We start from the raw sequence: 144,179 nt of genomic DNA, 5'->3' as shown, positions 1-144,179 counted from the left end.
ATCTTGATGATTCAGCTCTTGCATCCTTGAGGGTTTTGATATATTGAAGATGGCACAGTCAAAGGAAACCCTGTGGGTAGTGCCCAAAGTTGCCCCATATCATCCCCACGACCATTAATTTACAAAACATGCATCAAACAACACGACTTCCGTTGTTCTAAGCGGACAAGACTTTATTCTAAAGTCGTTTCGCCGTCTAGCAAAGACTTTTTTATTTCCATGAAATACAATTGGCATTGACAGCGGAGACATTTTTCTACAATGTGTATATCTTTAAAAAATGGTGCACAGTCAAAGCGGCTCGCATACAGGGAGGTACCCGAATTTATCCCTATACCCTCACGGCCCGGTACAAAACATATACACACGTGGATACAGCTGTTTGAAGCGAAAAAAAAATCTGTGAATAACGTCCTTTTCATTTCATTTCCATTAAAATTCAGAGGAAGTTCTAGAAGAATTGTTGTTCTACAATATCTATAAGGTGAAAATGGTTCACATACGAAGACAACCACGTGGAGGGTGCCCAAAATTACCCCACCCAAAGACAGTCTAAGACATGCAATAATCATGTACCAGCGCATATACATGAATATGTTCTATGGGTACATGCCTTTAAACAGTCCTTCTGGTCCTCTAGCAAAGAAACTTTTATCTAATTAAATTCAATGGAGTCACAGACGATATATTGCTCTGCAATTTTTACTTACACGGACATAGTTAAAGTGGTTATCATTCGAAGGGAGCCTACTATATGGGAAGTGCCCACATTAATTGCCTCTATACATGACCTTTGTAACGCAAATATCAACGCAATTATAGTACATACAGTTGCTCCAAATGTGCATGTCTAAAAAAAAAAAAAAAAAAAAAAAAAAAAAAAAAAAAAAAAAAAAAAGTCGTTCCTTGAGTTTTAGGACTATCACTTGAGTTTTGGGATTATGTATAATTATCGCATGGTGCTATAATCATTAATTTTACGTACCTCATTTTCTGTTACAAAGAAAGTGATATCTATCTGTTCTTGTCGAAAAATGAAATCAAAATTGAATTGAATTCTATTGAATTGGATTCCTGCCATATCAAGACACTTTTTTTTTTCTATAAAAATTGTTTGGGTAGAGATAAGATAACAACATTGATCCACGATATCTATGCAGTCCAAAGGGTTCACTTGCAGAGACCACCAGTCCTTGTGGGAGGTGCTCAAAGTAACCCCATGCATCCTAAAGGCGATGAAAGACAACCGCGAAAAATGTTCCATGGTTACATGCCTCTGAAAAGCTCTTCCGCCTGTGTAGCACATACGCTTTTATTTTCGTAAAATGCAATCAAGGTGATATAGGAGACGTTGCTTTACAATATAGATTTTGTCAAGCCCTTGGGAAGTGCCCAGATCACCCCTGCCCTGAACGTCGTGGTCCCAAAACAGATTAACAAAACATACATTATATGCCAAAGCAAACTCACTTGCACATGCACGTAAAGTCGTTTTGCCGAGTGGTAAATAAAGACACTTTACTTTTCGTGATTTTTAAATGGTATAGAGACACTACTTTACAATCACCAGACAGTCAAAGGGGTGCACATTCAAAGGCAACCGAGTGGGATTTGTTCAAAACCATCCAAACCCCAGGGCAATATAGGAAACATGCACTAGCATAGAGCACAAATATGTTTCAATTTACCATGCCTTCACATTGTCGTTATGGTTGTACAGCAATTGCCCTTTTGTTTGTAAGAAATGCAATATAATTATAAAAAGAAAAAATGCTCTACATCAACTATATTGTCAAAAGGTTCAACATTCAAAAGCAATCCCCTGGGAAGTGTCCAAAATTACACCGCCGCTCAAGCCCCGTAATTACATCACGCGGATATTATAAACGCAAATATCGATGTTCTTTCGTGCATGGTTTTAGAAGTAGTTCCAGCAATACAGCTACACATTTTTATATCAACGAATGTCGTGGAAATGATAGGAGAAGCATTGCTTCAAAATATCTATTTAGTGAGAGGGTGTACAATAAATGCCAATCTTGAGGGATGTGCCCCAAATCCCCCCCCCCCCTCCCCCTGGATCCGCCACCTTCAGTGCAGAGGCATGAAAATATACCTCATAAAATATTGCAAATTTAGATAAAATTTGGGTGCTTCTGTTCACTTTTAGTTTTCACCATCAATTATTACATAGTAATAGACTCTAATGAATGAAGAGTGATGAATACAACATTATGTAGAGTCTACAGAACTAGGGTCTACACCAAAACTAGTATTATGTTACAGACAGTATCATTCCATCAAACTAATCTTGTAATCTGTTACTTTCACACTCAGCAAAGTAACTATACAAATAACAATCCATTCATAGATGTTCTTTTTAAATAGTAGTAAATTCAACTCAATTCAACACAGCACATCAACAAGTTCTGATTTCATGTCATACCTAAATCCTAACATATTTTTAAACATGTGAGACTGAAGTTCACTGAACATAAATTTGCAATGGAAAAGCTTCAATAAATGATTTTTTTTTTTGGTACTTTGCTTTCAGGCAAAAATAAATGTATGTTGCAGAATGGTTTTAAAAACAATAATATGACACAAAATGCAATCAGATACATACCAGAGGTTTGATTTATGGCAGATTTATTTGACTGATCCCGGTCTGATCCAAACAATAAAGCTTCTCATCAAAACGTTTGTCCTATCACAAGCAAGCTTGCTTATTTCTCCACAATAGAGGGCGCGCATCATCATCCATCTGGAAATTCTTGACCAATTCTTGACAGGTGTCAATGTCAACTTTGGAAGGCCGTAACTTTCTTTTTATTTAAGCAATATCTACGAGATTTTCACATTCTATTACATACATATTTGGTACAATTTTGAAGAATATTCAAACAAATTGAATTTGTTTTGGTATGATTTAGAGATAGATTAGTATTATGGTAAAAATGCATTTTTGCAAAAGAAAAATGTGAAAAAAAGATTGGCCTCAAAATTAATATGAATATTTGTATAACCCCCTACATAATTCGTATCATCATAGAGACAATTTAATTTTCTTTAATTTGATACCAAAGCCATGACAATTGAATAATTCTATCAAAGGTTACATGTATTTTTATGAGATACTGACATTTTCACGATGCGTTACCATGGAAACAGATTTTTGACCACTATGGGACACGCTTTGACCTGTTAACATTGCATTTTTGAAATCTACGCAAAAATTTGGTTTACATGAAGTAGATTAAAAATATATATGTTTGGGGTGCATGGGAACCCCCCTTTCCGACTCAACTAATTGTATTATAAAATATGTTAAAAAGGACAAGTTCAGAAGCCTCCCCCCCCCTTCCTTCAAGATTCCTTTAATACGGTGAAAGAAACAATCAGCATGAACAGTGTAGTTAACGTAGATGAAAAATCATTGCTTACTACGAATTTTCCGTCCAATATAGGCCTATCACAAACTGTGAAAACCTGATTGGTATGTTGGCCTATTTGATTGTAATTGTATTTAAGAAGTGCGATTGCATGGCCTAACTTATAGGGGTCAAGTGGGGCATCAAGATTAAAAAAAAAAAAAAAATCATCTCTGGTTCCGCCCCATGCATATTATACGGTCCGTGAAAATGGGACAGTTCATGGTAAAGCATCGACACTCGATTCTCCGGTGCTTTCGACATAGGTCACATCGTGGTGGAACATAAAGACCAGATCATCAGAGCGCGCAGCTATGGAACAGATCGTGATAAAGTGCGAAGACTCGGTACTGCAGTGCGCGCAAGATAGGACAGATCGTGCAAAGAATATTCGCATAAATACTGCTAAATACTGTTTTTTATGAAACCGTAAACTAATATGTAAGTTTACAAGTTTCTTGCTAGAAACTTTGTCGGCAGTGTGACGTGTTCTTTGGCACAAACTATCCCTAGGTACTCTTCTCTCTTATGGCCTGCGTTTTATAGATTAGCAATAAGTCATTTCTGAAAAAGTGAGGCATAAAGAGAGATACAATGTTTAGAAGCGATTTTCTCAAAACGTCATTATTTGAGATAGGACGGTTCGTGGTTAACCCGACGAATTGATCAGTGTTTAGTAGTAGCCATGATGATAAATCATGGGCGTACATACATTCAGTGCTTATTTACGTCGATGCAGGGCAATTTGTCAATCAGTTGCAATGAAAGCATCTCGACGGAAGAATGTCATGTATTTGAAGAACCCATGTTGGTTATCTAAGTAGAATTATTGCTAGAAATACAGGGGTTCTAAACAAACTTAGTTATTATTTTCCATGTGACGGAAGAATGTCATGTATTTGAAGAACCCATGTTGGTTATGTAAGTAGAATTATCGCTAGAAATACAGGGTTTCTAAACAAACTTAGTTATCATTTTCCAGGTAATATTCTACAGGGTATATATTCAACTTTGGTATCCCCCTATCTTAATAGGTTCGTGGTTAACCCGACGAATTGATCAGTGTTTAGTAGTAGCCATGATAATAAATCATGGGCGTACATACATTCAGTGCTTATTTACGTCGATGCAGGGCAATTTGTCAATCAGTTGCAATGAAAGCATCTCGACGTAAGAATGGCATGTATTTGAAGAACCCATGTTGATTATGTAAGTAGAATTATTGCTAGAAATACAGGGGTTCTAAACAAACTTAGTTATTATTTTCCATGTGACGGAAGAATTTCATGTATTTGAAGAACCCATGTTGGTTATGTAAGTAGAATTATCGCTAGAAATACAGGGTTTCTAAACAAACTTAGTTATCATTTTCCAGGTAATATTCTACAGGGTATATATTAAACTTTGGTATCCCCTTAATTATTAATCTTAATTATGGGATTTTTGTGTGGGGAAATGCTTCTAAAAACCTTATCGATTCGCTATTTATTGTGCAAAAACGCGCTATTAGAATTGTAAAACACGCAGGATACCCATCCCCTCCCACACGAATGAAGTTTTTGTGAGTAATACAATTTTGAAAATTCCTGAGTTATTTTCTTACAACGTTTGCTTGTTTATGTTTCAATTCTTAACGGACCAATTACCAGATGTATTTTCTCATATGGTGACAAGAAATTATGCAGTTCACGATTATCCAACCCGCCAACGTTATGCGTATCACCTTCCACGTACCCGAACAATTTTTTTGCCACAAAAAAAAAAGAAACACATTATGTTCACTGGGCCTAAGTACCGGAATGAACTCCCTACAGAACTTATAAGCTGCACCACTCTAACCTCATTCAAACGAAAAATAAAACAATATCTTTTGAGCAGCTACGGCATGCATATTGTATAGTACTTGTTGCTTAGTAGTTGCCCCCTTGTCTATCTTGTCTATCTTGTCTATCTTTTATTAGGAGTCCGACGGGATCCTAACCATGAACATTTTTATGTTTTGATCAGTCTGCCTGTTGCGCTCTCTAAGCACTTATTGTTACACTCGATTGTTGGAATTCTCGCGCGTGGCAGCTGTCTGCTACCATGGTTACACGGCTTGCATGGTTGAGGACCCCGCTGGAATATGACTCCTGCGCTCTATTTTCCTTGTGTGTGAATTTTTCAATTCACGAGAATCACGAACAAAATTCTTATTAGCCCACCTTCTATCTATGTATTTATGCCTAACTGTTACCCCATCATCTACTAGTATACCTCCACATCCACTTGAATCCTTACAATCTCTGTCGTTGTTCTCCCAATGTCCTATATACTTGTAGTAGGTTAAAGTTGCAACATGTGACCTTTCTGTATTTTAGTTAGTAACACTTGTTTGATCTGATCTTTGTTCGTTTTAATCGGATCCCCCAGTTACAGTATGGTCTAAAAAATATATCTGTACTCCTACTTCCCCTAATCTGATTTTATCACGGGACCTGCGGCTCGATCTATACAAGCTTGCTTTTACGCAGGCCCCATCATATTTTTCGCATTATGATCTCAGTTTAACTCGCATGTTTACAGACCTTGTGTTTATACCAAGACAAACTTTTGAACATTCCGGTGAAGTTCTATTCGAAGCTATGTTCTGTATAAATTTCGTATCAATCTACTTTACTGTGATATATGTGAGAAATATGATAATAAAATGAAATGAAATGAAATGAAATGTTATACACATAACACCATTGGCACATTCTACACATATTCAATGGAACATACCGTTGTCTCGCTCACATATGTAAGCAGCGGTAAGGCTACACGGCACGTCACTCCATTGCCCATTGCCCTTTAAAAAAACACAGTCCTCCCCACAGCTGCAATAGCTGTTTGGTTCACCATATGCCCAATGCCTGTAATAGAAACAGATAACACATGAGAGATGATTGCTGATTCAGCACTATAGAATGATTTCAAACAATGCAACATGCAGTGTGAAAAAGACTTAAAGGTGCATGGTCCCGGTGTTTTAGTCAAATGCGTACGCGGGCGACGGCGCAAGTTTCCTATAGAGACCTACGCTATCGACTCCTCTTTAGCGCTTACGCTTTGACCCACTTCCCCGAGTCCAAAGAAGTCCGATCCACTGAAGTCAGTGGTCCGATCACAGTTCGGCTCATGATTCGGCGAGGGGATGACAGCTTTAGCAAACTTCGTTTGTGATGTCATGATAACAAGCACATATGCACGCACCCTGGCATTACTACAGACTGCGCGATGCGCAGAGAAGACAACGAAGTCAACGTTACTTAAAAGGGCATTGTACCGGTGTTTTTTTTTTTTTATATGTTGTTCTTTTAATTCTAAAAGACCCAGTGGTGCAAATAGAATCAACATTTCATAACGATTTAGTCCGTAATTTCATTTTAAAAATGGAACTTTTTGGGTGAGAACTATGCTAATGATCATAATGAGCATAACGAGCCCGGATGTCGTGATGTCACAGGTGCCAAATATATCACTGATTACAAGCCCTCCCATACGCGTGCGTTAAATCGTGCCGAGTAGCAGACGACGCTTAGGCCCAATTTAGCTAGCAGGTGGCATTTGTTTACTGTCCTATCCATGCAGCTGTCTCAAATTTTGCAGAACCAAATCGCACCGAAATTACAGGACATACTTCTAAGCATATTTCAAAATGCTGTATTATATTTGAACGAAATCGGTAATCGAGAAGTATCAATATTGACGCCGACATTCAAGTTGTCACTCAAAAAACAAAAAAAAAACAAAAAATCACTCTTCGCGAGAGATCTTGGTAAACGCGACATGCACAATCTAGAACTGAAGTTAGCCGACTAGTACTGTGCGAACGGGGGATTTACGCGGGAACTAAACTAAAAGAATGTCATGATTTTGGCGATTTGTGTGATTTACGAACTATATTTTTCATTCAACTTAGCTCAAATAATTTATAAATTGTTTTTTTTGCTCCCGATTACTTGAAAGATTTGTCTCATGATATTAGATGGCTAAGTTCAGTCTGTGCGTGCGCAGGCAGGTAGGGCTACGCCGCGATCACTCTTGTTTAGTCGTACAGAGCAGATTATTTTTAGCGACGACAGGAAAGTCGACAACTTCACTTACGCTTCCCGACTTGCGATTTGGTTCCAATTAGCGTGAGCAAGTGGACATGAGTCATACAATATTTCTTGTGATTTTGGTGCATTTGGTTAAGTGAATTTTGATATATCTACATGGATACGGAAGTACTATAGCACTATACCTAGTACACCAGCGCTTGGATCGCGAAGCCACTTTTCCGAGGTATGGGTCCTACTAAAACTAGATCTAGTCCTTGGTGTTAATACGACCACCATGAGATTTATCTCGACTACAAAACCACTGAAAATCCATAAAGCAGATACCTTACCTGCAAAATTCAGCATAGAAACAACAGGGCCTGCAGCACAAGGGCCTAGATCTAGCGGCAACGCTAGACCTTTGAGTCTGGACTTTCGTCTGGACTTTCTTCAAGTTCTGGCAGCAGGGGTAGGTATTGTATACTAGTCGGTTTATAGTGACCTCGTCTACAGCCACTATGTCTATTTTCCAGTTGGTCTACTGGTAAATCGTCTATGACCGATTCGTCTAATACCCATTTGGTCTACAGCTTGTTTTGTCCAGTACCCATATTGTCTAATAGTCACTTTGCCCACTACCCGTACTATTTAATACCAAACTCGTCTAAGGAGCATTTCGTCTACTAAACAATTGATCTAATAGCCAAATCGTCTACACTCACAATGTCTATTTGCCATGTCGTCTAATATCTATTTTGTCTACTACTAGTTAGTCTACTCCCACCTCGTCTACAAGTCATTTCGTCTACATTCACTTTGTCTAGTTATCATATCGTCCAACCCTTAGTTAGTCTATACCCAATATGGTCAATACCCATCTGGTCTACTCCCAACTCGTCTACTCCCAATTGGTCTACTCCCAACTGGTCTACTCCCAACTGGTCTACTCCCAATTGGTCTACTCTCTACTCGTCTACTCCAAATTGGTCTACTCCCAATTGGTCTACTCTCTACTCGTCTACTCCCAATTGGTCTACTCCCAACTGGTCTACTCCCAATTGGTCTACTCCCAACTCATCTACTCCCAACTCGTCTACTCCCAATTGGTCTACTCCCAACTGGTCTACTCCCAACTCGTCTACTCCCAATTGGTCTACTCCCAACTCATCTACTCCCAACTCGTCTACTCCCAATTGGTCTACTCCCAACTGGTCTACTCCCAGCTCGTCTACTCCCAATTGGTGTACTCCCAACTGATATAATTTTACTCTCAACAATTTACCCAAACTGATCATTTCCATCTGGTCATGCTAATAATGAATATACCACTTTGTCTAGTGTCCAGTCCGTCTCACTGTCATGAACTATTCATATTAAACCCTGCCTTTGATTAGCACAAAAATCAATATTTCTATTAGACTATTCTAGTTGTTAATTATTCCGCACATGCTGAATATAAAAACATACCAATCAATGGTGAGACATGACTATCCAGTCTACATTCTGGCCGTAAAATAACTAAATAATGATAAACTGGCTCAGTTACAATCCTCCATCACAAACGAATTGTCAGTCATACCAGGGAGGTGAGTCACCTCCCTGGTCATACGTAACAGAATTACAGTTCGACCGACCACCCCAGTCCACCCGTACCTCCATGTAGTTTGCAGGCACAAACCCTTGTTGGTCATAGAGGAGTCTGCGCCAAGACTACTACAGTGTATATGCACCAACTCGGCACTGTCCCATAGGCCCTGTGTTGTAGCTTCTCCCAACAAGGGTTTGTACAACCTTTGAGTCCATAAACACCTTTTCATGTTTATTAGGCGGAGCTTCATTCCGAGAGGATTGTCATGGTAACCGTGATTGACATGTCCTATGGGGGTCTGTCTGGCTGACCCCCACTGAGATAAAGGTCACCCTGAGTAGAAAGCCAGATGGTGGTTTGAACTGTTATGTAACACATCGGAATGTACTTTCTAGAGCAAGAAATGCTCCATTCTGTCTGCAACGAGAGACCACCTCCTTGCATGAGGAACCAAGGAACTATCCCAGCCGTTCCCTTTCTGTTTATTCGTTTTCTTCTTTTCTCTCTTTTCAAGCTCTCACTAGATCTTTTTTTCTTTCTGTCCGTCTGTCTACTCTTCATAATTACTGAATCATGTCAAGACCAACATGATTTTTCCCTCTATTTTCACCTTTCTCTCAATAAATCTCTTTATGAAAGAAATACTACAACAGGCCTAAATCATTCTCTGTTTTCGTACATTGAAAATTCACTCCCCATTTGCATTAATAGCTGAACAAGTTTGTAGGTTTTTGTTGTGTTTTTTTTTTATATCAGTCTACCTTACATGTATAGTTTTCTTGGCCTCTGGCCGACATACTTATCCAATGTGTCATATAACTCCTTCTTTCATATTTCTATAATATTTCATGAAGGGCCAAACAAGATTGTACAAAACTATGTCTATACGAGCCTAACCTTTATCTGTTTAAGAAAAAAAAAAAGATAATAGCTATAATTAGCTTTTACATTGTATGTGACATTCTGATTTAATTGTGAATGCGAGTTTACATATAAAAACCCAAATTGATTCACCTATTTATGCATGGTGCCTGCTTATCATGCATTTCATCAAATTTGCCTTCTTGGAAGTTTGATGATAAATCTACTAAGGCTTATTCATCTACAGTAATAGATTACTATACTTAATGATTTGGTGACTTTTCCCTTCAGGCCTACGTAATGTCTTGTCGTGCTATTGCTAATGCGTTGTACATGTACCAAAGCAAAATCTCAACGAAATAGTTTGCCAATAGGCCCATAGGAGCTGAGATATAAGATTAGCTAACCTGGATCAATCCATTCAAGTAAAATTCTGACACAAATGTCAAATTTATAATTGTCATGCATTCAAACAGTTTTAGCTGAATTAGTCAATAAATATAGGCGTTCATGTATCTTACGAATAATGTGGATAATATTATAGAGCCTAATAACAAAGTTATGAATTTTTGAAGTCATAACTTGCTCTTTATCTAACTTTCCTCAAACGGTCACTGATATGTTTATTGTTCTAATAATGTTGCTGAATTCTCTCAATTCACATGTATTTCAATGTGGACGTGACTTTTGCGATATCATCAAAATATTTCTTGCGATTGTTTGATATTTCAATTAAACAGTTTTATATTGTCATAAAGCCATGACCCTGATAACTGTAGTATTATATATGTTGTAATGCTTTTGACTAATTTGGGGAGTAACAGAAAAGAGATTAGATATGTTTTGATGATATCGTAAAAGTAAGTACTGCGCAAGTTCACGTTGAAATCATGTCGATTGAGAGAATTCAGCAACATTATTAGAACATATCAGTGACAGTTTGAGCAAAATTAGAAAAAGAAAAAGTTATGAATTTTTGAAGTTTCTATAGCCAGGTAAAAATATCAAGGTCCCACACATAATGTGGGCTACATTGCCAAGGAATATACGCCCATTTTTTTTTTTTTTTTGTTAAACAGAGAATATTACAGTTTAAAGAACAATAGCCTACTTACATTTCTTTCAAAAACAACAACAAAAGTTCATTGAAATGTAAACAAACAAGCAAAAATGTGTTGCTCAGAAAATAATGAGAATGTACCACAGAGGACTGGCAGCAACAATACATGCAGTACAGACTAGAACTATCACTAAATGTGATTAATACCCCATGGACGTCAAACTGAAGGAGTTAGCTTAATACACAATGTTTTCGTATGCTTTTTATCAGAAATAAAAAGTTGCTACCATGGCAATGCGTTATTTAACATTGACAAAGATGTGTTTTTCAACATGCATATCTAAAATCTATAATGGTTTACCAAAATGTGCTAAATCTAAAGCTATAACAACATTCTCAAAACTGAGGAAAATAGCGTAAGTAGTGTTTTTGTTTGATTGATTTTTATTCAAGAAGTTAATTATTTCTGTGGCAAACACTGTCTGTCCCTGACAAAAGAAGTGAATATTTTTTAATGAAAAATGCCGTTACAATGGCAACACGGATTATCAACATGCTATATAGTGGTCATATGTACCGAATATCAAGTCAAATGTTCACAGACTGATGGAGTAAGCTCTATTATATATATATATATATATATATATATATATATATATATATAGCGAAGAATCAAGAAATAAACTAGTAATGCATTATTTCGCCAATAAGAATGAGTTTATTGAACAACTCAAATTTTCGGTGGCCTCCACCTTCTTCAGGAGTCTCGACGGGGAATGTCAATACCAAAACATAAATTGAACATGAACAGCGCGCACTCATACACAGAATTGGTTGCTATGAGAGTGCGTACCCTTTACAATGATGTTGCCATGTAGACGCAATGTAGTCAAGGTACCCCACACATAAGGAGGAGGACATTGACATGTTTATTACGTAACAATGGTATGAAATTACTTTGTATTATCACATGTTATGATATCGACATATGTACTCATCAACGTACCATAAGTTACAAAATTAGGTTAAAGAGCGCTCCAACAATTAAATTGTTTCATTACTTAAAATACAAAAATCATCGGTAGGAAGAAGTTGGTATAATAATTCCTGTTAAGAAACAGATGAAATCATCAATTACAAAAACCACAGTTCGGTGTCTCGCTGAAATCTAAACAGATTTGAACATGCAAGTGTGAAATTGATTGACTCATACAACTGAGTGATAGGATGACAGTGTGAATCCATCTACAGAAAATAATACAAAATAAGAGTAAAATGATTATTAAGATGGAGACATGAAATCATGATATTCGCTATAATCCGTCATAATCTCAGACAGATTAACCAACTAATTTCTCTATCACAACACCAGTGGTAGTGAAACAGTTATCAATTAGAAAGATATTTTGAAAAAAAAAATATCTTATAATCCTCATGACTTATTCCTCTCTTTAACGGAAGAATGAGTAACCGTTTAGAATGGATAAATCCCTGTTCAACCCTTCACCTTGAAAGCTCTTACTCTTCACGATTACTCGTAACTCGGCGAGTTTTCTTTCCTCTGCTGATGTGTAATCTCCCCCGAAAATGCACACTCTGACATCCTTCAATGAGTGGCCGGGGAGGTTGAAGTGTTTAGCAACGGGAAGGTCGTTCCGACTTTTCAGGATGGACGATTTGTGATTATTAAAGCGCATCCGGAATTTGGTGCTGGTCTCACCGATATAGATAGCGTGAGGGCATTGTGCACACATCAGACAATACAGTACATTGCTGGAATCGCAGGTAAGTCTCTGTGGACGGAGGGTGACATTGTTGGAGATTTTCACCCTAGTGTCAGTAATAAGGTGTTTACAAATTTGGCACCTAGGCTTAGCACATGGTGTGTTACCACTCGGTGGTAAAGGTGCTGGGAGTTTGGTACTTACAAGCAATTTTCTGAGATTTGGGGGCTGACGCTGGGCGTGCAGAGGTTGATCTCCAACAAGTTTCCCTAACTCGGGGTCGAGTGCCAGTGTAGGCCATTCTTGGCTGACTTGTTTCACGAAAGATGTGGTAGCAGGGTGGTAAGTGGTCACGAATGGAAGGCGTGCCTTGTTTTCCTCCAAATTAGTTTTGTTGAGGAGAACTCTTCGGGATTTCCCTTTTACTCTACGAATTGCATTCCTGATCATTTTTGGAGGATATCCTCGTTTGAGGAATTGTCTACCAAGTGTAAGGACCTCTCTGTCAAACATATCCTCGTCCGAGATGATTCGGCGGAAGCGAAGCATCTGACTATAAACAATCGATTGTTTGATGTGGTGTGGGTGAAATGAGTCAAATCTCAAATATGAGAAAGAGTCGGTGGGTTTACGGTACACGGATGTTTGTAGCGTTTGGTCATGTTGGTTGTCCTGGTCTATCGACATCAATACGTCCAGGAAATGGACCTTCTCCTGTGAACTTTCCATTGTGAATTTGATGCTTTGATTGCATGAATTGAATGCCTGGTGGAAAGCAGCCAGTTCTTCAATAGAGTGATCCCAAATTATAAATATGTAATCAATGTAACGAACATATACCGTAGGTTTCTGAGGATAGCTTGACAGAAATTCCTCCTCCAGGGTAGCCATGAAAATGTTGGCGTACGCCGGTGCCATCTTAGTTCCCATGGCAGTGCCCTTTATCTGTAGATAATACTTGTCGTCAAACTGGAAAAAGTTGTGTTTCAGAATGAATTCTGTCATTTGAGCCAATGCGTCTACATCTACAGCCTCGTCCTCATTAGCATGGTCACGGAGGAAGCGGCGTATTGCTTGTACACCGTCCTCATGTGGGATGTTAGTATACAGACTTTGAACATCCATGGTGACGAGTGTCGAACCAGGGGCAACTTGAACCGATTCTATCTTTTGTAAGAAGTCCGTCGTGTCTTTGATGTAACTCTTGATTCTCGGTAAAAATGGTTGAAGTTTCTCGTCAACAAATTGAGACATTGGTTCAGTAAGGGAACCGACACTGGACACAATGGGTCTGCCTGGTGGGATTATCGCATGTTGTTTGGCTGCTGCAATGATAGAATCGGAACTTGCTGCTTCCTGTTTAATTACACTCGTCACCATCTTAGGAAGCTTGTGTACTTTAGGTAAGAGGTAAAATTGACTAACCCTAGTCTTCTCAGGAAGAGATATGTTATTGCCTGTCAAATGCTTAACACATTCCGTAGCCTTCTCACGAAATTTATCAGTGGGGTCCTCTGACAGAGGTTCATAGTAATTATTATCTGACAACTGTCGCACTGCCTCAGAATGGTAATCCTGAAAGTTCTGAATTACCACAGCGCCACCTTTGTGTCCAGTGTCGGTTCCCTTACTGAACCAATGTCTCAATTTGTTGACGAGAAACTTCAACCATTTTTACCGAGAATCAAGAGTTACATCAAAGACACGACGGACTTCTTACAAAAGATAGAATCGGTTCAAGTTGCCCCTGGTTCGACACTCGTCACCATGGATGTGCAAAGTCTGTATACTAACATCCCACATGAGGACGGTGTACAAGCAATACGCCGCTTCCTCCGTGACCATGCTAATGAGGACGAGGCTGTAGATGTAGACGCATTGGCTCAAATGACAGAATTCATTCTGAAACACAACTTTTTCCAGTTTGACGACAAGTATTATCTACAGAAAAAGGGCACTGCCATGGGAACTAAGATGGCACCGGCGTACGCCAACATTTTCATGGCTACCCTGGAGGAGGAATTTCTGTCAAGCTATCCTCAGAAACCTACGGTATATGTTCGTTACATTGATTACATATTTATAATTTGGGATCACTTCTATTGAAGAACTGGCTGCTTTCCACCAGGCATTCAATTCATGCAATCAAAGCATCAAATTCACAATGGAAAGTTCACAGGAGAAGGTCCATTTCCTGGACGTATTGATGTCGATAGACCAGGACAACCAACATGACCAAACGCTACAAACATCCGTGTACCGTAAACCCACCGACTCTTTCTCATATTTGAGATTTGACTCATTTCACCCACACCACATCAAACAATCGATTGTTTATAGTCAGATGCTTCGCTTCCGCCGAATCATCTCGGACGAGGATATGTTTGACAGAGAGGTCCTTACACTTGGTAGACAATTCCTCAAACGAGGATATCCTCCAAAAATGATCAGGAATGCAATTCGTAGAGTAAAAGGGAAATCCCGAAGAGTTCTCCTCAACAAAACTAATTTGGAGGAAAACAAGGCACGCCTTCCATTCGTGACCACTTACCACCCTGCTACCACATCTTTCGTGAAACAAGTCAGACAAGAATGGCCTACACTGGCACTCGACCCCGAGTTAGGGAAACTTGTTGGAGATCAACCTCTGCACGCCCAGCGTCAGCCCCCAAATCTCAGAAAATTGCTTGTAAGTACCAAACTCCCAGCACCTTTCCCACCGATTGGTAACACACCATGTGCTAAGCCTAGGTGCCAAATTTGTAAACACCTTATTACTGACACTAGGGTGAAAATCTCCAACAATGTCACCCTCCGTCCACAGAGACTTACCTGCGATTCCAGTAATGTACTGTATTGTCTGATGTGTGCACAATGCCCTCACGCTATCTATATCGGTGAGACCAGCACCAAATTCCGGATGCGCTTTAATAATCACAAATCGTCCATCCTGAAAAATTGGAACGACCTTCCCGTTGCTAAACACTTCAACCTCCCCGGCCACTCATTGAAGGATGTAAGAGTGTGCATTTTCGGGGGAGATTACACATCAGCAGAGGAAAGAAAACTCGCCGAGTTACGAGTAATCGTGAAGGGTAAGAGCTTTCAAGGTGAAGGGTTGAACAGGGATTTATCCATTCTAAACGGTTACTCATTCTTCCGTTAAAGAGAGGAATAAGTCATGAGGATTATAAGATATTTTTTTTCAAAATATCTTTCTAATTGATAACTGTTTCACTACCACTGGTGTTGTGATAGAGAAATTAGTTGGTTAATCTGTCTGAGATTATGACGGATTATAGCGAATATCATGATTTCATGTCTCCATCTTAATAATCAATTTACTCTTATTTTGTATTATTTTCTGCAGATGGATTCACACTGTCATCCTATCACTCAGTTGTATGAGTCAATCAATTTCACACTTGCATGTTCAAATCTGTTTAGATATCAGCGAGACACCGAACTGTGGTTTTTGTAATTGATGATTTCATCTGTTTCTTAACAGGAATTATTATACCAACTTCTTCCTACCGATGATTTTTGTATTTTAAGTAATGAAACAATTTAATTGTTGGAGCGCTCTTTAACCTAATTTTGTAACTTATGGTACGTTGATGAGTACATATGTCGATATCATAACATGTGATAATACAAAGTAATTTAATACCAGTGTTACGTAATAAACATGTCAATGTCCTCCTCCTTATGCGTGGGGTACCTTGACTACATTGCGTCTACATGGCAACATCATTGTAAAGGGTACGCACTCTCATAGCAACCAATTCTGTGTATGAGTGCGCGCTCTTCATGTTCAATTTATGTTTTGGTATTGACATTCCCCGTCGAGACTCCTGAAGAAGGTGGAGGCCACCGAAAATTTGAGTTGTTCAATAAACTCATTCTTATTGGCGAAATAATGCATTACTAGTTTATTTCTTGATTCTTCGCTATATTGGAGCCAATACGTGAATTCGCAACATATATATATATATATATATATATATATAAGGATGTTGCCATGGGAACGCATTGTTTAATATTGACGAAAGAAATACTTTGAGCAATTGAATTTGTATTGGTATTATGTGTCAAATCTCAAGTCAAATCATACAAACTGCTGGGTTTAGCTGTTAAAAATCAACTAACAATTTGTATGATGTGTAATTAAAAAAAAAATGTTATCACGTCACTACATTGACCAGCAATGACAAGAGATGAAGTTTGCATGTCTTCACTTTACAGTAGCGGCCACATATGCGACATTTCAATTCTAATGCTCAATAGCTGAGGGAGTTAGATCAATCCACATAATTCTGTAATTGTAAGATAATACTCATGTCATGGCAACAGACAGACTGAAAACCACACACACACACACACACACACACACACAACTGTCTTGCTAAAATGAAATAGTAGGCCCTATTAACATGCAAGAGTGATCATTATAGTCTCTCAACTTGCAAATCAATTGTTCAAAAAGTGAGCAGTTTGTTCCACAAAATTTTGTATGTTTTTTTTTTTTTTTATGAAAATGCTGCTACCATGGCAAACACTGTTGACAATGACAACAGCTAAAATTCTACAATGGCGGCCACAATGTCATGTGCCAAATTTCAAGTCTAATGCTCAAAAATCGAGGGAGATACAAAGTGTAGGTCAGTTCATGTGATTTTTTATTTGTCCATAAAAACATTGTTTAATGGAAAGAGGCATATTGAAAATTCTATATGTATCATATCTAAGTGTTGTGGAAAATAACATTAGGCCTACTATAGAGTGGTCATAATTCCCAAATTGCAAATCAAACCCAAAAATACAACTGAGCAAAAAGTTTGATCCACAAAATTGTAAATGATTCAAAAAAATATGAATGATGTTGTAAATCATGGCAAAACATTGGACGACAGTGACAAATATTACGTTGTTGCCAACATACTGCAGGTTCATTTCCAAAAAGCACTTAATTAGATTATTACAGCTATGACACAGTAGATTCAACTCATTTACAGTGAACACATAACAACTAAGTATTAGCTCTTTCAGTGTTTTGCAATTAATAAAGATCGAAAACAATTGATGGCAACCAGCAAATGATTTTAACCAGTATAGAATAGAGAATTGCAATCAATCGCAAGTTATGATCAACTGCAGCATCCAGGAGATTTTACATTGATATCTATCAGTATCACAAGTTTTAAAAGACGTATGGATACATTCACTCTGGAAATGTATTGTTTTATCAGACCAATGAATAGGGAGGAATTTACAGTGAATTTGAAACACTGTCGGAACTTACTAGGAGAGAGATCAAACTAGGGAGAGAAGTTATACAGAAGACCATCTCTGACTCCACTTATTAAAAATTCATCCTGGAAGTAGAAAACCTCTTAGAAGTAAAATGTTTTTTCTGGGTCTGGTTCCTGCATAGGCACAAGAACTGTTCTTTGCTTTTCAGCATTGATTTTCTCAAAATTAAGGTTTCATTCAGAACCTACACATAATGAAATTCAAGGGTATCAATTTTAGATTGTCATATACACTAGGTCGGTATACACTTACAATGAACCTAGGTTTGTGTTTATTTAAGGGCCCATGAGTACACAGTATACCAGCGAGAAAAAGAAAACAAGTAGGTGTTAAAGGATGGTAATTTTAGTTGAGATGGTGATTCAGCTTTTGACATTTTGCAAGATAGAAACTACTTGACATATTATTATCAAACAGAAGTCAAAATTCTATTTGATGAAAGTCGGATTTGGAAATATCCAAAAACAAAGTAAAACAAGGTGGTCCATATAAAAGTAATTTCCCACATTTCATTAGGACCACTTTGTTTTGGGATATCTCGACCATCTCAAATTTGACTTTCGTCTCTTAGAATAATATGTATGCTCTTTTGCTAGTCATATAAGGGGAATCTCATGAATTGTTGCAAAAAGTTATAACATGCCTTGAAATCTTGTTCAGAATAGTAAATAATGCCGCCAAAATATCTCATTACATTTTAGTCATTTCATGGTTTACAGGTGAATGAATCCATGTCTGCATGATATGTTACTCCATGGTTTACAGAAGAGCCAGATTAAGGGGGAGAGATAGCTGTGTAGAGTAGGAAGAAAAGGTCACCTGATACACCCCTTGGAATTTGGGGCACTGGTATAAGGGTTGTCTGACCAGTGTTGTTTTTATTTCACCCATGGACTGGTGGTATCTGCCTAATCTGTCTTCCTAATTATCCAATTAATGGGTGCTGCCAGACAAGTCCCAAGAGATGGTGATGGACATTGGAAAGCAACCAGCATGGGTAGAGGGTGGAGTTTGATTTTCACCGTGAGAAACTGTTTTTAGAAGTCTGTACAAACCCTTGTTGGGAGAGGCTGCAGTGCAGGCAGTGGTACGTGTATTAGTCTTGGCACATGCAGACTCCTATTACGACCAACAAGGGTTTGTGCCTGCAAACTAACCTCCATGCTGTATCACCCCTAAATGTAATATCAACGCTAAATGTAATATCGACCCTAAATGTAATACACCTTAACCCTAAATGTAATAACAACCCTAAATGTAATACATTTTAACGCTAAATGTAATAATCAAGTCAACCCTAAATATAAAACATTTTAACCCTAAATGTAATACATGTCAACCCTAAATGTAATAACAACCCTAAATGTAATACATTTCAACCCTAAATGTAATATCGACCCTAAATGTAATACACCTCAACCCTAAATGTAATAACAACCCTAAATGTAATACATTTCAACCCTAAATGTAATATCGACCCTAAATGTAATACACCTCAACCCTAAATGTAATAACAACCCAAAATGTAATATATTTCAACCCTTAATGTAACATCGACCCTAAATGTAATATATCTTAACGCTAAATGTAATACCGACTCTAAATGTAATATATCTTAACGCTAAATGTATACAACCCTAAATGTAATACATTTTAACGCTTAATGTAATAACAATCCTTAAGGTAATTCATGTCAACCCTATTAAGTATAATATGTGACCGTGCACCTCAAAACGAACATAAAGTCGCACGCACTGATTTTGCGTGAGGACTGAAAATAAGTGAAATGGGTCAATTTAGCCGAACTTGACTTTTTCATATTTTCTGAAAGAGCGGGTCTTCTTTTACATTATGCTAAAATTTGGTATCACAAAACAGACAGGAAAGTGTGTTTTTTGGCAGTTTATCTCGAACATTTTAGGTAGAATAGTGTGATGAGGTGTGTCTTTAGAATCCCTTTTTCATTTCTGAAAAACCTTGTCCACACCCTTCACTTTCAACTCTAATAACTTTTCAAAGGATAGGGCTACTGATTTGAAAGTTGGCATTAATTATGGACGGAATGTGTTAATGAGGCATGCTTAATTTCAGTTTAATCTAATAATCCCTTCATTGTTGTTACTCTGGTGGTTTACTTCCTGTTTTTTGTCCCATTCATCGCACAGCCAGTACGGTTTGGTAAAGATTAAGCGCTTGAATAGACACTGTACTTCAGAGCCTCTTTTCTCAGTTCACACTTTTCCTGAGTTTGTGCTTTCTTTCCAATATTTAGATAGGTTAGGAGAGTCCATTTGATTAGAGTTATACATCATTTTAAAGCTTAAAGTCTGCTCTTTCAGAATATGGTCTTAACTAAAAATTCATGTCTGGCGACTTTTTGTTTGTTTTGAGGTGCACTGTCACATATATTCAACGCTTAATGTATTTACGACCTTAAATGTATACATCTGATTATAGAGAGGGTAAGCAACGCAGAATATCGGGCAAAATGTCAGGGCGTATACGAAGGAGATATGACGCAACTTCCTCTTGCACTCTTAAAAGAATGATAATAGTTGGTTAGACTTGTTTTTGTTGTTTACCCAGGTAAAAAACACACAGTCTTATTAAATCTATCGTTTGCTGCAAAGTTAATCAGGTCCATGTGGCATAGTTCTTAAATCTATTAGCTTTATCATGCTGTCACATAAACATTTTGTATTCCAATCTTTATTCAGTGTTCATTATTGCTTAGAGTTTTGTTGAAAAATAAAAAAAAAATGGGCAAAAGTTAAGTCAGTTTGCCTTACTCATACATTCATATATCATAGGAAAGTCAATATATAAATGGTGACTCAAAGATGATAAAAAAGACATCTATTTCTTTTTGCTTTACTGGCATTTTTACATTTATTTCGTGTACCCTCCCCAAGACCAACTATTGTCCCAGTTTCGTGTAAGTATAGTCGTGATTACCAGGAGTCGTGAACAATGTCATGAGGCTAATATTAGAGACAGTAATTTGCCATGTCAATGTGTGACAGATATTTCGTCATTGAAAACATTACATAGATAATGATGGTTCGTAAAAAAAAAAAAAAAAATTGCGAAATCTTTCTAAATCTTACTAATTTCTAATTTTCTCTATCTACTTGCTTTATCATCCCGTTTCATCAGTAGGTATATGCTTTTTTTTTTCTTGCAATATTATTCATATTCAGAATTTCCTTGCAAAGAATTTTTGCCCATTTTTTTTTCTTTTTCATCAAAACTTTAAACAAACATGAACACTGAATGAAGATTGGAATACAAAATGTTTATGTGATTGTATGATAAAGGTTTAGATTAAAAAGAAAAACTATGTCGAATGTACCTAATTAACTTTGCAGCAAACAAAGGAATTAATAAGACACTGTGATCTTTACCTGAGTAAACAACAAAAACAAATCTAAGCAGCTATTGCTGCTCTTTCAAGAGTGCTATAAAAAGTTGCGTCATATCCTTTTCATATACCCCCTGACCTTTTGCCCGATATTCTGCGTTGGTTACACTCTCTATAATGAGGTTTTTACATTTAGGGTGGTAATTACATTAAGCGTCAAGATGTATCATTTTAAGAGTAGACATGAATTACATTTAGGATTGTTATTACATTTAGCGTTAAAATGTATTACATTTAGGGTTGTTATTACATTTAGCGTTAAGATGTATTACATTTAGGGTCGATATTACATTTAGCGTTAAGATGTATTACATTTAGGGTCGATATTACATTTAGGGTTGAAATGTATTACATTTAGGGTTGTTATTACATTTAGGGTTAAGATGTATTACATTTAAGGTCGATATTACATTTAGGGTTCAGATGTATTACATTTAGGGCCGATATTACATTTGGGGTTAAAAAGTATTACATTTAGGGTCGATATTACATTTAGGGTTGACATGTATTACATTTAGGGTTGTCTCCGACTATTACATTTAGGGTTAAAATGTATTACATTTAGGGTTAACTCGATTATTACATTTAGCGTTAAAATGTATTACATTTAGGGTTGTTATTACATTTAGGGTTAAGGTGTATTACATTTAGGGTCGATATTACATTTAGCGTTGATATTACATTTAGGGGTGATACACATGCGAGTGCATGCATGCAGCGATCTTGGCGGGATGCGATTTCTTTCTAGCCAGCACACTAGCCAGCCAGCACACTATCAGTGTGCTGGCTGGTTTTTTTACGCATGCGCGTGGACTTCGTTAGGTTCCTCGCGAAACGTGTATTGAGTACATTGCAGGCAAGTAAATTATTAATCTTAGTAGTAGCTATATATTGTACATGAATCATATTTTTGTGTATATGTTTCAACCTTTTTTTTTTTTTTGTGCATTTAACCGTTAACATACATCAGTACGTGGAAGACAGAATAAAGAATACTGATAATGTACTTCTAAAGTGTTCCTTTTCATTTTTACCATACTTATGATTGTGTATCAAAGTTGAATGGATGGAGTGTTGAAGTTTGGACATATAAATGCTTATTTAGGGTTCCTCGCGAAACGTGTATTGAGTACATTGCAGACAAGTAGGTTATTCATCTTAGTAGTAGTTATATATTGTACATGAATCGTATTTTTGTGTATATGTTTCAACCTTTTTTGTGCATTTAACCGTTTACATACACCAGTACGTGGCAGACCGAATAAAGAGTACTGATAATGTACTTCTAATGTGTTCCTTTTCATTTTTACCATACTTATGATTGTGTATCAAAGTTAAATGGATGGAGTGTTGCAGTTTGGACATATAAATGCTGCATGATTGCTTCTGATATAAATTACACATCCACCACATAAATAACACAGCAAGTTTTTCACACTGTGACATTATCTTTTTTTCCTAAAAAAAGTGTCATAATTAGAACATAAAAATTTAAAATTCAAATGGGGCACCAAGAGTGTTCAACCTATTTCACTGGGAAAAAAAGAAACTGGATGAAGTAGACTTAAATAATAAAAAAAAAACTATAACTAGTAGTAGACCAGTTGGTAGTAGACGAGTTGGCAGTAGACGAGTTGGGAGTAGACCACTTGGGTGTAGACCAGTTGGGAGTAGACCAATTGGGAGTAGACGAGCTGGGAGTAGACCAGTTGGGTGTAGACGAGTTGGGAGTAGACCAATTGGGAGTAGACAAGTTGGGAGTAGACCAATTGGGTGTAGACCAGTTGGGAGTAGACCAATTGGGAGTAGACTGACTGGTTATTAGACTAATTGACTATTAGACAAGGTGGTTGTAGACCAATTGGCTATTAGACAAAATGAACTGTAGACTATTTTATTCATAAACCTAATGATTAAAAGACGAAATGTCAGTAGACATAATGGGTGTTAGACGAAATGTGACTTAGACAAATTGGACATTAGATAAAATGGCTAGTACACGAAATGACAATTAGACTAATTGGCATATAGACAACATGGTTGGTAGACGAGTTGGTAGTAGACGAAGTGAGTTTAGACGAGATGGCATTAGACTAGGTGGACAGTGGACAGGGGAGTTGTAGACGAGGTGCCAGTTTACCTACTAGTCTACATGTATAACGTTTACGCTGTGCCTATTATTAGTACAGGTTTCTTTTAAGGCTCTCTTACATCCGGTCGTGGGTGCTCCTACGAGTAGTTTGCGTGCCAAAAATGGGCCAAGTAGTGAGATACACGCAAGTGAAAAGTACTTTTTTTTTTATGGTGCTCGCAAACACGACGCATAGCACGCAGCCTGAAAACTGGCCGGCCAGTTTTTCGCTACGACCTGGCTGCGACAATTAGCACGCGTGGAGCACGCTCGGAGTACGCACGACAAAAGTACTGAATAAGTTCGATAGGTGTGCGTGTAACGCAGGCAAAACATGCAACAATTTCGGGGGGGGGGGTATTTTCCACTAAGGCGTACTTACCACGCAAGAGGCTCTTACTTTCCACTTGCTTTCAATGTACGTATTATCAAAAAAAAAGGGGGGGGGGTGAGCGCACTTCCTCGGTGAGTATGGTAGGGGTCCAACCCACCGACCGGGTCCATAACGACCGGCCGCGCATTATAATGGCATTGCGCGTACAGAAAGAAAATGTACGCATGGGACTACGCGCAACGGTGTTCGATTCTTCACTGGGCTACGCTACCGAGTAAAATGTGGCGAAAACAACTAAGTATTCCCTCTAAATTACCGAAATTTAGCAAAATCGAATAAGGTTTATCGTGTAACTACATATAACTAGGCCTACCTTTGCTGACTCGTTGTTAGATGTAGAGGCGTATCCTTCCGTAATAAATTTGACGATTTTGACCGCAAAATTGTCACCGTCGCTTGTACGATCGTGCACAGTACGTTACACATATACACATGACATAAACATTTTGTCGCCCGCTTGCGCTACGACCGTACGAGTTGATGCAGAAACGAGAAATGAATACCGTGAAAAAACAAACCGACTCATCTAATTTATTTCAATTACGATGAAAAGTTTCCTAATGAAAATCAAGTCAAATTCATCAAACAGTCCTTCAAAAGTAATATCGAAGGATTCAAAATATATTCAAATATTATTGGGGAAAAAATTACGACTAGAAAAAAACAGCAGCTTGTCGAAAAAACGCGTTTAAGTACGCTTTATACGTATTGTCAATAGAGGGCGGGGTGGTCGGTCGATATGAGCCGGGCAACTGAGTGCGGAAAAAATGACACCCCACGCGTTCGAAGCCGCCATCTAGAGCGCGTACCTCAGATCGCATTTTCAGTGCGCGCTTGTGAATCTGGAGTATTTTCTCCACACGTGAGTAAAATTTCAGGCAAATTGTGAGATTTTTCACGTTTCTATTGATAGAAAAACGTTAGGTGTCCGATATTATGGACACCCAACCATATTACCTACATCCAAAATGCGTGGTGAGCACTACTACCGTACTTGTAAAGTACGTAACACTCAGACGACGAACGTGGTCAGCACGATAAAAAGTGCGTCAGAAGTACTATGTTCAGACATGCTCAGGTGCATCGTGCTCCAATATAAAAGCTGATACGGACAGCGTGCTTTCAGTTTCGCGTCGACATTTTCTGCAGTGAGTCCACATGAATAATGAACACACTCAGTGCACCCTTTTATATTATTGTGATTATCCGTGCGTTCCTCCAATATGACGCACGATTGTCTTGCTTAACACTTCCGTGCTCCTTACATTTCTTTTACGTTTCTCTTACTTCGTAAGTACGATTTCTGAAAACGTACGCTTCACCTGCAATTCACGTACAATTATCCCACTCATTGTGTGCGACAAAAGTAGAGATCTTACGTGCTTCTTACTTCTTCCTACTTCCAAAAAGGCGTACAGACCACTTGCGGGCCTCACTTTTTGAGCAAGACACACCTACTCATTAAGTACTTACTTCACACTTTCCCTCCGATTTAATTTTCATACCCTGCGACAACTCCAAGCCTGACAGGAACTCTGCCCCCCCCCCCCCCCCCCACGGAAGAAAGCAGTAACTGCATAGCTGTTGAGCTGAGATAAATGCGATTTTGTGTTTTTTTGCAGATTCTTTAAAAACACAGAAACATTCAAAAATAATTTTGTGGTATGATTATGCACCATACTTAGTTGTCTAACAATACCTAGGGAAAAAAATATGTTTCCGTTATTTTTTAAATGTTATTTAGGAAAATGCAGTTACTGCGGTGACTCACCCTTGATTCTGGGTAGTTTCCCCACGGAAAAAAGCAGTAACTGCAGACGGCCAGGAGTCTGCTGTTTTCCCCATGGAAAAAAACAGTAACTGCACATGTCACATGACCATAGGAGGAGAATTGTTACCACCACCAGGTTATAAAAGTTCTTCTACTTTCTGGTTAGTCTAGATCTATAAGATCTAGGACCTAACGTTAGACCTAGACTAGGTCTTGTCGATTGAATGGAATTCTGTGTAACAATAAGGTAATTGAAGTTGAACTTTGAAGTGCCCGGCCTGGCCCCTTAAACACATGACCCTGGTCTGGACTAACGTTAGACAATAAAGTATCAATAAGTCTCTTCGTCTTAGGTCCTAGATCCTAGTCGAACTCTGACGTTACACTTAAGCTAGATTACAGATCTATGCCCAATGTTAGTGCTAGACCTAGATCTAACGTTAGATTAGGCCTAGAGAAAATACTGACATATTGTCTAAATACAGAACACTACTCTGTAACGTATCTGATACGCGGTAGACCTAACTTTAGGGCCTACATCTAACGCTAGACTAACGTTAGTGTATTAATACTAGTGCTCATCTCCCTTCAATATATTTTCAGCTCACCTAGATTTTCTGGTTCTTTTCCTCTGCAATTCATGATAGATTTGCAGGTATGCCTGGACCGCAGAAACTGTGTGACTGCATGGTTAGCACTGGCATGATCACTAGCTCAGACTGTACCAGACCTGCAAACATGTATGGTAGCCCTACTACATATCGACCACCCTTATTGAAACCGACCGCGTATAATTCGCGCACTGAACACTTAGTACGCACTTCTCTGCGCGCAAAGCACATAAAAAATGGATTGGCTTTGAATGTAGATTAGGATGGTGTGGGAAAACGCGATCATTCACTGTTCATTAATGGTTTTAAAGTGAAAACAAAGTTCTGGTAAGGGCCTGAGAACCCGTCTGGCACCATTTCATATTATTGCTTGTAATATATCGAAAGAGTCTACAAAGAAACTTACTTGGCTGACGCGGTTTGCTGAAATGATGAGTCGTTTTGGAGTATTTTGAGAAAAATAATAAAAGTCGGTAGACCGACTTTTATTCCAGAAGGCTCCAGACTAACTCGGTCTCAGGGAATTCTCGACCATATTTCAGACAATTTACGCACAGTTCGTGATCGCCATGTTCATCAGTACTCTATACTACGGGTACCAAACGAGGCCTTGATGAGCAGACAGGAAAGTGCGTGCTAATCCTGTACAAAACAAATGGACAGCGCGCGGTCCTCAAGCCTATATAGTATACGCGCATCACCTCAGTTGCTGAGACGCGCGGTCTTTGAAGTTTTTGTTGTTGTTTATAGAGCGTCTTTGATGTTTTTAGAGGTGTTTGAGAGGCGCACACTAATTTTGCATGCGCGCCAAAGAGGTTTTTGATGCGCGCGTCGTAACAACTCGGACCATTACTGGGAGTAGCCAGAACGCTACAATGTAGTTTATACAGGCCGCTCCCATATGCATAATACGCTGTACAATCCAGAGGGATCCCGCCGTCAAGCAAAGCGAGGCCGAGTTATCCCCGAGTCCGAGTCTAGCCTGACCCCGTTCGGGTAAGTTCTGAGACTGAACGTTTTTGGTTAATATTTCCCATTTTCGTCGTTACCCATCGAATATCTTGTTATTACAGCGTTATTCCGCACATTTCCTAGGCATACGTTCACATTTTGGAGCAAAATTTGACAACTTTTGCAGGCGTACCAGAACTTTCTTTGGGCTTTAATCAAGGACAAAATTTCGAATGAATATTTTCACCGAATCGTAATGACAGCACAATGTAATGTCTATGGAAGTGTCTAAAAGGCTTCTAAAAAGCTTCGTACAACACGGTGTTCAATACAACTCGGTTTACGTGCATTGTCAATGCAAAATCAGCGGTCGATCCTAAAAACGTGATTTACCGCGGGGAGCTGAAACGAGGCCACGCAAGTTCGTCGGCGATATTTTTGCACTGAAACTTCGAATCGAAAAGGGAACAACGGCATTTCATAGAGCTGGATTTTCTCAATCACGTAGGTCAAGTTTTTAACGTGAATTTCAGTGTTAAATATTTTTATCAAGCAAATAAACATTAGGCGGTCGATTAGTAGTAGGTCCAACCCTACTGGGCAAGTGATGACTGTAAATGTGATGCAGTGTTATGTTAGCTATAGTAATCTAGTACTGGTACGTACATGCTGCAGAATTTATGCGCATGCAGCTAGCTGCACGCGTATTCTGCACTCTGAGCGCGCTGAGTCTGCCAGGTTTGCTAGTCTCCAGAAAGAAACTTTTTCTACAACTTGTCATATGATTCCCTGCGGGCAGAGTCAAGGTACTGATGAAATAATCTTTTTTATATCTACTCCCCTAAATTATGGAAGAAACTGCTGTTTATATATTTTTTTTTAATTGTAGAAAAAAAAATAAACGGTATTAGGGAAAAATATACAGGAAGGACTATACAGAATCTGAATGATTAGACTAAATTTGTTACTTACTGCATTCTTCCGTGGGTTTTGTTAGTTACTGCTTTTTTCCGTGGGGAAACTTGCAAAGGTGAATCAACTGGATGCAGTTACTGCTTTTTGCAAAAGTGAAAAATTGAATTTTTGGTCACTTTCATTTTTTTTTTCTGCAAAACTGACCTATTAACATTGAAGAGCATTGGGTAAACTATTTATTTTTGCGAAAAAGTAAACATCCATAAAAATGTCAGTTACTGCATTTTTCCGTGGGGGGGGGGGGGGGGGGCAGAACTCCCAGTTCGCACGATCTCTAAACACGCACGACGGGATGTAAGAGAGGCTTAAGCAACACCTTCGCACTTTACTCTTGATGACAGCTCAACTTCAGTAATGTTCGTATCAAAGCTAACGGTGATCGGCGGTATCATCAACAGCGCCCTCTACCCTTTAAATCATAATCACCTGCACATACACACAGACACACACACACATGCGCGCGCGCAAGCACGCAAGCAAACAATGACGTAGTGATTTACAGGCAGTCTATTAGGCCCTATGTCTATCAGGACTTACTTTTGTGCATCCTCGAGGGGAGACCCATCTGTCCAGACGAATCTATCCTCCTCTGCCACGTCTGACAGTCCGATGTAGGCAGATATCCGAGCGTCCAAAGTAAATGATGCAAGGAGATTCTATGAGTACAGTGGGAGCGATCATTGACATGGGCTGGTCACGTGGTACTGTCCTTTTAAAAAAATTATAGACTACAAGTTTGTTTGTTAACATCTCATGCATAGAGTAAAATAATAAATACAAAATTTCATTCTCCAACCAGATTTTGGTAGGCATCCTATTACAAATTTATCATTACAGCAAATGTAAAAAAGTAGCTGGAAAAAGACTGCTTCTCCAAGGGTGTAGGTGTTGGACCTGGAGAGTTTGATCTTCAAGTGCATCCAATACTTGTATTGGATATTTCGGATATAAGTATATCCAATACTTATATCATACTATGTATCATATTACAAGAAATTGTATAAATCATCATGCATTCTAAAAGTTATAATACAGATTGAAGAAAACCTCCAAAAGAATGTATCACAGTGATTGCAGAGGTGTCCAGATATCAACACCATGGCATAAGAAGATTCATAATCAATACAATATATGTGATCCTGCACCACACAACACACAAAAAGTCGCCATACATGGATTTTTAGTTAACTCTTTATGTGCTATGGTGGAAACCCCCTGTGTGCCACGTTATTCTGAGACAAGAAAGTAGTCATGCTTCGAGAAAGAATTCTGTTTTTTCCAATTTGTATAACTTCTACAAATTTCTGTTAAGATTAACATAATAGTAGCCAAAGTTAAAGAGAAATGCCAAGCTTTGTTTCGATATAAATTGTATGACGACTCTATTTTCAATTTTTCTTTTGAATGACCAGTTGCTACATTACTGCAAAGGCATGAGATTTGCACATAAAACCTTGACAGAAACGTTTAATATAAAAGCAAATCTAGTGGGGAACATCGCTTGATAGTCGATCACGACATAGAATGCAAGCCGTCTTATATGAGAGGAACAAAAGCATGAGAAACGCTTTCATTGTGCCGCGGGATTAGCAGTAATTAGCGGCTTATCGATCAGTTATGGCGGCTTTGTTTGTTGAGCAGAATATGCGAAGTTGGCACGCCGTCGACTGAGACGGAAGTGCGAACGTGGCACATAGAGAGTTAAGGACAAATTCTCAAAGAGCAGACCCTAAGCTTTAAAATGATGTATAACTCAATTGTAATGGATTCTCCTAACGTGTATAAATATTGGAAAGAAAGCGTACACTCTGGAAAAGTTTGAACTGAGAAAAGAAGCTGTGAGGTACAGGGTCTATTCAAGTGCCTAATCTTTACTAAGCCGTGCTACCCGTACCATGAATGGGACAGAAACCTTGGTGTAAACCATTGTAGCAACAACAATGAAGGGATTATCAAATTTAGCTGAAATTGAGCGTGCTTAATGAACACATTCTGTTCATAATACATGTAAACTTTCAAAGCAGTAGCCGTAATGCTTCAAAATTTATTAGAGTTGAAAGTGAAGAGTGTGCAAAGGATTTTCAAGAAATTAAAAGGGGCCTCTAAGAAAGACCTGATCGCACTACTTTACCACACAAGGCATTCGCCAAATTGTGTCTCGCCCATTCGCGTACAAGGAATTAATATTTTTTATAACTCCCAGAAGTTAATTGACCTGCTTATGACCTTTGACATTGTGGTGACCTTGAACACCCTAAGGGACATTTACCATCCAAGTTTGGTCACAAACGGACAAAGGGATCAAAAGTAATGAGCCGTAATCGAAACGCGCCATAAAAACTTAACATTGGGCCCTAAAAATTTGTTGACCCCTTTCTGCGACTTATGACCTTGTGATGACCTTTAACTCCCCAAGGGACATCTACTGTCCAAGTTTGGTCACAAACGGACATAGGGATCAAAAGTTATGAGCCACAATCAAAACGTGCCCTAAAAACATAACACTGGGCCCTAAAAGTTTTTGAATCCTGTCTGTGACCTTTGACCATGTGACGACCTTCACGTCCCCAAGCGACATCTTCCGTCCAAGTTTGGTCACAAACGGACAAAGGGATCAAAAGTTATGAGCCATAAACGAAATGCGCCCTAAAAACTTAACATTGGGCCCTAAAAGTTCGTTGACCCCTGTCTGTAACCTTTGACCTTGTGGTTACCTTCAACTTCCCAAGAGACATCTACCATCACCCAAGTTTGATTGCCATTGTAGCAACATGTGCTGAGTTATGTGTGATAAGAGAGTCTTGCAAGTAAACTTTAAAGTATGACCTCAAATGACCTTTGACCTTATCATGTGACCTCTTACGGCACCATAACATTAAGGTACCCCCAGTGCATCCATCACCCAAGTTTGATTGCCATTGTAGCAACATGTGTCGAGTTACATGTCATAAGAGAGTCTTGCAAGTAAACTTTAACGTATGACCTCAAATGACCTTCGACCTTATCCTGAGACCTCCAACGGCACCATAACATGAAGGTACCCCCAGTGCATCTATGACCCAAGTTAGGTTGTAATCCAATCAACTTATGTGAAGTTATTTGTCAGATGAGAGTCTTGCAGGTAAACTGTAACGTAGAAAAGATAGTCTTTCACATACTCTTTAATATATGACCTCAAATGACCTTTGACATCATCACATGACCTCTGACAACACCATTACATGAAGATACCCCTAGTGCTTCTATCACCCATGTGTGGCTGCCATTGTTGTAACAGTTGCCAAGTTATGCATCATAAGAGAGTCTTGCAGGTAAACTTTAACATTTGTGACGGACGCCGGACGACGGACGGACGACGGACGACGGACGGACGACGGACAGACGACGGACGGACGACGGACGGACGCCATTTGGATCCCTTAGTCTCGCCTTCACCTCCGGGTTGTAGGGGTTGTAGAAAAACTGCTGAAAACCCGCATTCCCATTACGAAGAATAGCTCTTTCAGAAAATGTGGAAAACTAAAAACTGACTCGGTTGACCTGTTTCACCTTTCTTGAGTCCTCACATAAAATCAAGAGGTGCGACTTTTTGTTTGTTTTGTGATGCATGGTCGCATATGCCATAGACATGTGATTTCTACTAAGTGATTCATAAAACATTTCCCACTTTTGATCATTAATAGTTCAACAATTATTCATCCGATTAAACTCGCATTGATATGAGTTATAACTTAAAGATGTACAATTTTGTTGGAGGAAATTTGAATGTGAAAGCATAAATCAGTTTCATTAAATCTAAGATTGATTTGGAATAAGCTTTCACATTTTGGTCAACCTTCTGTACAAAAATTTAATTTTACACAGGAACCAATGATGTGTATGTGAGTTTGCGCTGACAATGGCCCTGAACAATGGACATGCCTGAACCTTCTGTTGACTAGGCGGCAGTCTCGCGCTCCCAGGCACATGAAAGCTTAATCAATTATTCATGTGGATTGCTCTGGGCTCTGCTAGTTTGAATTCATGCACGGTAAATGATAAAATGAATGCACATGGAAAAAGTAAGCAAATGTGTCCATGTGCTTGCATACACCACATTTCATTCCAGCTGGCAATCATTTTTGCTTCACATATCACTAGATTTGAGATATAAATATGCATAAATGATCTAATGTTCTTCATTTTAATACAAAAGTTTACTAATAGTCTGACAAATTTGTCGCTTTTTCGATAAATGAGATCATTTTTGGTAAAGAGTTCAGCAGCATTTTTCATAGGGGCGATCTGTTTCACAGTAGATTTATTTAAGGCTCCATATGACCCAAGTGTAAACTCTAAGGTATTCACTGTAATTTCGTTTTTCAGAAGTAGGGGGAGCACCATCGCGACTCAACGACAGTATCGGCAGGCGTTTGACTCTACACAGACACCGCCAGAGGCTGAATAAGGACTAGTTGTGATAGTGGAATTTCTCTTGAATAAATAATAAAGCATTCAAACCCTGGTCATCGTTCAGTACCATTGTCAGGGTGTTAACCACACGCTCCCATACACATCCATTGACCCAAAGTGAAAGTTTTGCACAGAGGTTTGTAAATAGAGCAAAATCTTAAACTTAACTGTGAAATTAATCATGGATTCATGAAACTAATTTATGTTTTCATATTTAAACCATATCCAACAAAATTGTACACTATTCAGCTATCACTCATATCAATGACAGTGTTATCTGATATATAGTTTTTTAATTAGTAAGAATGAAAAGTGGGAAATGTTTATTGAAAACATAGTATGACCCGTTATTAGAAATTCATCGTAGGGCAAGAACAACAATTCTACGTTGAACATGTTGAGATATCAGCATCACGGCATAAAGGGATTCAAAGTGAATTCCATATATGCAATAGATATCTCATTTATTACCCCTTACTACATTTCATATATTATGTATTCATAGCCATATACACATTCACACACACACACACACACACACACACACACACACACACACACAAATCCCTTCGACAGCAAGAAGCACGATAATTCAATGTTGAGAAGATCCCCCCCCCCCTGCATTCACCAATCAGTATCAATCTAAATTAAGAGTATCGTTATCAACAGAGATAACATAAATTGCACTCCGTAAGAGACACACCCAGCAAACACAGAACGTTTTCAGAACGTTTCGTATTTTTTGTTCTTTCTTAAGGTTCCGTACGTCCTCGTATAAATTGACGTTTTTAAAACGTTTATACAAAGTCAAAGTGGGGACTTGGCATTTACTACAAAGCACAGGTTTTTTTTTTCGAAAACGTTTTAAAAACGTCATTAGACGTTACAAAACGTTTGTATTATGTCTGCAACGGCTTCGTCCTTTGTAAACGTCCACAAAACGTTTTATAAGGTCTGCTACGTCGACTTCGTCTTTAATGAATGTTAAAAAACCACGTTTTTCTTTGGTCCGCTGCGTGTTCGTCATTGGTTTCTCTATCATGAATATTGATGCTTAATCATGACTATTCAAAACGATGTGTGTGTGTGATCTTATTTAGTAACCATGTCTTCATGCATTACAACATTTTTGTGGTATATAAAAGAATATGGCACAGATTCACCAATTGGGAATAGGGTGTAGTACAGGTGATAGGACATTAGAAACAGGTTAGGATAGGATTATATAGGATAAGGATTAGGATACGTTAATCTCAGATTGTTGTTATGTAATCTTATAACTTTTTTTAAATACCCTATAAAAATAAACATTAGACAATCTTAACAGGTTTTCTGGACGTTCTAGACCGATATGAAAGGTTCTCTAAACGTTCTAGAAAGGGTCATAAGACTTTTTAGACGTTCTTAAAACGGTTTTCGAACGTTCTAGACGGTTTTCAAAGGTTTTCTGGACGTCCGCAGAACGTCCACAAAACGTTTTGAATATTCTTAAAGCCCCACTTCGCCGGATAAGGCAAACGCATGGGAACCGAAGGTCGATTTTTGGCATCCGTTGATATCCGTTAAAACGGATGAGCAAAATATCGCCCGGTTATTACACGGTGGGCCTATCCAGGAAAGTGTGACAGGGGCTTGGAGGTTTTACTGACGTCTATAACGTTCAAAAGGTTTTCTGCAAGTCCTTAAAAATTCCGAAGGTGTTTTGTTGGTTTTCTAAACGTTTAAAAAAAGGATTTTATAACGTTCATTTCAAACGTTTTAAATACGTCGAAAACCTTCCACAAAAAGAGGTTTTCAAAACGTTTTGACAAAACGTCCAAATAACGAACTTGGTACGTTTCAAAAACGTGAAGAAAACGTCCTTTTGTTAGCTGGGCATACTTCAAAGTCACAAAGGAACCGAGTCACAAAGATTGAGCGTTCTTAAAGAAGACAGGCTATCACATGGAACAAACTAAACACTAAACAAACAAAAAAATAAGTTCCCCCTGAAATAAATCACTGTAATTTCTAAATCTGGAACCTTTGAGGAAATCTGAACACAGGAGCAGGTAGCTGTACGTCCAAGCTACCTTTCAGAAATTATTAGTGGATATCGTCAGGTCACGCTTCAGTGAGCACGCCTCAAAGGCAAAATGGTCACTTTTTGAAGTTCACGAGCCCTATTTCGTAACTTCTATGCAATGATATCGAAACAAATTTTAGTTTTCCATCATAAGTAGGCATGCAACATACAAAGTATGTGCTTCCTGCCATACCATATGACTTTTTGAGCAAAATTTCACGGTTGAGTATCCACGGAGTAAAAATTGAAAATATGGCAGTTTGGACATTTCCTTCATGGTGTCGCGCTTCAATGAACACGTAGGGCTGGGAAACCCTTTTTGCCCTATAAATGGAATAAATTCACTTCCTGTGTTGTTCGTGGGGAGTCAGTCAAATTTCATTTTGATAAACTTTCCACTGTGTTATGTTTCAGTGAGCACAAGAAATGTGCCTATCAAAAGAAATTGTAAGGATTCGAAACTGCTCTTAGGTACGATTGTTGTGGTAATTTCTTGCTTCGTGGTGACGTCACTTTATGTAGGTCTATTCAGTAACTCACTGTAGCACAAACACAGGCCGTCGATACAATGATAAGTGCTAAATTTTAGCATCAGTATTAAGAGCATGTTTTACAGTTACATATGAAGAGTTTGTTCGCAAAAACCGATAAGTCCATATTTGCAAAATGGAGATATTTGCGATTAAAGATCAAGAAAAACAAAGCGAATAATAAGAAAATTTTTGCTTCTTTTGACCATAACTTAAAAAATGTACCTGACCATGTAGTGACCAATATATCATTTAAAATGTATCATTTTGTATTTTATGACAGAGACCGTACTTCAAAATCTTCAAAAATGGACTTATCGGTTTTTGCGAACAAACTCTTCATATTATATTGTGAAGCAGATGTTTGATATAACTTTGGCCCTTGAATGACTGAATGACCTCAAAAAATCAAATCAAATGGAAATTTCAACTAACTCAACATTTCAAGTTAAGAGGAATGTTGACCACTCATGTATATTTTTTTTTGTAGTCAGTTTTCCTTACTTCAGTCAGTGATTTCTTGTTATCTTATATCTTGTAAAACACTCCCTCTTCATTCAGAAATCAAAAATACTAAAATTCAACAAAAAGTAAAAAGGTAAAGTTCTTGCATTATTGAAAGCAAGTGTAAATTTCGTGTGAGACAGATTTTTTTTTTTTTGAAAAACGAATTGAATTCTTACGGTTTACAAAAATAATCTTGCTTATGATGAAGCTTAATGTGTTATGTGCGAGAGCAGATATTACCCAATCTGCATATCATTGTCAGAATTTGCACATAGAAAATCTGCAAAAATTCAGAGTTATTGCTATACAGAAGAAACCTGGTTATGTCAATGCCATGTGCGTTGAAAGTGTTAAGCAATCATATTGCCCAAGATGCGGGCATGTATTTTTTTTTTTCACTCATGTATTAACCCGTTCCTTCCGCAATTCTCTGAGTGCCTTTAATGCCCCCAAACGAGATTCTTTTCGCCCGTCGACAGAGAGGCACACAGGTTGGTAATACAGCTGTTTGAAGGCAGTCAAGCGGTTCATTGTGTCCCCCTTTCTACGGTCAACTACATGTGCCCGTGAACAATGGAAATATCGATCGGGTGCGAGGTATGAATAGAGCGTGCGCTGATGAGCTCACAGAATCTTTTGTTCTACGCAAAACCAGGTACCTGAATGAGGTGACTGGGTTCAGCGAACCCGCATTTCTAACTGATCTCAGCCTTGATCATTATGTACATGTTCGTACGAGTTTACAGCAGAACAAGCAAAACACTAAATCAGGAAAAGGTACATAATACTGTAAAACCCCCCTTTTTTAAACAGCAGGAGAACAAATCCTGATAGAATAAACTCTGATCTTTTTATCAAACCCACTTTTCTGAGCATTTTAACACAAAGAAACATGGATTTAGGTCACTGAAGCATGAACCCTTTGTTTTCATTTTGGGAACCTGGTAAATCAGTTGCTCCCACGGTAAACCAGGTTCCCGTAAGGAACGGGTTAAAACATGGACATAATATCAAACATCTGCATTCTTACTGTCGGACCATATTTTCAACAACGGGGGACATTAGCACTTAATAGGAGTGAAATTCGGCAACTTGTCATAGTTTAATCGTGCCCACTTTTGCCACGAGTTAATGCATGACTTCAGGACGTCACCAAGAATCAAGATCTTAACGCCAAATCAATATCCATCGGCAAGGTCCCAAGGATTTCACTTGTGTAATTGCTCATCTCTGTGCTCACTGAAGCGTTGCACAATGGGGTTTTTATCCGAATATCCGATTAGAAGAATGCTTCAATAATTAACCGAAGGTAGCTATTGAATTTTAATCCATTAGCATAAAAGGGGTTTTCCTGACCCACGTGCTCAGTGAGGCGTAAAATTCAAAAACAAATGCCATAGGAATACTCATCAACACTTACATCTGCTATAAAAAAAAACAAAAAAACATTCAGCTGATTCTCAGTGTACGGAATTAAAGGAATACATGCTGCACAATTTCAATGTGGTAATCTTTTGTTTAGACATGTGCTCATTCAACCGTGATTTGACACATATTGTATGCAAACATCGCAATTAGCTTTACAAAACATAAATTAGGCCTCTTAGAATAGATTTATTGCGGGAATCATTTCCAACCTGCCATCTACGCAATGTTTACCTCGTGGTCACTCAGCCGTAAAATTATGCGCACAAGTCTTATGCTTAAGCACATAAGTTTTGTGTAGCCAGCCTTCTTATGCTGGCAATTTGAAATTTGTCCCGATGTCATTTAATCGAAGTTACTAAATTGAACTTTTGTGAACTTCACAAACTGACCATTTTGCCTTTAGAGTATGCTCACTGAAGCGTGACGGCTGATATCTACTGAATATCACACGAGAGGTAGCTATTAATTAAAGAAATACAGCTACATTCCTCTGTATTCATATTTCCTCATACGTTCCAGATTTAGAAATTACCGCGATTTGTTTAATGGGGGAACGATTTTTTTTTTGTTTAGTGTTTAGTTTTAAATAGTCCAATATTTTTGACCCATTGGACTTTTTTTTTTTTTTTGCAGAAGGGGAAACTAGGTCACTTTGATATTGTGTCATTAAATATGAATTGAGCAACAGCTATATGATGAAATACTTTCAAAATTACATATGGGCCTCTTTAATTAATGGGGAAACCAGCAGACTATGAGGCTAATTGAACAGACAATAATTTACAGAACGTCACTATTTTTTTCTCATATTCGCTGCATACTTAGTTGTTAAACTCCAAATATCAGAAGAACCTAATTAGAGTTCACTTGATATCTATAATTCAGACAATAAGGCAAAGGATTAGAATCCATTTACATCGCGACTAGATAACAGATAGCTGCTACTCTGGGCTCACTGCTATGAAGAACCACGATCCTTAATTTGATACTTACATGGACCTCAGGTGTTTTTGCAACGGCCAAGTCTCCATTCTCATTTGTACATGCAAGCACAGCTTCATTATAGGTCTTGGCACCAGTGAACATTCGGTAGCAATTGTTACCCAGCAAAGACCAGCCAAGGGGGCAGAGTTGACTGTAAGCTACAGGGTGCACAGTTTCTGTGGTAAAAATGACTCAATAAATTAACACACACACGCGGGCGCGCCCGCATGAGAAGACGAAAAAAAAAAAAAAAAACATATTTCTCAAGAGGCCCTGATGTATGATAAACGCATATTACTGGGGATACTCAGTGCGATATCATGAATGATCTCGCATTTGGTGTAGGTTTGTATTTCCTCTACAGAAAACTCAATTGTCTAAGAGTATAAAAGAAATTTACTTCCTGGCAAAATTTGGTTTCCTACAGCGAATACATGTTACCACAGGGAAGTCACATAAAAAAAAAAAAAAAAAAACGAGCACAAAACAGGATACATATTCATTTATTTGTATTGCAATCAACTATACAATCCTGTAAGAAGTCGAACAAAAAAATTTTGTCGATATTTAAACTTTCAACCTATATTTAAAAAATGATCGGTATTGATGGGAATGATGCTTTAAGTAGTATCATCAATTAAGCGTCATTTCCAGTAGAACACGACATCCCAAGATAAATACCCACGGATAATTTGATTAATGACAAGCTTGAAAAACATATTATCTGATAGTTGTTGACCCGCTAATTATAATAACATTTCTGGCATGACAACCATCATTAAGCCGAGTATCATAGTTTACTTCCTAAATTGTATTTACAACATTTCCCTGAGAACATGTTGAAAGTTAGTGATATGTAGATGAATACATATGTTGTGACATCGCTAATAACTCATAGACTCAAGCAACCTTATTTCATCACTATTAAAGAGATGTCAGGGGTAAGAGAGCACCTTGGCACAAGATTTTGCGGGACGTCAGCACCCTCCGATGGGAGGAAACCTAGAGGAGGAAAGCTCGATGGGGGTCGTGTCCACCCCCCCCCCCCCTCCACTCCAGTGGTAAGCTGTTTTAGCTTTTTTAAGCAACAAAGCATGCCGTTCAGGTAATATATTTTGGCTTATTCCGATTAAAAAAAGAGAGAGAGAGAAAGAGACCACTCGCCACGTAGGTTACTAGTTAGGAGTTAGTAATACGCCTAACCGATAAAGGTGGTCATGTTTCAACTTACTGATATTTTCCATTTAAATACGATGTAAGTTGCTTACTATCTATGTGCCTACAAAATATTAATGCAGTCTGATCTGAGCTATACATGATCAGATACAGCACAATGGGGAAATGCGTGCGTGTACGTGAGTGTGTATACTGAAAAGCATGATTTTAACATGAATGTCACTGGAATACATCAACTAAAAAATAAATCTGAAAAAAAAATCGTCCTGAGGGTTTCGAAATTCATTTTGATCAGGAAAAATGAGAAAAAAAAAAAACAAGCAAATGATATTGACAATCACTAAAACTTGGTGTCCCGGCTACAATCAAGTTTCAGAAAAAATGGAGCAAAATCATTTCAGAAACAGCTTCCAGGACGTTGTCAAGTCAATGCATAGTTGACAAAACACACGTCCCATTAAAAAATAAATAAAACAATTTCGATTTGGCAGATCTTGATTTTTTTTTTTTTTTCAAATTGATTGATGAATAAATTAACTGAAAGGACAATTGTCCAAAGTACAAAATATCCAAATCGGGAGAATTTTGAGCACAAATAACTGAAATCCGTGGAAATGAATGTCACAAATATGTATATTACTTTATGAAATTAAATTCCACTTTTTTATTTTAGATGCCGATATGATGACGTTATACTATTTTGATTGAAAAACTTATACTGGAAATGCTAGTTACAGTTTTTTTGAATATTTAATAGAATCAGGGGATAATCCCTCGATTTGGGGAGCGATTGTGAATTTTAAAAAGGCATGTTGTTTTGTTTTGTTTTTTTACGATATTTCCTCACGGAAAAGCAAGCAGGATTTTAAGTTCGGCGCAAACACATTACCTAGTAAGTTATTGGTCAAGGTTGATACTGGATATTATTACTGGATGTATTATGAATTCTAATGGAAAAAAAAAAAAAAAATTTTGATGTTGCTTACGCATTGAGCGCGCAAAAACGCCTAAAATAACAACAACCAGTACAACAACAACAACAACAACAACAGGACATTTTGTGAAATTATGGTCATTACCATCGATGCTGCATTTGACTCCCGCATCTTCGAAATGTGCGCAGTTGTGGACTCCGATTCCATTGTTGCCACATTCAAAGATACTCGTTTCTGTGCCAGTGCATGACACGTCGTCAAGCCAAATATTACCGGTGCCTAGTCCAAAGGCGGCATTGGTCAATGCGTCTTCAGCGCCTGAAAAACCAAGACTTGTGCAGACAACTTCCGCATCGTCTAGATCCCAATAGTTATCGCACACCGTTCCCCAGGCACCGTTCGCGTACACTTCTACCCGACCTTCCCTTGGTGTTTCGCCATTGACGAGACGGACTATTTTTTCAAGGACAGTGACGAAACATAAACGTCACAAATGAGCACAAGCGATTATTTTACAACACACAATGATACAAAAGTTTATGTTTTCTTCGTTAATTCCTAGATTTGTTCTGAATTTCCTACGAAATTGTCCTTTGGAAGGTTTTGTCCCGTGATTAGTACCTCTGGCGGACAAATTTCAACACACTAGAAATCAAATCAGTACTTATTGAAGAAAAAAAAAAAAATGTTTTTGTTAACCTAAAAGTAATTAAATCTAAATGCTGTAAAGGCTTATCTCAATAATTCGAATTTCATTTCCACGAAGAAGAACGTGATATGCGATTTGGAAGTTATTTTGAGATAAAATCATGTAGTCAAGTTGTATGTACCTACACAATTTAGATATATATTCGACAAATTGTTTCTGTAATGTTGAAAAATGTAGGAAAAACGTATGTGCGTTTACATGTGTGTGGGAGTTAATCGATTTAACAATTTACGTTACAAGGTCATTTTACATGTATGTACACTTACTCATTTTGTATTTATAGTGTTTAAAGGGTCATTTTGACGCTTAATTTTGTTCTTTTCAAATATAATCATGATTTGACCCTTATTTGAAAACTAAAATTAATATGGAAAATCATGTGCGTTTGTGTGCATGTTGGTGTGTTAACTTGACGTATTTCCAGCATGAATGAAACTGGAGTTTAGCTCAACTGCAAAAAAAAAAAAAAAAAAAAAAAAAAAATAGCAATTAAAAAATCCACAGAAGGCATCTTGCAACGGCTCACATATTTGGGACACTGCTCGTGTACCCTTCTACCCGACCTTTCCTTGATGTTTCGCAATTGACGAGACGAACTATTTTTTCAAGGACAGTGACGAAACATAAACGTCACAAATGAGCACATACGATTATTTTACAACACACATTTTTCTGTTTTCTTCGTCAATTCCTAGATTTGTTCTGAATGTCCTAAGAAATTGTCCTTTGGAAGGTTCTGTCACGTGATTAGTACCTCTGTCGGACAAATCTCAACACATTTTAAGAACAATTTGATGTAACTTTAAATCTGGGCTAGAAATCAAAACAGTACTTTTGGAGAAAAAAAAAATGTTTTTTTCAACCCAAAAGTAATTACATCCAAATACTGTAAAGGCATACTCAATCATTCGAATTTCATATCTACGAAGAAGAACGTGAAATAAGGACTGGAAGTTATATTGAGATAAAATCGTGTAGTCAAGCTTTATGTACCTACACAATTTAGATATATTTCGACAAGTTGTTTCTGTAATGTAAAAAAAAAAGAAAATAAGGGAACAGCGTACGTGTGTGTGAGTGTGTCTGAAAGTTAATTGATTTTACAATTACTTTACAAGGTAATTTTACTATGTATGTACACTTACTATATTTTATAGTGTTTTAAGGGTCATTTTGACGCATTTTTTATCTTTTCAAATGTAATTATGATTTGACCTTTATTTGCAAACAAAGATTACTATGAAAGTTCATGTGCGTGTGTGTGCATGTGGGTGTGTTAACGTGACAACATGTTTTCAGCATTTAAATAATGAAACTGGAGTTTAGCTCAACTGTTAAAAGAAAAATCACAAACGGCATGGGCTTACACGTACGAAGCGGTGGAAATTGATTACTTAGTAACCAATTTCTACGAAATGTCAATCAAATTTGTAATTCTAATTTCATTCATACTTTCTATTCATCCAGTTTGAAAGAAGAAATAGACGATCGCATTGCACTTGGCTTTTATTAGATTTGGAACACCAGCAACCGGCTCAAAAGCAACAACAAAAACAACAATAACAAAGATTATGGTCATTACCATCGATGCTACATCTGACTCCCGCATCTTCTGAATGTTCGCAGTTGTGGACTCCGATTCCATTGCTGCCACAATAGAAGATGCTCGTTTCTGTGCCAGTGCATGACACGTCGTCAAGCCAAATATTACCGGTGCCTTGTCCAAAGACGGCATTGGTCAATGCGGCTTCAGCACCTCTATAGCCAAGACGTGTGCAGACAACTTCAGCATCATGGAGATCCCAAGAGTCATCGCACACCGTTCCCCAAGCACCGTTCGCGTACACTTCTACTCGACCTTCCCTTGGTGTTTCGCCATTGACGAGACGAACTATTTGTTCAAGACAGTGACGAAATACAAATGAGCGTATGTGATAATACATAGGTTTCCGTTTCCTTCGTCAATTGTTATATTTGAAGAGTTTGTTCGCAAAAAAAAAAAAAAAACGATAAGTCCATATTTGCCAAATGGAGATATTTGCGATTAAAGGTCAAGAAAAAGAAAGAATAATAAGAACATTTTGCTTCTTTTGACCATAACTTCAAAAAAGTACCATAATATGTAGTGACCAATATATCATCTAAAAATTATCATTTTGTCCTTTATAACAGAGACCGTACTTCAAAATCTATAAAAATGGACATATTGGATTTTGCGAACAAACTCTTCATTTGTTTTGAATTTCTTAAGAAAATATCCTTTGGAAGATTATGTCACATGGTCTAGTATCTCGAACGGACAAATCTTAACACATTTTAAGATTTAAAAAAATGGTGTAACGTGAAAGTTACCCTCGAAATGAAAACAGTGCCATATAATGGATATATATATATATATATATATATATATATATATATATATTATTTATAAATATAAATATATATATATGAAGGGTTTGTTTGCAAAAACCGATAAGTCCATTTTTGAAGATTTTGAAGTACGATTTCTGTCATAATGTACAAAATTATACCTTTTGAATGATACATTGGTCACTACATATAAAGGTATATTTTTGAAGTTATGGTCAAAAGAAGCAAAAATTTTCTTATTATTCTCTTTATTTTTCTTGACCTTTAATCGCAAATATCTCCATTTGGCAAATATGGACTTATCGGTTTTTGCAAACAAACTCTTCATATATATATATATATATATATGTGACCCTGCACCTCAAAACAAACAAAAAGTCGCTAGACATGAATTTTTAGTTAAGACCATATTCTGAAAGAGCAGACTTTAAGCTTTAAAATGATGTATAACTCAAATCAAATGGACTCTCCTAACCTATGTAAATATTGGAAAGAAAGCACAAACTCAGTAAAAGTGTGAACTGAGAAAAGAGGCTCTGAAGTACAGTGTCTATTCAAGCGCTTAATCTTTACCAAACCGTGCTGGCTGTGCGATGAATGGGACAAAAAACAGAGTGTAAACCACCAGAGTAACAACAATGAAGAGATTATCAGATTAAACTGAAATTAAGCATGCCTCATTAACACATTCTGTCCATAATTAATGCCAACTTTCAAAGCAGTAGCACTATCCTTTCGAAAGTTATTAGAGTTGAAAGTGAAGAGTGTGGACAAGGTTTTTCAGAAATGAAAAAGGGATTCTAAAGGCACACCTAATCACACTATTCTACCAAAAATGTTCGAAATAAAATGCTAAAAAAAACACACTTTCCTGCCCGTTTTATGATACCAAATGTTAGCATAATGTAAAAGAAGACCCGCTCTTTCGGAAAATATGAAAAAGTCAAGTTCGGCTAGGTTGACCCATTTCACTTATTTTCAGTCCTCACGCAAAATCAGTGTGTGCGACTTTATGTTCGCTTTGAGGTGCACGGTCACATATATATATATATATATATATATATATATATAATGGTATACATATGTAAAGATGTGAACATAGCGCTTGTAACTAAAGAGTATTAACCCGCTCAGGGATTTTTGCCAAAGCATAGTAGTATATCCTAATACGGTAAAAATTTCGACCTCGATTACTTTTATTTAACCCTTTCTGTGTCAAGGACATGGGACGGTGTGTACAGCGCTTATCGGTACTGAAAGCACACAAATGGTTAAAGAATAACATTATTACAAAAATGAACTAATAGGAAATTAGTGAAATCAATTCCTCGGTCAGAAGTACCACTTTTTTTTTCTTTTTTCAATAACTTAAAAAAAGAAAAATTTCCTGTTTGGAGGATATCGGGGTAAAAATATTTTCATTTAGATTGTTCACAATTGTACACACCTTCAGTAGCGATTGTTGAGCCTGTAGTTGCTTGGGAGGTTTCCAGTATTATTTCTTCTGTTATTACAGCAGTTATTAATTTAGTAGAAACTTCAGTTGTTTGAAGCATGGTTTCTGCAGCGGTTGTAAGGACTTCTGTTGTTGGTATCGTAGTAACTTCAGACGTTTCCTCAGTTTCAGGTTCTGCGGTTACAAAATAAATGTATTAACCCGTGAACGACGGGTTCCAGTTATACTCGGGTTGACATTTTTCTAGGCTGTGAACTAGATGAGTGCCGTTATACTAGGGCTGAGCGAGTGAAATGAACACCCACTTTTATTTTCATTTTTATCCTAGAATTTCACCAGCAATATTGTACTAATGTTCGAAATGGATTACTTTGGGTGAGACTATATACATACATCAAAGTTGTCATCTATGTACTTCACTTTCACAATTACTCCTATCTTGTGTCTGTGAAGAAACAAAATACAGTGTACTCACAACCTTGAGTGAAATTTTCACGACATTCACACCTTCGCAACGCGTCGGAAACTAACCAACGACGAGCGACCAGCCGCCCGCTCTTGCAGTCTTATAAGCATAAGTAAATTACCACGCTCAGGAAAAATCGCACGGCGAACAAAACCGCAGCGCGTACGCCCTTATCTTTCTGTGAAATGCCAGTGCATATAGGAGTACAAGTTTTCCCAACCAATTTTCAAACTGTTTTCATTCAATTCAAAAGACTTGTACTTCAATATCTGTCCGATAATGTAGAATATACCAATCTTGGTTTCAAATTCGTCTTTGGTCGACCATTTTTGAACAAAGTCTAATCAATTTACCCACTTGTCACACATTCTCGTCATTTACAATTCAGGTTCATCCGTAACAATCTCTGCACGAATAACAGCAAAAAAAAAAAATCATCTGTCAGCCTTCATTTTCGTCAAACTTTCCGTCAAAATCATCTCATATCTGTTGTCCTGTCGTCGTTATTTCATTCTGTCCTGCAACAGTTCACTGTGTCCACGTTAACGAGAAACAGACACACTCGTGAACCTCACCTCCACACACACACACACACACAAAAAAACAAAACAGACACACATACTCTCATAAATACAACATCCCCCATGGCTACCAAAACAATAAAGTTGGCTTTTTCGAAGGGTAGAACGATACAAAGCCCCTTTTAGCACATTACATCCAGCAGGGTGTGGCATGAAATGTTTTTTGTTTCTTTTTACAAATTTTCTTTAGCTCGTACACCTCTAGCCTATGGACAACTCCATTACCGAGCCAGACAATAACAAAAATGATTTTTAATGTGCCACGTTCGCACGTCAGTCGACGGTGTGTCAAGTTCGTAAATTCTATGTTTATGACACTGATTCCTGTGCAAGAGTCATGCCTCTGCAATAATGTAGCAACTTGTCATTAAAAAGAAAGAAAATCATAGAATTGTCATATAATTTACATCAACGCAAAGCTTGATATTTTCTCTTCAACTCTCCCATTCATTGTTATGTCAAGGGTAAACAAAATCTATAAAGGCGAATAGTTTCTAAATACAGAATCTATTCCTAAAGCATGCCTGCGTTGTTGTCTCAGAATAATCTGGCACACAGGGGGGTTACACTATGGCACATAAAGAGTTAAATTTCAAAGAGATGTACCGTACACGGAACCTGGCCTGCAACAAATCAATTCAGTTCGCATGCCGACCCAAGTCGAGTTATATAAATGTACGCATACCATCTAACCCTGTCAATACTATAAGAACAAACGATGGCATTTTTTTGAACCTTGCATGTGACAAATGAAGCAAATGTTTAAGACAGATTTTGTCGATTTCGATCGGGCCGTTAACACCACCCTGACACTGTACAGGCATGTTAAGCTTGAAACATTGAACTCCACATCACATTACTTGAATATGAGAACATCCTGAAGCAAATAATGTTCACACAATAATTGATATATAATGTATTTTTTCAAATGAATCCCACAAGGATTTGAACAATCATTCCCCAAACATTTCCACTGATTCCCACTGATTAGTTACTAGCCATCCCCTTTACGCTTGGGTACCTTGGGTTAATATTTGAATAAAGGAAGACAAAATAATCACTTCGTCCGCAGTCCATTCCCATGTCCTTTTTTTTTATCGTTTCGTTTTGTTTGTTTGTTTGTTGCTTTTGTTTTCTCATTTCTATCGCAGTGTACTAGATTGCGCTATACAATATGTACTGCTTGACCATCGATGCTTAGCTAGTTGATTGGTAATTTGGCGATAACAACATTTCCATTGAGCTTTGTATACAACTTCCAGCTTAATGTTTCTGTTAAGAAACGGTCTGAGAGGAAATCTAGAGTACAAGATTAAATATCATTAAATTTTCAAGCAATAACAAATTAAATTCAATAGGTTTCGTTTCGTTATTCTCATTTCCATGATCACGGAAGATGGCTTTGGCATGAACAAAATTTAAGAGGATTCTAAGTATTTAAAGAGTCTTCTTGGCTTTAGGATATATGTGACCGTGCACCTCAAAACGAATATAAAGTCGCACACACAGATTTTGCGTGAAGACTGAAAATAAGTGAAATGGGTCAACCTAGCCGAACTTGACTTTTTCATTATTTTCTGAAAGAGCGGGTCTTCTTTTACATTATGCTAAAATTTGGTATCATAAAACGGGCAGGAAAGTGTGTTTTTTTAGCAGTTTATCTCGAACATTTTTGGTAAAATATTGTGATTAGGTGTTTTTAGAATCCCTTTTTCATTTCTGAAAAACCTTGTCCACACTCTTCACTTTCAACTCTAATAACTTTTGAAAGGATAGTGCTACTGCTTTGAAAGTGGGCATTAATAATGGACAGAATGAGTTAATGAGGCATGATTAATTTCAGTTTAATCTGATAATCCCTTATGGACATTGTTGTTACTCTGGTGGTTTATTTCCTTTTTTTGTCCCATTCATTGCACTGCCAGCACGGTTTGGTAAAGATTAAGCGCTTGAATAGACACTGTACTTCAGAGCCTCTTTTCTCAGTTCACATTTTTCCTGAGTTTGTGCTTTCTTTCCAATATTTAGATAGGAGAGTCCATGTGAGTTGAGTTATACATCATTTTAAAGCTTAAAGTCTGCTCTTTCAGAATATGGTCTTAACTAAAAATTCATGTCTGGCGACTTTTTGTTTGTTTTGAGGTGCAGTGTCACATATGCCTTTTGAAATATGAACTTTGACCCAAGTTTGCATAACCAAGATAGCTATGTATCAACTTACCGTTATTATGTAATAAGATTAGTGGGTTAAACCAAATGATCGAATAAATGAGTGAATGAATGAATAACTTAATTAATTAATTAATATTCAAGGCTTGTAACCTACATGTGATATTTATTTATTTATTTATTCAGTTTTCTTTTAGCAGGGTAGCCCTTTCAGCTCACTCGGAACTGCTCTGCCAAGGGGCCCTGCATCACAGACAAAGTACAATTTGAGTAAAAAAACACAAAGTTACAAACACGGTAACAAAGAGGGAACATAAAACACAAAAATATAAGTTCATATAGAGCGTACACGAGAAAATGTTTGTACACAAGCCAATGAAACAAAAATGGAACGAAAATAAAATACAATCAAATCCGGGAGAGAAAAAAAAAATAATGGTATAAGAAAATACCTCACTAACACACACATCAACACTCACGCACACACACACACACACACACACTTTCTCCTCCACACCAGTACACCGGCACCCACCCAAACCCGTACACGCACACATACGCGCACGCATATACAGTACATACCCACACGCACACATACATATACACACAACCACACCCATGCCGCCATGCACACAAAATGTCTAAATTCTATCAATTAAGCTAAGCATTTTACATTGCCGTTTGAAAGAGTTAACAGAGGTGGCATTTCGGATGAAATCAGGTAAATTGTTCCAAGTTTTAGATCCACGATAATGAAACGATTTTTTATAATATTCAGTTCTGGGAAGTTTGATATTGAGAGGACAGCTAATTGCATATCTGGTTTGGAAAAAAGGATTTCGTTTTGTTATTAAAGATTGCAAATACGTTGGGGTCAGTCCATTGACGACTTTATATACAAGGACACAATATTGATAGTGGATTCTCTGGGTGACTGACTGCCATTCTAATCTCTGAAGCATTAGCTTATGTGGGGTCAAAAAATCTGCGTTAAGTACTAATCGAGCGAATCTGTTCTGTAGCTTCTGTAACCTCGTTATGTAACAACTGGCTGCACTTCCCCATACAACATTGCAGTAATCGAAGTGAGGTAAAATCATGCTATAGTATAACATTTTAAGTATTTCACCCGGTAAATAACTCTTTGTCCTTGAGAGGTAACAGATTGTCCCAGAAATTTTCTGCACTGTGTAGTCAATGTGCTTGGCCCAATTCAAATGACTGTCTATTATCACCCCAAGGTACTTAAAATCAAGCACTTGTTCAATGGGTTCGTTACCATGCTTCACTGAAAGTGAAATGCCCTTTGTTTTCCGTTTGGAACCTATTAGCATTACTTTTGTTTTCTTTGTATTTAATGCAAGAACATTTTTATCCAACCACTCACAGACTTTTCTCATTTCAGTTCGAAGTAGCTCTGAGATAACATTGCCATTCTTCGAGCGGACAAACACGGCTGTGTCGTCGGCATACAAACATACTTTGGTATTACAATCAAAAGGCAACTGACATATGTCGTTGATGAAGACGGAAAACAACATCGGGCCCAGGAGTGACCCCTGAGGTACACCTGTTTCAACAGACTTAAAATCCGACAGTACCCCATTGACAGATACGCATTGTTCCCTTTCGTTAAAGTAACTGGTGAACCATGAGAGCGCACTCTCTGTAAAACCATACTTTGACAGTTTATCAAGCAAAATACTATGACTCACCGAGTCAAAAGCACGTTTAAGGTCAAGAAAAACTGCACCGGTCAGATACCCCTCATCAATATTTCTCAGAAAATAATCATTCAGATCAATTAGCGCAGTGTGTGTGGAATGCATTGGTCGAAATCCCGACTGCCAGTTACTCAACAGATTATTGTTTTCAAAATAAGTATACAACTGACCATAAATAAGTTTTTCTAATATTTTCATTACATGAGAGAGAACTGAAATAGGCCTGTAATTAACAACATTCTTTTTGTTTCCACTTTTATAAAGTGGTGTCACCCTGCTCTTTTTCCGCTCCTTTGGTATACAGCCCGTTCTGAGTGAAATATTGAAAATATACGTCAGGGGTTTGCTTATGAATACTACACCTTCTTTAAGTAGGCGTGGGTGAATATCATCAAGTCCCGGGGCTTTATTCTCATTTAAATTTTCCAATGCTTTTATAACATCATCTTCGGAAATATCATCAAGGTGATATTGCGTGTCTGTGTATTTTGAACAGCTGCTTACAGAAGAAATGGGTCCAGACTCTTTACATAAGGAAGTAAAATATTCATTGAATATGTTAGCTACATCAACCGGAGTGGAGACATCTGTTTCATCTTTTGTCAGTTCAATCTTGTTTGTTTTCACGATAGGAATTATCTTTTTCATAACTTTCCAAGTTTTGCTGAGTTTCCGCTACACAACTTGAACTGGTCATAATAATAACGCTTTTTGAGCTTTCTATTCAATTTGTTCAACAGGTTGCGTTTTCTTCGATATCTTTCCCAGTCATTTGGGTCACCTGTAGCATCAAATCTATTTTTCAAAAAGTTTCTTTCTCTTGCGAGATCTATATATTCGTGATCTATCCACGGTGCACATTTTATTTTTTTGCGAACTGATATTCTAGGGGCATTATCATCACATATGCCGACAAAAGCATCTTTGAAAAATTTCCACAGAAACTCAACATCATTACTTTCGTAAAACACGCTCCAGTCAATGCGAAATCCTTCATTGATAAACTTTTCTCTATCGAAACGTTTGAATGAACGAAAGGTGTGAATTTCCGGTACATTCCGGGGCACATGATCTTTCAACTGTACATATGTCAAAGAATGATCGCTTAACCCACATGACATTACACCTGAGTTGACAGTACTCATTTCTGTGGGCATGAATATCAGGTCAATACATGTTCGACTACTTTTTGTGATTCTAGTTGGGGACTTGATTAATTGTGTCAGCTGAAAAGAAGAACAAAGACGGGTCATCTTTCTTGACAGCGTGTTCTCGGTAAGCATATTACAATTAAAATCTCCGAGCAGAACTACATTCCGAGAAATATCAGTTACCTGTTCCAAATTACTTTCTATTTCATCAAAGAACTCAATGTCAATGTCCAATTCTTGTAACAAGCATTTAAGAAACATTGCAGATGACATAAAGACATAATTGCTACACACATTCAATGCAACATACCGTTGTCTCGCTTACATATGTAAGCACCTCTATGGCTCCTACACGACACGTCATTCCATTGTCCATCGAGCCTTAAAACAACGCAGTCCTCCCCACAGCAAGCGTTGTTTGGTTCACCACGAGCCCAATGCCTGTAATAGTAGACAAATATACTTTGACTAGGGAGTTTCTGGTTAAGAGTTTGGGCAGGGTTGACTCCAAAGAACTATTCACTGAGGGGAACAGGTCTGGAACAAAGGGAATAACACTTTTGGAGGCACCGAAATAACCGAGGCATATAGTTTTTAACCAAAAACTCGAAATTAGGCAAAGTATGTTTGTTTTATATTTTGGATAAAACATTTAAACAACAGAAGGGGAAAATGTTGAAAAATGCAAGGCGAGAAGTCGTGTGATGGATGCGACATTTTGAAGGGACCCTACACTGACCCTGAAGCAGCGCAAGATGCCAGAACTGCTTTGTGATATTACAATTGTTTTATTCGAAATGTTACATTTCACAGAGTGACGGTACGAAGCAGTGCGCAATGTTAGAATTGCCTTTGTGACGTCACAATTGTTTTGTTAGAAATTGTCACATTTCACAGAGTAATGGTACAAAGCTGCGCACAACTCCAAAAGTGCTTTGTAACATCATTGTACAAATATGTCCGTTTCTCACAAAACCAACAAAAAGTCCACACATTGATTTTGTGTAATAACTCAAAAAAGGTGAAGTGGGTGAACTTAGTCAATTTTGAGTTTTTCATATTTTTTCTAAGAGCAAGACTTCATCTAAATCGTGGCAAAGTTTGGGTTTATAAAACGACGGAAAATGTGTTTTAGGTGTTTTTTTTTTTTTTTTCTGGAACACGTTTTTTTTTTTTTTTAATAGTGTGATTAGGTGTGTCTTTAAGAGGCCCCTTTTGATTTCTTAAAAACCCTTTAAAAACTCTTAACTTTCAACTCTAATAACTCTTGAAGACATAATGCTACTGCTTTGAAAGCTGGTATTAGTCATGACTTAAATGTATTAGTAGAGCATGATCAATTTCAGCAAAATCGAATAATCTATTCATTGCTTATGCTGCTATAAAGGGAAGCAGTCCTGAGATTTTCACCGTACTGATAATTAAGAAGAGTAAAAAAATATAACCTTTCACCAATTTATACGCAAGGACATCAAAAATTGTCTCCGTACGCGATTTCTAAAAAATAGTTCCTGCAAGCGATCGTGTAAGAGCCTGCCAAAAGGTACAACGTCATTGATGCCCTACTCTCAAGTTGACAGCCGTGCCCCAGAAAACCAATTTAAGTGTTCAAAATGATCATATCTGATTTTTTCATAAAATGTGACAATATGTGGTTTTATTATTTCAAACAAAATATTTCAAGGTTATCTAAATATACAATTAATATCAAAATAAACGCTGGAAAGAGTTGTGCATCGATGACGTATGACTCTCCGCCAAGACTTGCTCATTTGCAGAGTCACACTTTTTCAACCGAAATGTACGAGCTTATTTGGTAATTTGAAAGTTTGTTTTTGATGAAAGTAGTTAATTGGAGGTACCAACAGCAACATATTTTTTTTTCTTCATGGAGTGTCAAACATGGCAACATTCTGACATAGCTGAACATATTTATAATAAGTGAAGCTCTTTCAACCTATCACAAAAAGTCGCACCCGTAGATTTTACGTGAGGACTCAAGAGAGGTGGAATGGGTCAACCAAGCCAATTTTGAGTTTTCCATATTTTATGAAACAGTTATTCTTCTTCTACATTATTCTTGAGTTTGGGGTCATAAATTAAATGAGAAAGTGGGTAATGAATATTACTCCTATACTTGATGGAAAATACAATTCATATCAAACTATCTAGGTAGTTCATAACGCATCATAGATTTACAATGCAAACTGATTTTCTCTGAAGTTATTACTTGTTGAACCAGAGTGACCTAAGCAACACTTCTCTGTTTATAAATAGAAGATTATGTTTTCCGTCCTATTCCTGAATCATAGTCAATTTGCATTCGATCTAACTACGCGGTCATTCAAGTTCGAGTGATTTTGAATGATAAAGGTAACTAGGTAGGTAACTAGTGCATTCAGTTTGATTTCATCACCATGCGATTTCATGAGTTTCTCACACAAGGGTGTACAAAGGGCATTCAAATTAAGAATGCAAGTGCAACGCATTCAAATTCACATCAGCACAGCCGTGGAGAGCGTTACGGAATTCAAATTCACGATAGGGCAAACAATTACAAAGTGTGGGCAGTTTTTTGTTTTTTTTTCGTTGTTGCTTTTATTCTTTGAAGTTACTCAGCTGTTTGAATATGTGACCTTGCATCACAAAACGAACAAAAAGTCGCACACACTGATTTTGTGTGAGGACTGAAAATAGGTGAAACGGGTCAACCTAACCGATCTTGGCTTTTTCATATTTCCTTAAAGAGCAAGTCTTTATCTACATTATCCTAAAATGTGGGATCATAAAACGGGTCGGAAAGTGTGTTTTTAGCATTTGTGTGTGTGTGTGTGTGGAATAGTGTGATTAGGTGTGTCTTTAGAGTCCCTTTTTCATTTCTTAAAAATCTTGTACACGCTCTTCACTTTCACCTCTAATAACTTTTAAAGAATGATGCTACTGCATAGAAAGCTGGCATTAGTTTTGGACAGAATTTATTAATAACGCATGCTCAATTTCAGTTTAATGTGATAATCCCTTCATTGTTGTTACTCCTGTTGTTTTTTCCGCATCCATTGGACAGCCAGCACGGCTTGGTAAAGATAAAGCGCTTGAATAGACACTGTACTTCAGAGCCTCTTTTCTCAGTTCACACTTTTCCTGAGTGTGGGCTTTCTTTCCAATATATAGATAGGTTAGGAAAGTCCGTTTGATTTGAGTTAGACATCATTTTAAAGCTTAAGGTCTGCTCTTTCAGAATTTGTGCTTAACTCAAATTTCATGCAGGGTCACATATACAAACTTAATATACCTTGAAACGTGATTTTGGCATATTTCATAGCTAATAACTAGTATAACCCACTTCTTTCAAACATATTCACACTGTATTCATACACGATTGTAGCCGCTGCCACATTACAGAGTTTGTGTGAACATCCCTAATACGGAGAGAATTAGTGGATGAAGCAAGATCATGACGATATTTATACCTTTTGGTATAATAGGTCTATCTACAGCTGACCCGATTGCCGCAACCTGTGATATGGATACGGGGAACTAGGGAATGGAATCAAAATGGTTCTATATGGATTTGGACGTAAGGACCCATAAGATATAAAATTCTGAGATACGGCTATTTCATAAATGTTACATCCATACTGTAATGGATATAATGAAAGTGACAGAAAGGTCGCCAGGAAAGGAATACATCCAATACAATTAAGATGATTAAATGAACCTTTGAAATGAAAATGAAATTGTGTCATTCAATCGCATGACAGTAAAAAAGGGTTCGTAGAAGTTGTGTATGTTGATTGAATTCGAACTTTCAAAATACGAAGTTGTGTTTCTTGAAATGGATTTGAAACTGGTATTTGGCACGTATTTGAAACTCTATCCGGCTGGTGAAAATTGAATGCTTACTTTGAGCCGTTAAATCGAATTAATTTCTCTCTAAACTGAAAAAAAAAATAAAATCTAGAACGAGAGAAATGAAATTAAATACTCGAAGAATTAAAATGAACAGTGAAAGGAGAGTATGCAGTGACAAAAATCGCTTGAATTTGAACGCCTTTTCGTGAATGCGAATGCAAATCTAATGAAATGGGGGGGGGGGGGGACAACCTATACTAAGTAGAAGTGTAGTTATTCTACACGTCATATTCAACGCTGATAATATGTCTAAAACATCAGAATATTATTCGCTTGTAATTACTGTAACACTGCATTGAACATTAGGAAACATAGAGGTTCTTGTCCATACGGGTCTAGGAACACTACCCCCAGGCTGGAAAACCACCCTCCGGAAAACTACCACCCGGATAATTACCCCCCCCCCCCCAGGAAAATTCCCCCCTAGGGCAACTACCCCCCGGAGAACTACCCTCCAAGGGCAATTACCCTCCAGGGTAATTACCCCCTAGGACAACTACCCCCCGGACAACTACCCACCTAGGGCAATCACCCCCCAGGGCAATCCCCCTTAGGAAAACTACCCCCTGGATAACTACCCCTCGGTTAACTACCCCTGGATAACTACCCCCTCGGATAACTACCCCCTGGATAACTACCCCCCAGAGAACTACCCCCTGGGTAACTACCCCCGGATAACTACCCCCTGGGTAACTACCCCCGGGATAACTACCCCCCCCCCCCCGGATAACTACCCCCCGGATAATTACCCCCCCCCCCGGATAATTACCCCCCCCCCCCGGATAATTACCCCCCGGATAATTACCCTCCAGGATAATTATCCCCAGGTTAACTACCCTCTCCTCCGGTAACTAGACCCTAGATAACTTCCACCCGATAACTACCCCCTCCGATAACTTCCCATGGATGATTACCCCGGATAGGTAAGCCTAGTTGACAACTCCCCCTCCCCTATATAACCATCAAAAGGAAAATTACCCCCAGGACAGTGCATCAAGTCAATTATCCCCTGGATAATTACTTCCCGGGTCATTGCCCCCCCCCCCCACTCTTACTTTTAATAAAAATAATATTATTACTACAGGAAACGAAGTTCTTTGTATCATTTGCCAGGAATCAGGGAGATGCCATACTGATACTTCATCTTAAAATGAAAACAACATCTTAAGGATTTACGATTTGTATCGTTTGCATTTAGGACGATTTATGTACAAGCTTTATTTCTCCCTTCTGTATTTTGACTCATGTTCATCAAAAACGAAACAGTCCCTGAATATCCTACCCGGTAATCCAGTAAATGTCAATGCCTTTAACCAAAACTATTTTCACTAAATCTGTATTTTCTTTTACTGTTCCGAAATTTCGGATTTCTCTTGATAGTAGTATAAAAGAAGTTTCAAGTTTGAATGCCTTTACCATTGAACTAAAGACATTTTGAAGAAATGTTACACTTCACATTTTGCAATATTTTTTTTTTAACCACAATCGTCTATCGTCTACCACAACTCCATGTAATACTTCTTTATTTTGCGGAGCTTATATCTCATGCCTCACGTGCCCTGGTTTTGACCCATCATCTTCCTCTTCCCTCTCGCGTTTCTCTGTCCATGTACCGTGAAGGTAGTCTATTCCTGTCATTCATTACTCACCTTTCCTCTTTCTCTTATTACAAGGGATTTATCTCGGGTGTGTTCATATGCAGTGCACTCCCATTAGGACGAAATGCCCAGGACCGGCAGTTGTTTTGTTGTTGTTGTTTTTTTTTTCGTTTAAACGAAATTTCGTTATAACCGAACAAATATAATGTGCAATATATAACGAAAAGAAGGAAACCACGCATAAAAATAAATTTCTGTTTGTTGAATCCTCATCATACGCTGGAAAGCTATGTGAAATGGGAGAGTACCTTTTTAATTTCGTTTAAATATTACATTTTAAAAAGAGCATAAAGTTGTTTGTGTTGTCACACATGTGTAGAAACTGACGGTGTAGGATTTGGTTACAGTTCGCTATTCCAAAGGTTCTTTTCTTACTTAACTACGTTACTCCGAAGGCTCCTTATTCCTAAGTTTCGCCATTCCCGGGATTCCGATGGTTTGTTTATCTGAAGGTTCGCATTTCCGAAGAATCATTATTCCGAAAGTTCATAATTTAGATTAAAATAATATATTGTTCATTTTCTGAGGGTTGGTTAATCTGAAAATGAAATGAAGTTCGTCATTCTGAGGGTTAATTATGAATTTAAAAATATGAGAAAGGTTCACTATTCAGAAAGTCCGTCGTTCCGAAGGCTTTTTCATCCGAAAATGAAATAAGGTTCGTTATTCCGAAGAAAGTTTGTTAATGAAAAAAGAAATGAGAAAGGTTAGTTATTTTATTTATCATCAGACGATTATAAGGATTGCAATTCTTAAGTTTTGTTAGTGCACTCATCCTTTTCCACCATGGATTAACGATTCTTTTTGTAATGTTCCGATTAACGAACGTTTTGAATTCCTATCATTTTCGGACTAACGAGCCGTATAAGAATAAGAATAAGAACCATATTTTATTATCGGATTAACGAACCTTTGGAATAATGCCAAAGTGTGCTTAATATTTCTTTTCCGAACTATTATATGGACATTTAGTTGTATCAGAATCTGTGTGTTTTGTATTAAAGGACTTCGGAACAATGAAACAAACCTTATCTGAATTCAGATTATTGTATTACAATAACGCAAGTTCCCAGCGGTAACTGTGCGTGATACATGGAGTGAACATACAATGATATGAAGAGTTCGCTCGTGCATGCAGAGACGCTATAAAAATGCTTTTTCCGCTACGCATTTTCGAATGCGATCCGCATTTCGTTGTAACGGAGCACATTTCTTTTGTTTTTCTTTGTCAGTGGCGCTCAGAACAGACTTCATGGTAACGAAAATTGTGTTATAACCGTCTTCGTTATGAGCGGATTTTGTACCATAGACTTTAATGGCGATAATTTTGGGACCAGAAGTTTTGCTTCGTTATAACGAAATTTCGTTATAACCGTGTTCGTTGTAACGGGAGTACACTGTATCTTTATTTTTGTACTTCGTCTCTGTCTTAATTTGCTTTCTTTGCATTGTTTCATCAATTTTGTAACTGTTTTACTATTATACCGTTAAAGCTCATTTCAGAATTGCCCTACTACTTCATTGGGCATTAACAACTAGTATATCAAGGATGCGGGAAGAGATTGCCACATCCTTGGTATGATCACCACAGAGCATTACCTCCTTTGACAATTACTCCTTATCAAAATTAGGCTCCAAACAATCACCCCTCTTGCAATAACTCCTCCCCCCCCCCCAGAAAATTACGTCTCTCATTGTCATTTTCGAACAACGTTTGCTATTTGAATTGAAAAAAAAAAAAACAACACAATTTTGTCATATCGTCTGGTTTTGGTCGAGACCTAACTTCAGGTTTTTTAACATCTTTTGGGTGAGATATTTAGATGTTATTCCAAGAAGGATTCAAGTTTTTGTGAAAAAAAAGTCTTAAAATGGCCGGGATAAAACAGAGCAGCCCTAATGTAAAAAGGATTCTGTCAACTACAACTCTCTAGATCTATTCAAAAAGAGGGTGCAGGACAAAAGACTTCGTTAACAACTAGGGGTGTTTTGTTAAAAAAAAAAAAGAAGAAATACTGTTAAACTCGTAATATTTTACTCTTTCTAGTCAGACTAGCTTATATTTGAACTGGATTTGCCCCAGTAAAGTGTCGACAACACTTAATTTGAAAAGTAGCACAATTCTACTTGTATGTAAAATAAGTTGTAATTTTACTCAAATGACAGATTAGGGCACCGTTTGATGAAAGTTGCCAGTTATGACATCTTGTGTATAGTCTCTAATAATATCAATAAAACCATGGGTTCTGCTTGATTGATAAGCTCGAGTCACTGACTTGTTACCATGGACCTGCTTTGATCGACCTACAACGATTGGTAATTGTGTGGAACTGACAGCTTGTCAGGACTGATAACTTTCATAAAACCGTGCCCGGATCCTATATCAGAAACTATGGCTTTATATCGAAGAGTCCCTTACTAATGTTAAGGGAATATGAATTGCAGTGAAATCAGCTCTCCTTTTCTTATGTTTATCGTCTTATGTGTTATAATGGTAGAAAATGACAAGCCAAAAGAGTAAATGATGACGGTGTAAGAGAAAGGTGCATTAATGTAGGGCCTACATGAGCCTAATCTTCTGAAATGGTGTTATGAACTTATGGAAAAATTACAACGGGTTTATGGTAGCTTTCGTGGGGGGGGGGGAGGGAGGGAGGGTTGTCCAGTGGGTAAGTATTAGGAGGGGGCGGGGGCGGTTCGGGATATGGTTATGGGGGGTATCTCGGGGTGGTAATCCGGGTGGTAGTTATCCTGGGGGTAGTTATCCGGGGGGTAGTTATCCGGGGGGTAGTTATCCGGGTGGTAGTTATCCTGGGGGTAGTTATCCGGGGGGTAGTTACCCAGGGGGTAGTTCTCCGGGGGGTAGTTATCCAGGGGGTAGTCATCCCGGGGGTAGTTAACTGGGGGGTAGTTCTCCGGGGGGTAGTTACCCAGGGGGTAGTTATCCGGGTGGTAGTTATCCGGAGGGTAGTTGCCCAGGGGGTAAGTGCCCGGATACGGTCCATACATGTAGCAAGTCATCTTCAAAGAGCGGCCAAAAATCCAAGAAAAGCACAGATCCAACCCAATCAGATATGTTGAGAGAAGCAAATCGTCTAAATGAATTTGCTCCCGGTGCGCCCCCCCCCCCTTATTTTTCAAAGCGAAAAAGATATAGCTACAAACGGCAGTTTTGGGACTGTGAAATGTCAAAATTTTCAAGCTTGCTCGCATTTAATCGTTATGTCATTCTCCTAATGTTGCTGCCAGTAATTGTCAGCAGTTGCGCCCGGTGCGCCCCCCACCCCCTTAATTTCCTAGCGAAAAAAATATAGCTACAAACTGCCGTTTTGGGACTGCACAATGTCAAGATTTTCAAGCTCGCTTGCTTCGCTCACTCGCATTTAATCGCTATGCTATTCTCCTGATGTTGCTGCCGGGTAATTGCCAGCAGTTGCGCCCGGTGCCCCCCCCCCCCCCCCCTCCCCCTTAATTTTCAAAGCGAAAAAATGTAGCTACAAACGGCAGTTTTGGGACTGTAAAATGTCAAAATTTTCAAGCTCGCTCGCTTCGCTCGCTCGCATTTAATCGTTATGTCATTCTCCTGATGTTGCTGCCCGTATTAAATTGCCAGCAAATACGCCCCGGTGCGCTCCCCTTAATTTCCAAAGCGAAAAAAAAAAAATATATATATATAGCTACAAACGGCCGCTTTCGGACTGTACAATGTCAAAATTCATGATCTTCAGCGTAACAATTAAGACAAGAAGTTTCTCTAAATGATACCATTTTATATAGGCAAAATAATTGTTCAATGATAATCTACATAAAATGTACTGCTACCTTAATCATGTTGGACTGTTTCAAGTCGATAGAACACGCCAAAAAAAAAAAAAAGAATCAAATTGCACCATTTACAACATCAATATGCAAAAAGTTCTCACTGTAGGGGGAACCCCTCCCACACCCTCCCCCCTCGCTCGCATCTCTCCCTCGCATCTAACCGCTCCCCCTAGGATCAAATCCTGGCTACGCCGGTGATCAGCCCCACTATATTTTAGTAGGCCTTCACAGTGATTTCGCACAGGTCAGGGAGGTGACGTGCAAAGGCGGAGCAAGAGCTGAAATACCACGATGTAGTCATTCAATTATCTATGAAAATTTCTTTTTCTTACTTGTTTTTTATAAGAAAAAAAAATCCCAAATTTCACCAAAAGTGTGCACCAGATCGCTGAATTTGAGGTCTGAAAATGCCAAATTGTCTTCGTGTGGGAGGGGGATACCCCCTCCCACACCCTCCCCCAGGCCGCTCCGCTCCCTCGCACAGATATTCAAACTGAAAGTCCCTCCTCTACCCATCATTAAAACGAAACGATGCCCCTGTGATGATTGCTTCACTGACTTAAATCAAGAAAATTGAAGAATACAATTAATAGCTACAGGAAAATATCTACTATGTTATTCAAGAAATGGATATCCTTATTAGCATTTTATTGAATTTAAATGGGCATTATTCAGGGCTGCGCTACGTTTTTGAAAGGGGGGGGGGGCAAAATCGCCTGTCAGTCAAGAAGAAAGAACATCAAAAGACAAGAGAAACAACAACAAAAAAGTCTTCATACTTTCAAGGTCAGATTTTCCGCCGAAAGTCGGCTGACAAGAAAAAAAAAAAAAACAAGCAAAAACAAGAACAAAAATCGTCATATTTTTGCTGCCACTTCCCTCCCACTTTGCATGGAAAAGAGTGGGATATTTGATCCATCCCTGTAAAAAGTGTGTGTGTGTGTGGGGGGGGGGGGGGGGCAAGCTTCCCTCCCCCCCCCCCCCCCCCCCTGGCTGCGCCGGTCCGGTTATGGGCTTGTAATCGTGGTGATGGTGACTATCGCCAATCATCCCCCCCCCCCACTCCTCAGTACGGATTTACGCCGTTGGAGGGGGGTGTCCCCCCTCCCACAGTAAGAACTGCATGATGCATGTTTTTGCGTGTTTTAACGAGTTGAAACAGTCCCACTTGTTTAAGGTTGCAGTATATTTTAGTGTAGATTATTATTTAACAATTTGCCTATGAAATGGTATAATATGAATACACTAGTCTTCTTGTATTAATTCTTACACTGAATATCATGAACGCTGTCTGTTCAGCAATCAAACAGAAAAAGCATGCACACGAGGGTGTAGATTGGGGCATATCCCCTCCCACACGAAGGTGATTTTGCGTTTTCAGACCTGAAATTCCGCGATCTGGTGCAAATTTTTGGTGCGATACTTTTTCATCGAAGTGTTACAATCACGGAATTTAGCTCTTATTCCGAATGTGCATCATCTAGTGAGGTAAAGCTTAGGGGAAGGGGGATTTCCCCTCCCGCTCGCGGAGCTTTTGCGTTTTTAGAATTGAAATAAAGCGATCTGGGTATAGCCACAGTCTACTTCTTTGCATGGCGGGGGGCGAGCAGGGAGAAGGCGTGGGCGAGTGTAATCTCCACCCTTCCCTTCCCATGGAGCTTTTATCTTTTTAAGGTTGAAATTGAGATATCTCGTATACGCATATTTGATGGAATCAACATTTGGGAAATCACAAAAAAAAAAAAAAAAAACCTGATTGAGGGGGGGGGGCTGAGGGAGGAAAGGGTCGATTAAAAGGGGAAATTCCCCTTATACATGAGGGAACCTTCACTTTTCGGAATATAAGTGATACGTCTTGTCCACTCAGAATTATTCAGAATTTTTTGTAAATCTAAAAAGTGTACTTAGCTAGGGAAAGAGGCACAGAGGGGGCGGGTTTGGGAGGGGGATACCCCCTCCCAAGCACGAGAGATTTTGCATATTTTGAATTGAAATTCAACGATCTGGTGCACACTTTGAGTGAAATGTATGTGCATGCATACAGTATACACGCATTTTTTTTTTCCGCCTCCCAAATCCCCGGTCCAAATCTTGGGGGGGGGGGGGCGACCGCCCCCATCGCCCCCCCCCCCCCCTGGCTACGCCATGCAGGCTGCAGCGCCAGCGTCGCGGCCATTGCGTGCTGATCTAGATAATCGTGTGTGACAGTAAGCTTCTAGAGGCCATCCATCTTTCGTCCAACCCGGGACGAAAACGGGAGTGCAAGAAATGAAATATATCGTTGCGATGGCAACGCAGTTTCCACACATTCGAAACATGGTGTCCTGCTTCCCTTGTTCCAAAGAAGAGCGTGTGTGCCGAATTGCATAAGCATTGCTCCAGAACATGGGGAAGTACTATGATCCAAATATTTCGTCCTGATTTATTTTCATGATATTTGGTTGCCATATCAACGTAGTTTCCAACACATTCAAAAAACGTCTTCACCACCACCATTGACCACACCAATGTGTGTGTACAAAGTTCGTGAGCATGTTGCTTGAGAAAATGAGGAAATTCTGCGATCCGCAATGTTTTCCCGATTTGTTTTCATAATATGGCGTTTATCTATTATTTTTACCATAATGTGTTCTTATCATGGCACGGCAGTTTCCGACACATTCTCAAAAATGTCTTGCACATCTTAACCGATACTAATATTTGTATACCATGCTTCGTAAGCATTTTGGTTGAAAAATGAGGAACCTTTTCGATCTCTAATATTTTTCCGATCAATTGCCATAATATGGTGTTACCATGGCAACGCAGTTTTTGAGCCATGAAAGAATGTGACTTGTACATTTACCACAGGCCAATGTGCGCGCCGAATTTCGTAATCATTGCTCGAAAAATGTGGAAGTACCTCGATTACCAAAAGCCATTCAGTGATTTATGACCATAATATACCGTCACCATGGCAGCGCAGTTTCCAATACATTAGACAAGAATAAAATGTCTTGCACATCTCTAACTCCAAACCAATGTGTGTGTACTAAACTTCGTGAGCATTGCTAAAAACTTGAGAAGACTTGCAACGCACCTGATTTATACTGCGAGCGGTGGACTTATCGGCTTTTGCCGCAAAACACATTGAAGAGTACAAAATTTCAAAATTTTCCCTTTGTGTAGATTTCTAAAAATTAAACCTTCTATTACGTAGGTAACCGACATTCATATCATGATCTTTACATCATTTGCGTTCTACGCCAACGGAGTGTAACGAGAAATCGTGATTTTTAAAAAAAATGAACAAAATCGGTTTTTACGAACAAACTCTTCACTTGCATCAGAATCAGCCTCACACACGTACACAACACACACGCACACACACACAGACACACACACACGCGCACACACAAACACACACAAAACCACGCGCGCGCACACACATACAACGCACAAACACACATGCACACATATCCGTCGCAGTCTATCCGGACTCGGGCGCGGCGATACGGTGCAATTAACTCGCCCAAAGCACATGACCTCGAAGCCTCATTTGCATAAAGTAGACAGCTTGTGTCTGCAAAAACGCTGGAGAAGTATTGCAGGACAATCGCAATATTCCTACTCAGGAGCCATCAAATGATTAAATCTATACAGCAAATTGAAGAAGAAACTCTTCTCTAACCCGCAATGTTAGTTATTTTAGGTTTTATTGAAGATAAATCTGTAAAAATGACGTCGAAACTTAGCATCCAAAATAGAAAAAAAAATGGTCTCAAAAAGAGTGTTTTTTTTCACATTTTCCTTCATTGCCCAAAAATCAAACTTATGACTTATGACTTATGGTAGTATAGCCATACTCTGTTCCAGATACAATTTTTTTTTCCTGTATCATTTGGCGCAGGGTTATGCCCGGAAAAATCGAGATCACTGTCACTTTTGACTCACGTAAAATTCCATAGCGTAAGCAGTACGGATTCCGATGTATCGGTTTTCGTGCTGCATGAAACAGTTTAAGCATAATTATTGCAGGGTTCCTCTCTTGCCCACTCACCACCCTGTGGACCGAAAACTGAACCCTGTCACATTACGCCGAACCTGACACCGCTGATTAGCTAAGCGTGCACTGACCAGTAGAGAACGCATGCGCAGGAGGATGATCTAGTTGTGCATGTCCAGTATTTTCTCATAAAGGGATCTTATAGTTCTGGTTGAGACCTAATTGCTGATTTCTAACATTTTTTGGTGAGATAATAAGAAACCTCTTATAAAGTATGAAAGAGCATGTAATTCCATGAGGAATCCAACGATTATTTGATGAAAATCGGTTTTGAAATGGCTGAGATATCCAAAACAGAGCGATTCTTATAAAGTGTGGGACCCGCCTTTTATTGCGATCGCTTTGTTTTACTTTCTGTTTGGATGTTTCAGTAATTCCAAACCCGCTTTTCATCAAATAAACTTTAGATTCCTCTAAAAATGGTATGCCTTGTACTATTTCATAAGTGTTTTCTTGGTGTCTCGCAAAAAAAAAAAAAAAAAAAAATAAGTCCACTTCTCATCTCCACCAATTCTGTACCATTCTTTTAAATTGGGTTGTCTTTTTGCTCTTATTTTCACCTAACTACTGATTACTGATTGCGCAAACACGAAACTTCGCAGGTAGTGTGTCTGGTGTATACAGACTGGCAATATGTTAATCATAATGCATGTTCATGCAGGCGCAGACTTATGTCCAGAAAAAATCGTAACCCTTTCCCACGGTCGACTCAAACAGAAAAACACACATATCTCAAAAGATACATCAGCATTTTCGCCAAAAAAAAATCATATTAGGAATGAAATACCCATATTAGATGTATGTGTGAATTTTCAAGGGATTTGGTGGTAACATAAGGGAGATACGAGGAGGTGAACTTTCAATGACCGTTACGAATTCAAAAGCTTTGGCCTCTTATCAGTGAATTCGTTGCACCGTATCGCCAGGGCTGGACTTACATCTGTGAATCCTCAACGCGAGACCCATCTGCCCAGAAGAATCTGCCTTCTTTTTCCACGTCTGTCACTCCGATGTAGGCAGATGCCCTAGCCGCCGAAGTAAATATTGCCAGAAGACTCTGTGAGTACGACAGGAACGATCATTGACGTGAGCTGCTCATGTGGTACTGTACTCTTAACAATTCTGGACAATGAAAGTTATGGGTTAACGTCTCATACAACGAGTAACATAATGAACACACAATTCCATTCTCCAACCAAATGTTAGTATAGACACCTACGACTCCGTGACAAATATATCATTACAGCAATATTGTAAACTAGTAGCTTGAAAAAGTCTACTCCTCCGAGGGTGTAGGTGTTGGAAATGAAGAATTTGATCCTCAAGTGTATCCAATACTCTAAATGATACTATACGAAGAATTTTCTATGCCATATTATGTCAACTTGCACAAAAAAAAAGGGGGGAATCACCATGCATTCTAAAAACTTGGAATTTAATGAAGAACCCACCCCCACAAAAAAAGAATGCATCTCACATTAACTGCAGAAGTATCCTAACATCAACATCATGGCATAAAGGATTCATAACTAATTCCACTATGCAATAGACATCTCATTTCTATTACCCGTTATTACAATTTATATATCACGCATCAGTAAATGTGACGATGCATCAAAAGACCAACAGAAGGTCGCACGCACTGATTTTGTCCTGATAGATCAAATGGGTCAACCCAGTCAATCTTGAGTTTGTTATATAAACAGCAAGTGTTCTTTTACATTATGCGACAGTTGGGTGCTGTTCGTTATTCCGAAGGTTCGCTATTCCGAAGGGTCGTTATTCCGAAGGGTCGTTAATCCGAAACACACAAATTCCCTATAACTAGACGTTCGTTAGTCCGACAATGAAAAAGGGTTTGTTAACCCGAAAATTTATGGCGTTATTCCAAATGCTCGTTATTCCGGAGATTCGTTAATCCGAAAATGAAATTCGGAAAAACGAACCTTCGGATTAACGAATTTTCGGACTAAAGAGCCTTAGGAATGACGAACCTTCGGAATAACGAGCTGTAACCCTACAGTTTGGGATCATACTTTTAGTAAACAAACGGGAAATTGTGTTTTTAGCAGATTTTCTACAACTAGAATAGTGTGATTAGGTGTGTCTGACAATTCCTTTTCAATTCTTAAAAACCCTATGCACACTTTTCACTTCCAACTATAAAAACAAAATAAAAGGATGATGCTGCTGCTTTGATAGTTTATATTAATCATGGACAGATGTTTTTAACACAGCATGATTAATTTCAGTTCGATTGAATAATTCCTTCATTGTTCTTGCTATAGAGTCTTACATCCTGTTTTTTTTTTTTGCCATATTCATTGCATTCAGAGAGCTATAAGTAAGATTAAGCGCTTGAATAGACTTATGCCTATTCTTCAGAGCCTCTTTTCTCAGTACACACTTTTCTACTGTGTGTGCTTTCTTTCCAATGTTTAGAACGGGTAGGAGAGTACATTTGAATTGAGTTATACATCATTTCAAAGCTTAATGTCTGCTCTTGAAGAATCCACTCTTGACTAAAAACCCATGTATTGCGACAGTTTGTTGGTTTTGTGATGCAGGGTCTCATATCGTATACACACAAATACACACACACACACACACACACACACACACACACACACACACAAATGCTTTCTATGGCAAGGGGCACAACAATTCTATGTTGAACACTTTTTGTTATTCCCCTGAATTCACCAATCAGTATCATTATCAGCAGTAATAACATTTAGTGCACTCCATAAGAGACACATATTTCAAAGCCACAAAGTGATTGAGTCACAAAGATTGAGTGTTCCTAAACAAGACTTTATTACACGGAACAAACACTGTCCAATATTATGGACCTATTGGACTTTCTTACAGTAGCTCACATGGATTAATTTTCACAGAAGAGAGCCTAGGTCACTTTAATTTTGTACCATTCAATGTGAGTTGAGCAGCAGCTAGATGAAAATATCCTTTAAAAATTATTAACTCTTTATGTGCCATGGTGGAAACCCCCTGTGTCCCACGTTATTCTGAGACACGAAGATAGTCATGCTTTGAGAAAGAATTCTGCTTTTCCGATTTGTATAACTTCTACACATTTCTGTTATGATGGGCGTAATAGTAGGCAAAGTCAAGCAGGAATGCCAAGCTTTGTTACGATATAGATTGTATGACGAATCTATTTTCAATTTTTCTTTTGAATGACCAGTTGCTACATTACTGTAAAGGCATGACTTTTGCACATAAAACTGTGGCAGAAACTTAGAATGTACGAGCAAATCTAGTTGGGAACATCGCTTGATAGTCGACCACCACATAGAATGCAAGTTGTATACGAGAGGAACAAAAGCACAAGAAACACTTTCATTGTGCCGCGGAATTAGCAGTAATTAGCGGTTTATCGATCGGTCTTGGCGGCTTTGTTTGTTGAGCAGAATATGCGAAGTTGGCACGCCGTCGAGAGAGTCGGAAGTGCGAACGTGGCACATAAAGAGTTAAACGTGGAAACCAACACATAACGAAGCGCTGCACAGAAAATATTTACAGAATGCCTCAAAATTTGTGCATATTTTCTGCATGCGTATTTGTTTACAAAAATCCAAATATTAGAAGAACTCAGTTAGAGTTAAATTGGTATCTCTAATTAAGATGATAGGACATAAGATTAGAATGAATTTACATTACGATCAGATAACTATGGCATGCCAGAGGGGAAAAAATATATCGCTATTCGTCGTTTTCAAAAACAGTTTATCTATTTAAATACCATTTCACTTTTTAGAAAACCATTCGTCTTTTTCATATCATTTGCCTTTTTAAACCATTCATCTTTTTGTAAACCATTCCTTTTTTTCCAAACCATTCGTCTTTTGTAAACCTTTCGTCTTTTTGTAAACCATTTGTCTTTTTGTAAACCATTCGTCTTTTTGTAACCCATTCGTCTTCTTGTGAACCATTCATCTTTATGTAAATCATTCACCTTTTGGTAAACCATTCATCTCGATGTAAGCCATTCGTCTGCTTGTAAACCCATTCGTCTTTTTATCAACCATTCATATTTGTGTAAGCCATTCATCTTTTTGTAAACCATTCATCTTTTGTAAATGTTTCGTCTTTTTGCAAACATTTTGTCTTTTCATAATTATTCTTCTTTTAGCAGTCATTTGTCTTTTTGTAACCCATTCGACTTCTTGTAAACCATTCATCTTTATGTAAATCATTCACCTTTTAGTAAACCATTCATCTTGATGCAAGCCATTCGTCTTCTTGTAAACCCATTCGTCTTTTTGTAAACCATTCATCTTTGTGTAAGCCATTCAACTTTTTTGTAAGCCATTCATCTTTTGTAAATGTTTCGTCTTTTTGCAAACAGTTTGTCTTTTCATAATCATTATTCTTTTAGCAGTCATTTGTCTTTGTACGAAGCGTCCGTCTTTTTTCAGCATGGTATTCGTCTTTACGTTACCATGATTCGTCTTTCCAAGCTATTCCTTTCCCAACTTTTTCTCGTTTTCTACGAGATTCGTTTCTCTCCCGAAAACCATTTCTCTCTGCGAAGGTCGTTTCTCTTTTCGAAATCCATTCGTCTTTTAGCAAAACTCGTTCGTCTTTTAGGCACGCGCGCGCGATCGAGTTGATCACGCGTCAGCGAGCTAGCTCGCGTCGAGTCTGATTGCTGGGGGCGAGCGGCCGGGGCATCTCATGGGCAAGGGCGCCGGAAGCGGGGGGGGGGGGGGGGCAGGGGTGGCACTTGCCCCCCCCCCCCCCCCCAAACAAAATGTTGGGGGGGCAAAACGAGTTTTTGCCCCCCCAAAGTGCCCCCTGTAACACATAATTAATCACAGATTTAAAGACCAAAATGAACAATAAAGGCATATTTCTTGTGTAAATGTTGTAATTTCATAAGTGAAAATGCAAAATTTTTCGCCCCTAACGGGGCGAAAATTATAATACACTAATAACATACATTATTGTATCTATACACTAATGATAACTTATGAGTAAATTTAGTATATAGATGGTAGCCTCGTGTCCTCGAGTGTGCCCGCTGAAACATACCTTTAGTAAACCTTACATTTTTCGTTTTCTTCTTTGCTTTCTAGCAGTATAAGAATATTTTTTTTTTATTTTTCGAACGATGCGATCATGTTTAAGCTTTTAATGAGTACATTTCAGATAAATTGCAAAGTGAAAGTGGCTCGCTCGTTCTGCCCGTACTTATAGTAAAATGAAAAGTCTTCATAAGTTATTATCATAGTCCTTCGCCGTGATTTCTTTTACTGTGTTTAATTCCTCAGAAATCTAATCTAAAATGCTCTATAAAAGCGACTTTTATACTCTGTTTTTACAAAAAGTCCCTACCGTGGGAGGGGGTATCCCCCTCCCACACCCTCCCCCGCTCGGTCGCTTCGCTCCCTCGCCGAGGATCTGACACCATCACATTATTATGTACTCCCGTATATGTAATAATCATAGCCCTTTGCACTGATTATTTTTTACTATGTTTAATTCCTTAGAAATTTGCTTTTAAATGGTCTATAAACGCGACTTTTGTACCCTGTTTTACAAAAGCTCCCTACAGTGGGGGGATCCCCCTTTCCACCCCCCCCCCGCTTGCTTCGCTCCCGCGACGAGGATCTCACATCGTCACATAATGTGCCCCCGTTGAGATTTTGCCCCCCCCCCCAAAACCAGAAGTGTTCCGGCGCGCTTGCTCATGGGTGGCGGCGGTGCGGGTGCATGATCTACCCAGTAGTGTCGTTTAGATGATGTGCAAAATGTGTGTACAATCTCAGAGAGTGCGTCACGATATCTGTTTACCTGTGTCGAATTACATTAGTGAGTGTGGCGTAACTTCTCGAGGTTTCCCGTCCATTTCTCTCATTTTTCTCTCTTTTGCTTTCGTATCATTATATCTCTTTATTTTCAGAGTACAATCGTACTTCTGAGAGTGTTCTGCTCATTTTGATAAGTGATTATCTCGTTTGCAACAATTTAGAGGTGAGTGTTTGAGTTTGTTGATTGAACGCGATAGATTATCTACTTATGTGCGAGAACACCGTACTTTGTATGGTACCCACTCGTTTGTTTCCGTGTAAGCATTTTTACCGTAAAGTGTCTTTATCGTTCGTCTTCAAGCATCGGGTTTTAACCCTAGTTTTCCTCGTCGTAGTTTTCCACCTCGATTTTTTTTTTCTTCGGTGCAAGATGTTCTGTGTATTTTTTTTCCTACGGTAAAATGCCATCGTCGATCGTCTTCGTGCATTCATTACTATGAATACTAGTTTTCCACCTCCGTTTCATTTTTGTGTACAACTAATGTCTAGCTACACTTGGCAGCAAAATTATTCAACCCCTCTCTTGCATTTTGGACACTCTGGCATAATGAGTTACATTATAACTGCAGATTATTACTGAATAATACAAGTGGTGATCAGATAGTTTGCTACAAGTAAATAACAGATCAGTAGCCTTTGATTTGCATATAGTTACAAACTTTGATCATTCATGTATAAAGAGATACTAGTATGGTCCAGTGAGCACATTTATGGTCATTTTCAGTCCTTTCGGTGATCAATGAAGCGTAACGTGAAATGCTTCGTTCAACATGGTTTGTTCATTCAATGTTTTGATAGGAACTCAATAATGACAATTTGATGTAGGATTCCCCTCAATTTGTATTTTTTTTTTCATTGTATAACAATATCTAAATGAACTAATTTCTACTGAAAGTTGCCACCACAGAGTTTGTACATAGGTTTAGCCATGATGTTAATATTATATTAAGTCATGTCAAAATGAATATAACCCACTGAAATGCTAAGAGTTGTATATCGAATGGCAAGATATTATCAAAAATTCCATAAAAACAAAACAAATTAATTGTGATCATCAGACCATAACGAGTCATGCTTCAGTGATCACAGAAAGGTCTGAAATGACCATAATGTGCTCACTGGACCGTATCTCTTCGTGCATGAATGATCAGAGTTTCTAACTATAATGCAAATCAAAGACAATTGATTGGGTAAGCATTTGTAATAAACTATCTGCTCATCACTCTTAAAGAGCCTATTATTTAGTACTTGTAATGTTATTCAATTTGCCAGAGTGTCCATAATGCAAGGGGGTTGAATAATTTTGCTGCCAACTGTAGGTCTGCGAAGTTTGAATCGTTTGCTGATGTGTTTTGTGAGAGTGACTATGATGGGAGTGATATTCAGGGTTTTGCTGTGGATGAGATGATAGTGATGATGGTAATGATTCTGGTGATGTTGATGTACGAACCCTTATTATGATGCAATTTATTTCGTGTGACCATGACGTTGACGATGGCGAGTACAACACGAGTAGTCTAGGCCGATGACGAGAGTGACACTGAAACGGGGGCTGATGCTCGCTCGTGGACAGGAGTGGTCTAGAGATCTGCATTTTATCATTAACTTTTTTTTTTTTTTTTTGGAGGGGGGGGGCTTTGTATTTTTTCCTTTTGCTTGTTCACTCGGGTTTAGTGCTACCGAAATTCAAGTCTCTGAAGAAACTCAACCAAAAGCTTGACAATAAGTTTACAACAGGTCCATTCTGTAGTAAATATTAGATCTAAATGGTGATGCTACTTTAGTTTCCATTTAGAACTCGATGAAATCCCATTTTCTCTGCTCTTTTTTCCACAAATAAATTATTTTGAATTGTACTTAAATTCTGATGTATTGTATTCACTATTGTGTTTATCAATAAAAAAAGAGCCTGCTGAGCAGGTGTTTCATTCTATCCTTTTCATTTCCTTCCTATCCTTTTTGTTTCCTTCCTGTTACTTTCTTTTTTGACCCTGGATGGAAAAAAAAAATCTAATCTTGCCATGTAAAGACAGAACACATACCATACAATATGACATTAAACTAATAGAAAAATGTAAGCGATGGAAATTCTTATTTGTAAAAACAAATCATAAATCAAAGGTGACTTCTTGTGAAGCAGTTCTTTCAAATGTCCAACAGCTTCGATAATGAAGCAAATGAAATCTGAAAACTATCATGGCAACAAGTGATATTGATAGGGAACTCTGACAAAAACTTTCGCACCATTGGATGTTTGAAGTTGTCTTTTTTTTTATTTGGGTAGGGTTATAAAACCATTAACGCCACCGATAAAATCACAATCGCTCTCAATTACAATCTAACAGGAGCAGTAGGGTAGGCACGACTCCGTAACAGCTAATTACTTATGTATCGTGTCCATGGGTAACTGCGAGAAGGCGCGTGGAATTTAGACTTGAGTCAAGAACTATATATAATTACCGTTTTTATTCAAAACAAACCTTTTTCTTGGGCTGAAAAAAACCCCGAAATATTCTATATTACGCTTCCAACATATATAATGAATATATGAAGTATTTGTTATTGTGATTTTTGTGAAAAACTAGAATTATTATACAAATATAAATACTAGACGGGCTGAAAGACAATGAAGGCTAATTTAGCCCCAAGAATTTGTAGCACACCTTATCTGGACCCCAGTGCATTCCTAACGTTCTTGCCGCACTCTCACATCCACTTACTAGCTCTTTATTTTACCATGGTAGAAACCCCCTATGTGCCACGTTTATTCTAAGACACGAAGGTAGTCGTGCTTTGAGAAAGAATTCTGTTTTTCTAATCTATATAACTTCTACAAATTTCTGTTAAGCTGGACATCATAGTTAGCAAAGTCGAAGAGGAATGCCAAGATTTGATTTTATATAAATTGTATGACAAATCTATTTCCATTTATTTTTTTAATGACCAGTTGCTACATTACTGTAAAGGCATGACTTTTGCACATGAAACCGTGAGAGAAACTTAGAATTTACACGCAAATTTAGTTGGGAACACCGCTTGATAGTCAATCACCACATAGAATGCAAGCTGTATGTAAAAGGAACAAAAGCGCGAGAAAAGCTTTCATTGTACCGCGGGATTCGGGGGCTTTATCGATAGGTTTAAGCGGATTAGTGCGTTTGAGCGGAATATGCGAAGTTGGCACGCCGTCTACTGAGTGGGACGTGCGAACATATGGGTCATTAAGATTAGTTATTAGTGTATGCGGTACATGCTCTACATACAGTACACACACTGTTGTATGAGTAGCTAGTTCACCGATCTCATTACTGAGGGGCGTTTCACCAACGAGTTCGTCGGAGGTTTTCACCGACAATTTTGCTATCAGCCAATCAGACGCAAGGATTTCAATAGCTTTTAACAGTTGTCAGTGTAAATCACTGACAAAAAGTTTCAAGAAACGGTCCCCTGATCTCGTGCGAGAACCACCTTCGAAAATCCTCTCAAAACTAAGCCAAACATGATTTTGGAACATACAAGTGCTGTATTGAGGTAACTAAGTGCACATTTGCATGGGTGTACACGCATCAACCCTCCTACCTAGTGGGAATGACACAGTCAGTTTTTCAATGACATAATATGAACGCCCTTCGCGTGTAGATTGCGCCACACTGTAGATCGCGCCTAAGTTCACGGCCAACTTCACAGATAGGAACGTAGTTATTAACAAAGAGGCCGTATGTGGATGGGTTAACTGCACACTTGTGCATTCTAACGAATCCAGTGCAGTGTAGATCATGCGCCCGCGTCGTCACCACCCATGAGATACCCCGGCCGTGCGCGCCCGGCGCCCCGCAATCAGACTCGACGCGTGCTAGCTCTCCAACGTGATCAGCTCGATCGCGCGCGCGTCCCCAAAAGACGAACGACTTATGCAAAAAGACGGATGGATTTCTGAGAGAGTTAAACGACTTTCGAAAAGAGAAACACATTTCGCAAAGAGAAATAATTTTCGCGAGAGAAACGAATCTCGCAGAAAATGAGAAAACGTTGCGAGAGAAATGGCTTGGCGAGACGAATCATGGTAATATAAAGACGATGCCATGCTGAAACAGACGGATCCTTGTGCAAAGACAAATGACTGCTATAAAAAGAATACACTGTTATTATGAAAAGATGAATGGTTTACAAAAAGACGAAGCTTTACAAAAAGATGAATGGTCTACAAAAAGATGAATGGTTTACAAAAAGACGAATGATTTACAAAAAGACGAATGAATTACAAATAGACAAATGGGTCACAAAAAGACGAATGGTTTACAAAAAGACGAATGGTTTACAAAAAGACAAATGGTTTACAAAAAGATATGCAAAAGCCGAATGGTTTTCTCAAAAGTGAAGTAGTATTTAAATAGATAAACTGTCTTTGAAAAAGACGAATAGCGATATAATTCCCCCCCCCCACCGGCGTGCCATAGATAACAGATAGCTGCTACTCTGCGCTCATTGCTATGAAGAACCAAAGTCATTAATTTGATACTTACGTGGACCTCAGGTGTTTTTGAAATGGCCAAGTCTCCATTCATATTCTTACATGCAAGCACAGCTTCATTATAGTTCTTGGCATCAGTGAACATTCGGTAGCAACTGTCACCCAGCAATGACCAGCCATGGGGGCAGAGTTGACCGTAACCTACAGTGTGCACAGTTTGTGGGAGAGAGGACACAATCAATTAACACAAACGCACGCACGCACACCCACCCACACACACACACACACACACACACACACACACACACAAGACACCTCAAATACGTTTTCCGTGAGACCCTTATGCTTATTACTGCAGATACAATTTAAGACTTTTGTATATTCTGATTTGTTTATGATTATGAATGATATCGCACTAGGTATATAATTTGTATACAGACAATTCAAAAGTATTAGAGTACTAAAAAGAAATTTATGTTCTCACAATAAATAGAGGTTACTACAGGCAATGTACATACAAACGAGCACAAAACAGGATGCACAATTTGTTTTGCAATCTTCTCTACAATCCTGCACGGAGTCTAAAAAAAAAATATCTATACTTAAACTTTTAGGCTTTATTAGCTCTTTATGTGCCATGGTGGCAACCCCCTGTGTGCCACATTATTCTGGGACACGAAGGTAGACATGCTTTGAGAAAGAATTATGTTTTTCCAATGTGTATAACTTCTACAAATTTCTGTTTAGCTGGACATAATAGTGAGCAAAGTTTAGAGGAAAGCCAAACTTTACTTCCATATAAATTGTCTGAAAATCTATTTTCAATTTTTTTCTTTTGAATGACCAGTTTGCTACATTATTGTGAAGGCATGCCTTTTGCACATAAAACCGTGACAGAAACTTAGATTGTACACGCAAATCTAGTTGGGAACACCGCTTGATAGTCAATCATCACATAGAATGCAAGCCGTATGTGAGAGGAACAAAAGCGCGAGAAACGCTTTCATTGTACCGCGGGATTAGCGATTTATCGATCGGTTTTGGCGGCTTTGTTTGTTGAGCAGAATATGCGAAGTTGGCACGCCGTCGACGGAGTCGGACGTGCGAATGTGGCACATAAAGAGTTAAACAAAAAGTGATAGGTATTGGTGGGAATGACGATTTAAGTCCTCTCATCAAGTTAACCCGTTCCTTCCGCATTCTTTGAGTGCCTTTAATGCCTCCAAACGAGATTCTTTTTGCCTGTCGACAAGGAGGCACACAGGTTGGTAATCCACGTGTGTAATGGTAGGCAAGCGGTACATTGTATCCCCTTTTCCACGGTCAACTACATGTGCCAGTGAACAATGGAAATATCGACCGGGTGCGAGGTATGAATGGAGCGTGCGCTGATGGAGCTCACAGAATTTTTTTGTTCTACACAAAACCAGGCACCTGAATGAGTGACTGGGGGTCAGCGAACGCAGAAATCTAACTGAACTCAGCCTTGATTGTTACGTACAGGTTTGTACCTTTTTACAGCAGAACAAAAACTAAATCAGGAAAAAGGTAAATAATATTGTGAAATACGCATTTTTCAAACAGAAGGAGAACAAAATGCTGTTAGAATAGCTCTGGTCTTTTTATCAAACGCACTTTTCCGGGCATTTTAATACAAAGAAACATGAATTTAGACCTAGAAAGCAGTCACTCATGTCTTCATCTTGGGAACCTGGTGTACCGGGTTCCCATAAGGAACGGGTTAAGCGTCCTTTCCAGTAGAACACCGCATGCGAAGGTGAATAGCTACGGATATTCAATTAAAGCAAGCATTGTATATGTATATATATATATATATATATATATATATATATATATATGAAGAGTTTGTTCGTAAAAACCGATAAGTCCACATTTGACAAATGGACATATTTGCGGTTAAAGGTCAAGAAAAATAAAGAGAATAACTTCAAAAATGTACCTTTATATGTAGTGACCAATATATCATTTAAAAGGTATGATGTTGTACTTTATGAGAGAGACCACACTTCAAATCTTCAAAAATGGACTTATCGGTTTTTTTGCGAACAAATTCTTTATATATATATATATAATATACATATATATTGACAGTTTTTGACCACCAATTATAATAACATCAGTGGCACGGCAACTATTATCATTAAAAGCATCATTGCTAATTCGGTGATGTGCTATCAGCGTATCACCTATTGTGATTGTCAAAACTTTTTTTTCTTCTTTTTTTTCTGGACAATTTTGTGTTGTGTATAGTTCAACAATGACATGACGAAATAACATGAAATTTTCAGTCAACATATTTATCTCATGACAATATCTGGCGACAATAACATTTTCATGACGATATCATACCTTTGACGTCATTTAGGCGCCATTTTGTGATTTTCGGACAATGTCACATGATCGATCATAGCTTCATAACTAAATGTCATTTCTGTATCATTTTCGGTGGATATAAAGTTCAGGTCACAACTGATCGTCCTGTATATTGCTAATTAGCCAGGTCAGCGTAACGTGAGCGAACTTTCAGACAATTTTAAGCGTTTCGAAAAATTCCGCGCGTACGCGTCCGTCCGCGCGTTTTCTTGCGCACAACTCGTAAGCAACATGAAAATGCATTTTTTTTTTCAACTTATTTGGATTCCGGATACTTTGAGTAAGAATATCCATTGATTTCACATCGATTTTGACCTATAACAAAGGAATGCACTGGCGTCAAAGTTGAAATTCCGCGCGCGCGTCTATTTTTTAAGGCGCCTTGGCAGATTACATGTTTTTTTTTTTTTTTTTTTTTTTTTTTTGTCCGCCGGGGCTTTCTAAATCCTCCTTTTCAAAAGTCCGTACCGCTGTGTTTTTACATTTGGGCTGCCAACAGACCGAGGCGCTTTTAAAAAGGGATGACAACATAACAAAAGCTGCTGTACAGCCAAGAGCCCCCGTTTTATTTAAACAAGGTAGCACCCTCTGCGTCAGGGTTTGAATAATGCCGTTACATGATAACACACTACATGTACATGTAGCCTACATGTTATATCAGCCTTTCTCTGATCTCCATGGTTTGTGGTCTTACAGCTGCCATTTCTCACTGCGCGAGAAAACAAACGTGGACGCGCGCTAGAATCCACAATTTCATTGTACATCGGAAAATAAAACAACCAGAATACCAGATGATTGTTTTACAGCAAGACAAAAGATGTTATCTCTCCGCCAACCATTTTAATGATCTTCATCACTTGACGCATGTTTATAGGCCCCTATTTTTCCCTATCAATTTAACATGGTCTCGGGATTTCATGAGTTTTTTTTTATGTATTTTTTTCCGTGTAACTTCCAAAGCTGAATGCGGGTAAAATTATGCATGTCTTTCTGATGGTGCGGAAATGGTGCTCGGAAACCAGCTACTCTGCGTTATTTCATGGATGGGTTTTTGTTTATATTTAGAATAACAAAAGATGCTATAATATTGACTTGCTTTCATGCTCTCATTTTCTACACGTTATTTTTCGCTATTACATTATCACAATCTCAGCATCCACACGAGTGCTAAATCAGTAAAAAAAATTAACCGACGCGTCAAAATAGTGTTAAAGAAAAATTTCCGTAAACTGCTTGGAAATCTGATTTCCTGTTTTCATTTTTCAGATTTTTTTCATTTCAGATAAAAAAGAAATCTACTTCGTCTTTCTGATATTCCTAGACTATGAAGTCTTGTGTATAATGCACTATGATTAAGTGTCCTTATGGTCATACTCTCGAGTGAAAATATTCACTCCTAAAGGAGTAAATACAAAATAAAAAGAGTTAATTTATAGTGAAATTGGAGTGAATTTTGAGTAATAATATTCATTTTCACTCGTCTGAGAGTGACCTCAGGGATAGCTCCAAAATCTTCGAGTGATCCTTGAGGTCACTCCAAAATGAGTGAAAATGAACATTTTCACTCAAAATTCACTCCAATTTCACTCTTTTTTTTTGTTTTTACTCCTTTAGGAGTGAATATTTTCACTCGATTTTTTTTTTTTTTTTTTTAGATTAAGAGGTAGATGAAATAAAAACATCATGAGGGCGAGTCAGTATGCCCTACATATTCCTTCTCGAAAGGTGGGCAATCTTGACACAAACCATGATTACCACAAGATTGTCGACAACCAACCAAAACAGCTATGCATAATGATACATGTTGATTGAGAGTCTTTCTTGTGATGGCTTATGCACCAATATACAACCTGAATAAACATGGACCAACTGTTTTGACCAACAATACTGTGGATAAAAAAAAAACCTCGGGGAAACAACCCAGCAGTGTCTCCGACATTTGCCGTGAGGGATTACTTCACCATAGCACCGTAATTTATATCAATCTAGAAATTGATTCTTCAACAACAACAACAACAACAACAACAACAACAAAAGAAGCAAACAAGGAAAACAGGAGGGCCCAGCATCAATATAGACAGTCACAAATATCAACAAGTACATAATAAATCATAATTATTTTCGTATCATAATATGTTAGAAGATGTTTTTCTTACATCGCTGATGGCGGCAATTAAACATGCATATCCAGATGTGTTAGACTTTGATACATACCACTTTATGTACAGTCAGTCGTCACGGCGTGCGAATCTCGTACAGAGCGCGGAGGACGTATGCACGCTCGGAGTGGTCATGAATACATAATTAGCTGGGCAGTGTTCTTTTTCAACTATCGGTGTGCAGCCCCAGCATAACATTTACAGCTCATTTTTACATTAAATGAAAGAAGAAAGCTCAAGGTCTAATTTAATGACAATGATTTGATAATTCTGGAAAGGGAATTAGGGTAAAGATACGAGTAATTTAACGCGTTGGAAATATACAATTTAAACCCGAAAGAAGTGGGTCAAATACGTTCTTAACCACCTTGCATCTCTTTCAAACTAAATAAGTAGGATACTTGATTATCTTATTTTCAAAATATGGAAAAATCAAGTCACTCTATCTTTTATATCTCATGGGATCCAGCAAATTACAACAGTATGTCACATCGCTCTTCGTTCGAAATCGTCCATTAGCGAATTCGTGCAATGCTGGATCGTGATTGGTCAGAAACGACGGTCGCATGACATCATCACATCGTCTGCTACTGTGGGTTTTTGACTCCCTGTGTCGGGTCTCGAAGACTGAAACTCGGCTTAAACGTGTATATAATAGGTTTATTCTGTCATATTCTGTCAAAATTTCGTAGATAATTATTTAAGGATTAGTTATCGCCACTTTGTGCTCGTATGGATTTGTCATTTGTTTGACTACTTGCAGATACGAGCACGTCAGCAATTTCACACGTTGTAAAAAAAAAACACACACACACACACACTTGGGTTTAGTCCCGTATACTAATATTTGTGTTACGATGTTTCTCATGCCTTTTCTTTTCTGAAATGTTCCATTGTGATTTTCTTTTCATGTTTACTTTTACATTAAGTTGTCTTGCAAGTTACGGTTTAATAAATAAAATAATCATTTATCTGTTTGTTTTTCCTTAGACATTCTCACTCCTTCAAATTATATTTCTGGTTTTGATGATATGTCCGCTAGATTATGATTTATCCATTTATTTTTTTATTTTAATTGTTGTTTTTTTTTTAACTGGAACTTGGAAGCTGCGGCTGGGGACTACTGGTGATTTGCATGAATGTTAATCTTAAATGATCTGATGAACTATTAATCATGCCACATGTTTATATCATTATCATTATTATGATTATTATTATTATTATTATTATTAATATTATTCTATAGCCCGAAGGCCTGGATTCATGAAGCAAGCAGTTTCGTTTTCTTTTCAGGGTGATTATTTAAAATGTTAATTTCCCCTTCTTTTTTTTTTGGGGGGGGGGGAGGGGGAAGGGGGACTCCCGATTCCACAGAAGACTCTCTGGAAATGAACAATTACGAACCAGCATAGAATCAGAAGCATGTCATTGAACAATCTCCCTGATAATTGCATTTCAATGTTGGCAGCTCTATATTATGAATGCAAACAAAATACTTTCAAGGACACGCCAAGCATCGCGCCATATGTAGGAAAAATCTTGACTTCGGCGATCGCAACTTCCGGTGCAAGTCTGTTTTTAGTCAGTTTTCAACGAATTTTTTATAAGTAACTTACAGATATTGCATCTTTTCGATTTTTAAAACAAGTATCGGTACATGCTTCCTCTGCCGAATTAAAAAAAAAAAATAAAGTATGAAAAGTTTTATACCAGCCAGAATCCAGCAAAATAGAGGTTTATGTTTCGAATACATCAAAACTACGAGCAAAATATAAGGTAAATTTAACGAGAGATTAAACATTGAAAATGTTTTTAAGTATGGACAAATTTTATATCAAAAGGAAGAGTACGAAACGAGTAATTGGACTCACCCCACCATGTCGAAATCGTACACACTAGCGCTAACTGCATGGCAACTGTATTGGAGCTTGTACAGAGTCTCGCAAAATCCCGTGAAACCTCAAATTCGCGAGACGGTCATGCGCATCGAGTAAACACTGGCACACGGAACCTCCTTATGCCTAATTTGCATACGGCGTGACGACTGACTGTGTAGTCAAGGCGCTAATTCCTGTAAGAGGCTTAATTAAGGAGTTCGTTCAACCCAACCCGCAGAAAAGGTTTGACCACACAAGGTGGTAGATGGGACCTCCATGAACACCCCCAGGTAGTATATGTGACTCCAAATTGTGGTATCAATACAATTTTACAGGCCACTTTTCATCATTATTTGTTGGAACAAACGTAGAAAAGTCTGCATACGCCAAGACTACTACACGCACGACGGGTTTTGCTTGCAGGAAGCTCTAATAGTCAGGTCACGTAATGTCAAAATTTGGGCGTACCGTTACAGAGCGGATAAAAGCACCAAATTTTGAGAGGTGATCCCCTAGGACCTACTCATTGATATTAGAGTAAGAGCCCTCTGGAATTTGTCGGTTTTTAGAGTTAAAATGCTTAATTTTGATATTTCGTAATAATTGCGTAAGTAATAGTCAGGTCGCTTAGCGAAATTACCATTACATGGCAGATAAAAGCATCATTTTTTTTTTCACACGGATTCATTTGGGACTATTTAACAATATTAGAGTAAGAGCCCTCCTGGATTTTTTTAGAAAAACACTAAAAAGATCAAATTTGAAAATGGCCGACACTTAATTGGCAAAACCCTCACTTTTCATGTCATATGGGTGATACGATAACAATATATTACATTTGTTTTTGTATTTTTGGTTTGTTTTAACACCTTGGCTTGAACATTGCGTTAGGAGCATTATATTCTTGTGTAATGTAAAGTCTCTGAACTGCTGGGGGAGGGGTAGGCCAAAAGGGGCGGAACCCCTTCCCCCCCCCCCTCCTTAAAAAAAAAAAAAAAAAAAAAAAATGGTTGCTCGCTTGTTCTTTTGCGTGCTTTTTTTTTTTTCTCGTTTTGCTCCATACACGGGGGATAAAAACATAAAATTTGGCGCACGGATTCCTTGAGGACTAGGAAACAATATTAGACTAACCACACACACACACACACACACACACACACACACACACAATCAAATTTCATAATGGCCGACACTTATGGCAAACCCCTTGTTGCGACACGGATTGTCGCCTCCTGCTCGGGGCGACAATCCGTGACGGGTGCTGGCGGCACGGATTGTCGCCCCCGTCATGGATTGTCGCCTGGCGACAATCCGTGACGCTTGTGCAGTTCCCAGTTGTTGACCTCGAAGGCGACAATCCGCGTTGGCAAAAAAAAAAAGAAAAAAAAATTGTTGCGACACGGATTGTCGCCCCGGGCTCGGGGTGGTTCCTCCGGTGTTAAGCTTTGGTGGGATGGGTATGACTGGTAAGTTATGCGTATATGTGTGTGTGTGTGTGTGTGTGTGTGTGTGTGTGTGTGTGTGTATTGTGAGCTGCATGATATGTGATGTGTACGATTTGTTGTGTGTGTGTGTGTGTGTGTATGTGTGTGCGTTTGGAGTATAATAATACAATATGTAGAAACTGTGCATGTGTGGTGGCTGTATAGTGGTAGTGGTTTGTTTTGTCTGTGTGTATACGTGTGCCTGTATGCTTACGTGTGTATGTGGAATATACACTCTTATTTCTGCGGCGTCAAAAATAACTCGGAAAGTGTGAAATGTGACTCGGAAATGGCGCCAGCTGGGAGTCAACTCCTTCCGAGTGAAAGCTACTCGGATTCCGAGTCACTTTCCGAGTCATTTCTGTGGCGTCAAATTAACTCGGAAAGTGTCAAATTTGACTCGGAATGGGGTCAGTTAGGTGCAATCTATTCCAGCAAAATGACACGGATTTCCGAATCAAAAGATCACAATTTCACTCTGATACGGTGTCGTTTCCCGCATTGTAAGTAACCCATTTTGGTGTAATAATGATTCGGATTTGGTGTGCACTTTTCTAGAGGAATGCTGAATAGAGGAATGCGGAATGGAGGATACATAGGAGTTTTCATCGGTGAGTACCCACTTCATTCACAACACTCATATGAATAATTGCCTGAAACATGGTCTAAACAGTCAGTTTTATTTAGAGCAAAATGAACTTTTGACACGGATACATTGACTAGTAATGGCGTAGCCGTAGGCGGTCGTACGGTAGCTCGAATTAGCAATCAAGATCTATGTGTATTTTATGCATGTACAGTGGAGATGTAGCTAGGTAGGTTCCCATCTATTGTAGATTGGTTCTAACGTATAGCATATAGCCCAGGGCTACGTACAAAAGGTACAAGCTACCGTACGGCCGCCTACGGCTACGCCATTACCAGTCAATGTGTCCGTGTCGAAAGTTCATTCTGCCCTAAATAAAACTGACTGTTTAGACCATGTTTCAGGCAATTATTTATACGAGTGTTGTGAATGAGGTGGGTACTTACCGATGAAAACTCCTATGTTTTCCTCCATTCCGCATTCCTCTAGAAAAGTGCACACAAAATTGTCCATCTTGAAGACAAAACGTTGCAAGACATCTCGAGGCCGCGGTGGATCGTCGAGAAATGACGCCTTTTTTTTCGCGGGGGTACTACGTCACATAGGACACGTGACATGTTTTGTCCAATTGTAGCGCGCGTATGTCATGTACATCGCGCTGGCTATTTCTGATGTGACTTTGTGCAGGTGTAAAAAGTCCGATAACCAAAATGATAACTCGGATTTGAGTCAGAAGTACACGGTTGGTGTTAAATTTACACGGATCGGAGTGAAAATTTTTTGACTCGGATTCAGAGTTGAAATTTTGACTCGGCAGAAATAAGAGTGTAGTGGCGCTACTGTGGCAATACAAACGCCTTCAGAGTGTATGAGCACGTGTTTAAAGAATTCACACCAGCGTTGATCTAAAAATAGTATGGGTGTGTCAACCAATATCAGCGGTGAGGCGGGCTAGGCGAGAGAGAGACCGAGAGAAAATACATGCGAGGGAGGTACCCTCCCCAAATGTTACTTGTCTTTCTTCATTTTTCACTGCAGTCATTTTCTTCCATCAGTCTTATAAACTAGAACGTCCATACCACTGTTCTTTGTCCCAGAATAGGTTTGGCATGCTTTATGCATGAGCGAATAATTTCCACACGCCGTAAAAATTTGTCAATCGTTAGTTGATTTTAGCACAAACGAACTGCCACTGCACACCGCTAATACATACGTAATACAAACACCAACAAACACTCAAACAAATCCTCATAATGCAAATAAACCAACTCAACACTTTTTTCCCTTGATATTTATAGATTTCATTCAAATCATTCATAAATCGACCCATTCTGGGTGTAACATGAACAAAAAAGTTACAAATGGCAATTCGAAACACACACACACACACACAAAAAAAAATCCATTTGTCAATTTATACCACAAATAATCTCACTTCAACATAGATAACTCGATTATAGACCAACCCTAGTAATAATTTCTTCACGAGAAAGTTTTGACATGTAGGGCCCTACCAAACCTATATTCCTTGAATATATTGGTTTGGATCATGTAGCACCTTCTTACTTACAAGGGCATATACATTAAAAACACAAATACATTACACAAATCTAGAATGAAATCAGTCATAAAAAAACCCGAACACCCCCTCCCCTCCCCAACCGAAACAAATATAGGGCCTACATCTATCCTAAATATTAAATCCTACCAACATCTGTCATACCATTTATAACTATCCTTCTTCAAATCCAATCCCCAATCCACCAACCTCTGATTAAACAATACCTAAATCATCCCACACCCACATTCACCAACCCAAATACATACACACACGCACACACACACACACACACACGAAGGTTCGTTATTCCAAAGTCTCGTTTTTTTCCGAGGCTTCATTTATCCGAAACACACAATTCCCTATACTTAGAGGTTCGTTGATCCAAAAATGAAATTCGGAATAACGAACCTTCGGAATAATGAGCCTTCGGACGAATGAGCCTTCGGACGAATGAGCCTTCAGAATAACAAACTTTTGCAATAACAAAATGTTACCCCCTTCCCACATACCGACGCACACCCGAACCGATACCACATTCCTTCCTGATGAAACTTTATTTCCCAATGTTGATAAATAAGACATAATGGACCGTATGCAGAAAAGCAGCATCCGTCCGCACGCAAGCTCCACTCCGAATTCATATACAAATCTGCCAAACAAACTCATCAAATTCAAAGCTGCTGATAAAATCAATATCAACGTTTATGCCAGCAACAGCTTACTAGGTGTCCCTCCCCACGCGCAGCTAAAAAAAAAAAAAAAAAAAAAAAACACATACGCAAAAAACTGACATAATAAACACATTCTTCCATCACACACACACACACACACACACACACACACACATACACACACGCATAAACGGACACTAAATTATCATGTGCACGCGCACATACACACTTCCTTGAAACCTCAACATGACTTTTTACATGGCATGTTTGCGTGGATGTAGCCATGTAAGTTATGTGTTAGTATTTCAATGATTATGTCCAGAACGATGTTACCCAGCAAAATGTGCTTCGATGGCGGGCGACAATCCGTGCCGCCAGCCCTCGTCACGGATTGTCGCCAGGCGACAATCCGTGACGGGAGTGACAATCCGTGCCGCCAACGCCCGTCACGGATTGTCGCCCCGAGCAGGAGGCGTGTAGCCGTGTAGCCGTGTAGCCGTGTAGGGGCGACAATCCGTGTCGCAACACCCCTCACGTTTCATGTGATAATTTATTATTACCTGTAGAATGGTTGATACGATGACAATACATGTATTAGTATATATCTTTATTTTTGGTTTGGCTTAAAACCCTGAATTTGGACATTGCGGTAGGAGCATTGTTTATATTCTTGCGTAATGTAAAATCTCTGAAGGGCTGGAGGAGGGGTAGGGCAAAGGGGGCGGCCCTCAACTTAAAAAGTGGTGATTCGCTTGTTCTGTTGCGTACTTTTTTATCGTCTTGCTTTATACACGGCGGATAAAAGCATTAAATTTGGCGCACGGATTCCTCATTAGAGTAAGAGTCCTCCTGCAATTTCTAAGGAAAACACACACACACACACACACACACACACACACGAAATCAAATTCCTAAATGGCCAGCGCTTATATGGCAAATATGGCCATATGGCCATGTGTGTGCGATTACAACCTTAATTTGGACATTGTGGTAGGAGCATTGCGTAATAATGAGTGTCTGAACTCCGAGGGAGGGGGGGGGGGTAGAGCAAAAGGGATGGGACCCCCGTAAAAAAACAAAACAAAAACAAAACAAAACAAAAAAAATGCTGCTTGATGTTCTTTTGAATTTTTTTTTTTTCGTTTTGCTCTTACACGGCGGATAAAAGTTTCAAATTCGGCACACGGATTCCTTGAGATCATGAAACAATATGAGAGTAGGAGCCCTCTCATCTATGTTTTCTGGCGTCTGTCCTGCCTTGCGAATGTCAATTTCAGTTGTACTGGCCATTAGTAAGGTGACTTTGAGCTCTGTGATCATGTCCCGAATATTTTTATCTGCGTCGGATTTTGACACCTCATGAAGGACATCCTACACCCTCATCTTCTTTCTCACAGAAGAAACATTTTTGAATATCTAATGCTCTGCGCTTAGTGGGCCTTTTCTGATCTTCATTTCGGGTGTGAACTCTCTTTTTCTTTGTCTTCTCCAATGTAGAATTATTGAATTTCAAATGGTAAGATTTGTGTCATTGAGCTGAGTGTGTAACAAAGCTTTCAACAGTTTCTTCACTCCCAAAGCAGAGTTCAACTGGAACAGCATTAATGGCTCGGAACGGTTCAGCATTAGACATGAATGACTTGTAGGCATCTGTCTTGTCACCACTTGCCCTTGAACTCTAAGAGACACTTAAGAGTTGAGCAGTGTCTTGCTGCCAAATCACACAACGATCCCATGCACTTAATGGATCACATTCTTAGAAGCAAAAGTATTGGAATTTAATCCAATTATTGTAAAAACATATCCATCGCATCATTTCACTTACGGTGGATTGGAGTAATGTTGTCATGCATTTGTCAGAGAAGACATTTCTGGTAAAAAAATGATCTCTAAGTATGTACTCGTATAATATTGCCTTGGAATGTTACAGCAGAAAGCACACGTACATAGTATGATAAAGGTAACCCTCTGAGGGAAAAGGGGCATTATACAGTTTCTTGTAACGCGACTACGATAGTCAGTTAGTTCCTTTCGTCTAAACAAAATAAATATCCCTCAGCATGCAAACACAACTTTAAACATCTTTAACCCAAATATATGTTATGGCCAGCACAACTATATGACAAGACATCGTGTCTATCTTTCTGTCGTCATTTGGTACAATTATCAGTAAAATTCCTGGTAAAAAATACAGGTCACCCACAATCTCAGAAGGGAAATTTTCTGGTATACTAAGACACATGTCAGTGGCACAAGAAGAAAATAGTAGCAGTAGAATGCACCCCCGTTATAGCAATCGTCGTCGGGACCGGCAGCTTTTTTCCCTGTTGTATCGACAACTCGAGTTATTATAAACAGAACAGTAATGTATAGAAAGATAGATGAGAGTTTTGGGACCTGATTTTTACTTAGTTGTTACGAAATTCTTACCGCGTTCGTCATAACGGGAGTGTACTGTATCCTTAAATAAATCTTACTGCACTGAAAAATTGTTTCAGTGTAAAATGATTCTTAGAGTCTCAGAGCATGGGAGTAGCAGTGGGGTGGATCCAGGAATTCCGTGAGGGGGAAGGGCACCTTTACAAAATTAGAGGGGGCACATGCCCTCCCCCTCCATTTTTTCTTTTTATTTCTTTGTCTTAACAAAGAATACAAGGGGTGCGCCCGGCGCGCCTCCATGCACCCAGATCCGCCACTGAGTAGGAAAACTGTTTATTTTAGAAACTATCTTCTGTCTGTTTAAACCGTATTATATTTGATTAGTATATAATATATGTATATATTTGATCAGTAATTAATTCTACCAACTCCATGTTTCAGATGCTTTGATGTTAATCATGGTCCCAAGTTTGGGTTTATGTTTTCAATTCCATGACAAATAAATCAATTCACAACAGATCTGAACTTATATGTTATGACATTCCCTTACTTACGCAATACAGTATATATAACATATTATAAAGAAATATTACAATTCAGCATTTTCGAATCGAAAAATTCCAGAGGGCTCCTATTCTAATATCAATGAGTAGGTCCTAGGGGATCACCTCTCCAAATCTGGTGCTTTTATCCGCTCTAACTAACGGTAAGCCCAAATGTTGACATTAAGCGACCTCACTAAGGGAATGTGATAGCATGTAAGTTCAGATCGGTTGTGAATTGATTTATTTTGGAATTTGATTGTGTGTGTGTGTGTGTGTGTGTGTGTGTGTTTTTTTCCTTAAAAATTGCAGGAGGACTCTTACTCTAATGAGGAATCCGTGCGCCAAATTTGATGCTTTTTTCCGCCGTGTTTAAAGCCAGACGGAAAAAGAGTACGCAACAGAACAAGCGAACCACCACTTTTTAAGTTGAGGTCCGCCCCGTTTGCCATACCCCTCCCCCAGCCCTTCAGAGTCTTTACATTACGCAAGAATATAAACAATGCTCCTACCGCAATGTGCAAATTCAGGTTTTAAGCCAAACCAAAAATAAAGATATATACTAATACATGTATTGTCATCGTACCATAAGTAATAATACATTATCACATGAAAAGTGAGGGGTTTGCCATAAGTGTCGGCCAATTTGAAATTTGATCTTGTGTGTGTGTGTGTGTGTTTGTGTGTGTGTGTGTGTGTGTGTGTGTGTGTGTGTGTGTGGTTAGTCTAATATTGTTTCCTAGCCCTCAAGGATTCCGTGCGTCAAATTTTATGTTTTTATCCCCCGTGTATGGAGCAAAACGAGAAAAAAAAAGCACGCAAAAGAACAAGCGAACATCCATTTTTTTTTGGGGGGGGAGGGGGGGGGGAGGGGGGGGTTCCCGCCCCTTTTGCCCTTATACCTCTCCCCCAGTAGTTCAGAGACTTTACATTACGCAAGAATATAATGCTCCTAACGCAATGTTCAAGCCAAGGTTCTAAAGCAAACCAAAAATACAAAACAAAATGTAATTTTCATTATATTGTCATCGTATCACCCATATGACATGAGGAGTGAAGGTTTTGCTAATTAAGTGTCGGCTACTTTGAAATTTGAACTTGTTACTGTTTTTCTAAAAAAATCCCGGAGGGCTCATACTCTAATATTGTTTAATAGTCCTAAAGGAATTTGTGTGAAAAAAAAAATATGCTTTTATCCGCCGTGTAATGGTAATTTCACTAAGCGACCTGACTATTACTTGTTATACTCTATAAAGTATATGTGACCCTGCACCTCAAAACAAACAAAAAGTCGCCAGACGTGAATTTTTAGTTAAGACCATATTCTGAAAGAGCAGAATTTAAGCTTTAAAATGATGTATAACTCAAATCAAATGAACTCTCCTAACCTATCTAAATATTGGAAAGAAAGCACAAACTCAGGAAAAGTGGAACCTGAAAAAAGAGGCTCTGAACTACATGTCTATTCAAGCGCTTAATCTTTACCAAACCGTGCTGGCTGTGCGATGAATGGGACAAAAAAAAAAAAAAAAAACAGAAAGTAAACCACAAGAGTAACAACAATAAAGGGATTATTAGATTAAACTGAAATTAAGCATGCCTCATTAACACATTCTGTCCATAATCAATGCCAACTTTCAAAGCAGTAGCACTATCCTTTCAAAAGTAATTAGAGTTGAAAGTGAAGAGTGTGGAGAAGGTTTTCAGAAATGAAAAAGGGATTCGAAAGACACACCTAATCACACTATTCCACCAAAAATGTTCGAGATAAACTGCTGAAAAAACATACTTTCCTGCCCGTTTTATGATACCAAATTTTAGCATAATGTAAAAGAAGACCCGCTTTTTCAGAAAATATGAAAAAGTCAAGTTCGGCTAGGTTTACCCATTTCACTTATTTTCAGTCCTCACGCAAAATCAGTGTGTGCGACTTTATGTTCGTTCTGAGGTGCACGGTCACATATATATATGTATATATATATATATATATATATAATATATATCATATCATAAAGAAATATCAAAATTCTGCATTTTCACCCTAAAAAACGAAAAATTCCAGAGGGGTCCTACTCTAATATTGTTTGATAGTCCTAAAGGAATCGGTATGCCAAATTTGATGCTTTTATCCACCGTGTAACGGTAATTTCACTAAGCGACCTGACTATAAGGGGCTCACACCCATGAATATTTCCCCATAGGGATGTGTGTTGAAAATCAAATTTCAAAAAAAAAAAAAATCTGTAAAATAGCTTGGAGAAATGAGGTGTTTCAGCTTCACTAACCTGGATAAGTGAGATATACCCTTTCATCCATCAAATTTTAAGGGTGGATTCTTCAGCCCAAATTCTGTCCAGGGGTCTGCAAAGCCAGACTACGAGTTCTTGTCACTCAAAAAATCACCTATTTTCCGTACACGTACCCAATGAAATATAGTCCCCTCAAATTCCATCAGAAAAGCTTTCATCTTCCAACCAAAATGCAGTTTGCAGAGAAATTCATACTTTTTTTGCCAAACTACATCATTGATTTTTAATTACTTTTTTGTCTTCACTTATTTTGGTATCTTTGGTACGAATTTGTGAAGGGGTCTGGGATATTCCACTGTATTTACGGGTGTGAGCCCTATAGTGGAGGTCATTAGTATTATTTCTCATTTGACTTTTTAACATCATAAATGTCTTTTTGATGATATTTGCCCCTACATCATATGGGAAATTACACATTCAAGGGTTATAAAGCTTCTCAAATTGACACTTTTGAAAATCATGCCCTTTGGGGTTTAAAAAAATAAATAAATCTTGCAGTGTTGATTAGTTCTCCATAAGATGAATACATAGATGCAGGCAGTAATCCTTGATTTTGGGGGTGTCATCATCACCCTATTGCCTACAAAGTACTTTAAAAGACTTTGTTTTGTCAAACAGACTAACTTTATGAATTTTGACCTGTTTCAGTGGTAGCCAAAACAAAGAAATACATTGGAATAACACTTTCATTCAAAGTTGTGTGATACTGATGACTGCTAATGTACAAAGATCTAGTACCACAACAACATAATAAGAAAACAAATTGTAGCCAAGCAGAGTTGGGGGGGGGGGTAGAGGAGAGGGGTAGAGGGGAGGGGGGTTAGGAAGGAGAAGGGGGAGGGAGGAAGAGATCTGACACAGTAGATCAACATAAACCAGCAGAGCTTGTATGGAATGAATACTTCCCATAGACTTGTGTGCATTGCATGCATCCTCTATAGTGGAGGTCATATTTCTCATTTGACTTTTTAACATCATAAATGTGTTTTTGATGATATTTGCCCCTACATCATATGGGAAATTACACATTGAAAGGTTATAAAGCTTCTCAAATTGACACTTTTGAAAATCATGCCCTTTGGGGTTTAAAAAAAAAAAAAAATCTTGCAGTGTTGATCAGTTCTTCATAAGATGAATACATAGATGCAGGCAATAATCCTTGATTATGGGGGTGTCATCATCACCTTATTGCCTACAAAGTACTTTAAAAGACTTTATTTTGTCAAACCGACTAACTTTATGAATTTTGACCTGTGTCAGTGGTAGCCAAAACAAAGAAAGACATTAAAATAACACTTTCATTCAAAGTTGTGTGATACTGATGACTGCAAATGTACAAAGATCTAGTACCACAAGAACATAATAAGAAAACAAATTGTAGCCAAACAGAGTTGGGGGGGGGGGGTAGAGGAGAGGGGTAGAGGGGGAAGGGGGGGGGGGGGCAGGAAGGAGAAGGGGGAAGGAGGAAGAGATTTGACACAATAGATCAACATAAACCAGTAGAGCTTGTATGGGATGAATACTTCCCATAGACTTGTGTGCATTGCATGCATCCTCTATAGGGCTCACACCCATTATTTCCCCATAGGGATGTGTGTTAAAAATCAAATTTCAAAAAAATTCTGTAAAATAGCTTGGAGAAATGAGGTGTTTCAACTTCACTAACCTGGATAAGTGAGATATACCCTTTCATCCATCAAATTTTCAGGGTGGATTCTTCAGCCCAAATTCTGTCCAGGGGTACGCAAAGCCAGACTACGAGTTCTTGTCACTCAAAAAATCACCTATTTTCCGTACACGTACCCAATGAAATATAGTCCCCTCAAATTCCATCAGAAAAGCTTTCCAACCAAAATGCAGTTTGTAGAGGAAATTTATACTCAATATCTACAGCTATTCAGTTTTTTTTTTTTTTTTTTGCCAAACTACATCATTGATTTTTAATCAATTTTTTCTTCACTTATTTTGGTATCTTTGTTACGAATTTGTGAAGGGGTCTGGGATATTCCATTGTATTTACGGGTGTGAGCCCTAAGGGACGCACAGTGCCAGTGCCGCGTGTCGTAGTCTTGACGCAGACATTTTTCGACCAAAAAAAAAAAAAAAAAAGTTTGTGCCTGCAAACTAACGGAGCTGTCACACCTTTCCGGGTAAGCTACGCCGGCTTGTAACGAGTAGGGATTTTCCAGCAAGCAGGAGAATTTTCTGCGGGCGGACAAGAATGTTTGGCGAGTACCGTACTTGCGTCTTTATACCTGCTAGACGCGGGCTACTTACCTAGGGGTGTTACTTGAGTGTATTCCGTGTGACCTGCGTGAAAGCTTCGAAACCGACCCGTTTTCAGTTTAATACGAGCGACATACGGGGAGGGCGTGTGATGAGAGTCGCCTGCGAGACCTGCCACTAAGGGCCTCTTACTTGTGTTCTGCGTGTATCTCTGCGGGCAAACCCCCGCGACGCACCTGGAACAAGTTTTGAGCATGCTCAAGGTCTTGTCAAACCGTGCCTGGGGAAGCCTTGCGGGTTACCCGCAGCCAAGTTTTGAGCATGACCATAACATTTTCCGAGTGAGTAGCGAAGATTGCCTGCAGAGGTCCACGCAGAACTACGAGGCCCGTAGCTGCCGCAAGTGGCAAGAAGTTGATCCACTTGAAATACATACGTTGCTCGTGGATCTATGCAAATCGAATTCCTTTGAAGGATTCCTTCACCAAGTTGCCATCCCTCATTCGACGCCCATACGCCTGACACGCAGGTCACATGGAATGTAAGTATCACGGGTCCAGCACGTAGGACGTACGTGAAACTCGCCCAAAGCATTGTCCGCCCGCAAAAAAAAAAAAAAAAAAAAAATTGTCCTGCGTGCAGAAAAATCCCAACACGTAACAAGCCCGCGTAGCTTGCCCGGAAAGGTGTGACAGGGCCTAAACTTGACTGCGGATATTAGACTTGCGTGCGCAACTCCAGGTAACTATACGGGCGAGATTCATACTAGGTACTGTCACGTGCGGGTTATCTGCAGGGACCTTTCCTCTGCTCTTTTCCAAGGTTGTTTCGAATAACCAACGCTCTGTAAATACTCAATCGCGCTAAAATTAGAATATAATTGGCTTTGCTCTTTGTATTCACATATATATATATATTTTTTTCTTTTTCTTTTTTTTTTTTTTGGGGGGGGGGTAATTTCTGTCCATACATTGCTAAAAACTACATTAATTTGCGTGTATTTTGAAGTCAAATTTGTGTTGAAAGTACGACGGATACAACTTTTTCACGCATTTTACTATTCGAAAATGATATCTTCTTTTTAATGGGCGTTTTCTCAGAATGTGTTATTATATGCATTTGTTTACAAATTTTGCTGCAACTTGAGAATGCTTCAATATTTTCTTCCCATATGCGGTACACTTATGCGGAAGGGCATGCTTATTGAGCTTTTTGAAATTATGGGCTTTAGCTTTTTAAGTTATTGACAGCTGAATCCTGATTGGATAATACTGGTAGCCATGGCAACAGGAGAAATCTTTTTTTTTTTTTACAATAATCAATAAAAATGTTTGCTTTTATTTTTCATTGCATCTAAAAAAATGAACAAAAATACCAAAGTTTGCAGCAGTAGGCATTTTTGAGGTTACTAATTACCTGTAGGCATCTGGTTACCATGGTAACCATGCACAATATTATACCTTTTAATACAATGTATGTAATTGAATACAATGTATGTAATTGTATTGCCGACATCTCTAGCAACATGTACATATATGGTTTTATGGAGTTTTGATGAATTCTTCATGAAATAAATGCAAAAACCGTGATTATTTTGTCATTCTATAGCGACAAGCGTCACCGGCCCTAGTCTAGTTTCTAGCCGTTTTATCTCGTCTTTATTTTTCAGTTGCAGCTCTGGTTAAAGTGCGGAAGCCCGCTGTATTGCTCTAAGTCGAGTAAGGGCGACTACCCAGTGATTGCGACGCCTGGAAAAAAAAAAATGGTTCGGGCGACGCAATCACTGGGTATGCGCCCTCACTCATCTTGCTGCAACTCGGAGAAATAAAGACAAAATAAAAACGTCTAGAAACAATACTACACCGACCCTATATAGCTTGGCATGAAAAGTTAGTTTGCAGGCAAAAACCCTTGTTTGTCGAAGAAAAAGTCTCCGTACGCTAAGACTACTACACGCACCACTAGCACTCACTGGCGCCTGTAGAAGTGCTAGTGGTGCGTATAGTAGTCTTGGCGCACAGACTCTTTTTCGAACAATAAGGTCTTGTCGCAACTAAAGTGGCCTGTAAAATTTTATTGATACCACAATTTGGGATCACACACTACCTAGGGGTGTTCCAGAGGGTCCAACCCACCACCCCATGCAGTCAAACCTTTTCTGCGGGGTGGGTTGAACGAAGTCATTTTCTCTTGGTCCCTGCGCCTTGACTAATGTATCAAAACATGAATATCAAGCATTTAAACTGGCATTAAAAATCTAAGCCTTTTTCTAGACTGACAGTAAATTGCATTATTCTATGTGCGGAGACATGCCTATGATATCCCCTGCATATTAAAATTTTGTGCGAGGTTATCAGTTCGCACTGCTCTATGATGATTGCGTTGAATGTACATCTCTAGGCCTTTCATCTTGCCCCAATCTACGACCCAGACAAAAACCCAAACCTCTTAACATTTAAGAAGTCATAAATAGCCTGTTTTTCTTTTTCACATGTTCCGTATCCATGAAAAAGTTGACTTTATAAAACAAAACACTTCATCCTCTTCCTTTTAATGCCCCTGCTTGATGATCCGTGCAGTATCAAATCATTTGACATTACTCATACGTTGTGATTATGAAAGAGAAATGATTTTGAAGAGCAAAAGAAAAAAAATACAATTGTAATTTAGTACAAATTCTGTCAGTTTCATTGCCACTGCCATGAACAAGTTTGAATGACGCCGAGCTTTCGTCATTAATGTTCTGAATCTCACCTACGTCATTTGGTATTCATCGTCAATTGGTTCTCCCCCATCAAATTCTCCATTTGAGAACTCAGAGTCGTCTTGCGACCTAGACCGATGGTATCTGTCTCTTCTCCAGTTGTTCTCGTTGGACCTCTTATATCTAACGTTTGTTCTTGTAGTTGTAACATGGTCAGCCCTATATTCGAGGGCTGACCGAGGTACTAACATCAGATAAGAAGGCAAACGTCGAGAAGAGACAGATACCGTCGGTCTACTTCCCATCCAGTACAGTGAGTGCAAACAGTGGCTTCACGACTTTCTTTGGCGTTCTTATCAATACACAAACAAACACCTTTGTGGTTTTGACAACGTGATGTGGAATAAAACCCATTAATTTCAATAAATTTACAATTTGTTATCTCTAACCGAAGAAGTCATATTTCAAATACAGCAACGCAGCTCAGATCAGATATTGCAGGGATGAGAATGTGTCCAGTTGAAATATGAACATGCCCGCATGATTTTCATTCAGCGCAGCTAGCTGCAGCAGTGCAAGTGCATATGCAGCAATCATACAGCCGCTTGCACGAATTGTCTCAAATCCCGTTTTTTATAGACATTACAGACTTGATATGCGCATAGTTAGAAAACTTGGTACGGTCGTATATAATTTTCAAGCGACTATAAAAATATAGACAGATCAAACGCCACAAACGAAATCATACATTCTCTTGCGGACAAACAATAAAAATTTTCACGGCAATGAACATTTTTTTTTTTTTTTAAGCAGTTAAAAAAAAAAAAAAGGAGCAGGCGGCCTCAAAAAAAAAAAAAAAAAAAAGCGGGCGGGGACGCTAAAGGTCACACCTTTCCAGACAAGCTACACGGGCTTGATGCGAGGAGGGATTTTCCAGCACGCAGGAGAATTGTCCGCGAGAGGACAAGAATGTTTGCGAGTTTCGTACTTGTTTCTTACCTACTAGACGCGTTCTACTTATCGTCTAGTTGCCTACATTCCGTGCGACCTGCCTGAGAGCTTTGAAACCGATCCGTTTTCTGTTACGAGCGATTTATAGGTACTGAGAAGTATCTGCTTTGGAGCTGCCTGAGAGGTGCTGCCGGTAAGGGTCTCCTACTGGTGTTCTGCTTGTACCTCTGCGAGCGAACCCCCACGACTCACTCTGAACAAGTTTTGGGCATGCTCACGGCCTTGTCATACCGTATCTGGGGAAGTTTTGCAGGTTATCACTTGCGGGAAACAAATTTGCTACCCCGGAGCTCTACGCAGTTCGTCTGCACCTGACAGTATGTAGCGCGTATCTCGCCCGTAGTTGCCCAGAGGTGCGCACGCAAGTTCGATTTACCCGCAGCCAAGTTTTGAGCATGACCAAAACTTTTTACGGGTGAGTCGCGGGGATTGCCCGCAGAGGTCCATGCAGAATGCCAGTCGGAGGCCCTTACCGGCAGCACCTCGTAGGCAACTCCAACGCAGGTATTTAAACATGGTTGCGAGTAAAAAGATTTGCTTGCGCACCTCCGGACGACTACGGGTGACATACTGGCCAGGTACTGTCATGTGCGGGTCATCTGCGGGGACCTCCGTGTAGTAAAAATAGTTCTCGCAAGACTCACGTAAGGTACGTTTGCCCGGAAAGGTGTGACACGGCCTTCAACATGTTTATTTTTTTACTTCGCCTTACAACCTCTTTTTTTTTTCTTTTTTTTTTTGTCCCATTGATTGCACACAGCATGGCTCACGGTCAGTGCTTGAATAGAATTTAACTTCAGAGCCTCTTTTCCATAGTGTGTGCTTTCTTTCCAGTATTTTGAAAGGTTTGGAGAGTCCATTTCAATTGAGTAATACATTATTTTATAGCTTATAGTCTGCCCCTTCAGAGTCTGCACTTAACTAAAATTCAATATTTGGCGAAATTTTGGGGTCGCCCACTAAACCTACACCCACGAGTTATTCAGCCCACGAGTTCGACATGGAAAGCAGGTCCATGAGTCTTACAGATCACGAGTTATACAGCCCATGGGTTCGACACTAGGTAAAAACAGTCCAGATGAGTCCACATGAGGCTTAATCGGCTATATGACTCGTGAGCTGTATAACTCAAGTGCTGTATGACTTGTGAGCTGTATGACTAGTGGGTGTCGGTCTCGTGACGTGCACCCGAAGTTTTGGTGGTTTTGTGATGTAGGTTCACACTATGCTTTTCAGTAATACTGTTGATTCTTTGAATTTCGAAATATTTTTGGATGATTTTGATTTAGAAAGCATGTTACGTTTTTGATTTCTCATTATTTTTCTATGTAATGCACTTTCCTGGAAAATGCATATTGATCATTTTGTAAAATTATTTCTCGTTATATAGGTGTTGCCAACATACTGAAATGTTTTATTCCTCAAAAGTCACTGTTTATAATACACTCCTCTGTAATACTCCCTTATCTAAATTATGGAATTTTGGCTTGGTGCAATACTCATCAGACGCTCCAGAACAGAGTGTTATATCTGCAAAGGAAATCCCTCCTTATCATTTGCTATTCTCCCATACTCCTGTCTATTATTATTTATCCTATGTCTCCCCCCCCCCAAAAAAAAAAAAAAAAAAAATCATTACTCCATGATTACCCCACGCGACGCTCTAATGAATTTCACTTGCAAATTATTTGTTATCATCGCAAAAATTGCCTGATTACAGGTATTCAAGGTTATGATTAGATATCCTTTAACCCAGTTCGCAGTTGAAGGATATACTTAGTACCTTGTTTCCGAGACATATGCCCGATCCACTTTGAACAAAAGGGATAATTGGATATTTTTTCTTTTTCTTTGTCAAACCTCCGGGGAACGTTGTATATCTGTTGCATATCCCTGTCTACTTTGTTATCTCGTTATTATGCTAGTCTTGTTTCCCTTCGAGTCGTTAAGTCATTTTTTTCCTTTCAAATATTCTTGTTGCTGTCCTTGTTCATGTTTATTAGTGTGTGGGCTGTTTGTTTGTTTGTTTGTTTGTTTGTTTGTTTTAGTTTGTTTCTGTTTCCCTGTCTGTCTCCCAGTCAGCTGCCAAACTTTTTCTTGTTGTTATACCCCCGCCAAACGAAGTTTGAAGGGGGTATATAGGAATCAGCGGGCGGTTGGTCGGTCGGGCGGTCGGGCGGTCGGGCGGTCGGTCGGGCGGTCGGTCGGGCGGTCAGTCGGGCGGTCGGTCCGTTGCAAATCTTGCGTCGCGAACTACTTCCTCAGTTTTCAACCGATTCCCATAAAACTTGGCACAGATGTGTGCCTTGGGTTGTAGATGTGCAAGACGTATTTTTTGACAGTACCCAAAAGTACGTTGCCATGGTAACGGCATATTATGGGCAAAAATGGGTACAAATCTTGCGTTGCGAACTCCTCCCACAGTTTTTGATAAATTTTTATGAAATTAGGTACAGATGTTCATCTGAATATGTTAATGTGCAAGACACATATTTCCGCAGTGGCAAAAAGTGCGTTGCCATGGTAACGGCATGTTATTTGTAAAATATAGGGCAAAATGCTTCATGGCAAAACTGCTTCATCAGTGTTCTTCCAATTCTCATGGAATTCATATTGAATGTTTGTCTTAGGATATAGGTCAGCATGACACATTTCTTGACAGTGACAAAAAGTATGTTGCCATGGTAACAGCTCACATATTATGAGCCAAAATGATGGAAAATTTTGTGTTGCAAACTACTTCCTCAGTTTTTGCCCAATTTCCATGAAACTTGGTACAGATGTGTGCCTTTGTTTGTAGATGTGCAAGACGCATTTTTCGACAGTACCCGAAAGTACGTTGCCATGGTAACGGCATATTAATGGCAGAAGATCAAGGAAAGATCTTGCGGATTTAACTACTTCCTCAGTTTTTTGACCAAAGTTCATCAAATGTTGTTTTGACCAAAGCTTATGAAATGTTGTTTGGCGGGGGTATAACCAGTCGCTGTAGCGACATTTCTAGTTTTTGTTGTTGTTTCCAATCATTACTTGTATCGATGTGTTTTCCAAGAGGGGCCAAAATCTCTACCAGCATTGTCTTTTCAGTGGGTCCGTCTGTTTTTCACACAGCGCGTATTGGCAATTATTTCACTTTCATTAACTCACCACCCACTGCAATGTATCGTTACTGTAAGGTTTCAATCACTGTTGTTTTCTTTGTACAATAATATATATCAATTACTTCTGTCGCTGAAGAAAGTGAGATGTACGTTTGTATATTATTATGTTACTGTAGAAAAAAAAATAACTCTGAACTTCGAACTTTCCATATAATGAGTGTTTGGACTTCTTAAATTTTCAAATGTTCCTATATTTGAATGTAAGATAAAAACCAAATTTGTAAGCTAGCATTTACTTATGTCTACTTTTAAGTATATTCTTTAATTCATTTGTGTTTGTTTACATCATGGCTAGACTCTCCAACAAGTTGCGCATGCCTTCCAAAGCTGGTTCAACGCTCTTGAAATCATGGCTCAACTCTCCTCACACTGCGAGAGTGTTGAACATTTGACCTTTTTTTTTTTAAAGAAATGTTGTTTGAACTAGGCAATGATCGATATGGTTATAAACATCTGTTATGACCAAGATTAATGAATAAAAAATATTTCAACAAATAGAGGAAAAAAGAAGCTCAATTCTCCTACAAGAGTTCAATTATGAGCCCTGCGTATAGGGATGTGCAATAATGTAACGTTACATAGCAGAGATTTCTATATACAAAATGTTTACCGTGTGCAATTATGTCTTAGTATCATTCATCCGTTTTGTGGTTTGGGGGGTGGGTTGGCCAATTCGCCTTTTCGATAATTGAATAAAGTGGGATCTTTCACATGCATAATGATGATTCCCTCACATACTAGCCTCTTGTCAAGGCCCTCAGGCAGTATGGTGAAAAGAGCCCAGCGGAGTGGTCGTGCTTGGTTGGGCTCTCTTCGCAGGCCCGTTATAGCCATTACACAGCGAGAGGGCCTTGACAAAAGGCTACTCACACCCGGGACCTCCACTTCATTTCATAGTCGAGGAACAAAGTATTTTTTGTCTTATAGTTAAACACAATATTTCTCCTCTACACTCAGTAAGAATCAATTCAAAGTCATTTGGATTGTGGGGCAAACGCGCTATCAACTGCAATGAGCCAAATCACCGCCCCCGTCGCTCTCCCATGCTGTAAATCATTAGTTAAAGACTCAGATCAACGGTTATTAGCTTTACACAGAAAGACAAAAGTGCGGAAACTAAGTTTTGAAAGAGGAGTGTGCTAACCTGTGCATTTTGCTGAAATTACTGCCTCGAATCCATCTGCGGTTACTGAATAGTCAGAAGAAAACGTGATCAAGGCAGAACTGAAGGCGTAGTGTGCGTTGGGTGGGACCACTTCCCCGTGGAACTCATCGACTACTCCTGAGAGGTCAGAGTTGTCCCTGACCGTCAACTTGTCAAAATCACGCTCAGTACTGAAACTGCCAAAGCGCAAAACCATGCCACAGCCCTCTGGAACAGTCACCGCCCATGTAATCTCCGTGCTATCGTCATATGGTTGTGGGAAATTGGGGGATGCGATGGTGACACTCTCTCCAGATTCCAGGTTGAATGTTCGTTCTCCAGATGTTTCCATGGTAATTAGAAATGAGACCGAAAGAATTCATTATATCAAAAAACAAAAGTCTCAAAGTCTCATCATGACTTCAATAGAAAGTCACATATTCGTGTTTTATTTCATACTTAACTTACATAACTTAAAATCACACAACGATGATTTGATATTGTACATAATACTAGGTGTTAAAAAAAAAACAATTCCCACTTCTGAGCCTTTATAGTTCAAAAAGTATATACAGTACTCTCTGCGTAATCGGGTATCGCTTAAACGGGTACTCCGTTTAATTGGGTAGTAATGCCAAAATCAGTTCCAATGCACATTAGAATTATCTGATAATCGGGTTGCCTCTCCGCATAAATGGGTGAATAATCGTCTTCTTATCTAATTTCTACCCACATTTCATCGCAGATATAACACTTTAAGAAATCATGAATGTCAAATTTTCCACAGCTAATCGCATTCTTTGCTTAATTTGCAAAGAAGACCGATCATTTGGGAAGTGATTAAACATGAAAACACATGTACTAGTACCGACTTGCCACACGTAAACGAACATTACACATGTAGCGGGCATTCACAACTCCATAGACAGACAGGAGTTGAACACACTTGCGCTTCACCCTTGTAAAATTCACAATACGAGAAGTTTGCAACGAAAATCAGGCCATGCACCAGCTCCATACTTTTGCTTTTCCCCAGTCACTTCTCGAAAAGTAACCCGATGTTCTACGTTACTAGTGCACTTTAGAGACGTGTTCATTTTGGAAAACGCCTGCGTGTTTGTTAGCGAGGAGTCTATAGTCAAACGACGTATTTTCTGAAGACATATTGTTGATAATATGGTCTGAGAAAAAGGAGGCAGATATCTGATATAATGTCCATCCTTTTATACACGCGTGACCAAACAATACATGCCCGGATCTTGGAGAGAATAATATGATTACTTTACTCATTCAACACACATGACATGAACATAAATAGGTTTCTTCGGTGTAAGCAACGATCTATCTGAATTTTTGCACATTTTTTTATGTGAAATTTCTGACAATATAATGCAGATTTGGTAATATTGGGTAATATTTGCATTCACACATCACATATTAAAACTTCTTTATTAACTATACAAAATTGTGAACTTTAAGAATTCATTTCATTCAAAATTCATCAAAAATAACCTGTCTCACACGAAATTGACACTTGTTTGCAATAATGGAAAAGGCCCTTTTTGCTGAGTTTTATAATTTTGATTTGCGAATGAATGGGGGACGTTTCATAAGGTATAGAAGAAAAAGAAATCACTGAGTGAAGCAAGGAAAATTGATTATAAAATGATAATATGCACGCACTGCTTGAAATTTCTTTTGAATTGAAATGGAAAGTTCAATGATATTTTTGTTTGATTTTATTTCCTGTGGTTACTCAGTCATGAAAGAGCCGACGTTATATCAAACATCTGCTTCCTTACGCATGTACTGTAAGAACATATTTTTAATAATGGTGGAAATCGGTCTTGAATTTTAGCACTTGACATTGCATTGTCAACCTGTGTTCATGCTGCCGTGAGTTACTGGATGCATGAAATGAGGCCACGAAGAATTTACCACAATAATCTTACCTGGTGGCAGTTTCAAACACCTAACAAATATTTTGATAGGCCCATCTCTTGTGCTCACTGAAGCATAACACGGCGGGATGTTTATCAAATATGAAATTACACCGTAATTCCCAACAAATGATTCTGAAATCTACACAAGACAGGAATTGAATTTAGTCCATTAGGGTAAAAGGGTTTTTTTCAGTCCCACGTGCTTTATTGAAGCGTGAAACCTTGAATGAAATGCCATAATGTTGCTGTACATGCACATCGGTCTTAAAGATAATGAAAAAAAGAAAGTCAATCAGTTGATTCTAGTGCACAAAATCAAAGCACTATAACTTCACAATTTCAACATGATATTTGTTTTATTTTACAATGTGCTCGTTCAACCGTGAATTAACCAATATAGTAGATTTTAAAAGTTACTTAAGAAGCTCATTTTACAAGGAATCTGCATTTATTAATTTTCTTAAATGAAAGTGCTTTTGATTCCATTTAACGTTAAAATTGGCTTTTTGAAATGATCTTTGGCCCTTATTTGTATAACAATGGACTATCCTGTGCGCGGGAGTGCGTGTGGGCGTGTTTACTTGACAAAATGTTTTCAACATGAACGAAAACGGTGTTAAGCTCAGCTGTAGAATAAAAATTAGAAAAAAAAACATAAAGTTCATCTTCCATGGGCTTACATATACGAATCGATGGAAAAATTAGTCACCAATTACTATCGAAATTTCAATTACATTTGCAACGTTAATTCTAACCATGCAATTTGAAAGAAGACATAGGCAATTACATTGCACATGGCTTTTATAGAGCTGGGAACGACTGCAACCGCCTCTAAATAATAGCAACAACAAAAGGACAATGTGTAAGTTTAGATTGTCTGGCCATTACCATCGATGCTACATCTGACTCCAGCATCTTCTGAATGACTGCAGTTGTGGACTCCTATTCCATTGTTGTCACAATCAAAGATGCTCGATTCTGTTCCAGTGCATGACACGTCGTCAAGCCAAATATTACCGGTGCCTTCTCCAAAGGCGGCACGGCTCAATGCGACTTCAGCGCCTCTATATCCAAGACTTGTGCAAACAACTTCAGCATCGGTGATATCCCAAGAGTCATCGCACACCGTCCCCCAGGCACCGTTCGCATAAACTTCTACCCGACCTTCCATTGGTGTTTCGCCGTCCAAGAGACGAACTATGATAGTGCAAGGACAAAGACGAAACATAACAGTCACGAAGGATCGTATACGATTATTGTGTGTCGTGTGTTGTCGAGCATGTGTGTTGCTTCGATGGGAGTATGTCGTTTTTACAAGTTATATTAACCGTATAATCGTTACCCATCACGTCGAAAGCCGACAAAAATCACATTTTATTTGAGGTACCGAGAAAAATTCGACATTTTCATTTCTTGCTGATTCAAAACTGTAGGTTCTTTTTTTTTATATTGACCAGAAAAATGTGAAATGTTCAAGTTATAAGCATTTTTTTCCAGTTATCCATTTTGGTTGCACAGCTCGAGCGAAGGCTATGCGCGGAGAGTTCAGAACGTCCGCCACCTAGCAACTGCTCGAAGCTGATTCGCTGGCAATAACGTATTTCACTGAAGTAGTTCATTGCCCAAGTTCAAGTTTGAAATCATGAACGATCGTAAACTCGGAGCTATAAATTATCTCCATTGAAAAGAGCCGTGGACTTCGGCGTGGCTGAAACGAACAAGTGGTATGCGCCCCGTATGCTGACCGGACATATTCGGGTACAATGCCGGGAACGTGCGGCTGATGCTGCAAAATAGTGCGTGTTTTCATGCGTACCTATTCACGAATACCTAAACGATCCTTAATCTGCATAGATAGAGGAATTGTGCCATCACCACACTTGCGCTCATCACTTGTTTAAAAATACTTGTCTTTTTTCTATTCTTTTCTTTGAATACTCAGTAGATCAAAGCACGAAAAATCAGGCACAAAACATTTTTGCTAAAGACCCCAGAAACTAGCCAGTGATGTCTTGATTTTAATTTTGTTCTGATGATTAGATGCAGCTATTCTAACGGCAACAAAAGCTAATGAATAGAAAAAAAAAAAGATACCCAAAGTGTTTTTAAATACGTGGCGGTAAAAGATGTTCTTTCAGTGCAATCATCAATTAAGCTATACGGCATTCAATATCTAGTACACTTTTTCGCCAGCTTGGATTGCCAAATCCCGTGAGTGCTTATGTGACATATTTGTTCATGTTTTATCGTTAAAAAATTTAAATTAAAAGAGGATGGGGAATTTGACAAACTAATTTTAGACGTCGTGCTAATCAAAGATTCTGCGAAACGCTATAACAAAAACAAAAATGATTAAGAAAAGTTTGCCAACATCCCCCTTTCCTTTTTTTTTTCTGTCTGAAACATTAATCATTTCCCATTGTGAAGTTATCTTAACGATGTTTTTAGTTGTCTAATGTGAAATTGTAATGTTTGGAGTTTGGGTTAGATTCCGCAGAAAATGTCTTTATTTGACATATAAAAAAGAAAGAGAGAAATCATCACATGTTAACAAAACGAAAAGCGTTTTTTTTTTTCTTTTTCCCGCCGCAGCCTATAGTTATTAGCCTGTTTCATACTAGGAATACAAGTAATTAAAGCTAAGTTAAGAGATTAGAAAGAAAAGTCCAGCCATAGCAGTAAATGCAACGAGGTGTGTATTACGGAGATTATCAACAGCACATCATATACGGTACCTTTAATCGCTTTCTCCTTTGCATTCGAGTATCATGAAATCAATATTCACTCTTCAAAACCTTGTGAAAGATGTTTTTGCCCTATTTCAAAAAAGTAAATCGGAAGGCCCTTTATTCAAATCCCGTTAAAATGCCAAAAACGGACCAATAGTTTGATAATGGTCAACATTTCACCCCTATACATCGTCAACGGTTACTGATGATCGTGTGTCCGAAGGCTGTACTCATAATCAAATTGCGGAATTCTATTTTTTTCTTTAGATAATGACTTCACGCCAGTTGGTTTCGTTTTTTCATGATTTTTTTTTACTTCTTCTTCTATTCGTTTAGATTTGTTCATGGAAATATCATGACGTTGTATAGTCGGTTGAATACCTTCAACCTTTGATGTAGAAAAACACTCGAATACGATTGCGTCGAAGCGTTGGGGGAAGTAATTATGAGCATTGTACTCCATATGAATACCTCTAGTACTATTTGGGATAATTACCTTTGCTCACATGTTGCATCCTCAAATCCTAGATACAATATAAAACAAAACCAATAACATCGTCCTCATTACGCTTCATCTTGAGATGATCATCGATCATTGACATAAGAACTGTTCCTTCTCCATCTTTTCAGAAATGGAGCTGCTCTATGATACCATTAATACTGTGGGGTTAACATCTGCAGGAATAAGATATCTAGCCCTCAAATGGAGCATGTAACTAAACCGAATTCAAGGCAATCAATTATCAGACTCCATTAGACTGGCATAATAAAATAAACGAAGAGAAACATATCTGTTGGTGATACAGTCATATTCAAAAATAACGCGAAACTTCCGCCGAAGCTCTAAGAATTTTTATTAATTAAGAGAACATTGAATGTTTAGCGAAAGTATGAAAACCGCTGTGCCGGCATGTCGTCATCAAAGAAAGAATCGCTTCCTCTGATGTTAGAGTACGCATAATTTCGTGTTGTTGTTGTTGTTGTTGTTGTTGTTGTTGTTGTTGTTGTTGTTGGTTGTGGTTTTTTTATGGACTGCTAGTAGTTACTGTCAGGAGATTATGATTACAACGCATTTTACGTTTCACATTACAAAATAAACTTTGACATCTTTATCCCCATCCCGACAATTAAAAAAAAAGAAAGCGTCACCTATAAAGCAACTTGTGTAACACCGACGCTTTAGCCCCGTATTTTGATACTGGGGATACCGGAGTAGTAGATTGTAGAGTGATTTATAAATCCAACCGTAGAGCTCACTCACAAATTTAGGGCTTGCTCTCGTCAATATGACCACATCAGTAGTAGTCGTAAAGATGACAACATCTATTCAAAAATGAAGTTCAGAAATGGTGCGTCCCTCTCGCTTGAAGTAACTACTATTAATCTAAAATTCTATAAACACTCAAGAGTACAATCAGTGCAAGAAAATGGAAATTGTCATATTTCAGGAAAGTACTTTGCGAAAGTGTGGAATACGTTTTCGAGACGGCCTCGTTACTGAAATTTCGTAAGAACAGCTTGCCAATGCTATGGATATCACAAAATTGCCTCCTATATCACCAACTGAAGTCCGAAGGGTCTACTCATAATCAAATTACGGAGTCCCGGCATTTTAAAAATAACTTGAGGACAGTTGTCTTCATTTTTTTTCTCTCCCTTATTTCTATTTGATATCGTTTTCACGAAAATACCATAAAATGTTAATATCGGTCGAAATATCTTCAAATTTTGATGTATAAACCCCTCAAACACAATACCGTAAATAAAAATAGTATTAAGGCATTGGGGAACAAGTGATTTCAAGCATTGTAATCCGTATCAATATCCGCTGCGCTTTCTCCTTTGAAGGTCGATTCGATTATTTTATTCCTGATATATCCTGGTCCCAGTAGATTAACGTAGTATATAAGTAGGCCTATTTGGCAGTCAGGGAGACAGCCGATTTTTAGGGAATGGAGATATTCGCGAAAAATCGGGAAAGTTGGACTTAATGAATTATTCATGACCTTTCCGCAGTCTCTGGCCGAAGCTCGACGCGTACAAAGTCAATGGCTATCACTGCATTGTTTTGACATGCATGTCTTTAAAAATTCACCTTAAAAATCCTCATTATATGTTGATATTGAAATTTCACCCAATGAAAGATGAATAAATAAAGTTTATCTCCTCCAAAAATCAATATTCACATATAGTGAGGAAAAGTTGTAATTGAAGGATGAAAACGCGAATCCAAAGTGTATTTTTTGAATCTCCGTGTCCCAGTTTCTTTCAATGTGTTCTTATTTTGCAGCGATTATTCAACGAAACACAGGGACGGACTGTGTGTGTGTCTGCAATGCGCTATGCATGAACCGCGTTAACAGAGTGCACGCACGTACCGTGCGTACGTGAGCGCAGTACATAGTTACCGCTGAGCTTCAACGTCTATGGGAATTGTGGTAGCCTGTCATATTTTTGCCGATATTTCTATCGACAATTCATCTATTTTTTTCGTCAAATGATCAAGAGTTGGTGAGAACTGGTTTTGTACTTAGGTAGTCCGGTCCCCTAAACTCCTGGTTTGCCCGTATTTCTGTGGAATGTCCGAATGAAAAGAGCAAGAGACGGAAGGCACCGCCACCGTAGGTGTTCTAATCGGTTGCATGACGCTGGAGCTCTCGCACAGCCGTCGCGTCGAACGTCAACTGCGGACCGCCGCAGCTCCGGGGTTCTTTCTTTTGCTACATGACCATGCAGTGTCCTCATACTTTCTTGCTCTCTTATGATCATGCTCACTGGGTTAAAAGTTACAAGCCTCATGCAACCACAAGGCTACCTCATCTAAATCATCGCAACATCACACGTACACTATCACGGTAATGAACCAGGGAACTATATTGCGACATCCACCCTCACTTTGTCTCCAGAAATGTTTGATCAACACGTCACAATCACATATGCTTGAAATAAAGTTAATAGATGATAATTACCTCTCACTGTTAGTCTTGTCTTGTAAAGGTTTTTGCTATTCTTCAAACTTGCATGTCTATTCCTAGAGCTGTAACTTTGATCAAAATATAGGTCTGCACGACCATGCTCCGCCTTCCAACAACACAATGTCGATATGCATGGTCAATGCAGGGAGGTGCACACCTCCCTGGTCAATGCACTTGCTGTTTTGTTTTTTCTGCCATGGGGGTCGCGAAAGGTAAGTGATTGGGGGTACGTAGTCTAGCTTCTGGACTCTTTTTACTCGTAGCCGTGATTGTACGCGACAAGCCGTATGAGGGCGTGACACCCGAGGATTGCGATACCCGAGAAAAAAGAGTCCAGTAAAATACTTTCGCCGGGTCGAGCAGGGTCAAGAGTTCACGCTAAAGTAGTCATGAATATTCATGACTCGCAGTCAATCAGACAGTTTTACTAGTTAATGAGAATACCAGCTGATCGCACTCCCGCTGGTAGTGTGTGGTAGTGCTGCCCACCTCCACTACACCATGGAGCTACTAGCTCCATGACTACACTACAGCATTGTCCACCAAAATAGGGGGTTTTGTTCTGAAGTTGAGCCCACTACTTCGACCGCCAGCTCATCATAATGCACTATGTAGGCCTACGTGCTTTCTTTATGCATGATGAGAGACAAGCTGCCCATTCCATGATTTCACGAAGTCATCATATATACAAAGTCTTTACATAAAATCAAGGAAATTCCAAAGACTCTCACAATTATGTAGCTATCTATGTATTAAAGAGAAGTAAAGTCTGTGTGTCTTATGAGAGAGAAGTCTTTTCATGAAACGTAGCCTCCATCCAAATACTGCCAGGGGAGGTGTATTAAGTGTATATACCACGATTTATAATACAATGAAAAAAAAAAATGTTTCATTGGACATTATACTACCATAGGCTTATTGCAGATTACAGACTTTATTTTAGATTGATTCCTCCGAGAATAACAGAATGACATCGGTAAAAGGGTCAATCCCACTATATCCGCTAAAATATGTGATCTTCATATATATGACTTCTGATCCCGTGTCACAGAAGTCATATTTTTGTTAAAGCTACTCTAGCAAAGATATTAAAAACCAGACCCCCCCCCCTCAAAAAAAAAAAATCATTATTATTATTATCATTACAACATATCAAATGTAGGAACCAGATTCAAATAGTCGATCGTGCCCGAATAAATTTTTGTCTTTAAAAGCCTGATTGTAGACAGGAATTAAAAAATTGTCATGGTCAACAAAGGCAAGTGAAATTCATTGGATTGCGCCTGCGGGTAGGATAACGAAGAGGTTCGTTTTTTTGTTATTGTTTTTTTTTTTATATATGTGACCGTGCAACTCAAAACGAACATAAAGTCGCACACACTGATTTTGCCTGAGGACTGAAAATAAGTGAAATGGGTCAACCTAGCCGGACTTGACTTTTTCATATTTTGTGAAAGAGCAGGTATTCTTTTACATTATGCTAAAATTTGGTATCATAAAATGGGCAGGAAAGTGTGTTTTTTAGCAGTTTATCTCAAACATTTTCTGTAGAATAGTGCGATTAGGTGTGTCTTTAGAATCCCTTTTTCATTTCTGAAAAACCTTGTCCACACTCTTCACTTTCAACTCTAATAACTTTCGAAAGGATAGTGCTACTGCTTTGAAAGTTGGCATTAATTATGGGCAGAATGTGTTAATGAGGCATGGGTAATTCAGTTTAATCTGATAATCCCTTCATTGTTGTTACTCTGGTTGTGTACTTCCTGTTTTTTTTGTCCCATTCATTGCACACCCAGCACGGTTTGGTAGAGATTAAGCGCTTGAAAAGACACTGTACTTCAGAGCCTCTTTTCTCAGTTCACACTTTTTCTGAGTTTGTGCTTTCTTTCCAATATTTAGATGTGTTAGGAGAGTCCATTTGATTTGAGTTATACATCATTTTAAAACTTAAAGTCTGCTCTTTCGGAATATGGTCTTAACTAAAAATTCATGTCTGGCGACTTTTTGTTTGTTTTGAGGTGCAGGGTCACATATATAGATCGAGTCATATACAGACGGATTTCACTGACGAATTCCATAAGGTATTTTAAGATTCAACGAAACATAATACCCTGCCATGAGATTTCTCCTCAAGGATTATGGCAGCCTTATAGCTCAACTGCAAGGAACTCCTCCCATATCTCACTATAGAACACATTAAAGTAACTTTATTATCTCATTTCCATGGAAAAGTGCAGGTGAGAAACGTATACGTTACGAAAACTCACTAACTGGCCAACATAACTCGCAGGAGTCATCCAATTATAAACTCAAACGCTCAAGGGAATTCATTCAACAACTTTCATATATAGTCAAACTACTTCATCTAAACGTAAAAGCAACATTATTCCTTTCGTCCTTTTACCAAAACACTTGTGGCTTGCCTTTAAAACAGATTATGCTGATAGTGCAGCTGTATATTCGTGGGAAATACGGTGCTGGTTAAAATGGTGCGTTCTTCCACAGGTTCTTTATTCAGAAAGCTATGTCTGTTATTCGGAAGGTTCGCTTATTCGAAAATAAACTATTGCTCACTATTTTGTTTTTCTGATAATGAAACAATGTTCATTAGACAAAACTTAAAAGAAGGGTTTGTAGTTATGTACTTGTAATTAATAGCACACTTAACCATCACAACAATACCCGTCGTTATTATCACACGGCATGTGCTGATACGTGGCGATAACAATATGCCAATTCTTTTAATTTTATCAACTGAATGGATTTAGAAGTAACAGGAGGGTTACACACATCTATTTCCATAAAAAGGTGTTAGTGCTAACCTATAGCAGTAAAGAAAAACAAAGCAAAAGGAACTAACCTTGATCGAAGGATGATAATACAGCATGACATTGTAATGATGAGAAGCAGAATGCTTCACAGACGCAGGTACACAGTGACTTAAATTGTCTTATGACTTTGAAAGCGAACACTTTTTTTTAAGGGTTCTCACCAATGTGAATGCAGGAGGGAATACAGGTCATTCTCATTGGAGGTTGATACACACACAAAAAAAAAACCAAAACAAATGGGGGCAAAATTGAATAAGATACGACTATAGCAATTTACCTCCCGCAAAACCATACTGTTGAAAAGACATGCATTTTACTTCTCTTTTTTAATGGGAGTGGACTTTCTCTTGTCTGTGTGGTTGAAGATCACCTATTGGAAATCAATACCCAGAAGTAAATGGTTTAGCAAATATTTACACATCACAGATGATATAACTTTCGAGCCCAGCTATTAGTAAAATTGCATTTATATGCATTGAACATCTGTAGTATAAAAATTGATGATGCGCAGTGTGGGGCACGACATATTGCAATTTCTCTTAACGGTAACGTATACTATTATGTTTCATTGGAAATACCAGATATTTCTCCTTTTAATCATGCTGTTAATGAACATCTTTAATCATCGTCCAACAATGAAGGATTAAAAATCTAGGGCAGCTAGATAAACTTTATAGGAGTCCATACCATGTTGTTATCATGTAAATACGTATTGTTCTGAGGGGTGAGCCCCGGAGACTGTGGTATCATAAAGTTTAAATGAATAATCAATAAATTTATTTTGCACTTCGATATATTCATAAGCAAGTGTCGATCTATGCCCTTCAGCATGGTGTTGTGGAGTCTGCCTGTTTATCAAGGAGGCTCTCTCGCCTTCTCGATGATTATAGTTTACCTCCTGATGGTTACATGGCATCATCATTATAATGCAAGGTGAATATCAGAATTGTATAATATCCGCTGGGATTGTTAAATGCTGAATAATTCTGGAGTCAGAAATGTCTTATTTCTGTTTACAGTTTGTTTTTCTGGAGGTTCATTTTCAGGGTTTATTGTTACGATGGTTCGGTAATCCAAAACGAAATAAGGTTCGTTTAAAATACTAAAGGATTGGTCTTCCGAATGTTTGTTTGTATAGCCCCTATAAGAAAAATTAAGAAAAAAGTTTGCAATTCCGTAGGTTCGTTAATTTAGAACGATATTGGTTAGTAATTCCGAATGTTTGTTACAAGACAAAGTATGCAATTTTTCCATTTGTGGATTTACGAACCTTGTTTCATTTGTTTGTTTGTTTGCTTAATGTTTGCTTGTTTGTTTGTTTGTTTGTTTGTTTTTGGGGGGCTATCAAACCTTCAAAATGATAAAGTTTCTCTTATTTTCAGATCAACGAACCTTCGAAAAAACAATGCCTATTCAATTTTTTGATAAATAGCGTGTAGGTTTAATAATTGCCCCGTAAATTCTCCATCAAACATGTGATATCTTTATCTTCTTTTGGTAAATTAGGTCTGAAGAAAATACCAGCTTACTTGTTTTTTTAATCAAAACTGATAAAATACTATTCCTTGTGAAGCTCAACGCGGTAAACCTTTTATGCTCGCGTAATCAAAGCGTGTTTTTGTATTCTAACCTGTTATATTTTATAACACATAAAGCTTTGATGGCTACATATTTCATCAATGAAATCACTTATTACTAGTAATTTCATCGTCAGAGCCACACTCAGAAAGATTTGTGGATGTTTTTATTTGAAATTGCGTGGTATTTAGGCCTGTGCTGATAGTATTGTGGTTCATGTGTTGTGAATTATTGTTCTCCAGACATAGAAATTCACTTGTAAACCTACTTTATACGTTTAGGCCTATACTTGGCAAAAAAAAAAAGGGGGATTCCAGAAGTTCAAGGCATCATCTTATAGGATTGTCCCACAAGTACAACATACAGTCGACTGCAGTCGTAGTATACCCAGTCAATTTGCATATAATATCATGAACAATTTGATATTTAGACTCAGTGCCTCGATCTTCAAAGTGTTTATGGATTCACTCGGACACAGTGCAGCCAACTGAAATACCTCTCTCTTACCAAATCCTGCTGCACAAACAAGATCGCAAAATCAAGAACATTTCTAATTATGATACGAACAGTCATGGCTACTGTTGGGCCCTATTTTTTTTTTTTTTGTGTGTGTGTACAAAGTTGAAAAAAAAATTAGAGAGAAACCACTGGATTCTGTACTAGAGATAAACGATCGTAGATCGCCATTCGTTTTTAGCTCCATGGCCAAATCATGGAGCTACAACTAAACACTTATATTGGGTAAGTTACATAATTATGCAATGCATGCATGCAGTACTCCATCCGCCCATGGTGAGAAGATCTGCAGGGTGTTGGGAAAAAGCAGGGAGGTGAGAGGCCTCCCTGGAGAAAGGTACTGAACTGTGTAATACCTATAACAGTCGATGACTAGTCTAATCCAAATTCAGCAGTAAATTCAGTACCATGTGTTCGTATTAGGCCTACTGTGAAGAAAAAGGTACTGTATCTTTTCTGCAGAAGAATTGAATACTCTGAAACCAATTTGTGACCTATATGAATCTACATGTCATTAATATAGATCACATACGAAATCAGATTTACTTACGAATTTACGAATTCCATTTACTGAGACTGGCTCAACAGACTACTACCATTCTCGGTGGGCGGGACCACAGAACTCTAGAGTTCTGTGGGCGGGACCTGTCAGAGCGAATGATTTATCGCGTTCGGTCAAAATCCGATCGGAAAGTCGTAAAACTGAAACTTTCTTCCCGGACCCTTTTTCGACCACAGTCTCTCGATTATCGCAATCAGAAAATTTGCGCCCTCTCTTGGTCGCACCAAGGAAAAGGGGACGGAGCCCAGACTAGGGGTACGCAGCAACAGAACGATGGAGGAGAGTGGGGGAGAGAGGGAGAGAGAGAGGAGCGCTAAAAATAGCTACACACAACGATCCGTCCTCCAACTCGATGCGGATGACCGTGTGTGTACGCTCGCGTGTGTGTACATGCGTTTCTCTCTCTCCCTCTCGGTGAATTATTTTCATAGCGACTGGAAAAAGAACATCTGTAACGGTTCGTTCTGACCATATCGCGTCGCTCCATTACGTAACATCTGCTCGTTCAATGTTCCCTCTAAGGGGGGATTTCAATCTTCCCTCAAAATAGGTAGTCTCCCTGACTGTTTGGAATAATTACTTATGTTCAAATGTTGCAACCTAGGCGGGACAACAGTGTGACTCAAAACCAGGTTTGATTAGGCTCATTATACTTCATCTTGAAATGATCGTTGACACAAGAACTGTGCGTTCTCCATCTTTTCTGAAAATCTAACTGCTTATATAACTCAATAAACATTGTGGTATTAACATCTGCAGTAAGAGATTCTCGAGCCTTCAAATACAGCATGTTTCAAATTCGGTTCAGGCAGTCAGTTTTCAGACTTGGCAAACTCAAATAAACAAATGAAAGGAGAACATAAATGTTGGTGATGTGTTCAAAATACCGCAAAACTTCTGATGAAGCATTTGAGAGTTTGTATTAATAACAGAACATTTAACGTTTAGCGAAAGTGTGAGAACCGCAGTGCCGGCGTGTCATCATCAAAGTAAGAATCGCTTCCTCAGATGTTACAGGTACGCAAAAGTTTCTCTTAGAATGGACTGCTAGATGCTACTTTCAACAAATTATAATTACCACGCGCTTTACGTTTTACTTCATGCAACAATTTTTGACATATTCATCCCGATCAATTACAGTAACAATAACAAAAGAAAGCGGCACCTGCACAAACACATCTTGTGTACCACTGACGCTTTCAGCCCCGTCTTTTGACATCGGCGATATCAGACGCAGTAAACCGCACTACAGTCAGCGACTGTCCGACCCAAGATGTGGCATAGATATGTGGACGACACTTTTATTGTTTGGCAGCATAGTGCTGAGGAAATTAACAACTTCCTACAGCACTTCAACTCTCAGAAAGGATCCATGAAGTTCACCCTGGCAATAGAGAACCAAGGGGTATCCCCTTTCTTGACACCAATATATCGAGGACGACACAGGGATCCCTTCCCCACCAGGTTTATCGTAAACCTACTCACACAGACCGGTATCAAAAATACCGTTCATATCACCACCCGTCCGTGTTGAGATCCATCAACAAGACGTTGGCCAACGAGCCTACGAGGTCAGCGACCAAGCTCATTTACCCCGGGATCTAGAGCATACCAAGTAGGTGTTGAAATGCAACAAATATCCCCCACACAAAATTTCCACTGAGCTTTCGCCATTGCAGAACGAAAGTGGAACCCAGCCGAAGTCGAGAGTGGTCTTCCCATACATAGGCGCAGCCTCTCACAAGATCCAGAGGATTCTGAAAAAAAAAAGCCAACATTGAAGTTCGTCCCACTTCTTCAACTCATCTTCAACCAATTCTTACCAAACACAAGGACAATCGGCACCCCAGAAATCTTCCCGGGGTCTACCGCATTCCCTGTAAATGCGGTAAGGTATACATAGGAGAGACAGGCCGATCCTTCGCCACCCGGTTAAAGGAGCACCAGGCCCATGGCCGACCGGACGAACGGGACAAGTATGCAATCATCAACCATGCATGCTCACACCTGTGAACACAGGATTCTATGGGATGAAAGCAAACTCATCACTCAAGTCCCAACTGGTACCAGCTTTGGAGAGTACCGTATGGATAGCTAGGGTATTATTTTCCAACCACGAGGCAGGCAAGATGAAGGTAACGCAGGGCAGAATTCATCGGAAACAAAAGTATCTGACAGGGAGGAAAATAAGGATTTAGCAGCAATGCTTGATGATTAAGCCGTCTTGCTTGAGTAAATCTTGATTCCAGGAAAAGACACGATTTTATGTCATTGGAGGCAGCATTAAAGGCACGGTTCCAACCGAAAACCAAACACAGGTGCATAGCGCGGGATTGACAAACATTAGGAGGAAGGATGAATCCTTACTCGAATTGGGTCAAGCGCGGTGTGTCTACAATGTTCATCCTTCTTCGCTCACTGAAGTTATCGGGACACTAGTAGAGGGCGAGATACTTCAAATACCCGAGCGCCGACGAAATTTCCCCAAACTGAAACACGTTCGTAATGTGCAACATTGGGAATGAGGTGGCCAACAAAAAAAAAACAAAAAAAAAGCTGATGGGGCGGTCGTCTCTACCGGAGAAGTGGAGCAAATTGTAGATGCAGTTATGACAGAGCTGACAAAAGGCAGGAGTAGCGAAAGAGACTGGCTTTACAACGAGCGGACGTTCGTTATATATTATTCGTTATGAATATATACGCCCTTCGGGAAAATATAATCCCTTGACAAAATGTAACTCTCTGGCGGTCCAAAGAATGTTATACCCCTTTCAGTAACCCTCTTGACTCGGACCAGGAGCGGACCAGGAGCGGACCAAGTCGAAACATTTTAGTTTATGAATGGGTGGGGACCAAAGTGGCCCGCGCCTGGTGCGGACTAGTTTGGCGCTGCTGCAGCTAGCACCAGGCGCGGACCAGGCGCGGGCCTGGCGCTGATCGAAGAGTTTATGAACGATAGCAGCGCCAGGCGCAGGCCAAAATTCCTTTCATGGTCAAATGTCACAGCTTACGCTGCTCAGCTCATAAGCGCACGGCACGCATATCAAATATCGCGCGAAAATGCACTTTCGCTCTGTCCATGAGGTGTTCAGTTACCATGGCAGTTACCCCTTACTTGACCGAGTTTTTGAATTAGTCATCGTAAAAGTTGCGGGGCTCTGCTGTAGTTCCTGAACGCAATTTTTAATGCTTGGCGCGGGCTAATTTAGCTCGGACCAGTGTGGGCCAAAAATCCATGAGCTACTGAAAGCGGCATTATATCTCTTTCGGTAACCCTCTTGGCTCGGACCGGGATCGGGCCAAGTCGAAAAAAAAATGAGTTTATGAATGTTTCGGGCCAAAGTGGCCCGCGCCAGGAGAGGGCCAGAAGCGGGCTATTTTGGCACTGCTGCAGCTAGCACCAGGCGCGGACCAGGCGCGGGCCTGGCGCTGATCGAAGAGTTTATGAACAATAGCAGCGCCAGGTGTCGGCCGAAATTCATTTCACGGTCAAAGGTCACAACTTCCGCTGCTCAGCTCATAAGCACGCGGCACGCACATCAAATATCGCGCGAAAATGCGCTTCCGCTCTGCCCATGACGTGTTAAGTTACCATGGCAGTTATCCCTTACGTTACCGAGTTTATGAATGGGTCATCATAAAAGTAGCGCGGCTCTGCTATAGTTACTGAACGCAATTTTTACTGTGTGGTGCAAGCTAATTTAGCTGGGACCAGGAGCGGGCCAAAAATGCATGAGTTACTGAAAGCGGTATTATATTCCACCACATACTATCCAATATCTGTATTCAATTCAATTCAATTCAATTCAATTCATTTATTTTCATTCTTTTTTTTCCAACAAAACATAACACAAGATAAATCAGGTATTACATCATAAACAAAAACATTTGCCTTTGCAATGAATAAATGATATCGATAAACATAAGAGCGCATACTGGCAAAAAGAAAATAATACAAAGCCATGCTTCAGTTGAACAAAAAAGAATAGAGAGGTCCACTAAAAAGCAAAGCTTGTATATTGTGAACCACTCATAAAACTTATGAATTACTTATTTACAAACACTTGTGACAAATATGATGTATAGATGATCACGATCATGACCTACATGTTCTTAAAGCCTTGCCAAAAATGTAATACATTTTATAGCTATAATTATGTTAACTGGATTTTTGTAAAATAAGTAAGGTATTACACAGCTAAAAATGTAAAAGGTAAGAGTGTCAGAGGCTATGTGTACATCAAAATTAACTTTCATGCATCCCACATTAAATGCAATGACGGTCATGACTACCATGTCACTGAATTTCTTGCCCTTTCCTACGTATCAAGAGGTAACAGAAACACTTGAGATGGGAGGGCTCCACATTTTGTCAGATACTCCACTCTAAATGTTTTTTTTTCATATTAATCCATTTTTTTCTTTTTTCTTTTTCGAGAGAGATTGTAGAGATTGATAAAATATATTGAGCCTATTTTTTTTTGTAAAAAGGACAAAAATTACATATTCCGACAAACACTAACTCGTATGAGGAAAATTGTAATCCTTATAATATTACTTGACAGTTGCCCAATTACATGCATCACCATTTTCGCATGTGAGGTGTAGTTGAGGGAGGATGACTAAAGCCTTCAGCGTCAAACCACTCCTCTTCCTGCGCCTATACGTAGTTTATTGCACATTGTAAATTGAGCATATTCGAGAATCGATTGTAGATGACATTTCTGTATCAATTGTTTTTTTAATGCCAGAAATAATGGTAATTAAATGTCAGTAATTGATTAAGCCAATAGGTAATTGCATAAGGAAAAGCTTAATAACTATTGCATTTTGTAATTTCAATGTGTTACATTTCTAGCTCTGAAATATCGACCTCTTTCATTTTTATCACTGAAACTATCAAATCCGACATTCTACCTCTGACAGTTTGACCTCTGAAATTTTTACCTGGCATACCTGTATTAAAGTGTGTCTATGACCAGCACAACATACCTGTTTTAAGATAAAGGACCACCAACACTTGCAACGTTGTCATCAATTATAAATGTCTTAGCATTGTGTTTTTATAGTAGATTTAGTCGTTTTTTGTGACCATTAGCGAGGCTATAGACACATGCACAGATACTTTTTTTTTAGAAATACAGTATGCCCCCAAAAAATTACAATCGGATTTTTGCAGTGATATACACCCCGATCAAACCGTCTAAATGCTACTTCGAGGTCTTAAAATATAACATCATAGCTCTATTTTGCAGAAAACCCCAATCAATTTGGTTAAGCAGTTACAGAGAAATGTGGGTTGTTGTAAAGCATGTCAGTAGTCTGATTCTTCCAAGTTTAACACTTGGATGCTCTTGTAACTGCATATCAATGTGTGAACACAATAGACAGAACTTGGAGGGAAGAGATTCCTGACATGCTCTACAAAGTCCTCATTTCTCTTTGACCACTGAAGCAAATCAAATGGGGGTTTTCTGTAAGGTGTGGGTAATGAGTTATAGTTTCATACAATAAAATTGTATTTGGATTAATTCACTATATTTAAAGTTATCACTGCGGAGGATATCGTAGTTGTTTTTTGTTTTGGTTTTTGTTGTTGTTGTTGTTGTTGTTGTTGTTGTTGTTGTTTTTTTTTTGGGGGGGGGCATATGGTATAACTTCCATCACCCGAATTCCGCACAATAAGAAATGAAAAAAAAAATAGAAATGTCGCAATGGCGACTGGTATGCCTCCGCCATAATGCATGATTCTCACAATAGTTCTTTAGTACAATGGCTTGACAACGTGTGATGACAGTTTCACATAACTGGCAAAATATGGAAATGACAGGTTTGTCACAAACATGTTGAATATTTACTTTCCTTGAAGAAGGTTTGCTATATCATTATTGTCTAAGGGTGCAGGTATAGGTATTTGGGGATTTTAGGATGTTAACTTGAATTTTGATCCTTTTATAAGTTTATGCATTGAGTAATTTTCAAGGTATGAAGAAAAGTGTAATTTCAGTATTAATTAGAAAAAAAAAATGCATTTTAGCCTGGCCTTTTACCCTTGACCTTTGACACTATGACATTAAAATTCCTAGGAGAATTACTGTCAGATAGAACATGCATAAATATGTAGTAGGTTTCATGAATCCTTTGAGTCACTTTCAAGATATGGAGGAAAAAGTGAAATATAGCACTTTCTTTTGATCTTTGACCTTTTGGCAGGAAATTTCCCAGAGAATCTCCATTAGGTAACACATGTATAAGTTTCAAGAAAAAAAATATGCAAGCATCGCATAAATATGAGGGAAATAGAGAAATTTTGAGGAGATGACCTTCACCATGACCATATATTATATACCAAGTTCCATAAAGATACCTTGAACCATTTGCGAAATACGGAGAAAAAATTGTAACATTTTCACCTGACCTTTGATCTTTGACCTCATGATCTGAAACTCTCTCTGGAGATTTTTTTTTTTTTTTGGTAGTACATGTATATAGTCACTAAGTTTCAACAAAAGAAGCTTCAGGCATTGCATATAGATTTGGGGAAATAGTGAAATTCTGATCACTGACCTTGATCACTGATATCTTGCCGATTTCACTTAAAGGGGTCGTATAGTTTTGGTTGAGTCCTAATTTCAGGTTTCTTACATTTTTGGTGAGATAATGAGAAACCTCTACTGAAACATGTAAGAGCATGTAATTCCATGAGGAATTCAATGTTTATTTCATGAAAATTGGTTTTGAAATAGCTGAGATATCCAAAACAGAGCGATTCTAATAAGTGTGGGACCCACACTTTATTACGATTGTGTAAGATGGTGGAGCGGCATAGCCGAACAATTGTGCATTTTGTGATAAAAGCACCAAATTTCGTACACAGGTTGACAATCACGTTCAGATTAAATTTAGATATTGGGCCATCGTAAATAGCGCCCTCAACGTCCATGGCAGCCATTTTTCAAAATGGCTGCCATAAATGCCATGTTTTCGTAAAATTTGCCAATTTTAGGAGAGAAAAGTAAACAAGAGTTTGGTTACAAATGGGAAATTACATTCAAAATAAATCTAGATATCGAGCCATCGGAAATAGCGCCCTCAACGCCCATGGCAGCCACTTTTCAAAATGGCCGCCATAAATGTCATTTTTTCAAAAAATTTGCTAACTCCAGAAGTGAAAGCCAGTAAGATTTGGCAAACAAGTGGGAAATTACATTAAAAATGAATTTAAATATTTTGCCATTGTTAACTGCGCCCTCAACGTCCATGACAGCCATTTTTTAAAATGGCTGTCTAATGTGCCACTTCTTCGATGATTTGCAAATTTCAGAAGAAAAAAGTTAATAAGATTTTGCCCATAAATAATAATTACATTCAAAATACATCTAGATATTGGGCCATCGGAAACTGCGCCCTCAACGGCCATGGTTGCCATTTTTTTCAAAATGGCCGCCATAAATGCCATTTTTTGTTAATAAATGCAAATTTCAGAAGGGAAAGCCAATTTTTTTCTTTTTTGTGCAAACAAGCGTGAAATTACATCCAAAATAAATCCAGATATTGGGCAATTGAAAATTGCGCCCTCAATGGCTATGGCAGCCATTTTTTTTTTTTATGGGCACCATAAGTGCCACTTTTTCATTAAGAAAAATGCTAATTTCAAAACGAAAAGTCAATGAAATTTTGGTTATAAATGGGAAATGACATTTAAAATAAATCTCGACTGGGGCCATCGGAAATTGCGCCCTCAACGGTCATGGCAGCCATTTTTCAAAATGGCCGCCATAAATGCTATATTTTCGAAAAGATTTACTAAAATCAGAAAGGAGAGCCAACGAGATTTTGCAAACAGGTAGGAAATTACATTCAAAAGTAAACTTATTGGGCCATTGCAAATTGCCCCCTCAATGGCCATTCCAGCCATTTTTCAAAATGGCCACCATGAATGTTTTTTTTTTCGTAAAGTGTTGCAGACGTCAATCAGAATTTCCACAAAGGTGGAAAATTACATTCAAACTGAATTTGATAATAGGCCATCCAAAAGTGCACCCTAAACAGCCATAGCAGCCAAGTTTCAAACAGCTGCCATGGATGCCCCCCCCCCCCCCACCTTTTTTTTTTCTAAAAAAATTGCTGATGTCAGAAGGAAAAGTCAATAAGACTTTGCAAACAAGTTGAAAATTCTGCTCAAAAATAAATTTAAGTATAAGGTCTTCCTAGAAAGCGCCCTCAAGGGCCATGCTGACCGCCATGGATGTCTGCTTCTTTTTTATTTTCGGGGTTTTTTTTTTGTTTTTTTTTTTTTGGAAAGATTTGCTAATTTCAGAGAGAAAATCAATGAAATTTGTACATGTGTTGAAAATTATATTCAAAAGAAAATAATATATGAGGCCATTACAAATGGCACCATCAACGACCATGGCAGCCATTTATTTCTTGAAAATATGATAATGCCAGAAGACAATACAATTTCTTGTGCAAATTGACAAAAGACATTCAAATAAATTCAAGTTTGAATTTGAATTTGAATTTGAAATGAAGATATTGAGCCACCATTTAAACATCGTCCCCAACGGCTATGGCAGCTCTTTGTCAAAATGGCTTCCACACACTGCTAAAGAGCAATTATATCTAATGCAATCTGGTGTTCAAAGAAATTTAAATTAAAAAAAAAAAAGGTTTCATTCATGGGTTAGTTCTAAATTAATGTTTTCAGTTTAGTTCTAAATTAATGTTTTCAGTTTAGTTCTAATTGCAGTATTTCGCGTGTGACGGCTAACAGTATGGATATCAAATGTATGTGTTTTTATGGAAGCATAGCATAAAGTAAATTAACTTTTTTCGTAAAATGAAAGGCCATTAAGAATGTTTAGGAAGTTACATTTTAGAATAGATACACGTCATATAGTCCCATATATTCAATGATATGGTGTAACTGTCAAAGTTGATACATGGCACCATTATCCCTGGATATTCATATTACTCTCTTTCGGAAATTTTTCATGTTTGCCACCTAAAATATGCATTCATCATTGGTGTAATTGTCAACTTGCGCAAAAAATGTTTATTGTCTTCTTCCGGTATTAGGACATCTTCATAAAAGACAAATGGCATCTATGACAGCCATTTTGGAAAATGGCTGCAATTACCGTTATTAGCATTTTTTTTTCTTCTTGAAAATTTGCGAAGGAACAATTTCTACAGTTAATGCAACCTAGATATTATACTGTTTGATTTTAGATATGATTTTCAATTTATGTACACATTTGTTGACTTTTTTCTTAAATTACCATTTTTTAAAACAAAATGATTATGACAATGGCAGCCATTTTGGAATATGGCGGCAGTGGCCGTTCAGGGCAGTATCATAATAATCTAATACAAATATTTGTTATAATAATCTAATACAAATATTTATTTCAAACATGATTTTCAAATCTTATTGACTTTTCCTTTTGTGAAATCAGGAAATAAGAAATAATGGAATCCATGGTGGCCATTTTGAAAAAAAAATGGCTGCAATTGCCATTGCGGGCGCTATTTACAATAATGTAATACATAGGCGCAAGATATATTTCAAACGAAATTTTTAAATTGAGTGCAAGATCTTATTGACTTTTCTTGTGGAATTAGTAAATTCAGAGAAAAAAATTGCATTTATGGCGACCATTTTGAAAAAATGGCTGCCATGACCATTAGGGGGCACAATTTGCCAAATATCTAAATTCATTTTAAATGTTTTATTCCACTCGTTTGCAAAATCTTACTGACCTTCCCTTCTGAAATTTTTAAATTTTACGAAAACTGGCATTTATGGTGGCCATTTTGAAAAAATGGCTGCCATGGCCGTTGAGGGCGCAAGTTGCCATGGCCCAATATCTGAATTTATTTTGAATGCTATTTCCGACACATTTGCAAAATCTTATTGATTTTCCATTCTGAAATTTGTAAATTCTTACAAAAAATGGCATTTATGGCGGCCATTTTGAAAAAAATGGCTGATATGGCCGTTGAGGGCGCTATTTACGATGGCCAAATATCTGAACTTATTTTGAATGTTATTTTCCACTCGTTTGCAAAATCTTACTGGTTTTCCCTTCTGAAATTTTAAATTCTTTTGCGAAAAATGGCATTTATGGCGGCCTTTTTTAAAAATGGCTGCCATGGCCGCTGAGGGCGCTATTTACGGTGGCCCAATATCTGAATTTATTTCAAATGTCATTGTCAACATGTGTGCGAAATTTGGTGCTTTTATCATAAAATGCACAATTCCTCTAATTTTTCAAGCTATGCCGCTCCACTAAGATGGAGAAATAGGGAGTTTATACCTTTAAACAGAACAAACCTCATGTAATTTATAAGTGTCTCTTGATCGACCAAGTTAAGAATTTATCCGCATTTCCTGCCCCAATTATACTGTCTAGATATACGACCAGTCCAATCCAAACCCTATGAACACTTCCCAGCTTTATAGTCTCATATCCTTTTATTAACAAGACCATCAAACCTCCAATGAAACTTCCATTCAGAACCCAACCATCTTTGTTATTACTTTGGTTAATCTCTACTCAATAGTTAATCCTTCCCTTTGTCCTCAATCAAGTTTAAGTAAATTCAGACCAACTGTGTTTACAATTCCCACCACCAGTCCCTTATACACAGTACTGTTCAATGAACCTATAATCCCCACATCATAGACCCTCTCCTACTAATCTCTTAACTTCTATTCATGTCCCTATATATCTTATGCTTCTGGAGTTGAGGAATCAATCTTACTCCGGCCCCGACTATGTTCGGTCATGTGCCAAGAAGGAGTGGAACAGTATTCTTTATATATACTACCAACAATATTCCCTCGTCAGTATTATGCACCATTCTGGAATTCCTGATCATTATATCTAATAAACTAAATTGTATGTCTTGGAACCACCACCTTGTCTCCTGCATTAACTAATGTTCGACTGTGGCTTGACATCGTATACTATAGTTAAGAGTGCACACCACGCTACCAACACCATAAAAACAGCACTCTTACAGTGGTGGCAGCGGTAAAGCGGAGCCATCTACCCGCTCGACGTTACTCTTGGTGGCAGCAGCAAAACGGTGACCTGCAACCCGTTGGCGTGATGTCGCGCTGCTGTTCATCCATGTCAACTTGTATGAGCTTGGTATGTTTCCTGCATATTGTACAATTGTACAATAATTTTGAACGCTATGCTGTTGTTGACTAACGCAGGTTAGTCAGTGTTCCAGTCTACTCTGTCTTTGTTTCTGTTCAACTCCTCCTGGTCATCTCTTCTTATCGACTTTCTGGGATCCTGTTCATCTTCTTCCTGTCTACCTTCGGCTACTACCTGACGATCTTCTGTACCTGACGATCTTCTGTCAACCCATCATCTTCCCTCTACTGTGGTCATCCTCCTCATCCTGTCTCCGGACTTGTGCTACCTGAAGCTGCGCCTGCAAGAAAGCTGGCTTCGTGGGCTCCTCAACACAGTCTTCCCGGCAAACCTCGCCTGTTCATCTGTCACTTCTCTCCAGATTGTTAAGTCTACTTTCGAACTTTATTTTCCCTCTTTCTATATTATTTCTATTGTATGCATTATATTGCATTTTTGTGTGTATAGGACCTTATGCTCTATTTTAAGTTTTTATGTTAGCTGTCATTATCACTGCATTCCATGATTTATACATAGATATAGGTATTGTGATAGCTTTTAGTAGTAGGCCTATATATCATATAGTTGCTTTCTTTGCTACCTCTCTTGTAGCTATTGTTTTTATTGTGTGCTGTCGGCTGACGCTTTACCAAGCGAATTACATTTTATCTTATAGCTCATACTTTTCACTGCGTAGTATTTCCCTTCAGTGTCCTGTTTCATTCTCTCAGTCTTATATCTCATGGCGCTTCTTTCTTCTTTGCTATTTCCCCCCTCATTGAGACTGTAAACATTTGGTTATATTGATTTTGTACATTGATATTCCTTCTATTCCTCATACTTTTTCCCAACAAAATGTATTCTTCCCAGGATCATATTTACTCTCAAGATCGCAGTTTTCGACCCCATTCACCCTCTTATCATTCTTATCGCTCTCGCCATCACTCCCGTTCTCCCTCCGCGGAGCACTATTCATCCTACTCCCATTCTCATTCACAATATCATCCTCGTTCTCCTTCTCCTGGCTATAGTTCTTCCTATTCCCGACATCATCGCTATGATCACTCGCGTTCTCCTTCCCCTGATCGTTACTTTAACTACTATAACTGCTCCAGAAAGCTTTCTTCTCCACCCCCGCCTCCTTCTCCTGGTGGTCACTACAAAGGTGGTCATGACGATTTACCTGTATCTTCATCTTTTCCTTCAACAATAGACAGAGGTCATAATCCATCCCCTCCCTTATCTCCATCACCAGCTGTACCGATTGAAGTAGCTTCACTTCCTTCATCGGCATCAGCATGTGCCGATTCATCGTCAATTTCATCTCCTCCCTCTCCTCCCGCTCCTCCTACTAACGTTTCCTCCTTTTGTAGTGTTCTGTTAAAACATGGTGTACGCCTTCATCAGGCTCAGCACCAGAATCTAATCATCCGGCAGGTCACTGCCTGGATCCGTTCTGGATATGTACCCCCAAAATCGGCCATCCCTCATTACGAGGAATGCTTGTTCAAGTTCCGGCATCAGTTTGAGCGTTTCGTAATTCGTGATGGATTGTTATGTCGGCGGAAGAGACATCCCTCTGGGATAATGATAGAACAAATTGTCATACCCTATTCTGTGATCCCTACTGTCCTGACTGTCATGCATACTTCCATGTCAGCTTTTCACTTTGGTACAGCCAAGTCATACCCTATTCTGTGATCCCTACTGTCCTGACTGTCATGCATACTTCCATGTCAGCTTTTCACTTTGGTACAGCCAAGACAATTGAGCTTATCGAAGGGCTCTGCTACTGGCATGGGATGCGCAAAGACATTGCGGACCTCTGCTCTCATTGTGAGGCCTGTAATTCATATCGCACCTCAGTTTTCCCGCCTCCCTCACTACCACAAACATGTGCAGTGATTTCCCACCCCTCACCCCCATCTCCCCCAACTCCAATCCGATCTCTGAAGTGCACTCTTCCCATCTCTAGCCCACTTTCCCCTCTTTCTGTTGACTGCGACATTCTTCCCCTTGCCTCTGACTCCGATGCCCCTACATCATCTTTCACTGGGACTGATTCGGACAGTTCCACCCCTTTCTCCACCTCTTCTCCTCCTGATTTGCCCGACTACCAACCCCCTCTTCAAGCTCACTGTACTGTTTCCTCGCAAACCCACACATTTCAGCCCCTTCCCCCATCTCTGCCCCATTCTCACTATCCTCAGCCGTCGCCCAGCCACTTCACGAATTGGGACTCTGTGGCCCCCTCTCACATGTCCATTGCCTCATCACACCTCTTTTACGATGCACATGCTGTGGTCCATGCCGATAGTGTTCGGACACACGGCGGTCAGCTTCCTAATCCCCAAACTGATTATGATCCATCATAATTTCTGATCTCATTTTTGCGACAGAATGTAATGAAGGCTATTTTTCTTTTACTTCCAAATTTCAAATTTCAGGATTCTCATTTAATTATCTACGCATCATTGAGCATTTATGGCAAGTTCCCTTATCCCTTCCGCTTCCTGGGCACTTGGAATTCCTATTTCTTAGTAATAAAACTTTAATGTCATCTTTATTTTATACCTTTTTTTTGTACTTTCAATAATATTTTGCTCACCCCTCCCCGTTCTCACATAGCTATTCATTCATTCTTCTGCATTTTCCATACTTTCCCTTTTACCTTCTCACTCTCTGTCATTTTTGATTTATACCCCTTTGATCTTTTGTCCGTTTTCTGCTTCTTGCTCAACAATAATGTCGGTTTAACTTCTGATGTAAATTTGTAGCATTATTTGGTATTTAGGTTTTTCATCGTTGAAATGTGTAATTGTGTTTTATTTCTGTAAGAATTTTTTTTAACAGGATTAATAAGTGTTTTTATGTTGTGGTATAGATTTCTTAGTTTAGTATTGTAACTTTTGATGTCTTTTGTGAGAAATGTTGTTTTTCTGATTAATTGCTTTGTATAGAAAAAAAAATTGTACAATTAGTAAACTTGTTGTAGTCTGAAGATATACACATTTTCACCACATATAAATGTCCTGTGGTTTGCCCAACTCTTTTCTTATAAATACATTTCCACAATTTGAATTACTCTTGATTCCAAATGTCTTTTTGCATGTTGTTCATCAGCATTATTATTTACAAGTTTCTTGCATGGTGCATTTCGAAGACACCAACTCTGTATAATTTAGGTCATTTACTATAATTGCTTCTTTCTCCTTTCTCCTCTGTCTCTTCCTCTTCTTGTGCCTTTTTATGATTATCTTGTTCAATTTTCTACATATTTGCTGTGCACAAGACTAGATGTATACAAGATACAATCATAAATTCTTTAGGATCAATTCTTCGAGTTTTACATACAGTTTGTGGATTACTATGATAATTTCTTATTTTTCTATCCATTCTGTTTTCATTCTACATTTCATGTATATTGTTATGTCAGTATGTATTGGTTACCATGCAGTGTGTAGGCCATGCTGTTTCCCGCACACCTCTCAAGACAATGATATGTCCCCTGGAAAATAGGTTTCTTTGGTGACTTTTTTTTTTTGTGCGTGTGTTTTGTTTTGTTACCTCAACTACAAGATTTATGTACAAATCAATCTTTTTATAATTATTTTACTAATGTGTTAATGATTAATATGCTACTCAATTTGACTATGTTTTGTGTAGCAATTATCTTTATTATGTTTACATGTCAATAGTGTTTTCTTATAGTTTTTTTCTCTCCTTAAATGTATTAATTTTTTTTTTCATTTGTCAATCGTTTGAACTTCTTAAATATTGCAGTATATAATTATGAAACGAGGACGTTTCTTTTTGAAAGATTGGACGAATGTAAGATGGAGAAATAGGGAGTTTATACCTTTAAACAGAACAAACCTCATGTAATTTATAAGTGTCTCTTGATCGACCAAGTTAAGAATTTATCCTCATTTCCTGCCCCAATTATACTGTCTAGATATACGACCAGTCCAATCCAAACCCTATGAACACTTCCCAGCTTTATAGTCTCATATCCTTTTATTAACAAGACCATCAAACCTCCAATGAAACTTCCATTCAGAACCCAACCATCTTTGTTATTACTTTGGTTAATCTCTACTCAATAGCTAATCCTTCCCTTTGTCCTCAATCAAGTTTAAGTAAATTCAGACCAACTGTGTTTACAATTCCCACCACCAGTCCCTTATACACAGTATTGTTCAATGAACCTATAATCCCCACATCATAGACCCTCTCCTACTAATCTCTTAACTTCTATTCATGTCCCTATATATCTTATGCTTCTGGAGTTGAGGAATCAATCTTACTCCGGCCCCGACTCTGTTCGGTCATGTGCCAAGAAGGAGTGGAACAGTATTCTTTATATATACTACCAACAATATTCCCTCGTCAGTATTATGCACCAGTCTGGAATTCCTGATCATTATATCTAATAAACTAAATTGTATGTCTTGGAACCACCACCTTGTCTCCTGCATTAACTAATGTTCGACTGTGGCTTGACATCGTATACTATAGTTAAAAGTGCACACCACGCTACCAACACCATAAAAACAGCACTCTTACAATTGCTTTGTTTTACTTTGTTTTTGGATGTTTCAGTCATTCCAAACCCGATTTTCATCAAATAAATAACTTTGAATGCCTCTTAAAGTGGTATGCTCTGTACTATTTCATAAGTGTTTTCTTGGTATCTCGCAAAAAGTTTAAGGTCCATTTCTCATCTCCACCAATACTGCACTATCCCTTTAAAAGTTAAATTAATTTATTGCCCCATCATCTTTGGACCAAGTTTAGTGAAATTTACTTCATCCAGTCTTGAGTTATCGCGTAAACCGAGAAATTTTAGGGTTTGACCTTGACCTTTGACCTTTGACCTTTGGCCGATTTCACTCAAAATTTAATCAAGTAATCTCCCTATCATACATCATCCTTTGACAAAGTTTGGGGAAATTTGCCTTACCCAGTCTTGAGTTATCGCGTAAAAGGATAAAATTTCATGGATCGACCTTGACCTTGACCTTTGACCTCTGGTTTATTCTCGTATTAATATGCACAATATGCTAATTAGGTCGTATTTGCATAGAGAAATAGTGACTTAATATTACAAACCATTTCCTTTTGACTCCAGGGATATGCATAGGGCCTACAAGGTTGGTAGTTTTTATCATAAAATGCAGTTCTTAGACTGTAGGAAAAACTTGTACAAACATGGTTTTATTTTACTTTCTTTATACGCAAGAAATTATTCGCTAAAATTGTCACTATTGATGCCCCTGGCACTGTTAGTGAGTTGTTAAAACATTAATGTTAACTTCTGTGCGGGCTTGAAATGTTAGGCCAACAGCGCTGTTTTTAGTGAATTCGACTAACATTACGCTTCTGTGCTGCCAAAACAATGCTATCGGTACTGTCAGTGTCTGTGCGGCCGGTACAGGTCGAGCACCTCGGGCGGGTGTCAGCATGGTCGTTTTGAGTGTTGTGTCGGAAGGAGACGTGTTTCTATTTATGTTGCTATTATGTTTCATATATCACGGGTTTGTACAATGGTAAATACCTGTTTTGGAATATTAGTTATAAGTCAATTGTTAACTGTTAAATGACGGTGGAAATATTTTAGTGGTTTAGGCGCTTCATCTTGTCCCCCCCCCCCCCCCCACCAGTCAATACTTTCGGTACTTTGTTCCTTTCTCCAACTCTTTTTTTTTTGACTTTCACACAATTATTCTCCCTTTCATCTTCTTATCTTAACCCTACAGGGAAGATGGGGGGGGGCAAGAGGGGCAAGAAGGGCGAGAGGTTAAGTAGATGTATATACGATAACGTATATAACGTATATTTCTATGACATGACGTAAATTACGTACAACCATGGAATATGACAGAAACTACGTTAAACAAATGGTGTTATATCTGGATGGATGACGTAATCAAAAACGAATTGGTATGATGCGCGCAAAATATACACAGACACGCTTTGCACACACGAATACAATCGTGACCAGTCGAAGTCGACCACGCAGTAGTATACGTTCAACATCGCATAAGCGGTATCTATGAGCATTACACATGCACTACACACGCTACATTTGAAGAGTTTGTTTGCAAAAACCGATAAGTCAGTTTTTGAAGATTTTGAAGTACGGTCTCTGTCATAAAGTAGAAAATAATACCTTTAAAATGATAATTTATATTGGTCACTACATGTAAAGGTGCATTTTTGAAGTTATGGTCAAAAGAAGCAAAAATTTTCTTATCATTCTCTTTATTTTTCTTGACCTTTAATCGCAAATATCTCCGTTTGGCAAATATGGACTTATCGGTTTTTGCAAATAAACTCTTCATTTATAAGCCCGAATTAGGAATTGCAATAGATGTCTTTTCGTCAAACTGTTATAACTGGTATGGCAGCTTTGATGAGCAGCTGCGCTTTGCTTGAGTGAGAAAGAATTGGAGAATGTACTGGAAGCTACAGCGCCTAAGTATTACTGTTAGACAGTCGTGAAAGGGAAGCCAAAGGATTCCCCATTACATTACCAGCGCCTGAACTGAGTAAGTTTCTTAACGTTAAATAATGATAGATCTATTTCAAGCCTATGCTACTAGCTCAGGACCTGGACCAGGGCCAGGTTCGTAGTCTAACGTTACAGCTCTGTGTTTCAGTGACCGCACACAGAAGAGATTAGGCCCTACATTGTCAGAAAGTTCATATTCTCATACATCACCACAAACAAATGTGACCCGCTACAACAAAATGGTCCTAAAGTCGCGCACGGTCGAAGCCGTGAAAATCGAGTTTGAAGTTACAGCATCAAAATTGGTCAAAACTTACGATTTTCTGAATTTGACATATCATTACAGTCTGACATGTCTCCTATCGTCTGTCGAAATTTTGAAGCAAAATGATGAAAGGAAAGACCAAAAAATAGCGTTTTTCTGGGCCATGTTTTTTTTTTTTTTTTTTTTTTTTTTTGGCGTTTCACCGAAGCAGAAACTGGTTCGAACATTTGGATTGAGCGCCACACATAGGCTCCGCCCCTAACAACGACCAGAGTGATCTCATTGGTCAGTTTGCTGCTTGCCGCTAACCGAAGCATGAAGCTCGCACACTGCCCAGTCGACTGGTGCGTGCGGGCGGGTTGCGCTATGCCTAGCCGCTTCTCCTGACATCCTGGTCACTGATTGGTCGGTGAGGAGACCGCCGACGCTGTGTTTGAATGAGCATTTTGGGGGTTGCTAGGGCTTAACTTCTATTGTCCGGAGGTGAATACTGACTTGCGTGTCTCTAGATTGTGATTGCGTCGCAAGGAGAACTTTTAGGGCGCTTTTCTCGAAACAGTGATTTCCCAGACGTCTTGACATGCTCTCTTTAAACATCGATATCTCCGCAGCCGATTGTTTTTATGAGACGTGTTATATATCAATTTAAAGCAGAAAGATTAGGGAATTGTGTCATGCAATTTTCAAATAATCGACCTCGCCCGACTTTAGGATCATTTTGTTGTAGCGGGTCACAAATGTTATCTCAACAAGCTTGCTTTAGACCAAAAGCGGCAGTTGTAGTCTTCAACAATTTTTACAACTGTCATTACAAAATCTAGCTCTACCGCTATGAAACTAGGCCCTACGTACGGTCGAATAGAGATCTGTTCTAGGAAAGTAATAACAGGAGATGATGATGCAATGTATATTGCAGCTGCATGCAGTCGTGCTCCTCCACGGAAGAACGAACTACCGGTACGCGAAAGCCATCGTAGTTTAGATCTACGTATGCTCGAATGAATACCACTAGCGCGTTGTCACGCGCGTTGACTGTGGGTTGCTTTTACAGCAGTTTATTTCTTGTACTCCGGGTCATATATTGACTTTTTCCTTCGTTGGAATATAACATTTCTTTTCCCTTGGGAAGTTATGTTTTTGTCTCGGAAAAAATATGATAACCCTCGTCAAAAATATAATTTGCCGCGAGGATCTTAAATGTTATATTCCACCTCTGGTAAGTCAATACCTGTATAATATAACCCATTACACCAAGATGTCATGTTTGAATCCATGTTCTCTAATGAACGGCTAAAATATTGCGTGTCCAATCGTCCTCTATCACGAATGGAACGGATCACCTAATTTCGTCGGCCTTATGCCAAAAGGGCCCTAATAGTGTACAAAGTCTATGGTTTTAAGGCCCTTTGGGCATGAGGCCGACGATTTATCAATCCTGACAAATGTCTTAGTGAAGTTTTTATTTGAAATTCAGCGATCTAGTGTAAATTTCAGGTGGAATGCGTATAACACTTTAAAAAAGCGAGGAAGAAAAATGAATGTTCAATACCAATGTGAATTGGTATAAAGACGCTTTAACTGTCACCTTTTGGCCCCTGTGTATGTTTTCACTGTGTACTACTCTGTGTAGGTGGATCATAGGGGAGAGGTTATGAGACGGGGTATTCTCCACCCCCCCCCCCACTTGAATTTTGAATTTTTAAATTGAAATTCAGTGATCTAGTGTACAGCTTAGGTGGAATATTTTGCTAAAGTTTTCAAGCAAAAGAAGTGAAACAATTATCGAGGCACAAGTGAGTGGCTACATCGTGATATCTATCTGTTCTTGTTCCACCTGCGAGCCATTCACTATTACTTTTAGTCGAGGTGGAGCAAAAAGGCTGGTGTGGAAGAGAGGTATCCCCTCTTAAAAGATTAGGTTTTTGCATTTAAATAATTGAAATTCAACGACCTACATTGTACTAGTTGTCACTTCTCGTGGAAGATTTTGATGATTTTCAAACCAATAAAATCATATTTTGATCACATACTATACCTTTTTGACGGTTTCACAAAATCAATATCTATCAAAATGCTAACAAAATTGAAATATAAATATGAAATATGAAATATTGAGGGCAGAACGTTTCCCCAGAAAAATCGAGGTGTGGGGATGGGGCACGTCCATGCCCCCCCCCCCCCCCCGTCCCGGTCTTCGCCTAAGCATATACGCCAATACGGTAAAAGTTTTCGACCTCGATTACTTTTAATCCAAAACTTAGCTTATGGTTTAAGATTGAAATATCTTAGCATACGAGTGGAATTAATTCCACGAACAGAAGTATTATTTGTTATTCAATAACATTTCCTGATTGAAAAATATCTGTGTAAAAATGTAACCTTTTGTGCTTCATTTTATTGTTTATGATTTCTACACACCTTCAATAGTTTCAGCATTTGATGTGACTACTGTTGTTTCCTGGGCGGCTATTGAGTCTCTAGTCGCTTGGGAGGTTTCCAGTATCATTTCTTCTATTCTTACAGCAGTTATTGACTCCGTAGAAACTTCAGTTGTTTCAACAGTCGTGTCCATACTTGTTGTAGGGGCTGTTGTGGACTCAGTAGTGGCGTCCGTTGTTTGAAGCGTAGTTTCTGCAGTGGTTGTAAGGGCTTCTGTTGTTGATTTTGTAGTCACATCACTCGTTTCCTCAGCGGTTTCAGGTTCTGTGGTCAGTAAATAAACGTATTAACCCGTTTAGGACGTGTCCCGAGTATACTTGGGCTGAAAGAGTGAAATGAACACGCATCTTAATTTAACAAAGAATTTTACTAGCAATAAAATGTACTAATTTTAGAAATGATTTACATTTTAATGGGACTACATACATCAAAGTTGACATCTATGTACCATTTTTCATGATTGCTCACTTCTTGCGTCTGTGGACAAGCAAAATGCTGGCAAGCTAGAGTGAAATTTTCATGACATTCAGACATTCGCAACGCGTCGGAAACTGACCAATGACGAGCGACCAGCCGTACGCTCTGGCGATCTCATTAGCATGTATGTAAATTACAACGGTCAGTCCAAGCAACTACCCTGTGAAGGATAACGCCGAAATACCCTATAGAGGAAAAAAAGGAGAACCGAGCGAGTTCGCCGAACCTGGCTCAGTGCCAAGCGAATCGCCTTGACGTGTAAAGTCTATGGGAACCGACAAAACCGCTTCGACATGCGTGTGTTTAAACACACACGGTGTATTTTGCTCCCCGCGGATTGCGCTCCTTTTCCCTCAGAGTGAAGATTATTAGTCTTTCCTTTCATAGACCCTTTTGCAGGATAATCCGCGGGGAGCAAAATTCACAGGCTCTCTGTCATAGCACAACATGTTCGAAAATTTTGTACTCTTAGTCTCATTCAATCCGGTCTGAATTTTGTCAGGCTATCGCTACTGAAACAGAGAAAAACGCGCACACTCCGCGTGCCTCCGTGCTGTTAGCCCACGTGGAATGGTTATCGTATTGCTCCCTGGCTCGCGTTGCTTGCTTGGTTGCCGCTGTTCGCTGCTGTACGAAGGAACCTCACTCATCTCACATTTGATATAATGTACATGTAATCACAACTGTAAATTTGGAAATACATTATGTAGGATGAAATCGATGCTTACATCTTTATAGTATTATCTTCAGGGGACATTAAAAAATGGTATCAACGCAGTTTATCAGAAAAATCAAATGTGAACTGATCACGTCCCTGCGTCGTTGGGAAAGTGCTGTGACATTGAAAAGGCAGTCTCGCTCGGCAGAGTGTCTGCTGTGGAAAGTTACGTACACATACCAGCCAGGGTTCTTCGGTGGGGTGGGGGAGTGATGTTGTTGTTGTTGTTTTTTCTTAAATCGTAATTCCTTAGTGGGGTTTCCTCGATACCAGTCAGCTGCCACTGAGACCTGGCATTAGCATGGTACAGTCTATCCCTGTGCACTAAGGCATAATTATTCAATTCTCTTTCCACCTCCCTGAATTATGGAATATACCCTGCCATGACTGCATCGATAACATTTTATGAAGACTAAGATGGCGTTTTGTGTTAAATCTACTTGGGACTGTGAGAGAATCATAACTGAAAATACAGCTGTAGTACCAGTTGAGGAGATGTGTGATACCATCGTCTTCACAGTTCGGCAAGTAATCCGGCCATGGGCAGGTAGGAGAACGAAATCCTGTCAGTTGCCAAAACTGGGTTTTGAAATTGCGATTGATCGTCTATAGAAGATGTTCTTACTCTTATATTATAGATGCGTATATCATACTAATGTCCACACTGCAGACGATACTGGATGTGACTATTAATACAGTCTCTCTGGATTTCGTGAAGGGCATCCTTCCAGATGTAGTGATACGGGATGTGCAAGAACTGGTGGGCAAAAATCCACAAGTGAAAGCAGCCAACGGGTCTGCTATTCCCTATCTTGGGTGGGTTGATGTCCAGTTCGATCTGGAGACGCAAGGTGGGCCCCCCTACCAATACCAAGTACCCTTCCTCGTCACAGAAGAAGACGTCCCTGAGCCCATCATTGGCTTCAACGTCATTAGGGAAATGGTCCTCAACTCCCAAAATGTGCCTAGAATTTACCATGCCCTGGTGACATCATTTCAGGAGAACAAGCAATCGATACCCAAATTGGTCAGTCTACTCAAGACGGATATCCCGGATGAGGTCTGCGCTGTTAAAACTGGTCGACAGTCTGAGGTAATTCCTGCAGGGAAGACAACCCTACTAGCAGTACGTGTGCGACCTGGACCAATCAGAGAAAGGATGACTGTTCTCTTTGAACCAGATAGGCATTCTGTGGGCACAGCAGGACTGGAAATGGAACCGGGTTTAGTTCAGTTGCGACCGGAAAACTCTTGCCGCCTGCAAATACCTATCCACAACCAGACTCACAGGGACATCATCCATCCCGGCTACACTCCACTGGGGCAGTTACAACAGGTCAGGAGTATCCCTCCCACAAATTCACCCTTACCCAACAGGAACCCAACAGTACCAAAGGCAACTGTATCTTCTGTCTTAACTGGTGGGGAAGATCACCAAGGCACGGGTTTTGACTTTAGCCAACTCACCAAAGATCAAAGACGTGCAGCTGAGGAACTATTACAGCAAGAAGCAGGTGTTTTCTCTACTGGAGACGACGATATGGGGTGCATTCCTGATCTGCAGATGAAGATCCGGTTAACTGACAATATCCCGGTGCAGAGAACTTATCAGTCAATTCCCCGGCCACTGTATCAGGAGGTGAGGACGTATTTACAGGACCTCATTGAAAGGGGGTGGATTGTAAAATCCGAGTCTCCATATGCGTCCCCTGTGGTATGTGTCCGGAAGAAGGATGGTGGTCTGTGCCTTTGCGTGGATTATAGGGGGCTGAATAGCAAAACTATCCCCGACCGCCAGCCCATTCCCCGTATGCAAGATGTCTTGGATGGGTTGGCAGGTAATGTTTGGTTCAGCATCCTTGATCATGGCAAAGCGTACCATCAGGGATTCATGTCTGAAGAGAGCCGGCCCCTTGCAGCATTCGTCACGCCCTGGGGTCTGCACGAATGGGTAAGGGTACCGTTTGGCCTTAAGAACGCCCCCGCTGCCTACCAGAGGTGTATGGAGAACATCTTGGAAGGGTTGAATCATGTCATCTGCGAAGTCTATTTAGATGACATAATTGTCTACAGCAAGACCTTCTCTGAACACATCGTCAACCTCAAGACAGTTCTCCAACGCTTGCAGCAGCATGGGGTGAAACTCAAGCCTGCAAAGTGTCATCTCTTTCAAAAGGAGGTCCGGTACCTGGGACGTGTAGTCACAGCTGAGGTGTACAAGCCAGACCCGACTGAGACAGCTGCCCTTCAGTCATTGATGGAGAGGACACCCAAGACTATCGGTGATGTTCGGAAGTTGCTTGGACTTACCAGCTACTATCGGCGGTACATGAAGGATTACGCGAAGAGAGCCAAACCCCTCTACACCCTACTCCACGTAAAGGGTACAATGGAAGAGATGAAAAAGAAAGCTAAGAAGACCAATCTAAAGAAGTCAAATGGCCAGGCCCCTTCGAGTACACCAATCACTTGGCTTCCCTCTCATCAAGCAATCATCAATGAGTTCATTGATGAGCTGACCAATCCTCCGGTAATGGCCTACCCGAACTTTGACCTCCCATTCGTGCTCCATACCGACGCCTCTCAGGACGGTCTTGGTGCGGTATTGTACCAGGAGCAAGATGGGAAGTTAAAGGTCATTTCCTATGGTTCCTGGACATTGACAGCTGCAGAAAAGAACTACCATTTGCACTCGGGCAAATTGAAATTCTTAGCACTGAAGTGGGCTGTAGCAGACCAATTCCGCAGTTATCTGCTGTACGCAAAGTCATTTGTTGTCTTCACAGATAATAATCCGCTAACTTATGTGTTAAGTTCGGCCAAACTGAACGCAACAGGACATAGGTGGATCGGAGAGCTGGCGGACTTCAACTTTTCCATCAGGTATAGACCAGGCAAAACCAATGGGGATGCTGACGCCCTCTCAAGAATGCCCTTGGACCATTGTCACATGATGGATTGCTACACCCAAGAGATCTTACCAGATGTCTTGACTGCTACCCTTCAAGGAATCCAACACCAGGCAGATGGTAACTTTGCAGTCATACATTCCCTGGTAGTTGACCCGGCCATTGAGAATAATGCCACCAACAATCCACCAGGAGCAAGCTGTTTGTTCTCCCTAACTGACGTATTGTCCGCACAGAAGGAAGATGCTGACATTTCCCCCATCTTGGAGTACAAGGGAAGAGGGAGATGGCCAAAAAGACATGAGCGGGTAGCTGAAACTCCTGGCACAAAGTCCATGATGCACGAATGGAGAAAACTACAGATTGGAACTGATGGGGTCCTCCGTCGAGTCACCAAGACCAAAACACAGCTTGTTCTCCCAAGGAAGTGGTGGGACTTTGTTTGCGAAGAACTCCATAATAAGATGGGACACCTGGGAGTGGAAAGGACAATGGAGCTAGCTCGTGAAAGGTTCTACTGGCCCCACATGGAACGAACCATCACTACATACATCACGATGAGGTGTCAGTGCATACAGCAGAAGACACCTGCTAAAACCATCAGGGCCCCTCTGGTCCCAATCAAGACGTCAGAGCCATTCGAACTTGTGAGCATTGACTTCCTTCACTTGTCGTGGTGGCCATGAATATATTTTGGTTGTCATGGACCACTTTACGCGGTTCGCCCAGGCGTACGCCACTACCAACAAGTCGGGCCGGACAGCAGCCGACAAAATCTTTAATGATTTTGTGCTGAAGTTCGGCTATCCTCAAAGGCTCTATCATGATCAATGCCGTGAATTTGAGAATCAACTGTTCACAAGGCTACAACAACTGTCAGGTATCACGCACTCACGCACTTCACCCTACCACCCGCAAAGGAAATGGGCAGGTGGAGCGCTTCAATAGAACACTTCTCTCCATGCTACGAACCCTGACAAATGAGCAAAAACAGGACTGGAAACATCATCTCAACAAAGTTGTTCATGCCTACAATAATACAAGACATGACACCACTGGGTACTCACCACACTCCCTCTTGTTCGGGCACCCAGCAAGACTCCCAATCGACCTGGCCTTTGGTATTCCCATGAACCCCAAGAAGCAACCTCAGAACATGCCAGAGTATGTGGCTAAGTGGAAAGACCGCATGAGAGAGGCATACGAACCAGCTCGCAAAGCCGCCCTCCAATCCGCAGACAAAGGGAAAAGGAGGTATGACATGAAAGCAGCTAGCACTGGATTGATGCCAGGAGACAGGGTCCTGGTCAAAGACTGCACCCCACATGCTGGTCCTGGGAAGCTCCGGTCCTACTATGAAGACCAAATCTACTCAGTGAAAGCAAGGAAGGGAGAACTGCCTGTGTATGTGGTGTTCCCAGAAAGCGGAAAGGGAAGGGAACGAGTGCTTCATCGCAACTTGCTATTTCCCTGCGATTCCCTTGTTCCCCAAGAACCAAAGCCGGAGACAGGACCAAAACCAAACGAATATGGACAGACCACACCCCCATTTCGTCCCAGCCGGACAACTAGACGACAACGACCAGTACCGCAACAGACATACCAGTGGTCAGATATAGATAGCTCTGATGAGGAAGAAGAAATATACTTTGCCGAATTCCAACGTCGCCAGACGCAGCAGACAGACGAGCCCAGCAGCCACCTGAGTACCCCACCTGACGTTGAAGCTGAAGGTTATGAAGGGCTTCCTTCAGGAGAGAATGTGCAAGGGCAGGACCAAATGCAGACCCCCTTAGAACAAGACCCCGAAATGATGGTGAGCACGGAAAATCAACCTTCCACGCAAGGACAAGATGGGCAAGGTGATGTCCAGCAACCTGATCAAGAAGTAACAGAAATCTCCCCTGAAATCCCTATACCGCCCCCTCCACAGCATGCTGTATCTCCCGACAACGATGGTAGAGATGAGGGTCAAAGTGCACGACCTCTCCGGGAGACACACCCTCCAAGAACCTTCACATATAACCAATTTGGTTCCCCAGACCCCCATTGCATGGCAATGAATATACATCGATTTTTCCCCACCACGATATCCCCCAGAGAATATGTTCCCAGCTAACCCTACTCAAATGCAAAGCGGCCAACACATACATGGGACCTACACGAGACCCATGTCACCATACACACAACCCCTAGTACCCCAGTCTCCCCAAAATCAAATGCCATTACCCACTTACCTGAATGGACACTACCATCATAATCAATGGCCAACATACACATTCCCTGTACACCCTGGCCATCAGAATTGTGTAGTGTAAGGACAGTCATTCCAATGTTTGTCAATTTGTTTAAATGTGTAATATTGATCTGTAATGTCATGAAGTTGCCATAATTTTCTGAGCAACATGTTAAATGAGAGTTTGGGGTGATTTGCTTAGATGAAGGATGTGGCTACAAGTGTTTTATGATACAAGGCAGTCCTTGTAGTCATGGGAGATTGAACATGTGTTTTTGTTGTTGTTACCCCCAAATTATTTTGAACACTTCAGCGTATGGCACGCTGTATCAAAGAATTGTGTGCATCGATCCTAAGGATCAAAAGTTATACTCCATCAGGAAAGCGCGCCTGTTGGTTGTTATAAGTTTGAAATGTGCTCTATTTGTAGCATAGTGAAGGCATTTGTCTTGCACCATTTCACTAAAATTGTGTTTGTTTATGAGGTTTGGTGTTATCATCAAATTGTTGCATTGTAGAGTAGCATTATGTGTTGATATTTATTAATTTTGTGCATTACTTGATCCGTCGTTAATATGATTTTTTTAAACTTTTAACCTTATTTGAAGTGAGGTGGAAAGAACTTCAGCAAAGTTATATATTTGTTTTGTATTGTAAACAGGCACGGTAAGAGCAAAAACGGACAATTTACACATGTCTGGGACGACATTTTTCTCAAGGGGGAAAGATGTGGCAACCCAGAAATGGGCATCCCAAATAGTGAATACTACAAACTTTGTAAGTTTACCCCCCCCCCTTACAAATTTTGTTTGAAAACATTTTAATAACAATAAAGTATTCTGTCAGAGGTATGAATTGGGAAATTTACCCTCACAAGTTTATTTCACCCACCCCTGAAATCAGAGTGGAGTTTACCCAGTCACTTCAAATTCTAAGAAAACTGACTCCATTCCGATGGATGTGGTTTTGAGCTTCACACATTCATTCCCGCATTCATTGTGACTGGACGTCATTCTTCCTTTCGTTCAGGTAAGAAATCTGTCTTTTACTCCTGTTCAATTATTCTTAATCATTCCTTTTATTTTGGGTAAATTCTGCGATATTTAGTGTTTTGTAGTTGAAGTGCAGAGTTCCTCCTTCAGGAAAAGAGGAATTTAGATCACAAATGGTGTTCTCAGTGAAGTTATTGAATAGATATTCATTATCGTTTAATACCAGATATGACTGCTTGATTATGATGTGCTAGTGATTATATGGATATGAGTGCTTGTGTCATTATTCCACCTGTAGTGATTTAACCGCTTTCATTATGAAAAATGTATAATTGCTACTTAAGCTGATTTAGTTTCGGATTAAGTACTGCCAGTGTGAGTGAGAACAAGCCATAGGCTGTGCAATCCAGTGTAGAAGGATGAGTAGAGCAGTCAGTGTAAACACTCTGCTAGGTGGTGTGCGGCACCAGAGTCCATTAACTTTTAGGCTATCTTGGGAAGGACTGCAAAGTCACTGACGTTTACAAGTGTATTTCATTTGTGAGTGGAAACCCAAATGCCTGAACAAGTGTACAGGTTGTGAATACAGTATATGGATACTGGATACAGTGTTAACAGAGTTGCATTGTCGTATTGTACAAAGTGGAAACAGCGAGAAGTAATATAGTGTACATATTTAGAGTGTAGATGTAGAGATGGAGGTCCAGTGTGAACACAGTTTGGATGATTCACAGCAACCTTCACGACTTATCGGCCAGAGCGCTGACCACTAGCTCTCTGGACGGTGTGTCTATAGTTGTGGTCAGTACCTCTCTCACTTTTCCAGCTCCTCAGTTCCTCACTTTTGGCCAGTTCCTCACTTTGGTATAAAGAAACTAAAAAGGAATCATTCAGGGATCGTCCCCAAAGTTTGGTCCTCAGAGCCACTGTCGTGAAATTCCCGAAATACTTTCGCTTTTGCCTGACGGCAGGGATCATCTCAAATGTTGTTAAAGTTTATATTGTAAAAGATTGTACAGAAGCATTTTGTGTAATATCAGAGGAGTAAAATATAGAAACGAGCAGGAAAGAAACCTGGCTTTTAGAGAAACAAAGGAAAACTAAAGAAATTAGATTTGTTTGCAATGTACTAAGATGACTAGTTTCCCTTCTTGCTTTTAAAACAATACTTGCCAAAGAAGTGAATGCATTCCAGATTTAGGTTTATTTAATCATTTGCATTTCAATTCATTGATACAAGCAGAGAATAATCAAAGGATATGTAGTTGCATTTATTGGATTAAATCATTAATATATTAAATGACTGGTTAAGGTTAAGCTAGATTGCTTTTATCAAAGGAGAATTTTACAGTTAATTATGCTTACTACAAAGGAATATTAAGATTGATTGTTATGAGTAAGTGTTATAATTAACCTTTGATTTTAGAGACTCTTTGAGGTATAAATCAAGCATCATATTGAGCAAGGTAAATTATCAATTATACTGATGAAGAATTAGGTATTCATATCAGCATATTTGCATGTGTTATTTACATTGTGTTGATGAGAAGAAGTGTTTGATAATTATTTTGATTGCTATTAATATGATCATTGAATCTCGGTATGATTTATACTGATAATAAAACACACATTCATTCCCGCATTCATTGTGACTGGACGTCATTCTTCCTTTCTTTCAGTTTACCTACGTATCCGTCCACCCCCGCCGGAGTGGGGTAACACTATGTTACCAACAATTTTTTTCAACAATTTGAGAGTGAAAATGAAGCCCAGTCCCACATACGTGTATCCCCTGTTTTAGCCACAAAAGGTGCTCACGAGTGAGAAATCCCCTGGAAAATCATTTTTACATGAAGAACCTAGATCAAACAAATGTAACTGTAACCATAACACTGCCCCCCCCCCCAAGGAAAAACGCAGTATCTACATCCAGCTCCATTTCTAAACAACCGAGATATTGACCATTTTATCTTTTTGCCAAAGCCCCTGGAAAATATACTCTTTTGAAAAATTCCTTCATTGTGGAATTTTAGTCTATCTAGCTACCAATTTTCCTGGAAAATATCATTTTGTGTTTTTGTTTTGCTTTTCAGTTATTGATGAAAATGTAGATACTTTGGGGAAACCCCACGCAATTGACTGATTTCCCCAAGGAAAAACGCAGTATCTACAATGGAACGAATTTCCCCAAGGAAAAACGCAGTATCTACAGCGGAATGACTAGGATTAATCTTCTGCCATAATTATGTATGCATGTACACATCATTGTTCAAGTATTCTCTGGCCCTGGGGGATGCATCCTCCATCCCCCCCCCCCCGCCATTTATGCCCTGTAGGCTTCATAAGATTATTAAATAACAGATCGTTCTTGGAACGATTTGCTTAAAAGTGTAT

The 144,179-nt window shown here is 38.9% G+C and overlaps 1 protein-coding gene across 1 annotated transcript; it reads right to left on the bottom strand.

The window, feature by feature from the left end:
* Positions 1–28,828: 28,828 nt before the first annotated feature.
* LOC140246539 (scavenger receptor cysteine-rich domain-containing protein DMBT1-like) lies at positions 28,829–101,300 on the bottom strand. Its single transcript, XM_072325882.1, has 5 exons — positions 100,949–101,300; positions 42,664–42,972; positions 40,517–40,825; positions 38,271–38,419; positions 28,829–28,951 (listed from the first exon to the last, which is right to left on the bottom strand). Exons 1-5 carry the CDS (start codon positions 101,298–101,300, stop codon positions 28,829–28,831), a joined length of 1,242 nt encoding a protein of 413 aa, XP_072181983.1.
* Positions 101,301–144,179: the final 42,879 nt, after the last annotated feature.

This window comes from Diadema setosum, chromosome 3 (assembly GCF_964275005.1).
Source record: "Diadema setosum chromosome 3, eeDiaSeto1, whole genome shotgun sequence".
Lineage (NCBI taxonomy): Eukaryota > Metazoa > Echinodermata > Echinoidea > Diadematoida > Diadematidae > Diadema > Diadema setosum.
Note: the sequence above shows the minus strand (reverse complement) of the source record. Positions and strands in the feature narration are given on the sequence as shown.

Coding starts and splice junctions, on each gene's coding strand:
- LOC140246539 (XM_072325882.1), bottom strand. CDS start 101,300: ATGGAAACATCTGGAGAACGAACATTCAACCTGGAATCTGGAGAGAGT. Junction 40,826..42,663: donor AGTCAGATGTAGCATCGATG/GTAATGACCATA, acceptor TTGAAAAAATAG/TCCGTCTCGTCAATGGCGAA. Junction 28,952..38,270: donor CAAAAACACCTGAGGTCCAT/GTAAGTATCAAA, acceptor CTGTACTCATAG/AATCTCCTTGCATCATTTAC.